Source organism: Metopolophium dirhodum, chromosome 1 (genome assembly GCF_019925205.1).
Source record: "Metopolophium dirhodum isolate CAU chromosome 1, ASM1992520v1, whole genome shotgun sequence".
Taxonomy (NCBI): Eukaryota; Metazoa; Arthropoda; class Insecta; order Hemiptera; family Aphididae; genus Metopolophium; species Metopolophium dirhodum.
In genome coordinates this window covers 95,242,929-95,355,197 of record NC_083560.1, presented here as the reverse complement: position 1 = coordinate 95,355,197, position 112,269 = coordinate 95,242,929, and the positions used below count along the sequence as shown (strand labels likewise).

General features: G+C 28.3%; 1 protein-coding gene across 1 annotated transcript; it reads left to right on the top strand.

Moving 5' to 3' along the window:
- Positions 1–17,205: 17,205 nt before the first annotated feature.
- On the top strand, positions 17,206–97,766 carry LOC132935222 (uncharacterized). Its single transcript, XM_061001700.1, has 3 exons — positions 17,206–18,060; positions 57,437–57,782; positions 97,114–97,766. Exons 2-3 carry the CDS (start codon positions 57,503–57,505, stop codon positions 97,443–97,445), a joined length of 612 nt encoding a protein of 203 aa, XP_060857683.1. The 5' UTR covers positions 17,206–18,060; positions 57,437–57,502; the 3' UTR covers positions 97,446–97,766.
- The last annotated feature ends 14,503 nt before the right edge of the window (positions 97,767–112,269 follow it).

The following is a 112,269-nucleotide window of genomic DNA, read 5'->3' as shown; positions in this document are numbered from 1 at the left end:
ATATAGTCAACCTAGGTAGTACCTATACTACCTACTGAATCATAATTCGTCACTTTTTTCCCAATTTTAAAACTTTTTCATGCGTCATATTCCGTATGAAATTAAATTCAATAACTAACAAATCGACCCTATTTTTAAAAGACCATTTTCGTTTAGTTTAATTCCCTGAATTCTTTTAGAAGTTAATCTTAGTAATTAATTAAGTAGATTAAGTAAATTAAGCTAAACCATTCTGACGTGACACAAGTCAATTTAAACCATTTAAAAAAAATACTTTATGTTAATTAAACGTCCAAGAAAACACATTGTTTGTTTTTTTTTTAATAATTAATGAATTCATTAATAAGTTTATCATATTGAAAGGACTATTTATGACAAAATACATTAAGAAATCATATTAAATAGAAAATGTTTATTATACAAAAATATTGGCGTTTAATTAAAAAGTAATAATCTAGATTTACTAGTAAAGCTGTAAGTAAACTTCAGACACTGTCTTGAATCTTGATACATATTTATTTGACATCTTTGAAAAACTTCAGTTCCAATGGGGTTTAATCCATATTTTGTTTTTATTTTTTCGGAAACGGTTTCCAAAAACTAAATCACAGTGGTTTCAGCAATCTCGAAGTACTTACTGTACAATATAATAATAGCCATTCCTCGGGCGTTAATAATATAATTATATTATATTTATTGCAGCGGTGAAGCGCCTGTTCTTTAATCAAAAACGATGCCCATAGGCTATAATAAGTATAAGAAATCTATAAAGAAATCGTTTTTAATTTTCTTTCTAGGTACAGATTAGGTTATAAGTATATGACACACTAACGGGGTGGATGTCCAATGAAATAATCAAACGTCATGATGTTTTTATATAATTACAGACCACATACGGTTTATTGACTTGAAATATAAAATATTACATTTATAAGTGACTTAGACAGTAGTTGTACTTAGATGCTACAGAATGTATGAACCATGAATTGTTATTTTTAATGTTATCTCCCTGAAAGAAAAATATGATATTTAATAAAAATATTAATATTGTATGGCATGGGTGAATGCTTAAGTACACAAACCCGTCAAATTCGATCAAGAGTATTAAGCAAAATGCTGATGTGAACAATTTTGAAATAAATTCAATAACATTTTATTATATATTGGAAGTTTATATTTTCCTTTTTAATGTCAATTATGGGTTGGATGAAAAATAATAAAAGCAAATTGATACAAAAAAGTAAAAACTAAATACATGTACTTAACTATACTATTTCTTAACTATATTATAAACTTGTTAAGTATAACACAAAATGTATTGTATATTATTGTTGCAAATATATTATTATTATTATTTACAATTATAATTCATCTCCAAATTTAAAATATATATAATATATTAATCTTTATTTTACATTAGATATAATATAAAATATATAAATATTTACTGCTTATTATTTGAAACTATCAATAGGTAATTTTAAGTTTTTTCGTCATTAAATAATTTATGAACAATTTAAACAGTTAAGTCAAAGTTCGCTGTACGCTTGTATTTCTATAATATGGTAGTCATTAATTATACTAGATACCTATTATTTGAATATTTTGTAGTCCCAATATTAAGAGGATAAATAATATTTATCGGCGACAGAGAACCGTTTAACGCGGACCTAATATAGTCTATATTATATATTATTTATATTTTGTTATAATATGTTTCTTGGTTATCTATGTATTATTTATCTAAATTATTATCGATCTATTATTGAATATTATATTATATTATATTATAATATATGACGACATTAATACGTGGGTGTGTCAGTACATACGACCTAAGTGAATAGTTAAATTAATATTTAACTTTGATTGCATTTATATAAACAATTTTACAATAATTGTTTTAATTGTTTTCATTATTTTGAAAGTAGAAGGGCGCATAGTTCTTCCCGTGCCCCGAATCTGGTTAGGTTAGATTAGGTATATATATTCTGTGGCTCTGGCAAGGAGTGGGGCTCCGGTAGTTTGCAGTTCCTGCCAGGTGTAAAAAGGTGTACGGTAATTACTGTATTTGTACTGTACTGGTATTTATGGTACATGGTAACATTAATATAATATATTGCTACCATACGTCTGCAGTACATCTAAGTACATATTAATACTAGCTGTATCGCTTTGTAAAAAAATATAAATCAAGACGTGTGAGCTACGCTTTAGTTGAAAAAATAAGATATATAAACATCCTCTAAGTCTCAAGGAATCTATTTAGATACCTTTTATTGAAAACTGCAGTCTAGTAGGTAGTTTTTGAGTCTATCAATTTCGGATGAATCAACGTCTATTTTTAGCACTTTAACCAGTCTTCTTCCGGGGAAAAATTCACTTCAACAAATAACTGTAACTTGTCCATTAGTCCATCATTGTCGTCTGTCGATAAAGTATGATGACAGGAATATTCGTGCGGAAATGTTCGTTCAATAATTTCAGAACTATTGCTATTATAATATACATCGTAAATATATAATGTATATTGTATGATATTATAGTGTGATGAAAAGCTATAAATGATAACATTATTAATAAAAGCAGATATAAGTATAATATATAATATATACCTAATATATAATACCTATATAGTGTATAGTATTAAAGGTAAAAGTAATATAATTTTGTCCAAATGTCATTGGAAAATAATACCATTAAACCTTGATTTATATACTTATACACCATGACAGTTAAACAGAGCAAACTATTCAACGTTATGTTGATATTTTCTTTTGGATTTTATTCGACTATTTCCAATGCTAAAATACAAGGTAAACTCCACTCAATAAGACTATTTAAATAATAATTGAATCTATTAATTTTACAACATATACAAAACGTACCTATACAATTCCTAAATTGATAATATTATAAGTTATAACGATGTACAATGGATGTTAAATATAAAAAAATGACAATGAATCCTAATAAAAAAAATTTCAATTACAACAATAGTTTAAATTGCAGACATTGCAAGTGCACCTAACACCTATATATTATTGTATTGTTATAATAAACGTTAATATAAGACTATAAGAGTTAATATTGACTTATCTATGTGATATTTTTAATGTCTTTATTATAAATGGCTACGAGAGCCGATCTATTGAAAACGTCTGAGGATACTTCTTAGTTCTTATGGCAAAACGAATTCTTCAATCTTTAGCGTGTGGTTATTCATGCAGAAAATGTCATCTAGTTTTCACTAGTGGTGACGAGAGAATGAAAAGTAAAAGTATTGGCTCTTTCCTCTTTTAGATTGAAAAAAATTGGTTTATGTTGATAAAATATTTTTTAAGTCAATCATCTTGAAGGTGTAATACAATGTTACTCGACAGTTTTTCTTACAGCGAATAAAAAATATCCAAAATACTTGATCATTGGATTTTAGATTCTGAGCGAAGCGATGAATGTATTGGTTTTACAATGATGTGTGTGTTTTTTTAAAATTTTTTTTTGTGTCTGTCATCACCTTTTAGGACAGTAAAAGTGCTTGAATTTTCATCCTACACTTAATCATTTTTGTGATTATAGTAGTCGAAATAATGCTTCATTGTCAATCAAATTTTATTTGTTGGGTAAAAAGGCGTGAACATTTAATACAAGATGTATTGTTTAAATGGCAGTTGAAAAATATTAAAAATACATATGCACAATTTTTTTATAAGCATTTAAAGCTCAAATTTTGACAAAATTTATCAAATTTAAAATTTAATAATTATTTTGTAGTTAAAAATGTATAAAATGTTGAACTTTTATAGCTAAGGATTGAAAATTTAAAACAAGGCTCCACGTAAATAGGTTATATATAAATTACTTTATTCACAATAATATCATCAAATATACTTAGTAATATCATAGGCTGACCGTCTTCGCTCAGAATCGTTTTTCTTATACAATGATATTATTCGTGATATTATACAGTGACCCACTTGAGAGCTACTGTACAGCAGAGTGATATCCACTTACTCACCTTTTGAAACATGAGCCCCAAGAAAACAAATTAAAATACATGGCATGGCTTTTCAGCCCAATAATATTATAATATTTTGAGCTTAAATTTAAAATATTTAAAAACAAGTTTTTTAACTCACCCAATTTTCATAGCTCTCAATATAGTCTTTGCTCATTTTCCTATACTCAAATACTGGGACACCAAAAATAATTGTTTGTTTTAAATGATAACTTGCAACATGATGAGCTTTTTATACCTAGTTATTTTTGACGTTATTAAAATATGAAAGTTAAAATGCAACCACGCTTGTCTATGCACATTGTGAACGTTCCAAGTACAATTATTGAACAGTTTTCTTTTATGTAAATAATAAATTCAAAAGTTTTATTCACCTACTATTTATAATTTTAATTAAAGGTCCAACCACTTTTCAGTCTTTCAGGCATTATATTATACTATAAAGTACAAACACATTTATAAAGAATAGCCGAGCATAGCTATTTGAATACATTCTTGTGAAATTAAATAGACTGTGACATGATACTCTGACATTTAAATACCATAAAAAAGAGGATTTTAATTTTTAAATTATTAATATATTTATAATTATTTTTCCTTAGATTCTCGCTCTCCAAAAGCAAATGCCGGCAGCACTCGTGCTCCTCTTGAATTATGTCTACTTACTGTTATAGTGTTATTATATAATAATCATCATAATAGATACTAGCATAAATATAGATACACCGATCAGCTAGTGCATAAATTAAAATAATATGTCAATTTTTGAATTTCAGGTATCTATAAGTACCTAGGTGCCTAACTAATTAAACATTGTAGTGATTGTATCTACAATTTTGGTTATAAACTTTATTGTACTGTCATATGTTATTGATTTTTCCGTTTACCGTTATTATTATATAATAATATATATATTATATTAAATATAAATATTTATTATTAAAATAATAAATCAAGTAATATTTAATACTTTAACTGGACTTGAATATTAATAATACATTATTTTTTGTTTGATATTCCGATAGTCAGTTCATTTATTAAAAACAAAAATGTATGAATGAGATAAAATATAATGTTTATTAGATTCTAATTTAAGAGAAATTTTTCTAATTATATTTAAGTAGTTAGTGTTAAAGTAGTTGACTCCTTATTAGGTAGGTGTACAAAATAGCAGTTAATTTGTCGAATACACTTAAAATGTTAAATACACACCAATACAATTTAACATAAACATGGAAATTGGTTGAATTACCTATAGAAATAAACTAATAGAAATATATGGATTTAATATTTATCGATAAAAATGTTCAGAAAAAATAAGCTTTTGTTCAATAAGTTTTAAAAAAATGAATTAACAACATACTATAAACTTTCATTAGAACGATGATAAAAATATCAAACTAGGTACATCGAAAAAAATGCACAAACGTTAATTTTAATAACGTTATTTGTAATTATTTTTTTAAAATACATATTATTATTATACGTGTATAGTTTATTATTAATCTTAAACAATTTTTATTAATACATTTTGATCAATGGTACTGAATTTTTTGGTTTTTCAATTAATGTTTTTCCGTGTTGTAACGTTATAAAAAACTTATGAAGCCCTAACACCAACTCGTTATTTTAAACTTAATGTAACACATACATATCCCTAGGGATGGGTTCTCTAACTTCTCGAACTCTTAAACACCCCGAACTTTGATAAATTCGAACAGTTTGAAGTTTGTTAGAAATGTATACTCAAAACCAAATTCTCCAATCTCAAACATTTTGAACAGTTCGCGAAAAAAATCAAGTCGATATATATCGATACTATTATATAAATTTAATTTATAGTTCATAAAATATAGATTGCCCTACACTAGAATATTATTTTTATTTCCCATATGGCCCTTTACAGTTTCACGATTTTGTAAACGTGTCGTTATCTGATTAAAGTTTAAAAGTTCGTAATGTTTGAAAAGTTCGAAAAAAATTCGAGTAAAAAAATAATTCAGTTTCAAACAATTCGAGGAAAGATAAAGTTCGAAATAGAAATCGTGAAAATTGAAGTTTGACCTATCACAATAATATGTGATATTATGTTTATAATAATATATCGCAGACACTTATATACGAATAATGAAATGTGAAATTTTCACATTGTTCCAAATACCAGCTTATAATTCAAACAGTTTTACATGTGCTTAACCTGCAGCAGTGGCGTGTATTTATATGGATCCGTTCGGACGGTGGAGCTGCCTTAGTGGACCAGCGATGACGTTAAAAATGTTATTCTTTTTCCTTTGAATTTATGATCCAATTTATAATGTGCTACCTGTGAAAAATCCAAACTACTGCTGTTTGGCCGCTGCTTGGCGATAAAACATAATTATTGCAATTACTACGGGCTACTATACGCACCGGTTGAATAATGTGAAACTGTGAAAGACACCATAATAATATAATATACTATAGTGGTGTATGGTTATTTTATTCGGTCGTGACATTATTTTAACGACTTGGTTAAGTATTTAATAATATTATAATCACTCACGCGTGGTTAGGATTACGCTCGGAAACCACCAAAATGTATGTATTATGATGTGTGTACTGTACATGAACATTGTAATAAGTAGGTAATAACTAATAGTTTACATTTTGACAAGTTGATGAAAAAAAATGTAGGTAATCTAGTTGGTTAAGTCAACGTCGAAAACATTAAGCCGTAATAGTTCATAATTATACCTATCAAACAATAAATTTAACTAGAAAAGATTAAAAATATAACGGAGAAAAATACTAGGTAAGACCTAACTCAAAACTAAGTAAACTAAGTTTTTTTTACTAACTGGTTTTTTCACACTTTATATATTTGTTTGTGAATTAATATTCCTTGTTATTATTATTTGTTATTCCTTGCACACAATATCTATAAGTAGTGGTGTAGGCAATTACACGTTATTTGTGTCAACTGTCAACTAAAATCAAAGAATATTTATTTGTTTATTTGTATTTAAAACCATTAGGTACCTATGCAAATAATGAATAACCAACTTTCAATTAATTCGTTTTAACTACAATTAATTGTAGATATACACGGAAAAAATAATTTTAACTTAACTTACAAAATATATTAAATACTTTGTACTTATTCCTTGCCCGTTAAATGTATCAAATCTATATGACTCAAACATTGTTCAATTCGTTATTTAATATTTGGTTGATGGTGTTCAAAATTGATCTCAACTTTTCCGTTGCCCGGAATAAAAATTCTGATTCACAGCAGTAAATTATCAGGTAGGCAATCTACCTGCGGTAGATCGCGGACCCCGTGCTGTTTATACGTAAATGTATTATTTAACTCTAAAGTATTAAAGTTATAATTATAAGTTACCTAACCTACGATGAATTAATATAATCAATGTATACAAAATCCTATCTTAACCTATCCGTACTAAAATCCGATAAAAAAAACAAATTTAACCCTTTGTAAATTAACCTATCTTCTCCCCAGATGTCTAATCTACCCACAAACATTAATTTATATATATATATATATATAACTAACTAACTATATAAATACACAGACTATAACTATACAGACTGAACTCTGGAACTACTTATCAGATCTTCTTGTATATATTATATATATGTATATTGACAAAAGATAATAATATAAATCAACGAACATGCCCGATTAACCAATAGCAACCAATATATTTTTTTATTATACACCAGTGGTTTTCCAAAAAATTTTCTTTCATATAAATCTTCTTCGTGAACTACTCTTTCGTTTAAAAAAAAATCAAGAAGGTCTGATTAGTACCTAGTTCTAGAGTTTAGCCTGTACAGAGATTTTCATTTCATATTTTTATAGTTAGATATTATATTACAATTTATATTTAAAAAGTAAAGCAAATTTAATATTTTTTTATTATTATTATTATTATTATTATTATTATTGTAAGAGCTTAAAAACTCATGGCAACCATTTATAAACAAAAAATTCCATCGGGATTGGTCCTCTCCCTTTTTAAATTAGCCTATCTTTTAGTTGGACCAAATAACACACAGTGTAAAAAATTTCATCAAGATCGGTCCAGTAGTTTCGAAGTTTATCCCGGGCAAACGTTGTGACACGAGATTTTTTATATATATAAAGATTATTGTTGATTTGTCAAAACACAATCAGTTCTATATAAAAAAAAAGAACTCTGAAAATAAGTTTTAAGTTTGGCTATTGGCTATTGCCAAAGTGACCAGACACGCAAACACGTGTGTGTTCATAATGGTTATAGTTTTAATTGCTGACAATGAAAGGATATTAAATTTTTTTTTAATATTTTCAAATTTAAATTATTGCGTCTTTATTAGTTTACGCCGAGCAAACAACTAAGCAAACAAAAGTTGCCGAAAACAAAAACAAAACAGAAACCTTATGTTGTATGAAACCTGATGTTACTGCTTTTGGTACACGATTATGTCCTCAGAAACAGCTCCGTTTTACCAGAAATGCCACTTTCGAATTGCAATAATAATCACCTTATTATGTAAATTATTTTCCACAATTTTGCACATTCTGCACACCCCCTAATTTTTTTCAGCCAATAAATTTACAATAATAAATGTATTTTTTTTTGTATAACTGTGGTGTACAATAAAAAATACATATAACTGTATAAAAAAAAATTATACTTGATCAAAAGTTGGCAGAATGAGTGCTGGAAAACGTTTCTCCAGCAGTGGCACCGAAAACCCCTGGATTTCTCGTGTTTGGGGAGGTTTATAAGATATAAGACATTCTGTGATGTTCATAAATCAAATTAATACTGTCGAGGTTTGGTATTAATATTCAAAAGTAACATTGCTTCCACAAACACGAACATTGTGTTGCCAATTTGAATAATGTCGTGGAAATGTATCCATTTTGTCTCCTAAATTGATCGTAGATTTATCGGGAAGCATAAGTGTTTTATTTTTTCAGCCTGGTGTATGCCTAGTCATCATACTTTTAAGGCTTAACATATTCTTAACAATCAACACGCCATTTACATTGTTCATTTAACTCGTATAATTTAGATACCTACATAGGTAATAATATTGTTATATTTATCAATTACTTAATAATATTTCAATGTATTATAATATATCTAGTAGATACCCCTCACGACTTATTAAGCTAAAATATTGGTTAAAATCATAGTGATTGTAATAATATCTTTCTATCAGATACCTATGCGTTTTATTAGAATTCTACTTCAAATTTCGGGATAATCAAAATGAATAACGTGGTTAATAAACAAATAATAAAACCATCACTACGGATACTATACGCCAAAAACCATAAAAAATATAAATAAATATTGAATTAGATAGCTACTGAAAGTTGTAGTTATATATACAAATGGAATAGGTACCTATAATAATACCTATAACTTATACTATATTTATTTTTGTTTTTATAGTCCAGCAATGGTGTTAATAAAATACCTATAAGTTATAAGTATAATAAATGTAATATGTTTACCTATATATTATATTCTGACCAAAAACTTTATTATATGCTGTACTATTTACTGAACAGTGAGCTCAAGAAATTCTTGAATATAATTTTCAATACTAACATTTAATTGACCACCTAAAAGGTTAAAGCATAACCAAATGCATTTAAATGAATTTATAATAATGATTAAAACTATACATTGTACATTTGTACCTATTTACCAAATTGCATCTGCTTCAGTTATTTTTTCAAAAATCAGAATTTGAATAAATGTTGAAAGAAAAAAGGTGGATAAGTGGATGTCGCTCTGCTGTACAGTAGGTTACAAGTGGGTCACTGTAATGGATGGTGTTAAATTTGAATTCAATGATATAATATCATTGTATAAGAAAAACGATTCTGAGCGAAAACGGTCAGTCAGCCTATGATATTACCAAGTATATTTGATGATATTTTTGTGAATAAAGTAATTTATATATAACCTATTTACGTGGAGCCTTGTTTTAAATTTTCAATCCTTAGCCATAAAAGTTAAACATTTTATACATTTTTTACTACAAAATAATTAATAAATTATAAATTTGATAAATTTTGTCAAAATTTGAACTTTAAATGCTTATAAAAAAAAATTGTGCCCATGTATTTTTAATATTTTTTAACTGCTATTAGAACGATATATTAGGAGCCTTATATTAAATTTTCACGCTTTTTTACCCAACAAATAAAATTGTATTGATATTTATAGAAAAAAAAGCTAACAAATTTGAAAACTGACAATGTCCGTTAACAGCTCAAAAAGAGTCAAAATATTTTCAACATTTTATGGTGTATAGAAAATGCTAATATAAACATTCAGTGAAATTTTCAAGTATCTACAGTCATTCGTTTTTTAATTATAATAAAATAAGAAAATTGTTACATGAGAAATCGAATAAATATCAAATGTTGTAAAAATATAAATTTCAGACGCTCATAAAAATTTAATTTAAGTTTCTTCTAGACATTTTTTTTGTTGATAAAGGTAGACAAACTTATGAGTAATCTTATATTACATATTCAAATCTTAGATTTAAAAAGAAAAATTTTTATGAATTCTCATCAAAATAATTTGCTATTTTTCGTGATTTTTCCGTATTTTGTCGAAATTTGAACTTTAAATGCTTATAATTAAAAACTGTGACTAAGGATTTTTAATTTTTTTCATCTGCCTTTGAAACAATAACCTAGGAGCCTTCTATTACATTTTCAAGCTTTTTTACTCTACAGATAAAATTTTATTGATATTTATAGAAAAAAAAACCAAAAAAATTGAAAACTGACAATGGCCGTAAACAGCTCAAAAAGAGTCAAAATATTTTGTAAATTTTATGGTGTATAGAAAATGCTAATATAAACATTCAGTCAAAATGTCATGTCTCTACGGTAATTTGTTTTAGAGTTACACCAAAAACCAAAATCGATTTTCTCGAAAACAGATTTTGCGTAAAAATTACGGTTTTTCCTTAATTTTTCTTTTGTTTTTCACGTCGCTTGTGAAAACTACTGGGAAATTTTGACCCCCCAAAGTACCAACTAGATTCACTTTCCTATCAGAAAAGTTACTATTGAAGAAAATCCAAGCACTTTTACTGTCCTAAAAGGTGATGACAGACCCAAAAATTAAAAAAAATAAAAGAAAAAATAAAAAAAAAAAACACACATCATTGTAAAATCAATACATTCATCGCTTCGCTCAGAATCTAAAATGGAAGTAAGCTTGATGAAACATCCTGTATACGCCAATATATTATTATATTATATTATATTATATTAATATAAATTATAATTGTTTGCGCTGTGTGCGGTGAACGTATATAGCTGATTTACATTATATTATTATGCGCGAGTCGTGTCATTTTTATTCAGTGCCAATATATAATATTAATTATTATATTATAATAATATAATGGCGACGATATTATATATTTATATTATGTACCTACCTATTATATGGCTATACACAAGTACGCGCGAATATTATACCAATTTATTAACAGTGGATCGGACTTTAAATATTTATTATAATATCCTTATACATATTTATATATATTTTATTCCAGATTCTTAATACACACCCATAAAACCATAGGAGCATAGACGTGCGCAGACTTTTGGTTCCGGGGGTGCACACTAAAAATTAGGGCCCACAATAATTTTTAAAACAATTATAAATACAGACAAATGTTTTAAAGATATCAAATGCACTAGAAATATTTATTTTATTTTATCATTCATTCTAATAAATATTACATGACAATATATATATAGATATACAATCTTATAATGATAATCGACGTTTAAAAGGAACAACATTTTTGAATTCGTCAATAATTTCATTAATTTAATTTACACTTAATTAATAATTAGTGCCCTTGCCGTTTTTGGTGAATGGTCCGGGGTGCCCAGGAACCCCCGGCACCCCCTGTGCGCACGCCTATGCATAGGAGCTTCAAAATCTAATTTTCAAGGAGTGTTACAATTGTTAACATCCAACTAATATACCGACTAATTAATTTACATCCCATACCACTTCTTTAAAAAATCTTTAAATTATATAAGAAGTTTAGAAGGTATCTATTTTTATTTTTATATAAGTAGGTATAGTCGCATAGATACTTATTTACTTTTTTCCCTATATTTTTCTCTAAATTACAAGTACTGAAGTACAATGTACATAATATATATATTATATAAATACTAATACAATATTGAATATATATTATATAATAATTAAATAACAACAAAAAGTATGTATTTGGCGTAACTCTAAAACAAATGACCGTAGATACTTGAAATTTACACCACACATTTATTTTATCAATTCTTATATATTTAATAAAATTTTCAAAATATTTTTACTTGTTTTGAACTGTTTACGGACATTTTTCATTTTAATTTTTTTTTTAGTTTTTTTTTTTCAAATAAATCTCAATAAAATGTTATTTGTTGGGTAAAAAAGCGTGAAATTGTAATACAAGTCTACCGGTGGTACATATTTTGTAAATTATAAGCCTATGATACAATATGATCAACCAATAAAAATATGCAAATACATTAAAATCCGAGCCATATAGTAATAAATAAAAATATTATAATTTGTAATTTCAGGATTTTAATTCTTTCTTATTTTATTAATTCTAGAAACTCGTATATTGTTAGTGAATTGAGAGAACCTGTTCTATAATACATAGATATAGTCCCAGAACAGTAATGACCTTGGTCTAGCACTTCTATAGTACTTCCATAATCATCATTCATCAGTTGAGCCAAAAAAACAAAAATATATTATGCATACAGCACATAATACATAACATAATTTACGTATGAACTATAGCAGAGGATCTCAACCTTTTTCACTTTACAAATCCATTTTAGATTTGTAAAAACTCTCCCCCCCCTACAATATTAAACATATTTTAATACAGGCCCGGAATTGTGTATTAGGCCGACCTCATCGATTTCACTTTGTAATTGTTTTTAATTAAGTTAAATCTCACGTCTCATCTCCTCCGAAAATTATTATTGCCCTCACAGATTGGGAAACAATGAACTATACATAGCAGATCGTAAGTTCTTTTTACAAAATTATAACTGTTGTTTACAGGCTCTTGAATACATTTAATTTTTTTTGTAATTCTAGGTTAAGCCTTAAGGAAAACTTTAGATTGAGTTGTTTAAAGTAACTCGAATTACTCCTGCTGTTTATGTAGGTAATTGTGCATAAACTGACTATTATATATTATACTGAAATAAATTCAAAATTAAGGACATGGAGAGAAATATCCAACAGTCCCTCCCACCCATGATTTATGGACATAATAATAATATTATTATATATTGACTCAGAGGCATATATATTGTATATATTATAATATACACATGGGTGAAATACTATCTATATCATAATATTGTAGTTTCTAATAGTAAACTAGATAGATATTTCAATAAAACAAAGTAAAATGTTAGCAAAGAACTCAACTTATTTCATAATATAGGTAATGCGTTACGCATTTACGTGTTATAAAGCCACTACGGATTCAACGATAATAACGTATAGTATGTACCCATAGGCGTAAACTGGGGGCTGGGTGAGAGGGGCAACCGTCCCTTCAAAAAATTTAACGGGGGCAATGCCCCCCTTGGTATTTTGTAAATTAATTTGAAAAATATTATCAAAAAGGCATTTTAGATTTGTAAGAATTATTTTTTCAAGAAAACTGAAAAATATAATATTTTTAAAAGATTAACTGAAGTTTGCGTTGCGCATGTGCATATCGAATACCAAATTCGGCGACTCGTCGTTGATACCTATTGGCAAAGTTTTTTTGTATTGGTATAATGCGCTGTAGATCCATCCATAGTATAATGATGTAAGGGTAAAATAAAAGCCTGTTTTCGTGATAATAGTGAATAATTGTTTAACTGTGAACTTTAACTGATAACAATAAGACACGACACGTTTTCTTTATCTTGTATTATTCTTCACTATTCATCGTTGTGTTTGACCGTTTGAGCTTTGAGCGTAGTATTATAGAATTACTATACATTAAAATATTACTATAGTACTATTTAGTATAATATACTATTCTAATATATTTTTGTACAATTCAAGGTACTTTTTTATTATGTTATATTTGTGTGTATGACTTTAGTTATTATTTGTATATGCTATAATTAATATACAGAAGCCCAGTGTGATACATTTAAAAATAAATATATATATATATACCTAATAAGTAATAACTATATAAAAATATATATATTAGGTATATCGTATACTATACATTAATACATTATATTTATAACTTTATGACTTATGAACTTCGGAAATAAATTCCGTTTTATGCAAAAATGGGAAGATATAGAAATGCAGAATGCTTTTATTAAATAAACCATCATCTTATCAAGCTTTTTCCATAATGTCATTTAATTATACATACTACAATAAAGATCTATCTTAGATAATAATATTATTATGGTGTGCTTTTTAGTTTCCACTGATTAAGTATATACTATATTTAGTCTCCAAATATCTTTAAGTATACGGTATATCAACATAAAATAAAGTTTGTCCCCCCTCCCCCATAAAAATTTCCCAAATTACGCCTATATGTATGTACCTATAATATAGCCGTATCTAGTCAAAATTTAATTCTACGATAATTAATTTTTCTTATACTTCAAGTATAAAAAAGCAGTCATACTGCTCTAAACAGTGATGACACACAAAAAAAAATTTTAAATTATAAAATAAAAAAAAAAAACATTCATTGTAAAATCAATACATTCATCGTTCCGATCAGAATCTAAAACATTTTCTATTGCTTACAACTATACTGGTAAGAATATCTGAATATACAACATTGTCATACGATCACCACCCACCTATAATTATAATTCCATATTATAATTTATAATATTTAAATATGATGGTTTCAGCGATGAATAGATAGATTGTAATTTATATAGTTCTATATATAATATTAATTTAAATTCTTCAGTGACGTGCACGAACGACATTGTTAAATTTCACAATGTCTACGATTATACCGTCCTATACTTGAATACAATTGTAGGTATGCAATATGCATCATTTGCGCCGTGAAAAGATCAAAAATCCGTTGACGCTGTTTGAAAAAATATCGTTTACACAATGTAAATATAGAAACACGCCTCAACCATCTGCTTATCGATCAAAATAGGTATGAATAACACTAATATAATATAGGTACAGTCGTACAGACTAAGGGGTGATTCACCAGGCACACTACCGTTTTTCATTTAATGATGAATATTTTAATATATCTGAAAAATTAAGCCTTTTTTCAAATTATTGAGATTTGTATACTATATTTAAGGAGTATCCTGTAGGTAACTTAAGTTTCTGTCTTATAAATGAGAACCCAACATTTTTACTATAAATTATGAAGTGGATAATATTTTTCAGAATGTTAATGTACCGATAATTCAAAATCCGAACGAGTAGTTTCTTAGTTATTGAAATGTTTATGTAGCTATTAATAAAATAATATTCCTTAAAAATGGTTTTACAAAAGTATAAAATAAATGATATATTATGTAATATTGGATCGTATTTAATACATTTTGACGATTTTTCAAATTATAAATGTTAATAGATTAATATTAATCACTAAAATATTCAAATTACGATAGCCTCCATATGAAGACCTATTATCATGGACATATTATATATTGGCATTTGTACACTAAGTGTCTAAGTTAAATAACTCAAAAGCTACTCGTTCCAGTTTTGATTTTAAAAACTGCTTAAATAGTACCAAAAAATCTCAAAAATTTAAAATTTCCAAAATTAGATATTGCAAAACTGCATTTTTGAAACAGAAAAAATAGGAGTGAGCCCCATGAGTGTGCTTGGCCGGTTTGTAGCCTAGATATTGCACCCCCCCCCCCAACCCTGGCTTAATGTACGGGGGTTCTTGTACATCAACATCCTTCAATGAGATTTTCACTGCGATTAAAAATAGTTTAAGATTTTTGGCGATTAGCTGCGTACCATTGAAACGCGTAATCACGTACCGCTAAGACGATTTGTCTTTATAGCCTGTCCGTGCCCCGTGGACGTAGAACCGATAATTTACTAGACATAACTTTATAAACAACGTAAAGCATTTAGAGCCACCTACGAAATCATCGGTTGAAGTGTTCGGATGCAGCCAGTGCAGGCTAGTGAATCAACTTTTTCCTGCCTAACACGAATCGAATACTCACAGGGCAAAGGGACAGTCAACGACTCATGGTCGGCTTTCTAACTTTTTACAATATTGGCATTTGAATAAAAACGAACAGAAAACCTCAATATTGAATATTTGAATTTTTTGAAAGAATTAAATTTGAATTCAAATAGAAAATTGCAACTGTATTGAATATTAATCTTGTATTAATTATTACCACTAACGGCACTAAATACCTATTTTTTTATAATATAGATTCTATAATAAATTTATGAAAAAAAATCAAGAAAATGATAACTATATAGGTATATCATCAATCAAAGTACATTTCAGAATATTATCAGTTATAATTATAAATTAATTTAAAATTAATTTAAAATATCAGATTCATAAAATCAAAACAATTTTATACAATCATTTAATTGTATTATGCCCCCCCCCACCTCACATGTGGTTGAGCTACGGCCCTGGTGCTTGGTGAATCACGCTGTATAATATTATATAGCTAAGTATTATATTACAATAATAATGAAATACGATTGAAATACAATTTCGGTTTAATCTTCGTCGTCGTTGTCGTCGCCACTGCATTATAATAATATAATAATAATTTGTTTACATATATTATACACTCGTTGAACGCACGCACAACACACAATTATAATAATAATAATAATAATAATAAATTACGTATCTCTTGTACGATCGTGCGCATGCGTAATATATGTATATTATTGTAATATAATAATAATATTATAATATTATTAGTATTATTGTTATTATACGCGTTCCAAGGTAGGCCAGCAGAGTCACCGCCGCCCGAGACGGACGCGATTGGATTTTGGGGGGGTGGTTTTCACAGTCGTCCGCGGCGGCGTCGGCGGCGAAATATTATTTCTTTTTCTATTTTACTTTTTTCCCTCTCAATCGCGGTTGACCGAACACATTGCCGTCACGTCGCCGTCACTGCGCGCGCCGTGTGCCGACTTGCTCTTGTCACCGTTGCCGTCGTTGTCGTACAACCGTCGTCGTCGTCGTCTGGTCGCCGCGCGCGCTTTTTATACCGCTCTTGGCGAATGTTTACCTGTGGTTATAAAATACCCGAGTGATAATAATAATAATAATAATAATAATATTATACCTGTGTGATAATATTAATAATAATATTTGAAAAAAATACAAATAGATATTATTATTTTAACAGTATAGTATAATAATATAATATAATAATATACCTAACAATATCACACCGATATTATTTTACGTTATTATTATTATTATTTTTCGTCGTCGTTGTTGTTGTTGTTTTTGTTTTTGTCGTGTTCGTCGTCTGTATAGTTGTTTTTGCGTTTCGTCGTCGGTTTATTATCTTTCGGAATTTTATCGAAATTTTGACGGCCGAGTCGCGAAGTAGGTACCCGCGCAACACGCAAAAACAAACAAAAAAAAATAACGATTTCGCGCGCTCACAAACGGTTTCCGCGATCGAGTGCCCCCCCAACGACATTATATTATATTATATAAAAAAAAGTTATTCGTGTCGAGTTATTATTTAATTTTTCGATTAGATTTAATTTCTTCTACGTATTACGGTTTTTTTTTTTATCCGTCGATCGTGCCTATATATGAAGCATAGGTTTGACCGTACGGCGAAAGAAACCCTCTCGAAGACGACAAGTTTGTTCATCGCACGAAAAACATTATTACGAACTTTTCGAAAAGCCGTTAGATGTTTAAGCGTGCCGGTACAATATAAAAACCGCACTTACCTACCTTCACTGCAAGACAATATTATTAAAGTGAGTATAAAATATAAACCTTTATGCAATGTGTAATGCTGTTTGGTATATAATTAAATTTGTATTTATCCGCATATTTCAATTATAATAATTATTATTATATTAATTAACTAGGTGCATAATACACAATATAATATTATACCTATAAGCCTAAACATTTTGTTCTTTGCCGATGTAGATTTGGTAAAAACAAAATATTATTATATTATGTTTATATCTACTCAACCGAATTTTCCACTACAATTACTACTTTGATCTCTATAATCTACAACGTAATATCTCGGTTATAACGCATAATGTCTATATTTCCTAGTTTATAATAATTTTAATTTTTGTACCTATACCTACCACGTTTTTTGGTTTCAATTTTATAATTTATAATTGGTTGTTCTTTAGGTAGGTGCCTATAAAGTTCGTCTAAAGTTACAAAATACCATGTCCTAATGTATAGGCATATTATAAAACCGACAAAGACGTTTAGACGTTTAGTAGGTATATAGGTACCTATCTAATAATAATTATAAAGTAATATTATTTAAATTATATTACCTGGACGGCTGTACGACTGTGCGTACCTACGATATGTTTGTAATTTATTGTAATAATAATATTATATAGTATCGTTTTCAAGAAGTGTCGACACAACCAACATTAATCGTGTATTTTATATAATATTATAAATCTAGTATTTTACATAATAAAATATATAGTAGGTAACTATATAGCTTATGTATAAAAGTCGGTCAAGTTTACAATGATAAATTTTATTCGATTGTTCGAAAATATTTGATCGAAAATTTATAATTACGCAAACGCTGCCACCATTCGTGTTTATGTTTATACTCGCCAATATTACACGCGTGCTAAGTCGAAAAATGTACACACTCAGTTTAATAAATGTAGGCTCTACGCGTGAACAATACACATTTTAGAATTTACCTAAAATGTTCAAAGTTTAATAATTTTATATTATTTCTCGAAACGATCCTATCTTCGTTTATACTTTTGGACACTGCAGTTATACCTATAGGTTTATATCGTAGGTTTACTCACGGCTGGTTAGATTAGGGACCTATAAATGTGCGTATACCTCCTCTCGTTCGACGTCAATGTCCCGACGGTCATCGCGAACATCGTAAAATTCCGAGTAAAACTCATTCGCCCGCCCATCGTAATATTATTTATTTCGCTATATTATGTATTATTATTCATATTACGATAAATTCGGTTTTCCGGGCTACTTTCCGGGCTACGATTACAACCGCTGTTCCTGAAAATCCTGCAGCTGTATAGTTGACTAAATCGTGGGTTTTTTTGTTTTCGTCAATGGTTTTCGCGGTAGAAAGGCAACGTATAGGAGTTTTGGCGGAGAGTTTCGAAATAATTACGCAGATGATGTGTGTGAATAATAATATAATAATAAGTAAAATACTGGTTTAATTCGGTCGTCGAGTCGTCGTATGGACGCGCGTTGCGGATGACAGCAGCGCGCGCGTCGTGCAGGTGATTTACTCTTTTTAACCATCTGCCATTAATTTCAAAAAAGAACAAGCAATTATTTAAATCTAGGTACTTTATGTCAAAAATATGGACTTTATGCGTCTCGTTCGTTAAATACAATTCCATTTCTATTACCTATGTCCATTATGGGGTTTTGTCCGAATTTTCGAATGCGGTCCATGCAGATTACGTCGTATATTATATTGTATAATATGTATACCTACCTATAGGTATAGCCATATAGGCTACATTGTACTACATTGTTCACGCTGATAATCATATTATAATAATGTGTTGTAATAATTATTATGGTATTATTCTTGAAATTTCGGAAGTTAGAAACATTTACCATTTGATTGCAACACGTTTTATTTTTAAAGTTTATCGTTTAAATTATTCATATTATTTGGTTTCCTACCTCTTAGGGACGTAATGAAGGCAATATTTTAGTACCTATAAATGCGATAAAAACGTAAGAGTTAAAAATTAAACAGATGAATAAATATTTTTTTTCTAATAATGATAAATTAGAGCAATAATTATATTATTATAAGCAAATATTATTTGAAAAATATTCGATTTATGTATTAGATACTAGGTATAGGTCCCTATTATAGTGGTATACAAATTTCAGTACCTATATAGGGTACCTACGTTTCTACATTATAATTTTCTTCATGACAAAAAAAATTCTAAAATTCCTATATTACAATACTTTAAATGATTTCAAAAAAAAAAAAATAATAATATTAGTGTTATAATAATATGCGATATGTCAGAGGAATAAGTTTTTACTCAATTTTCACTTGTATTACTAATTTTATATCTACTAATTTCAGTATAATATATTATTTCTTAAAATAGATACCTATATTATAAATTTAAAACCGATTATGATATTATTTACTATTATATTAAATTAGCAATGTGTGTGTATATTTGACAAATTGAATAACGTATAGCAAACAGTTTCGGGAGAAACCTTTATTGATCAAACAAATGTTGTAATGATTTGATTAAATCATAAGTGAACTTCCTCAGAAACTCACATCAAATTAAATTATAACCTGTTTTTTAAAGAACAAACTTTTTAAGTGGTTAACAGTTTAGTTTATTGTATGTTTAATTAACTTAAAAGTCATTATTTGGTCTAAGAATATTTTATAAGTTCAATATAAGTCTCATATACCTACAAGTCCATATTTATGGTTATAAATACAAGAAATATCTGCCACTTATTATATACCTATAGGTGCATACAACACAATTTTATCAAATTGTATAATACAGAACACTTGTAACTGTACGGGGCCATATATTAATATTATTAGGTAGGTACCTATCTGAAAATATTCCATTCCGATTTTTTTAAATAATTCGTCATAGTCACAAGGATGAGTATATTATTGTATTAAATACTCGATTAAATCATATTTTATCTCTGAACTATAGTATCTATATTTTGTAAACATTTCTTGTTTACACATTACTCATTCACCATTGTACCAATGTACATTATAGCCATTAACCATTAGTAATTCGTTAATGCAATGAAACTGATACTCGAGAATACTTATATAAAAATATTGACTTAAACGTGTACCACGGGGAACGGACATACGTTTTATATGATAGTACCTATATATTAGTATATTACATATATTGTACCAGTATACCTCCATTCGATATATTTTTAACTCGTCATCGTGGTGGCGTCATGACGTAGGTATAATGATAGATATAATATTATGTGAATTTGTCCCTCTATTAAACGATTCTGACCACCTCTATGATATAGGATGTATGAATCATGAATATATTTCTATTAACACAATAATCGTTACCAGCGCGCAACAATGTTGTTTTTTTTTTTTAATAATGTAACAAGAAATATTAAGGTACATTATTAAAAAAATATATACACTGAATAGTGGTTGTATTCGGTAGAACAATAATTCAAACATATTTACATATTTCTAGCTTATTTTTAAATAATTGTAATTACCGTAGACTATTATTTACGTATAACCTATACATCAATGTGTACCTATACAGGTTAAATAGGTATGTATTTTAAACTATAGAATAGTAGAATAATAATTATTATTTTGTATAACATGATGTGTAAATTATGACATTTTGGTAGGTATACCTATTACGTAGATGTTTGGACATGGTATTAAGTAGTAATAGTTCGTATTTAGATGTGTTCGAATTTTATGGTAATACCAAGTTATTTGTAATTTTAAAACAGTATAAGTTGAATATATCTTAATATAGTAATATATCCGTCGATATTTTATAGATTTATAATACGAACAAAATATTTAGGACCCAATTTAGTACCACCTCCAATCTCCATGTCAACATAAATAAAATATAAAACAATGATTACAATAATAACCTAGGTATACCTATTATTATCAATATTAAAAAATATGATTCAAATAATAATAATAAAATAAAATAATAAAACAATATTAGAAAATAACTAACAACCGCACATATTTTTTCAGACGAATATAATTTATAGGCACCTACCTCTCTATTGGAAATAATAAAAATCTATCCTTGGCCACAATACTAACTAAATAAATCCAATACTATCCGAACCCGTAGTGCATATTGTATAATAAAGTTAGTTGCACACTTGCACACGATTTTCAAACCGGACACTCCAATAAATTATTAGGTTTCTTATAATATGTTATGACTCGTGCGTCAATGCGTCACACATCATTATTAGAGAAGAGACCGAGTTTTGGAAGATGCGTTGTATTATCATTTAATTATGAAATGTGAATTCAACGATAAGTAATCGTATTATACGAAAATCTATAATTCTTAGTTAAACTTAGGGTTTACCAAAGCGTAATATTTATGTAGAATCCATTAGAATTATGTATTTATATGGTAAAGGTACGACATTTATGGCTCAAGGTTTAATCACAAAATAATGAAAAATGGACATTATTATTTACTTCAGTGCACTCTGTAGAATATAGATTGTCCGAAAAAATAATGAAGTGACAATTTTAGCTCGCTTCATTGGTTACTCCAAAAAGTGGTTTCGATTTACGAATTCATAAAAACAAATCACATCAATGAAAAACCAATTATAGCCGCCTCGTAGCCCGTATTATATAGGTATTACTCGCGTGTAATGTTGTAACCTGCATTGCGTCATGTTTATTCCTTCAGTTGCATTACTAAAATGGCAATGATGGTACATATACCCATATGGGTCCAAACCCCAAAGCCTAAAGGGGGCTTTCCACTACATACGTTCATGTGTACGTGCATTTATTGGCCGGATCCGTTCACAATGAACGGTCTCCCAAACGTTTCCCATCGGTTAGGATTTCTAATATATTAGTTACCTCATTCTTACGTTGTCAATATTGTTATCAATATACAGTCATGGACATGAAATTGTTGAATTAGATCCATTTAGGTATCATGGTTAATCTTGTGGTAAGAACGTATAAACACTCTGGTAGACCAAAAGCTTACCATGTATTATACCAACCAATCGGGGAATAGTATTTTTATGCGTACGTGTATGTAATGGGAAGTCCCCCTTTACACTAATCCGCATGACATTTATCTCTATACGGGATGTAAATCTGATAAAATAATATTTTTGTATATTTGTATTTAAATAGGCGTTGCAGGCAAGCATATTATGTAAATCATGCTAAATCTCAGTCTATAAAGGAAGAGGAAAAGTTTAATTTTCTTATTATCGGATCTGATATCAAAATATATGAAAATACTGAAAGACATAATATTTAAAGGGCGATTTACCAACCACTTATGCCCATTTTTCCTTTATAATAATGAATTTATTCAAATTCTGATTTTGAATAACTGCATTATTGATAAAAAAAAGGAGGTGAATATGCTCGGTGTTCGGTGAATCACCTATAATATCAATGTATATGATGGAAATCTGTTTGATTTTTCTTTGTGCCATATTTAATATAGGTACATTAGAGTTTTAAATGTGTGGATGACTGATGTCATAACATTTTTATATTACCTTTACCTATACTCTGTAGGTAATATTATATAAAGTACCTATGGTGTATTGGTGTCTTCTTAAATCATATAGGTAGGTATATTTTTACACAATAACACTTGGATAAACAGGAAATGTATTATGAATAACGTGAATTGAATATCAATTTGTACTTAATGTTTAAAAACACATTATTTATTCTCCGTACGGATTGAATTTGTGATTTGACACTAAATAAATTAATATCATATTTTACATGTTAGGTTGGTATATCGTATATGAAATATAATTTACAACTATTAAAGAATTTATTTTAAATTAATTAAACATGTGGCTTTTATTTTTAATAAACATAAATAATCTTTATCAATTATCATTTTCTTGGTTATTGAAATAATATTTAAATACCACCATACCATATACAATATAGGTATACTATACTATACCTAGGTACATATTATAATATTATATTCGTTTACAAAAACACTTCATAACGAATAATGATTCGATTTAAATGTGTAACTTAGAATCACTTTAGTACTGGCATTATAAACTTCAAACGATATTGTCACTAATTTACTGTCCGAACAGAAACGGATAATTTATCTACAGTTCTTAAGAACAAAAATGCATGGAGTATAGACTATACATAAATAGCATAATATGGTTTATCAGAATATATAAAAGATAGATTGGTGAATGCTATACACTATAACCAGAAATAAACATACTGAGAAATGGTGTAGAAAAATAATTTGTTAACAACAAAAATGAACAATAGTATTATGTGTCAAATGTCAATTGCGCAGGTTGACTCAGTAAATAGTGTACATGTTATTTTATTTAAATAATTTGTATAAGGTTAATCATTATTTTTGTTTATTTAATACATTTTAGATTCTGAGCGGAACGATCATTTTACATTGATGTGTGTTTTTTTTGTTAAATTTTTTTTTCTGTGTGTATACACGATAAGTAGTTAAAATAATGTTTTGATTATCAACTTCAGTATCTATTCTGGTGGGAAAGTGAATCTGTTTAGTACTTTTGAATGGTAAACATTGAAAATTCTCAGTAGTTTTCAAAAGCATAGGGAAAAACATAAACAAATTAAGTAACAACGGGAATTTTTAAGCAAAACATATTTTCGACAAAATCAATTTTGTTTTTTTTGGGTAACTAAAAAAAAAAAGACAAGAGGGTTTGAGTTTATTGTAAATTTTCTTTGTTTAAAGTAGGAAAACTTATGAGGAATCTTATATTAAGTTTTCAAATCTTAGATAAAAACAGAACAATTTTTATTAATTTCTAACTTAAAATAATTTTCAAATGTTCGTAATTTTGACGAATTTTGTTAAAATTTTAACATTAGACGCCCTTAAAAATTATTTACACTCAACCTTTTTTTAATTTCCTTTGACAACAACTTATTATAAGGAACCTAGAAAATGCATTTGTAGGTATTTTTAAACAGTGAACAATTATTGATCGTTAATAATTTAAAAAAAAAACTGATAAAAAACCAAATTTTCTTATGCCAACAAATTACTCAAAAAGAGTAAAAATATTTTTAAAATTTATTAGTGTATAGACACTGTTTTAATATAAACATCCTGTGAAAATTTAAATAATCAACGGTAATTAATATTTTAGTTACACCAAATAAAATAAATCAATTTTGTCAAAATCTAGTTTCGCGTAAAATGTCCCCGTTTTTCTTAAAGCTTTTGAAAACACCTGTGAGTTTTCCATTTTGATCTGCTTAACTACTGAACTAGATTCACTTTCCCACAAGAAAAGATACTGAAGTTGAAAATTTTAATTATTCAAGGTATTGAGAATTTCGATTTATCAAGGTTTGAGTTACCGAGAGTTGACTGTACCTATACAATATAATAATGAACCATGAATGTATTCATCTCAAGGTATTGATATGTTATTGTATCGTTTAATTTTTTTCAACACTAAATTATAGTTTGTAATTATTTATAATAGATACAACAAATCAAAGAAATTCTCAATCGTTTAAATTTTTAAGTAAGACAATAATTTATATACTTAAAACTAATTTTTAACATTTATTTGGTAGATTAGTAACATAGGATTTACTATTGGGCAAATTTTAAAATATAACTATTTTGTCTGTATTTTTTATACTAACGGAATTTTTGATCCTTAATAAAAATTAAATATCGAAAAATATTATACCTTTAATATCTCATAGATGGTATAGTAATAATAATATAAATCGTGAATTTTATCTATTTGTAGTTTCGTTGTGTTATTTTCCTAACGAAATTGATTTTACGTCATAATATATTTAATTTCTGATAAATTGGCTGGAGCAAAAGATGAACCTATATTATATTATAACTCGGTGCAATTGACGAATATGCCAATAATTATTTTCGAATAGACTATCTACCTGTTGGATAAACATATACCTACCAACACGAACTGATAAAGTAATAATTAATATTTAGGTTACGTTTGATATGCATATACATGGATCTAATATTGTATTGATCGGCAATAGAAACAATACTTTTATGTACCTATAGGTTTAACATTCACATATGACATATTATTATTATTATTACCTAACACCCATATATAGCCAATAGGTATGAGTATCTACTATTCATGATCGATAACAATGAGAAGTCTACATTTCATCTGGAGCTTATTATAAATAGTTAACAGTGAACACAGTAACTGCGTATTTTGAAAACCCGATGTTATAATATACTTCAATGACGATTAACACTATTTTTAAATTGTTTAAAATGATGAAATATACAATTTAATTAGTTATAGAAAAAATATAGACTAAATAGGTAGTGATTAGATTAGTATAAGTAAAAAAAGTTAAAATTCCTAAAACGAAAGTGAAATGTTTAAATAATGGGACATTTGAACATTTGTAATTTCCATCATCAATCATCATTAGGTAGTGAGTTTAAAAGAATTTAATAACTAAAAATAAAATATTTTAGAAAGTTTGTAATATTTATCTATTAAAAAAACAAAACAAAAGAGGACCTTTAAAGTTGTTAGCTAGAAAGTGCGAAATACCTACACAAAGTTTAAAAAAGGATTATCAAGTTTTGAACTAGGTTATTTACTAGAATGAAAAACAATTTCGATGTAATATATTTTATTAGTCAGCGTACAAAATGAAACCGCAAACTCTACTATGAAGTGTCCTCAAGATTTTTAACACTTGTTGCGGTTGTAGTTTATTTTAATCGTATTCACTTTTTATAAGACAATGAGTTTACGCCTATTAATTATAATATTATGTATTTTTTATGTTGTACGTATATTGGTAGTACATTACTTTCATCCATCTATATTAGCTTTATTGATGTTCTTATCCAAACGGTTGGTTTTTTACGGGTTGGAAATTCATTTTATTGCCGCTTCAAAAAAAGGAAATAAAACCAATATAAATATGCAAATAATTACTCTACGTTTGCATGAATATTTATATTACCTATATAATATATATAGATCAACTCTGGCTGTGTAAGACAACAGTCGTGGATAATGTATACTTTATTCATTTTATGTCGATTAATCTTCACGTATAAAATATAAATTTAGTATGAACCACTAAATCTTAGAAATTAATATCGATGTCATAAATCATTTCATTATACAATAATATATAAAACATAATAATATTAATTCGTAATTCGTTAAGGATTTAATGGAAATAAATTAATTCATCTAGTTTCATCAATGTTATTTCAATGTTATTTCATCAGTTATAATCAGGGCTTGCATTTGAAAAAAATTCCGTTTTATGTTATTTAAAATTAAAATGTTACATAATTTTTGCGTTTACCGTTATTCAGAATTAAAACGTTATCCAAGTCTTGCGTTTATCGTTATTTAAAATAGTGTTACCTAATACCTACTAAATTTAAAAAAATAAAAAAAAAAATTTTAAAAACACACTTTTCTATAAAAACATTTAAAAAAAAATTTTAAAAATTGCACTAAAAAGACAAAAATAATTCTCTGTACTTAAAAATAATGAAAAATTTATTGATGAAAAATTTAAAAGTGTGTGGTGCTCATACACTTGACATATATTCCCAGTCACTATCTTATAAACATGATTGAACAAAGAAATGTATGTGAGACTTTCCTTGGCTTTTAAATTTTTCATCAGTAAATTTTTCATTATTTTGCTCTTATACTTGACATATACTGCCAGTCACTATCTTATAAACAGGATTGAACAAAGAAGTGTATGTGAGACTTAGCTCGGCTTTTAATGTTTTGTATGATGCACCACACACTTTTAAATTTTTCATCAATAAATTTTTCATTATTTTTAAGTACAGAGAATTATTTTTGTCTTTTTAGTGCAATTTTTAAAATTTTTTTTTAAATGTTTTTATAGAAAAGTGTGTTTTTAAAATTTTTTTTTTTATTTTTTATTTTCTACTTTTTAGTTGAAAGTAAATAATTAAGAACATGAAGTTACGAACAGTCTGTTGCTCTTATTTTCACTGCTGACTGTAGTGTTTAAAGAATATCGGTATCCGGTGTTTTCGGTACCTATATCAGAATACCGGTATAATGTTATTTGGTAATAATTACCGTTGTTACCATAGATATTATAATAATGGATAGGACACGCCTATACTTGCTTCGTAAGAGGTTGCGGTTATTTTTGGGGAAGAGAGAAAGTTCAATATCTGCGAGAGATATTACGGCGACGTCGTGGGGACAATCCTTTTTTTTTTTTTTTGGTCCATGTCCCAAAATGACAACGGATTATTGTATTGTCATCCAAGACCAAGGTCTATACCAATTTTCAGAATTTTTCATCTTCAAAAAGTGCCTCAAATCGAGCGCGCAAGATTTGATCACAGACAGACGTGAAACCAAACTTAAGAAAAGTGTTAATAAAAATAATAACTAATGGGGGTAGGTAATGGCCCGGATTTGGATATAATATTATAATCAATTCTTAGATTGTTTGCATAAAATAAATGTTTCTACGAAACTTATATAGATTTTAAAATATTTCGTTTTGCGTTATTTTTCGTTCAATGTATTCTATAAATTACCTACGTTTTGCGTTATTTTTCGTTTAGTGATATTCTGTAAATTACGTTTTGCGTTATGTTTTGTTTAATGATATATAATATATTTTGTTAGGTAATCGTTTTGTTTTGCGGTATTTAATTATTTTTGATAATCGCATTCCGTTATAATTACGTTTACAAACTTCAATCGTTTTTTTTCAAATATAACGTTATAATCCTAAGTCATAACGTTATTATAACGTTTGCAAACCCTGACATTATACTAGTTAAATATAATAAGAGTACCTATTATATGGACTTCGTTTTAACTCCACATTTCAAACTTTGACTTCACTGTCGCTAACATAACCACCGCCACCATCCAATCCACTTATTTTCCATCCTAGATACTTAATATTTTTCAACTGATACTGTAACAATATAACAGTAGTTTTCCATTAAAGTTTCAGGTATTTTTACCAATGATTACAATTTTATTGATGTTTATAAAAAAAAACTATAACAATTTAAAATTTGAAATGTCCGTAGAAAGCTCAAAACTAGTCAGTATATTTTGAAAATGTTAGTAAGTATATAAGAATTGATAAAATAAACATTTGGTGAATAATTTCAAGTATCTACAGTTAATTGTTTTTCAAAAAAACCCTACATGAGAAATCAAGTTAATATCCATTGTTGTAAAAATATAAACTTCAAACACTCATAAAAATTTAATTTGACTTTCTTGTAGTAGACTATTTTTTTTTTTTTTGATAAGGGTAGACAAACTTATGAGGAATCTTGTATTACATTTTAAAATCTTAGATTTAAAAATAAATATGTTTATGAATTACTTACTTAAAATAATTTGTGCACTTTCGTGATTTTTACATGTTTTGTCAAAATTTGAACTTTAAATACTTATAAAAAAAACTGCTATTGTAACAACATATTAGGAGCCTTGTATTACATTTTCAAGTTTTTTGACTTAAAGAATAACATTTTATTGAGATTTATAGAATAAAAAGCTATACAACTATAGTGTATAGTGTATGTATAGCAAATGTTATTTTAAATATTCAGTGAAAATCGTATGTATCTACGGTCATCTGTTTTAGAGTTACACCAAAAACCAAAATCGATTTTGGGTAAAATATCCCGCTTTTTCTTAATTTTTTTTTTGTTTAAGAAAACTTTTGGGAATTTTTTACTTTTAATCCCCCAAAGTACCAACTAGATTCATTTTCCTATCAGATAAGATACTGTTGAAGAAAATCTAATCATTTTTACTATCCTAAAGATGATGACAGACACGGAAAAAAAATAATAATTGTATAAAAAAACACACATCATTGAAAAATTAATACATTCATCGACCCGCTCAGAATCTAAAATTAACTAAATGGCTACCTAGTATAAAGACGTGTCATTTACAATAGTAAATAGTATAATTTACAATATTGTTATATTAATTATATCCATCAAGGTGATCCATTTGAGTTTCTATAATTTATATTTTAAAAAGACTAAATTTTTTGAAAATATTTTTTTTACATTATTTAATGTCATTGCTAAACAAAATTTTTAAAAAAATATTATACAATCATTATAATGGCATTTTATCGTTATTATTTTTTATTTTATTTTTTAATAAATATTTTATATTTTCATATTCATAGTCGATTAACCAAAGCAGAATATTTTACGGAGTATTTCGAGATTTAAAATAAAAAAAATTGAATTATGAACGAGTAATGTCAATTAGTTGTCAGTATTTAAAGTTTAGACGAGGGGAGTAGACAGACGCAAAAGTATACCCTGCAAAATATTAGTCCACTACTCCGCTCATCCAACTTAAAATACTAACAACTATTTTACAGTTGTTTAAAATTCGACTTTTATGTACTAAAGTACTCCAAAAAATATTCGGCTTCGGAATATGAAATAAAACACGTATATGTTCGTCCAAAAAAGTAAAAAAAAAATAAAAATTATGTTGACAAAAAATTGTAAAAATACAATTTTTTTGCAATGAAATAAATGTATGCAAAAAATATGTTTTAACGAATCACATAGTCTATAGACATGATTACCATAAAAAAATTTTCACGTATTTTTAACATATCGATATACCAGCTATTTAGTTCATTTTTTTTTAGGTATCTACAAGATATTACGTAGGTAGTAATACGGTATGTTATTATAATTATACTTAGAGTCAGTATCGTTTGCAACCATTAACCAAGTAAACATTACATATTTTGTTTCGTATATATGCATAATATTTTCAGACATTGAAATATATTATTATGTAATAAAAATAAACTATAGTTTGTAGTAATATAAAATAATTTGAACACACATTTTCCGTTTGGGTGTATATTATCGAAAGTGAATACGAAATTAATATCTTAATTTGATCATGTGCACCTGCAGCACTATAATATACTTGAGCCGGGTTAAGCAAAGTATACCCTAGAGTTGTCCTTGGACAATATATTTTTTATTAAGTCCAACACCGGGCCAATCAATATTTGGAGGATTTTGACAGTAGATTAATTGAGTTTACAGCCATTTCATTATTATGTTGACAATGATTGGAAAAAACGTTTCGAATACTTTTTTTATATTTATATATACATCTAATCGACAGTGGTAAATTACATATATATTTTTTTAATTTAACAGAAAATGGACTTTATTCCTTATATTTATTTACTCGTAACATTTTTCTCGAGAATTTATTAATATAAAACATATCTTGCGAATCAATGTGACTAAAACACGCGAATTATATTACGTTTTTTTCAAGCGTATATAAAGAAAAAAATATTATTCCTCTACGGTTTGAAAAAAAATGTATGATGTTACTTGAATTCTATCTTAACGTTATACTGAGAACAGAATTACAAATTAGACGCTATTTTATTACTTTATTACCGTTTATGTAATGCTCAAATAAAAAATATAAAAATACTTGTGATATTTGTAATACAGTAAATTTCAATAGATCGAAGGTTGAAATGACCTCAAGGTCTACGATCCCGCCACAACACACACGCGTACATCACGTCAACTGGTGTACAAAAATAATAGCACAGTTTAATGGGAAATGATCGATTAATAAAACATATTCGTCGATATTTCAAAAACTTTTTACAAGTCAATAACGAAATACCATACGCGCGCGTTCGTGACTGTAAATTAAATCAACTATAAATTGATGGTTACTGTGTCTATAATACGCGCATACACAGCGTAAGTTTATACCAAACCTATATCTTGTATTTACACCGTGACTGGCCCATGGATTCTACTGCTGCGGTGCCGGAATGGTATATTATAAATTTATAAATTATGATTATCAGTTAATATAATAATAAGGTAAAGCCCACAGTCTATCAACATAAAGCAAATAATTAACTTTTTAAAATTAACGGGATTATATCACTTAATATAACCTAGATATTTCTCAAACATACTGTTCATTATTATGTACTCATTTTTCTATTTATCTTTGTATCTATCTATTGTTATTTTCATATTCTATTTCTCTGTACATATCACTATTAATGTTTCTTTTTGTTAAAAAATATTAATGTTTTAATGCCAATAACCTTTGCTGTTGCGGCTTATGTAAATAAAAAAAAAAAAAAAAATAATAAGGTAAATTAAATAAAATAGTAGAATGCCTAGGGAATATGTGAAACCAGAGTTGGGTCAAAAATATGGTCTCAAATCAAACTTTTTAATTGTATGTCGAACCGAACATTTCGTTTAATTCTGATCTGATCCTGAACCGAGGTTTTGAATCAAATGTCGAATCAAACTTTTTAATTTTATTTCAAAAAACCCAATTTAAAACTGTTTAAATGTTAATTTAATTTTACTCTTATCGGTTCTAACATAATCCTGTTTACGACTTAGCAGTTTATTAAAAATAATAGACAAGTATAAATTAATACGAGTTTATGTTTGCCAATAAAATAAACAATAGACAAAATAAAAATTTAAAAATAAACACCGGAATGATTTTTTGTTCAAAACGTTTGACATGTCCGATTTATTTTTAAGTTTGGATTAATTGTCGAAATTTGAACTTATTGTTTGAGTTCGGTTTATTTTAGTTTTTAAAACTATTTTCGACTTTCGAACTTGAACCAAACACTTAAAATTATAGTTCAATTTTTTGAACTTTCAACAGTTCGACCTTCATCTAGTACAATGATATAGTATGCAATCATAATATTCACCTCATTCAAAAAAATGATTCTAATTTTACTTGTACACTCCTTCGAAAAAGTTTTAAGGTTGTTGGTATACCTCTTATATAGATAATATTACTAGGTCGATATAACAAAAAACAAAAATGAACTATCCTAAGTATTATAATATTATTATATCTTTAACCTTTTCAACACTTATTGTATCAGAAAAAGACGAGTTTGAAGAATGAAAAATCATATAAAACATTTAAACATTGTATTATAACACCGTTATGAAATCATTAGGTATACATTGTAATATATTATTATCGTTTCACTGTGAAGTAATTAGGACTGGTAGTTATTGACGACAGGGAGATCGCCACCTTTTCGTCCATCGATGAATAATCCAGTTTATCCAATTTATGCACCTATACTTATTATTATGATTTCGATATTAATTTAAAAAATGATAATACCTCAAAATTATTACATTTTTGCAAAAACAAATCCATGATACTTTAATAATTTTTAACATAATTTTGGAATTTATAATTCAGTGGATATTTATAGTATCAAAAATAGACTATTTGCAGCAAATCAAAAAAATGTTTGCTACACCTCAAAATGATATAAGTTTATATTTAAAATGTTGTTTATGTGCACGTAATATTATCGTATTTTAATCATTTACCATTTAAGACATTTTTAATTTTTGAATTGTTGATGAAATATTATTTTACCCCAGAAGTGGTCAAACGGTAGATTGCAGTAGATTTCAAAGTCAATTTTCTTTTGTTAAAATGTATTATTATATATTCAGTAGACCCCTAAATTAATCCCAGTGACCGCTGTCGACAATTATAGTCGTATCGTTGTATATAATTTTATGGCTCCTAAAGTAGATCAAAGTCAAAATATATTTTCAGTACCTAAATCAATATCAAAAAAATGTGGTCATTTCTGCATATTATAATGATACACTAGTTATAAGCTTTTAACTATTGTAATAATTTACCCCTTAATGTAACAATAATGTTAAATATATTGTAGCCTGCAATGGCCTAAGTCACCGAGGCAGTTATTATCAAAAAAAAAAAATAATTATAATAATACACTACCTAGCACATCACATATCTGGAAATTATAACCATCTCAATGATATTTTCTTTAAATATTTTTTGTAATATTTATAAAAATGCTCATTATTCTTTCGCTTGGTTCGTAGGAATTTACTTTATCTCACTTTTAAATTTAATTTATAACATCAAATATTTGTCCAATCTTATTGACACAATATATCGTTGTAATAGGCATTCATCACTAAAATACATTTGAAAAAATTAAGTATGATATTATAAATTTCTAAAAACCAGGGCTTTATATCGATTTTAAATACCTATAAAAATCAAATATATTTGTACATTTCTCAATATCTATTAACAATATTATATGTGTATGTAAATTATGCGTATTATTATGTGATGCTTCCTCGTAATTTTTTGGGGGAAAAATGTCTATTACTTTTGACTTTTTTCCATAATTTACCCTTCTCCAATAAAGTTTTGTTCCTTCATCTAATGACTCAGATATTCTGGACTTTCCGAATAATTTTTACCAACACATTATAGTAAACGATCATTAACCTGGTATATACACAGGTATATAGGTGTATAGGGTTATGACTTTATGAGTATGAAATATTTCAATTTTCACTTTGAAATATTTCAAACTTGAAACTTTCATCCTTCTTGAAATATTTAAATCAAATATTGAAAATATATTTATATTTATTTTTATAACTCTGTTTTATGGTATGTTTCTTGAAATCATCACTAGATGGTCACTGATTTCATACCTGATTAGTTATTATTAATTTCAGATCATGATATAAAGAACATATTATAAATATATAAGATAGATAATTATTATGTAATTTGTATAATGTGTACTACGTAACAATTTGCTGTAATTGTTTGACTCATGTCACAAAATAATTTAAATTCCCATAGGTATAGGTACTAGGTACATCAATAGCCAGTACGTCTCATATTATAGGTACCTCTCATTATACTGTGAATGCTCTATAGTCTGAACACTCTCGGACCTTGCTGAAAATGTGTCCGGAATCTGGGGTTCTTTGCTATTCAGAGTGTCCAATTTGTAGTTTGTTCTCAAACACACGTCCGCTATTCAGAGGTGTATGTTTTGGGAGATTTAACTGTTTTAATATTGTGTTACAGTCTATAGTATATCAGTGTTATACGATATATATTGTGATCGGTGGTCAACGTGATATTTTTCCGGGCCCGGTGCAAATTACACTAATTTCAGGAGGGTATTTTTTCGTTCATGTCTACTAAATAATAACGATTGCACTGCGCGTGGGTGGACTCTTGCATTGAATATTTTTTATCTCGTGGATCGCGTTTAAATAATCTATTATTTCATTATAATATAAATGGAAAAAGTCGTGCGTAAATGGAGCTTGGACGGCATGTGAAAACGCATTATTATATAATGTCCGTTTAAATCCTAAAATGTTGATAGTTGTTCGTTACTTTTCCCGAGTAACAATTATAATTTGCATATCAATAATGCTCGTTACACACCTGTACTATATATACATATTATTGCTGAATAATTACACCGACGAACGCTGTTGAATATAATATAATCATCAGTGTTGCTGATTACTGATTTATGTTTCACTATTAATTATAAATTAATGTTACAATAATAATAGTATTGTTTTCGACTGAACATTTGTAAATGACATAATATTTCATTTAGTAATTAATAACGCATATACATATAATAGGTAATAGGTATACCTACGTATACGCACCAAACTCCGATGATATCAGCATTACTAAAATATTTATAAGTATATTATATTATAAAGCTATAGGCATATTATATTATATAGATAGGTAATATTAAAAGGTTTTCATAGTTGAGTTAAAAATCAATGTCACGATTTAACACGATCGGAATATTAAATTACGATTACCTTATACACTTACGCGCGAGTACGTCCAGCGGCGTAGCCACTGATTTTGATTTTGATTTTTGGAGGGGAGGTCTGATAATTCGTTATATATAGAGGAGGCTTAACTAGGATCCCTCATAAGTGCGGTATGCTGATGCCTTGTGCACAACTCTTATTAGTATAACCCTTTTAGACTTTTTCATGGAAATAATTTTAATGGACAAATGGTATAAGTTGTGCCCCAATAAAAGGTACCCATAACATTATTATAATGTTAGTTACACGTCCCTTGTCTGTAGTTGTTTACGCAAATTGAGTCCAAAGGAATGTCTGTCGTTAAAATACATTTTAAGATCAATACCAAAATATATTTGTTGAATCATGAACTGCGTAAATTCCAAATTATTTATTTATGTTCATCGATTTCCGTTTTATTGATTGCACGTATACCAAAAAGAACGTAACGAATAGTGAAAAAAAAAACCTTAACATTTATCGGTAGAAATTTAAGTTTCATACATTTTTCAAATAAGAAACTATACGTTGGAGTTGTACCGTAAAAACGTGTAAGTGTCTTGCAAAAAGTAATAATAATAACTGTTTAGTAGAAAATACTAATGAATAATATATAATGATGAAAAATAATCTGAAATAGTTTTAGCTCGAAATAAAGTATAAGAATTGATTTAAAACGAAAAGCAGTTGATCATATTATATTATGTTTGATAAACCATCTATAATTTTACAAACTTCGGAACTTAAAAAACGGTGATTTTGAAAGTTTAACTTCTGGGATATTTTATTAATAAAAATAAATTTTCATAATAGGTACCTATATACATACATCAAAAAAATACTCGGGACGCAATTTTCGTCAAAAAGGTATTTTGGGACGTAATTTACAGTCAGCCTTTACATGCGGTTTATGTCTTACGTTATATTATATACGTTCACAGAACATGTTGAAAGCGTTTTAAATTTTCCTGAAATTTGTGAGAGGAGCACAGCCCTATTGGGTATGCTTATATTCAATGTATTATAACTGCATAAAAAAATAGTACTACAACTTTTGATTTGTAACTGAAAATTATTATGATCGTTTCTCGAGTTCACTGCACAAATCGGTCGACTGTTTTAACGACCTGCATGATTATAATATTTCATAAATATATTATAAGAGAGTGTCGCACAATATCCCGTTGGATGTATGTATAAAAAAAAATCTTTTTTTCGCGAGAGTATTATACTTAGTATTTACAATCTTCCCACATGCGAAAGACCCTCTAAACTTTTTAGCATCTTGATAATCTCGGTTTCGTTTCCAGATAAGTTATTATTTTCCAAAGTCACATCGGTTCGTGACATTGAAAATACATCGTGTTTTCGATGACCTCTGAACACCAAATAGCTTATTATATTATTATAATATATGACGTGTTATAAGTAAAACCGAAGAGACAATCGTTTCAAGCGTTATGCTCGATTGCAGACGATTCCGAATCAACCACAAAATTGCAAATTTAAAACAAAGGAATATCGGTTCTAACTATATTATAAGTACTTTAATATGCGTCGATTACGTTTATTTCGAGACGTTGTTTGCAAAAAATGTCCTTTAAAGTGTAAAAAAAAATTCATATTTTATATTGTATTATTATAATAATATATTATACAGGACCAATTTGTATATGTATGATGTATCATTATTTTTGGACAAGGGTGTAGTAATACTAATAGGTACTACATTATAAAGTGTGTAACGACATAATATAATAATTAATTATTGTAACTGTATTTAAATTTTAAATTATTTAAATAAATAACAAATTGTTTTTATCTGATAAAATAAATAGATAGTATATTTTGGGGCGGTTCCACTTTCCTCCAAAAACCAGATACCGTTTTCCTCCACTGTCCATTTTCCTACACAATAAAAAAGGTTGGTTTCCATTTTTCTCCAAATTATTTTCTACGAAAGTTATATCTATTTTCCTCCAATATTTTAGAAAATATTTTTGTTGTAGTATTACGTTCCGTTTTATAAAGATAGAGTAAAGCTAGGATCACATTTTAAGCTTATCGGTTGATGATTACATTCTGGTATCGGCTATCTATATCCAGCTATCGATTGAACCTAATAAAGATACGTACGTATAACATACATTTCTTTAAACAGGTATTCACTTGTTCCTGAAATGTCCAATGATTATAAAAAAATATAATATTATAATCAATTTATTTTTTTTTTGCTATGTATACATTATTTATAGGTATTAACTATTTTATTATTTTATTTGTATTAAACATAATAACCTGACAACAATTTTTTTTTTGCTATGCATAAATTATTTGTATTTACTGTTTTTTTATTTTATTTATTATTTATTGGAAGAAAATGAAAAGTGAAGGAAAATGGTCAAGAATTATTTTTTGTAGGAAAATGGATAGTGGAGGAAAACGGTATTTCATTTTTGGAGGAAAATGGATGCGGCCATATTTTGATGGTTTTTTCGATAGGTATAACAATAATTTATCGGTTATGTGGTCATAATGGTTAAGGCAATTGAGTTAAAATTGGTTAAGATCTTTGACAAATACAATGTATATATTAATATATTATATTATTGCATTGTAATTATATTTAAATTATTTAAAAAATTAAACAAGGTTACAAAGCAGTACAGGTTAAAAAACATTATACGTTTGATCATTTTTATTTAAATGAAAAGGGCGAAGCTTCACACACGTGTTTTATGACTGTAGGTACTAAAATGCAAGGTGGGCAAGTTAATGTATAAAATTAACTTAAAATATTTAATCCAATGTAAAGAACGAACAATATTATATATTTAACTAAAATAGTTTAAAGTTATCGTGGAGAAAAATATCAACTTAATTCAGTTAAAATGAGGTCAATTAATTGTTTTTAATTACCTATAACTCGATAGTCACACATAACTAGATTATGAATACCTATAAAATATATTATTTTTTATTCTTATTATTGTATTACACGATATCTGCGTAGTTTAGGCATAATATATTACACGTTAATAAGTAAATTATAGTGTCAACTAAATTATTAAATCGATGAATTTGTTTAAAATAATTGTATATAATGTGACTAAATAAAAAATAATAAATTTGTTTATCTACCGAATATTATTTATATATTTATTTACTGGTTAAAACCCGATTACACGAAATTATTAATCGACAATCGTGCACGTAGAAAATATGAATATAGAACAATTTTAGATACGTCCAGTGTACTTAATTACATACATTAGTTATAAATTGCAAATAAAATTTAAATAAGGATAGTTTCAAAAATGTTCTTTGCATAAATATTAGAAGTTTTGATGGAACTAAAACATATTATATCATTATTTATTGTATTATATCGATGTGAACGGTGACGATAATGTAGCGTGTAGATTCATGGGGGGACTGCAAACATATTATTCAACTAGGACGTAGGTATATAGGACAAGACTTACCTTACTCTAAAGTATTTTATATTATTGTTATTATTATTATTATTATTATTATTATATACAGGTATGTTTTACGATGGCGTACGTGTTAGATGAAGCCAATGTAAATCAGATGGGTATAGATCTGCAGTGTACCTACTCTGTAGTAATAATACGTAATGTTATGATATTATTATATGTTATATGAGTATTTGTATTTAAATAACACGTTTACCTTCGATTGGTTTCCGCTATAGGAAACTGCTTCTTTTCTCATTCGTGGCTCTCCCGAACGAGTTGATTTCTATAAATATACATTTTTATGTTTTTTAAATGACGCTAATCGACGGCCAGCAGACGGGTGGCGAGAAACGTGTTTATTTCGCGGATGTACAATGTTTCCCACTATATATTATAATATAATACACTACAAATATCCATAATATAACAATATATTATATTATATTATAATATTTTTGTATAAAAAAAAATGTATAGTACGAAAATGCGAAATATTCTTTGGTGAGGAAAAAAGAGGAGAGGGAAAAGAGTGTTTCCATACGACATTTATTCCGGTCCGCAAAATGGATGATGATGTTAATAATAATGATGATGATTTATGTGCGCGATATGAATTAAGTATGTACCTATAATGTTACCCCTACTTATAAAATAAAAACGTACCACAATATATATTTTTCATTTGGAAAACTGTTCAATCAAAGTTTAAAATTGTAAAACACACCGAAGCATTATTGTTTACTATTATTGTATTTATATATAATAATGCGTCGGGTACGTGATTTTCAATAAGGACAATATAAATTGCGACAGACAAGTAATATTAAGACGTGTATTTGTGTGTTTTATTCACATGTGTTTGGGCGCCGAGAAGGCGACAAGGTGATCTACCTACACATCTCTAAGTAACTTAGCACAGTTATTATATATAGTTCATAACACTGTCGACGCGTATTTGTTTGGAAATCGTTTTTGCAAACTAGTTTGTCAGTTTGTGTACATACAAGACCATAAAACATTATAGCTGGATACGTTCACGATAATATACCTGACGTGTATATGTCGATTAAAAGTTAAAACAATGTGGGCATGAGCATAACATAATACCGTACTGCGATCGTTTATCGATCTATATAATTGATCGATACCCTCAAACGGGCCGTATAGCCTTTTCATCCGATATGATGAATTACTATTTTCCTCCAATAAGGAATTAAGAATACAACAAAATATAAATATGTTTTTAAGTCACACGTACCTATATTAGGTACCTATTACATATATTAGTATATTACAAACAGAAAAATTTACTTTTAAATTATCATCAATTATCTTTTTTTTAAATATTTTTGCTGTATTATATTTAATACAAATAAAATAAATATCAACATTCAATAAATATTTCTGTATCATATTATATATATTAACCAAAAAAAAACTCATCTTTGAACTATCTTTTTGTCAAACAATAAAATTATGTTTAGTATAAATAAAATAAAAAGCTATAAGGGCTGTATAAGCAAAAATATAAGCTAATAAAAGTTTAATATTTGGAGGAAGGAAAATGGACCCGCCTCATAAACGCGCCTGTGAAACGAAATAATATAACATTTTAATCAGATATTATATTATAATAATTATTAATTAATAGTATATTTTTGAGGAACATACCGCGAATCTCGGTCCTTTATATAAAGCTCATTTTGGGCATATTTTGTGTACTATATGCGTTTTTCTTATTAAATTTACAATTTTACGAGTAATTTACCAAATTACTATACATTCATGAGTTGCTATTATTGCGTTTCGTACACGCTTAATTCTACAGATTGTTGGACGTTGTCCAGCAGCCAAACGGCTTATTGGACGTATTAAGGACTATATTATAGTGACAGCAGTGAGTTACAAATTAAAATATCGTAAATAAAACCAATGTAAAGGACGCAGATAAAGTTCTTACTTTTTACCCTTAAATAAGACGTAAATTCAGTGAATTCACTTTAATATTAAATCCGAAATTGGTTCTGCTGGACGCAAATCATCATGTTTATATATTGTATAAAACACAATTTCGTCGTACAATTTATTTTCCGAATGTGTTCTGAACAGCATATTATAGTTATCAGTAAGTTACGTACCTACAGGGCTTTAAATCGAATTTAATATCCATAAAAGTCGTTAAAAATCATCTAAGAAATCAAAAATAATATAAAATTCAAAATATTTTTAATAATAATATTCAAAATTTAAAAAAAAAAAGGTGGGTAAGTGGATGTCGCTCTGCTGTACAGTAGGTTACAAGGGGGTCACTGTAATGGATGGTGTTAAATTTTAATTCAATGATATAATATCATTGTATAAAAAAAACGATTCTGAGCGAAAACGGTCACCCAGCCTATGATATTACCAAGTATAAATAATGATATTATAATTTGACTTTCTTGTAGACATTTTTTTTTTTGATAAACGTAGACAAACGTATGGCTAATCTTGTATTACATTTCAAATCTTAGTTTTAAAAAGAAAAATTATTATGATTTCTCAACTCAAAATAATTTGCTAATTTTCGTAATTTTTCCGTATTTTGTCAAGATTTGAACTTTAAATGCTTATAAATAAAAACTGTGACTAAGGATTTTTAATATTTTTCAAATATCATAGTAACATTATAATAGGAGCCTTGTATTAAATTTTCAAGCTTTTTAACCAACAAAGAAAGTTTTATTGACATCCATAGAAAAAAAAACTAAAAAAATGGAAACTGAAAATGTCCGTAAACAGCTCAAAATAAGTCAAAATATTTTTAAAATGTTATGGTGTATAGAAAATGCTAATAAAAACATTCAATCAAAATTTCATGTACCTACAAAAACCAAAATCGATTTTCTCAAAAACAGATTTTGTGTAAAAATTCCCGTTTTTCCTTAATTTTTCTTTTGTTTTTAACGTCGCTTTTGAAAACAACTGGGAAATGTTAACTTTTGACCCCCCCAAAGTACCAACTAGATTCACTTTCCTATCAGAAAAGTTACTGTTAAAGAAAATCCAAGCATTTTGACTGTCCTAAAAGGTGATGAATCTAAAAAAAAAAACCGACGCCTTAGACCGCTCGGTCACTTCCGTCCCCCTTTATGAAGTTTATTATTGAGACTGATCCACTTAAATTTGATATCAAAAAATGAAGAATGTTTGAACAGCGATCATATACGATGGATAAAAAGTATAGGTACTTACACACTTTTTAGTGAAAGATACTTTACTGCTAAAATAATCATCAAATACAAATTGGTGACATGTGTGCCCCCGCCATTTCTTTTACATTACGTTCACTTGCAGACTGTCACTTTTCGCATTTGAGAAAAATCCTATGAACAAACCCAGCCTATACCTAATTAATATGTTTATTATAATATCATAGTTATACCTAATAATGATGAGTCAGGGCTGACATCATAAGAAAACAATATAATTATATACATCTCTATAGAATAATATACCAAATTCAGACTTCAGTCGTGGGTTATAATATTATTATTATTGATATTATTATAACAACGTGGAAATCCTGATGTTCTATTTGTATACAGAGTGATTCATCCCGATTATTACTTAAATAATGACTTTATCCAAATTCTGAGTTTTGTAGTTTTAAGATATAGGTTAATATACCTATACTAGGGGGACGGAGTGGCCGAGCGGACTAACCGGACTAACCGCAGCCGACCCGAGTTCGATACCTTGGCCGCGGGTGGCATTTTTCTTTGGGCAAGTCATGGTGTCCGGAGAACAAGTGCCGCCATCCCCCCACCCGGGGCATGGCAGAAACCTACGGGTGCCCAATTAGAAATTCTGCCAAAACACAACACACACGTGTACCAACCTACCCAATTTAAAAAAAAAAACCTACAGTGCCCTCCCCCACACCCAATGACCTATGTTGCCGCGAGTTACCCAATAAAAAAAAAAAAAATACCTATACTACCTACGATTAGAGAAGCATATTTTTAAATACATAAATTGTTTATACCAATATTATGTATTTGATTAATTATGATATATAATAGTGGAAATTACGTGTACCTTTTTAATAATAATGTATGCAATTATATCATCATCTATATACCTACCTCGTACTGTAGCAGCTATATCCCGAACCGAGGTGATCGAATCGAGACGAGTATGCCCAAAATCAAATTTCTACATCTAGTATCGAATTTTTATCGATTTTATTATTTGTTTATGTGATGAATATATTTTCTTTTAATCCCCCTCTACTCCTTCCACCAGGGGCCGTCAGCAACTGGGCACGTGAACCGCGATGGCCGTGACATTTTAAGGTGCGCAATATTATACCGGCAGGTAGGTAAACCAATAATTTAACGTAATTAAATAAAAAATCGTTGAAATATTATTATCTCAGTTGGGTACGTACATTAAACGCAAGAAAAGAAAAATCGTTAAACCAAGGTAAGCTTTGGGTTAGTACCTACTATTAAGACTTCAAAAAAATCCGTTTAATACATATTATATTATTATTGCGTTACAGGTGGTTATTATTTATTAGGTAGATAACCTAGCGCGGTAGTGCAATCGAGTGTACAATTTCATTATTTTCAATAGATAATAACGAAAACAATAACGCAGTCTCTCATATTTTCTTGTTTATTTACGAAAATACACGTTTGCATAATATCAATAATATACCTATAAGTAATTTTTCTATAGTATGTTGTAATTGCGCAAGATGCAGCTACAAACGTTTTGTATAACGTTATACCTAACGGAAAAAGATTTTTTTTTAATAAACGCAAAACGAAATAATTCTAATATCATTAAAGTTATTATAGTCACTATTAGAGATTCCCACTTTACCGCCCGCTGGACGGAAAAAGGACGCTTTCCAACGCTTCAACCGCTATCAACAACCAAACTTTCCTATAATACTTATTCATGTTTACAAGCTGAACTTTTATAATACTATACAGTATTATTGTATAGAGGAGTTAATTCATTTTTAATCAGGTGTGCCGCAGAACTTATTCCTTCCCCTTAAAGTTCCGTGAGAATCGTGAAAAGCGTTGACATTAAAAATGATGTATCCGTCGCATCGTGTTATTGTACGTTTCACGAAATAGATTCAAACGTTGTCCACGTGGAACCGCGGTTTCTCCACTTCACGTAATTACACAACATGGATTATATTTCGTGAAATGGATACCTAAACCGTCATCAACGGAACTTGTTCCATCATTTGGATGTCCATACATAGCAAAAATTAAAAAACTTTCATTTTAGATTCTGAGCTATGCATGTATTGATTTTAATTTTAACAATGATGTGTATTTTTTTTAGATAAAAGATTTTTGTAGATTAATGTTAAATTTGAATTCAATGACATAATATCATTGTATACGAAAAACGATTCTGAGCGAAATCAATCAGTCAGCGTATGATACTAAGTAGGTATATTTTATGCATTTCTACAATTTTAACAATTTTATATAATATCTAGTACCTAATTCTAGAATCTATAATTCAAGAATTTCATAACTGCAATTCTTGGTGTCACCTACAAGTAAACGAAATATATATTTTTTTAATTATTAACATATAATTAGATTAGGTAGGTAACAATTATTGTTTTGAAAAGGTTTAAGTACTATTTGCAAGTGTTTTAAACATTTAACACTTATCTGATTTTGATATTCGTTGTTGTTTATTCTATACTTACCTACCTATAGTCCGGTATTTGTAGTGCATAAACTTCAGAGTCCTAAAATTAATTATTCTAAATAACAATGTAATTGACCAACTTAATTATTATACTTTCCGATCGCTCCGAACGCGAAAAAATAAAACTATCTAGATACCTATGTATTGATGAAGGGACTTACAATGGCTCAACGAGATTGGAAGGGTGGCGCTTTTATAATGCTTTTCACCGCCTACGATGTAATAGTATATATATACACTGTATATTATACAGGTATTAATTGTTATATTTAGTAAATCCGTTCACGATAAAATACTTCTCAGTTAGGTCATTACAATGGGGCGGACTTGATAACACAAGTTTCCTGCGACACAAACACCAGCGAATTAGTATTATGGTGTTAAGGTCTTTTGGATAAGAGCAATGTCAGAGACGACTGCAGTTGCTAACTTTATTCGGTTATTTTTCCATGATGCCCATTTAACGGTGTTGTTAAGATTTTACGATTGAGGTGCACTTGCCTGAAATTAATTCACATGCGTATTTTGTTTAAAGTTCATAACGTATAATCGTATTAAATGACTACGTAAAATAATTAATTTTTAATAAAGTAATTTTACATTACAATCGCGAGATTGATGTAATTTTATGGATTTCCAAGGTTGATACGTATAGTAAATAATATTACATTTCAATAATAATATAAACAGTGAAAAAAAAAACGGTAAAGTCGATTTTCTTAGTAGTTAGTAGTACCTTTCAAAGTCACTATTATGCTGTATAGTAAAGTGTCATGCGTATAGGTAGGTATCTACCTTGTCATTGCGAGTAGGTCGCACTGTAATAGATGTGTTAAATTTGAGATCAATCATTAATCATTATATATGTTATGTATAGGTACGAAAAACGATTGACGGTCTGTCAGCCTCTATTTCTAAAGATTGTACATAATTTATATATATCAGTTGAGGATTTAAGGAATCCACATCCGTCCACAATTTGGATATGTTATATTATATTATTATTAATTTATGTTATACATAATTTATACGTCTTAAAATCCATGCATTTATAATATAAATAAAATTGTTAATAATGTTATCAAATCTTATCTACATATTATCTATTATGTACTAAAATTATAATTATATTTTTTCTGAAAAAATCCAAGCCGGATTTATATTACTTTAAGTAATTTATATTTATAATAGAAACAAGGTCGGATAAAATTATTTTTGACAAAAACAAAACGCATATTATATTATATCATGATTCGAAATTGTTATTAACTGTTAATACTAATGTGATAATACCGACGCACTTACCGTACAAATAGTTTAAAACTAATCTTAATATTTTAAAACTTCAATCGTGTATTGTGATAAGTATTTATGACGTAATAATAAATACGTAATGGCAAAAAGTTTCAAATCCCTACGTGAATAATGTTTTTTAATTGCAAAAAATAACTAAAACCGTTATTTTTTATTAAATACCTATGCGATTTCGACCAAATTTTCACTTCAAATGTGTATAAAAAAAATGTAGTAATATTTCAAAAATTCTATATGATAAACGTATGAGGGACTTTGTATTAAATTTTCAAGATTTTTGACCAAGTATAACACTTTTCATTAACACTTAGAAAATAAAAAGTAGAATATTTCAAAATTTCAAACATCTATCAATAGAACAAAATAAATTTTAAATTATAATTATGTTTATAAAATACTATATACATAAAAAATATTGTAGATTGAAGCATTTTATTGAAATAATATAAAAACTGTCTTTTGGCCAACAGAGAAATCTTAAAATTATTATTTTAAATAAATCATCAACATTATCTATCTTTTTGATAATTTGTTGGGGCTTTTTATTAATAACCTGTCAAGTTCGCCCTATACAGAATAACTTTCTAATTAGTAAAGATAAACAAAATAACATTACTATTGATTATAATATAAATACGGACTTGTTGATCATTGTTTGATCATCGTTACAAACTTCATACTTTCGATACTTTTTAGATTCTGAGCGGAGTAATACTATTTCCGTGTTATTTTTATTTGTTTCATCTTTGAGTATGAAAACATTTTTAGAATTATAGATAAATGCTTCCAATTTCAACTATGATGGAGTGTTTTGGTTGCAAATCTAGTTTCTACTTGAGTCTGGGGGGAGAAAGAAGAAATAAGAAACACCCATTCCAAAAACACACCTCACCCAACAGGCAAATATTATCTCCATGAAAAAAGCAGGCAAGTAGGTAACGCCATGCTGTAAATCAGGTGTCTAGAGAAGTAACTGTAATGGACGTGATAAATTTGAATTCAATGATATTTAAATGTATTATATACGAAACATGATTTTGAGTGAAGACCACGGTCTGTGAGCCTATAAAATTACCAAATATATTTTATGATACTATTGTGATTAAAGTAATATATTTTACTTTAATGCATTAATACTCAGTAGGTTGAATTAATTGTCGCCAAAAAATTTCATTTGAAAATGTTATTGTGTGTATATAATATAACATACTTTAGTTACACCAAAACAATTAAATCGATTTTGCCGAAACTTGTTTTGCGTAAAAGTCCCTGTATTTCCTTGATTTTTTCGCTTGAACTTTTCCTGGTGCTTTTAAAAACACCTGGGAATTTTCAATTTTGACCTCTCTAAAGGACCAAATAGAAAAGACCAATTAGATTCACTTTCCCAACAGAAATGATACTGAAGTTGAAAATTGAAGCATTATTTGATTTTTGACTACTTATCGTGTATGCATATTACACAAAAAAAAATAAACTCACATCATTGTAAGATCAATACATTTATTGTTCAGCTCAAGTGATGTAATATATTTCAGAAATTTCATATCCAAGAAATTTCTGAAATTTAAAAATTAAATTGTATTTGTTAATTGGATTAGTTTTTTACTTAAGACATGTCAAGTTAGAAATAAGTTAGTCAAAATTGTTAGTCCTGTTTTGTTATACATCAAATAATGGTGAACTTTTGAAGGTCAAAAGCAGAAAAACACTTTCCAAAATAATCGGGAAAACAAAAAATAAATTACGCAAAACCAGTTTTCGACACCTTTGATTTTGTTTTTTGCTGTAATTCAAAAACGAATGTAAGTAAAGACTTGAAATTTTTACCAAATGTTTATAAGCACAATAGTTTTCAACATTTAAAAATAATTAGATTTTTTTCAAGCTATATTTTTAGGCATTAAAATGTTCGGCGTTTTTAGTTTTTATTCGACTGAATATGAATGATACATTTTTTTATTTGTGATTAAAAAATCTTGAAAATTTAATATTAGATTTGTGGCATAAGTCTTACATACAGAAATAAAAAAAAAAATACATACCTAGTCCCAATATTTTTTTAATAAACGATTGAATTCTCAAATGCTGAAAAAATTCTCTAAAAACGTAAATTATTTTGAAGACATATTATATTATTATAATATATAGGATGACGGACCAGCTCAGATACGTTTTTCAGCGTATCCAATGATTTATCACCCATTTTAGTGACTTTCTCAATGACGAGGTATAACGCACCTACTATATAATACGTCTATACATCATACTGACTTTCCCAGATTTTTTTATTACATAATCGGCGTGTGTAAACGAAACGCACGAATGGCTGGTGAAAAGATAACCACCAAACATCGATATAATATACGTACGGAGTGATCCATTTAAAAAGTAAGACACTCTTTATTTCAGAGGACACGAAAGTCCTTGCAAATATTTATTTTACAAAACATGAAGTCGATTCAAGACAACATTTTTCTAAAAGATTAATTTTTTACCACTTTTTATCGTTATTTTATTTTAGATTCTGAGCGGAGCGAGGGATCTAGTGGTTTTACAATGGTGTTTATTTTTTTTTTATCCTGTACACAAAATTGCTACTAGGAGGAGTGCTTCGATGTCAACATATAGTATCTTATCTTTTAGCAAATTGAATCAAGATGGTACTTTAGAAAGATTATTTTTCGATTTTTTTTCAATAGTTATTTAATGCCACGGGAAAAACCATCGACAAATTACGAAAAACCTCTAAAAACGGGATTTCAATTTCTCTCGCTTTGTTTATCACCATAGAAACGAATAAAAATAAAAATGACGATTTAAGTTATTTTGTTGTAGTTTAACTTACAGGCTATAATAAATAATAACAATATAAATTATCCAGACTGACAAACCGTCTCCGCTCAGAATCGTTTTTTGTATACAATTAAATATATGATATCATTAAATTCAAATTTTTTTTTTTCCGTTTTGAACCGACAGCAGAGGAGGAGGGTCTGTTTGCACAATACTACTCCTCTGCTGCAATCGTTTATTGGCGAATAACAATTATCACACACAATAATTCACATACATATAATATACATATAACATTAATAATTATCAAGGAAATGGTCGACTGATTTTTCGCTCCTATTCTCGGCCCGGTGTCGCACGTACCCGCCGACCTGGAATCTCGTTCTGCTGATTTTGAGCGGCTCTTGCTTCAATCTCAGCTAGCCTCGCATCCTGTTCCTTGCAGCAAAGTATGCCTTCAACCATTTCATAAAAGGTCTGCGTGGCGCGCTGCGAGGCAGCCTGTATTCGATCGTTAATGAAGATCGGGACATCGGTGGGACCACACAGCAGATCCTGTACGTCACTTGGAGTGACTTTTCGGTTGCCTATAAACCCGTTCATTGTCATTGAATTCAAATTTAATACAATCTATTATACAGTGACACACTTGTAACCTACTATACAGCAGAGCGACATCCACTTACTCGCTTTTATTTATGTTTTTACTCTTTTAAATCACAACTTATATTTTTTTTTATTTCATACTTTTAAGCACAATATTTATTATTGGGAGTATTTGGATCAATTGAAATACAATTTTGGACAAGTAGTTTATTATTAGTAATTAAAGTTTTCCACTTAACTTCGTCTATCCAAACATAAAATACCTATGACCAGTATGACCCATGAGCTACTCTTCCAAAATACGATTTTATACATCGAAGTACTCCACAAATTATTCTGCTTTAGAATAAGAAATTAAGAATACATGTAGTAAAAGATTAAAAATTATGTCGATAAAAATAGTAGAAATATAGTTTTTAGAAAAATGTTGTAAAAAAAGTATTTTAAAAGCATTGATAGTTACTTAAATAATGAGTGTCGTACGTTGAATGGATCACCCGGTATACTCTAAAATATGTGTGTTGTCTGTGTTGATAACAATGTATAGGACTAACAGCGTAAATGCGTAATACGACGTACGGTGACCTAAACAATTACAATACATATAACTACCAATTTATGTATTATGTTTTTGAATAGTGTGTAGAGGGTTTAAGGATCTTCGGATCACTGTGTCTATACTATCATTGAAATTTGAATGTGCCATTGAAGATTTATACAGGATGATTCGTTGAGTATGCTCATCCAGCCATCCCTTTGTTTTCATTTAATAATGAATTTATTCAAATCCTGATTTTTAGAACTTTAAGGTACACTTGAGAACCATAATATTTCCAATATTATTTAGATTTTTATACTATTTTTTTTTTCAAACGAGAATCGATTTTGTAATTATTATTGGATGACATTTTTTGAAATTTAATGTATAGGTATTTTAATCGAAATTCGATCAAGTAGTTTTTTAGTTATTTAACTCTGTGTGTTAAGGATACTACTATGCACGATAATGGGTCTTGAAGATATTCGAGGGCTATCAATGATGGTTTGAAAATGTTAGTAATCGTCAATCTATTTTGAGTTATTAAAATTTTATAATTTTTTAACAATTTTCCGAGTATAATAATAAATATTACTTAGTAGGTAAGTAGTAAAAAGTAAGATTCAATGTTACATCTATTTTTATAGACAATTTTTAATAAATATTATCCTTCGTATAATATATATATATATATGTATTTTAATATTTAAGAAACTTCGAGTTTTGATTTGGATAAATTGACCTACCTTATATGTATATTAACGCTAAAAAACAAAACAAAATGTAGCTTACCTAGGTAATTTGCGTCCCTTTAAAATAATGAATAATATATTTTTCCTAACTTATTCGTGTATATTTTATTCATCAATCGAGTTAATTTTAACAGATATATAAGTCTCTTATTTATTCATCTCCCAGAGATGAACAAAATCAACTACGTACAGTAGGTTATAAGGTTGGTTTTTGTTTAAATAAAATAAGTATGTATCGCTACAGGACACTACTCCTCAAACGTATTAGAAATAAGAAGAGTTTGAAAATGTACTATTATGTATATACCCAAAAATGTCTAAAATCAGAATTTTAATTAATTAATTCAATAGAAAAACGGGGGCAACCGTGTTCAGACCGTATACGACCGTGGGCGATATATTATTAAAATATATATTTAACGCGGTGCGTCGTATATAATATACTTAACAGCGATTATAGTAACCATCTGTATTATACTGCTCACGTGGTGATGCGTTATGGACTTACAGTATAATACAAGTATATATTACGTAATACGTACAATATAATATAATAAATAATAATAATAATAATATAGTTGTACATAAAGCTGCAGTGTATAATGAAACGGTTGTGAGTTGTGACACGATCACACGCACTGCTGCAATATTAATTATTGTTGTCGTCGTAGATGCTATAGGCAGTTATATTGTTGTTGAAGTATAAAATATAATAAACGATGTGGGATAAAAACTTGAGATTAAAAAATACCGAATCGTAATTACTATTAAACCGTAAAGATATACGAATATTGAATTAATCTATTTGAATTAATGTCGAGTATACGAAACATATAGTTTTTAACGGTCGTTAGCGTCCCCGTGCATTGATATGTTATGCGTGTGCGTGTGTGTATGTGTGTATGTGTGCGTTGTCGGTAGTGTGAAATTTTTTTGTTATACCTAGTATAAGTTTTATATTTAAATTATAAAAATGTAAAAACTACTCTGGATAATAGTCCGTAAAAAAAGTGTTAGCGGTCCCGGGATAGTTGAATTGCACTTACTACCTAAAAAGAAATGGTTGAATTACACTTGGATTCAAAAAAGGTACCTAATGGTCGAATTGCACTCGTTCAAAAAAAGGAGTTGAAATTTATAAAATTTAAGTTTATAATATTTGACGATATAAAAAAAAATAAAAAAAATATATATATATTGTTACTACAAAAATTATCAAAATTAGTTAAAAAAAAAAAAGTTATAATAATGACAATAATAATATTTTATGATTTAACATAATATGTATGTATAATATTATATATTAACATAATGGACAATGGTATGTATAAAACAATCATTTTTAACTACCTACAACAATAATTAAAATCATTGTCAGTCCTAAGGCTGTAAGTGGAAAGGGAAATTAGTGTATTATAAACGTTCAACCCTTTCAAATGCATGATATTTTTGTCGCAATACCTTTTTTGAGCCCAAGTGCAGTTTGACCACTACCTGCTTTTTACCTGAGTGCAGTCGATCATTACAATTTTTAAACCTAAGTGCAGTTCGACTAAAATAATTGCAATTCGGCCATACCCGGCAGTCCGTATCCGGATCTGTAACGGATACCAGTTGGTGACCTATGTAGAATCTACTCGATCCGTTATTTAGGTAGATACGTTAGTAGCGCCCAGAACATATTTTTTTTTTTCAACAATATTAAGTTGGTGGGTAGTTTGGGTGTAAAAATATTTTTATATTAATCCATCATTTTAATTTATTATCAATTATTATTAATATATTGATTTTATTTCAGTGTAATAAATTATCATTATACCTTAGGTATGTTTTATTGTTTTACGCTATAGGAGTCAGCAAATGGGTACGTGCTGGGAACAGCGGAACTGGAAAGATATTGTATTGTATTCGTAGGGTATTTACCTATTATTGCAAGTTCTAGGTTAACACATTGACAGACAGTGTGGATTATAATATAAATAATTATAAAAAGCATGCCTAAATTAATCAATTTTATTAATCGATTTTATAAAAAAAATAATCAATATTTTTTTAAAATTATATTTGCTTTATTTTGTCAGTGACCAATGTCACTTTATGATGTATATGGACAGTAAACTTGGTCTCTCATATGATACCATTGAAAAAACCACTGCTGTAGCAGTAGTGTCCATTTTTGGTCGGTTTTTGAGAACTGCTATAGCAGTACTATTACATATATGAATTCAAAAGTGTCCCCTGACATCACCAAACAAACATACTGCTATAGCAGTACTTTTTTATGATTGTCCGTCAATGTGTTAAGTAATAATAACCTGTTAATCAATATTGTAAAATAATATTTTAATTGTATGTGTGGATGGGTGCGGATACCTTCAATATTTTCCGTTACGGATGAATTGTTCGTGACGCCACTGGGTGGTGGGTGGTGGGTAGATGTGAACTGCATTGTAATGTACCTAAAAAACAAAATTAAATCTTTATAAAAAATCTATGTATGACAATGCGCGTAAACAACATCGCCATATACATATTGTACGTCAAAAAAGAAATGATATATTTTGTTTTTTACTAAATTTAGTTATTTTTAGTGTTCTATACCTTTCGATAAGTCGGAGTGATCGATTTTCACGACAATAAATCCAATTACTGACTACCTACTGGCTACTATTATATAAAAATACGATGTTTTGTATTCGAATATTTTTCCCTTAGTATTTTTGGAGCTTACATAATATAATACGATTATGCAGTGGTTGGTAAATGATAATATTTTACTTTGATAAAAAATAATTGGGTTTGTATTTTTGCAAGAATAATAATAAATATGAGCTACTTACAACACAAATATAAAAGAAAAATATCGACCTCTGCACATCTTATAATAAATGATTTTGCAAAATATGTCTTATATTATAATATAATATCTAATATACACTTATTAACTTAGTACCTACCTAATAAAACAAGTTATGTAAATATTGTTATTGTTAAAATTTCAAAATATAATATTTCCCATTACATTTTATTATTTGAACACATTCAAATGAAATGTTTACAAGTAACTTTAGACTATTTTTCTCAGTGTTTATGCATTTTTAATTACAATTAGTTTAGTAGATAGTTAATACTTAATTATATATTTCATATTAATCAAAACATGCACTATTTTATAATAAAATAGGTGTGTAATTAAAGGTTGAACATATATTATTTTACGTAAAAAGACACCAAACCCGCATTTGTTGTCTCCGTCTTACAAACGTATTAATGTGTAACATCAAACATGGACAATTTTGAGTTAAGCAGAATCAATTTACTGTTATTAGCTTATATATTACATTTAATTGACTTGTTGTCAAACTTAAACTTTAAATTTAAATAACTAATAAGACCATTATCTGCGTGTTTGTACGTTGGTTGTTTATGGTATTCAAATTGTCAAGTGATTTATGAGTATATGAAATATTACAATATAAAAAACAGTGGTCAAGTACCGGTCTACTATACAACAGTAGGTGACGAGTAGGTCACTGTAATGGATGTGTTAAATTTGTATTCAATGACATATAATAACATTACATACTAAAAATACGATTTTGAGCGAATACGGTCATATTACTAAGTATATATTTGTATGATATTATTGTGATTAAAGTAATTTATTTTACTATTAGGTAGTAATATAGTAGGGAGGTTAAATTAATGTTTGCCGAAAGCATTGCATTAGAAAATGTCATTGTGTGTACTTCGTGTAAAATCTAATAATATACTTTAAAAGTTTCAAATATCCACGAATACAATTTTTAAATCACAACAAATTAACTAAGATCGTTACCTATTCTTTGTTTAATAATGTAATTTTTCTCAAACTCAAACTCAAACTTACAATATCTATGAAAAAAATTTGCTTAGATATTGTTTAGATTTATTGGTTTCAATATGAATTACCTACTTTACTTAACATTTTTCCTTAATTTATTTGTTGTTTTTCCCGATTATTTTGAAAAATACTTGGAATTTTATATTTCAACATCTCAGCAGACTTGGGTAAAATACTTTTAAAAAGTATTTGGAATAAATACTCGAATACTTATGAAAAGTAGTTTCAGAATATGTATTCAAATACTTCATGAAAATAGTATTCCGAATAAAGTAGTTTAAATAATTCAAAAGTATTCCCAATACTTTTATAATACTTTTCAATTTTTTTTTTAAATATTAAACCTACTATACTTTTTTCGGTATTCTAAATATAATATAATTTAAGTTGTTGATACTTGATTTAAAATTTTAAAATGTGTATAATATTGTAAGTTTTCAGAAAAAACAAGAAAACAATTATTATTGTAAATAATAAGTACTTTTTTATAGGAATAAAATACTTAAAAAAAATATTCTAAATAGTTATTCAGAATACTGTAAAAAGTATTTCGAATATTGTATTTGGGGTACTTTATTCAGAATACTACCCAAGACTGCATCTCAGAAGTACCAACTAGATCCACATTGCTATCAGAAAGCAATTAGTAGCTGGTATCGAATGGCCCATACTGTAATAGATGTGTTCAATTTGAATTCGATAATAATACCTATTATACAATTTTGTATAAGTAAAACGATTCTGAGCGGAGACTGGTCACCTATATGATATTTTATGATTGGTATATTAATATTGCTATTAATAATAATAGGTAGGTTGAATTCTTGTTTGCAAAAAACATTGCATTTGCATACCTACATATTATTGTCCTAAAATTATCAGTGACTTTTTAGTTATAGTATAAGCTATACCTACTTATAATACTTATGAGGGACCTTATGTATTCAATGTTAAAACTTTAATAAAAATTTAACATTTTATTACATTTTAATTTTTAACTACAGAATAATTTGCAAGATTTCGCGATTTTGACAAATTTTGTCATAATGTGGACTTTAAAAGGTTATCTACCTATAATAATAACTATAATGAGTAACTTTGTATTACAAAACATTAATAGACAATTATTATAATAATAATATTACAATTTTAACAATTTTTCTTATTTTTTTTTCCAATTTTTTCCAATTTTTTCCAATTTTTTTAAAATACCAACTAGATTTAATTTTCTATTAGAAGCACATTTAAGTTGATGGTTAAAGGATTTTTCCTACATGAAAAGGGGTTTACAGACAACAAAACACACATATCATTTTTAAATCAAAAAATCCATCACTACGCTCAAAATCAAATATACGATCAAAACTCGATTGACAATTAAAATATAGTAGGAACCAACGTCAAACCAACCACCGTCATTTGCTGCTATGACAAAAGGTTGGATTTCAGATTAATATATACCCTGCAGATATTTCGATAAAATGCTATTTTTGCACACTTAAGTTCTGCATAATATTTATAAATTAAATTACCATAATCACACTAGGTATAATTAATATAATTATTGAAACATTTGCATTGACAATATTAAACTTCACAAACAGCTATTATGTAATAATATAATAATATAGTATATTATGGCACTATTTAAAATTATGGAATAGAAACATTTTATGAATATTTGACAATGTCGAGTGAACCACAAAAAAAAATTGCGTGACATAAGATTCCACAATTATTACACTAATTAAAAATTCCTAAATTTTTAAGTTTTGATAATAACTAATGTGTATACTCTAATGGTATTGAACCATAACTACAACGCACAGTACGTTACACCTACTCACACGCCACCATAAAAAAGGCGTAATATCGCTGTTATACTTTTATAGAATTTTTATAGCGCCATTGCAGAAGGTTGGTGCTGTCAGGAGGCAGCTGATGAATTATGTCTTTTGTTATATATATATACACTATAGTTTTATAGTACTATACATATAGGTTTTAGATATTCCTGCGAGGATTCCTCCCTGTTTCCAAAGTTCGGGTATTGATAGAACTTAACGAAGGGCGGGTGATATATAATATTATAGTGGCGAGAAAATAATATCAAACACTGCAGCTCGTGATGGGATACTTAAATAGTTTGGTGATGTGTGGGTGGCTCGACCCCACCACACCTCTCGCCTGCACAACTGCATGTGCCCAGAGGCCGAACTCCCGCTGCAAAATGTTTAAACTACAACTATGCCATTTGTTTATGCTTTAAGTGTAATTAAACTGTGATCGCATGTTAAAAAATGATAATACTGTTAACTAATTATCTCATTGGTGGGAAGCTATTATATATTAATTGTAAAGCAGCATAGAACCAAAAAGTGGAATAATTAATAAAAATCCAATATTTCACAAAATGTAAAAATATTTCTGACTTCAAACACTCGGTCAACATTATTAAATGATAATTTATAATTTTACTATTATTCTGTTTTAGGTCTGGGCCGTTCACGCCTCACCTACAGTGTCGTCATTTTCACGTATCGTTTTATCATAATAATATATGATGGACGCCTCTCTACTGGCATCAGCCACCACAACGGCCGCCGCGCACACGATCGCCGCGGCCACGTCGACCACCGTGGTGGCCACGATAGTCCGCAGTGGCCAGCGCAATGGCACGCACCGTGGAGCAGTCAACGTGCACGGCCGACTCATGTACGACGAGATCGTCATCAATGACGTCTGGATCAACGCCATCCTGTCCACATTGGCTCTGTCGTGCGCCGCGTGCGTCTGCCTGTGCTTCTTGTACTGCAAAATCCAACAGTGGAAACATGGAGGTAAGTCCGAAATCATATAAATAAATTGTTATGTTATTATTATTAAGAGTATCAGCCGAATATTTTCAATCGCGGAAAAAAACGAATAAAAAATAGTCGTGTAACTATAATTATTAAAATGCATTGCCGAAAAACTAGCGCATTGAAATACTTACAATGTGTGTTCTACTCTCACCAAAAATTGGAATAGTACGATGCTATGACATCTGCAGGGGGTGAATTTACAATAAATATGAATGAAAATAACCGAAAACATTGAAATAGAATGTCCTCCGTTGGCTAAAAGTTATATTAGAGCAATGCTATAATACCATCATATTCCTTTTAACATAATTATTTAGAGTCATAACATATTACTTATACTCCATACATAATATTATTGAACGAATGAATGAAACGAAGATACATAATACGTTTATATACAGCACTACAATTACTATCAAAATTTAAAATAAATAAATGTTAAAGTGTTGATTAAAAAATTGAATTAAATTATTCAACAAGTTTAAAAATTAGGAAAAGGATGCAGTTTAAAATCGTTTTTGCGTATTGGTTCTATCGACTGAACAAAAGCGCAATATCACTAGTTATATTTAATAAATAAAATTAAAAAATATATTTGCAACAACTAATCGTATAATTAAAAACTATGCCTACCTCACTGTTTTAAAAAAATCGAAGAATATCGCCGTTACCTACTTGAATTATTGGCGTTGGTGTTTATTTTTTTGACTTAGTTTTTCGATACGCCCATAAGTATAAATATTAAATACTGTAATCAAATCGATCACGTTTTGACCTAATGAGAGCGTATAGTTTCAACTCGGAAACCTGTTTTAATATAATATTATCTGCTCGTAAATATTATAAAATAATTCCATAATGTGTTTGTTCAATCACCTATATTATTTTGTTTGACCACTGTTGTATTTTAAATACCTATTTAGTTATTTACATATTATCATGTTGTGTGTATTAGCTTTATAAACTTTTCCTCGTATTGCTGATAACAATAATTATTGCAGATGCACTGCAGAGTGCAGATAATGACGTACTAAAATAGCAGTTTTAAAATTGAGTTTATAGTTTATACTTACGCGCAGATTGTGGTTGGCCAACAAAATTGAATTATGTAAATTAGTGTAAATGTGTAATAATATTATTTTGATAGCGATTATTTTGAATAATAATCACATTTTATGAACGACCCATATAATCACGAACCTAGATTACGATTAAATTTTTAGTCTAGTCAGCAGAATATTATTATGTATAATAGGTACATATTGTGGACATATCGAATATTATGGTATTATAAGAGTTCCTGATTAGTGATTACTATAATATTATATACACGTCATGTCGTATAATTCCATAACACCACCTGTTGACTAGTCGTTTCGGTATTATTTTTCGACATTGAAAGTAAATGGATTAAACACAGCACTTATCTTAATTTGGCTATCGTAGTAATTTTTACCATAATATAATATAATCAATCTTCTATTTTAAAGTCAACTGAGTAATTCTTGGCAATTGAAGTACGAGTTTGATACTTACAATGCCCGTGTACCTAAATAATGTATAATATTTGGGAGTTTGTAATTTGCACCATCGCGATCGTGGGTAGTCACTAGTCGATAATAGTGTTTGTAATTTGCACAAAAAAAGTACGTATGTATTCTAACAAATTTTCGATTAATTCGTCGGTACCTTTTGTTTGAAGGACTCGAATGACAACAATAATTGTTCAGGATTTCCAACAACCCACGCGCCTTATCTGGTAATCACTCCAAAGTTTGACGTTTGGTCTATTATTACAAAGTAATAAGTATTATATATTTTGTTTCTCATAATATGTTATATCATTATTTTTATTAGCTAGCTTTAAAGTCAATTTTTATTACCGGCGTACCGTAGAACAGTGTGAAATGTGAATAGGTTAGTGCAATAAACGCTCAGAATTAAAATGGAATGTTCTGTGTTACTAGCCTTAATACTATCGAAACGTGTACGTCAAAAGATAAATCGATTCGAATTTTTGGTAGAAATTACAATTCATATTTTCTATTCCCTGAGATAGTGCAAATTACAATACATTTTAATTTTAATTTAAATTAAATTTTGGTAAATGTTGATAAAATGTTTGCATATTTTCTTTCTTTTTTTTGTTTTGTTGCATATTTTGTTTTAATTAACGTTTGTTAAAACTTCAATTGATTTTTATACCATTTGGTTACCAGCTATTTGAATGCCTCAACTTCGGCACTGCTGAGGGTCAATCGAGTATGTGAGTGTCCACTATTTTACCGACTTAAGTATTGTCCATGTCTAATTTAACGTCATTCTTATTTTAGTTGATATTTATTTATTTATTAATATCAGTAAGGAAAAAATATTTAATGCATATTTTAGGAATTTTGAGTGCATAAGTGCATGCATATTTTAGGCATTTTTTAAGGCTTTATGCGTCTTATATATAGGTAGGTCACACATCGGAAGTCATAACGAGATAAATCAAATCGTACAAAAGTGCCATCCTAGGTAGGTACCTGTGTGTGAGCTTCATTTCAAATACTCGTATTAAACTTCGAACTTTATAGTTTTGAAACGCCAATATAATATAATCTTAAAATATAATCTTAATTGCAAAATTAACGATAGTGGATAGAGCTTTTGTATTTATCATAATATTATTGGTACCAATTGTTAGAAATTAAGCTATCAAGTAGGCTAAACCGAAAATTAATTTTACAAAAATAATTACAAACGAAGACATTTCATTTAATGAACAAAAATACAGTTTTTTAAAAGAAATGGCCAGTGGTATAATGACGTGTCATTGAGGTGTACGAAAAAAAAATGTTCTGCTAGAAGAGAGATAAATAAATCTATATGACTATAATTATTCGTGTGATTAGTGGTGACTGGTAAGCATTTACACGATATAGTAAACGATCGTGACGCTCAGTGTTCGTTATTTTTATTTCCATTTATATTATTATTTTATTATCACGAATTTAATTTAATTTAATATTTATTATGGTCGATTTCGAAAATGTTGTACCTAATATTATATAAAATATTAATATTTGTATAGATTATATATTTTATTTTTTATATCTTTGGCACTTTTATCATATATTGAGTATATAGTAAAATAACTATTTTGATACATATGATGTATCATGATGTAAAAAATAAAAACGCGATAAAAATGTGATAAATGATAATCATGGTAATCAAAAAAATATCTTGGTACCTTTGCGTGAGTCATTATTATATATATATAATAATATAATAAATAATAATATCATCATATATTATGTTATATTGGCGAACTAATAACAGTTGTAGCTTGTAAGTATAATGTCGCCACCCAAATGACGCCCCAGGTTATATTATATGTCCATTTATCCATCGTCATTTTCTTCCAAAAATCGGCTACCAGCTATTTGAATGCCTCAACTTCAGCACTGCTGAGGATTCCACCACTGTCCATTTTCCACCATCGTCAAAATAGAATTTCAAAAGCCAATAATATAAAATTGAAAATCATATATTATGAATTACCTATATGGTAAAAAATTAATTTTTCTATAATAATTTAAAACTTTAATATTATCTTTGAATTAAAATAATATAATTTACAAATTATCGTCATTTTTTAGTTATATAATATTATCAATACTATGAGTGTTAAAAATAGGTAGTAGTGGGTACTTATAAATAAAATAAAATATAAATCAAATACTTAATTTGTGTTATAATTTCAATTTCAATTTAATTTTAATCAAAAACGAAATAATTGTATCTTAAAAGATGGGTACATTGCCAATGCCTGCCTTTATATATTTTCATTCACGTATTTTTAAAGATACAACACCAAGAAGTCATTAATTCTTTTTCATATAAATATATTTTTAGTCAATAAATCTAAATTTTAATCTTTAATTCTATATTGTCATTATTAGGTAATAAGTAAAGTTTCTTTTTTTAATCGAATGTTTTTTTTTTTTTAAATCTTTTCAAAACATATTTTACTTATAACAAATGAAAAAATTAAGCAACATTGAGTCTTTGATTAACATTTTTAATACTATAAGAAATTCAGTCTGAATTTGCCTCAAAATTAAATACTATTTTAATATAATATGTTTCTTCAGTTTTTACACGTACCTACAACAATGTTTAAATTTAAATAATAATATTATAAAAAATAAATATTAAGTCAAGTAAGGTGGTCTAGAAATGTGTCATTTTCCCCAAAGCTATGCTTCTCAAACTGCATATGAGGAGTATGACTATTACGAGAGAGGGGGGCATGAAATCTGTTTATGAACGTAAAAATCATAATTATTTTGTTTATCAAAATGTAATGGTCGCGGCGTGATTTGAGGTTGGATCATTTAATAATAATAAAAATTGTTAAACTATTTTTACTTTTTTTTTTTATAGATCTATTGTAATTATTGTGTTGTTTGTTAATTTCGTTAGTTAACACAATATTGTCTTCATGGTTAAATTAATTTGACAAATGGAGATACCGAAATGTTTACGAGATTATATAATTTTCTTATCCGTTAACGAGCTTTCAATAACAAATTTCGTTTCCAAATGTTTAATAATTAATTACCGATCATATCTCTGCAATACAACAGTTTATTATAATATAGGTCACATATATGCAGCAGCGTTCCGTCTCAACACCATAATTCGACTGATAAAAGGCAAAAGAGGCTAAATGACATGGGACAACCGTAGATTATTCACTGGACAGTACAAGAATTCGATCGTAACAGCACTGATTGGTGGGGAAAAGGATTATAGTACTTAAATCGAATATTCGAATGATATACCAATGATTATAATATATTAAAATAAAGACAGTTTTTTTTTTATTATTAAATATTATTCAATTGTTGTAGGCTGTTCAAGTAACATAATAATATGGAATATAAATAATAAATATAATATATCAACCTAATTCTTAGTGCTTTCATAAAAACAGAAGCCGCAAATTAAAAACATAGTAATACACAAAGTATGAACATTTTGATTTTGCTCTCCTGAAGAGTAGTAAAACTATCGCTTTTCCTTTTACCAGTCGATATAAGTAGCTATCTATACCTATGAATAATAATTAATATATTCGCGTAGGCCGTTCGCCGTTCATATTATGTTAATTATCAGATTTTCGAATAAACTATCACTTGTTGCGAAACTTTATGTAAGTATAGCTATATTATAATATAAAACAATACAACTGCTTCTCGGTGGTTAATAATGTCCAACGTCTCACTAGGTACGTAAAATAATCTATACAAATAACTATTATGTACAACATACAATTGTATTGATGCATCTATCTTTTAAGTGTAGGTACATAGTACATATTTATACAGGAGTATTTCCCCAAGCCTTTCCACACCTATTTTTACAATGTATTATGAATTTATTCATATTCAGATTTTTAGAATTTTGAAATATACTCAAAGACCATTTTGTCGAATTCTTGAATTTGTTGTAAGTACTAGGTACTTAATTAGTGTCCGGTGGTGCTACAATAACTTCTGTTTTTCATTTTATTAGCCCCCCTTCCTTCTTTTTTACTATCAATTATTTAGTGAATAGTTATTTTGAAAATATTAATGCACCCAACTCGAAACTAAAACGAGTGTAGTTTCTCAGTTATTAAAATGTTTATACTAAGGACGATAGTCCTTAAAAAGTTTTAAAAAAATATAAAATTAATGTAATATTACATCTAGTATTTATTATAATTAGACCATTTTTACAAATTATAAATGTTGATTGATTATTATTAATTATTAGGTACAGTTTCCAAATAACTATCGCCCCCATAATATCTTCCACACCTATTATATTGGATCTATATTATCCTTGAAACGCAAAGTCAAATAATTCAAAACTACTCGTTCGAATTTTTATATTAATACGTCAACACTTTCAGAAAAATGGTCAGCTAAATAGCTTACAGTAGAAAAGGGGGTTATCATATGAAAAACAAAAGTTTGTTTTTTCACAAGACAAATAGTACAAAAAACCTCAAGAATTTTAAAACATGGTCTTAAGTATATTTAAAAATTCTAAAAATCAGATTTTGGATAACTATACATGATTAAATAAAAAAAGGGATAGTCGGGGTTGCCGCACATACACTTCAGATCACTGTTTACACTCGTTTTTCGCAATACTTTAAAAAAAAAACGGATATATAAAATTCGATTACTTTAGTACCTTCGCTGTGGGTCGTGGCGAAGGGGTTTCGAAAGAGGCGGCTGCTTTGAGACAATAATCGTGCTAATAAGACTGCCCGCGTGCATAGTTCTAACGTTAACATTGCTTAAAATGTTGTGGGCCACAGAAAAATAAATATGCTCTACATAAATAATTTATATTTATGTAGCCTATAGCTATGTAAAAGTTTACAGGATAATAACTATTTTTATCAAGGTTACTATTTTCAGATTGGTGTAAAATGTTAAGGTAACAATATTGGTGGTAATTATTGTTTGTCTTAAGAATATTAAAACAACAAACACTATAGAAAAATTAGTGTAAATAATATTAAAATATAAAGCTTATAATAATATACTATTTTTATAACTCCACAGCGGTGTAATTAGGGGGGTAAGGGTTTAAGGGATTTGGGTTGTCGTATCCTCCATGGCATTTTTTTCAAAAGATTGGCGCGCCGCATTTAGGAATTTATTTATAGGCGTGCGCAGATTCTAATTTCAGGGGCAGCACGAAATTAATACGACTAGTTTCCCAAAACTTTATTTAAAAAATAGGGCTTTTGGTGTGCGTTTACAATATAGTTCACGCGAATTACCGCTATTGACATGCTAATTATTTGCATGAAGAAAAATGCAAAATAGTTTTTTTAGGGGGGGGGGGGGGAGTGAGTGATGGGATATTTTTATGAATTATTGAGAGAAAAAACACATAAATATTCAAAATGTAGAAGGCTGTAGGAACGCTTTTACACATTTTCTAAAAAATATGAATTTTTTTTTTTGTAATGTACAATAAATTTACATTGTATATAATATTGTGTTTAGTTTAAAAAGAAGGATAATGTAACAAACTTTGACTTGTAACTTCTGCAAATTAAAAAAGTAACTTTCAACTAAACTTGATTTAATGAACTTTTATAAAGTTAACTTAAAGAAATTAAAACAATTAGTAAACTTGTCAATAGCCTTGCAAATGCGTATAGACATTTAAACGTACCATTATTTTATGTTTGTGCAACTATATTCTGTAAATGCCAATATTTTCGTATAGACAAAACTAATTATGTAAATTGCAAGCTATGGTGATAAAGTAGAGGTTGTCCTTTTTTTGAGGACAATGTTTGTCCTACTTTTAGTAGATAGTCCCGTTGTATCCATATTATTATACTTATAAATAGTATGTGCCTAAATGAAAAACTTGTGCGCGAAAAAAATACAAAACATTGTACGCTTACTGTTTATATTGAGTTATTGCTGAAACCTGCAAAGTTAATAGTTGTCTGCGATAAGCGTGAGACATGTCTTTTATTACTGGCGTATTGTGTACACTGCAGTACAATATTATGAACCTTTACAACGTGGGCTCAACCCTCAACCGCATAGTCACGTAGAACAGGCAAACATCATCTCCAAATCTTCGTGAAAAATATAAATACCACTATACAATATAATATAATATAATTGCTGTTGATTTTTTTCTTTTAGAGTTGAGCCAAACATCGTTTGAGTCGTTTTTTTTTGCACGCAAATATGGTCACTCTAGTGTAAACCCACCTTTACGCGAAAAAGTTTATGTCGAAACGCGAGACGCCCGCGCGCTATAAGTAAGTGTGTACCTACTTATATAAAACTTTTGCGCGTTACCTACCTAGCTGCAAGAACCGCGAGATCGGTTGCCGCGGCAGGTGACCTCGACCGTAGTCGGTAACCGGTCGGAGCAACTACTATCATAATGTTATATTATACTACATATGGGTAACACATCGATATATAGGTACTTACGTAAGACGCCAAGCTTAAGATCAGGACGTCTCGCCCGCATATTGTGCTGTCTCGGTCTTACAAATGCGTGGAAAATATTTACGTTCAGCAGTTTTCGTTAATTAGTTCCGTTAGGAAAGAGAGAGAGAGAGAAATATTGCAGAAAAAAAATAACCTAAAAGTGGCCTACAGTGATAAAAACTTAAACTAAATGGAGTCATAAATTATTTAAGTACATATTTGAGACATCACGGAACTAACATCTCTTTAAACGTCCAATTAGGTTATCTTGTCTTAATATGTTATTGTTGATGGATATGAAATTAATATGTTTGGGTAAGATTATAATTTTATTAGGTACCTATACATTTATAAATAATATTACTATTTCTGATTATAATTTTGTTTGTGTAATATAAATAAACTCGTTGAGCTAGATGTTACAATGTTACATTTAAAAAAAAGTAACTTGTGGTGTGTAACTTGGTTCAAAATAATCTAACTTGAACTTTTCAACTCGTTTATGCTAAGTCTCGAATTAATATTAAAATTTGAGCAATAAAGTGTACCTGGAAATATTCCGCAACGAATTAAAAAATTATTCTTTTCGCTCAGAATTTGCATTTTTATGCACCAAAAATCGTTACTCTTCTCGATACATTGCAATATCAATCATATCATAAGACTCGTATGGATACCTATTAATACTATTCGCTACTTGCATAAAGATTCATATAAACCAGACGTCTAATATATTATAATATTGTTAGGTATAATGTATAATTTATAAAGTCTCTCACTCGTCTTCCTGGTCCAACGACATCAACCACTGAATCACTCCAACCCCAGTAACTATATTTCGTACAATATACAGAGTGATTTAGCAAGCATATTCGGGGTGTATTATTCGTCAATAATTAACTTATTCCAATAAATACACACGCCATATTATTTTCAAACGTTTAGATTTTTTACACCATTTAAGGAGTGTCTTAGCTGTAGCGATATTTGCAACATATTTTATTTTCAAACGAGAATTACACTTATTTTCCTTTAAATGGGTAATCGCCTGCTGTTGCAACTATTTTGAAAAATGTATATTACATTTTAATCATATTTCGAAATTTCAAATATTTTTTGAGTTATTTATACTAATGATGGTTTGAAGATTATACTTGCTTATTTTTTCACCTATTAATCTATCGATATTTTATATTTTTAAAAAATTTGACAAGTATAATAGTTAATACAGATCCAATATTAAATTCATTTTATATTTTCGTAAAACCATTTTAAGGTTTATTATCCTAAATATATATATTTTAATAACCTAAACGTCCTAAACTATTCATTCAAATTTTGATTTAGATAAAAAAAAATCATTCTCTTCACAATTTACAGTATAAAAAATATTGTTTTTAGATTCTGCAGAGCGTAGAGAAGAATGTATTATTGTAAAATAATATGTGGTTTTTGTTGTTTTGTGTTAAATAAAATGCTTTGATCATCAACTTGACAACTTCGATAGAGGTTTCCAGTAGAAAATTGGATCTACTTGGTACGCTTGGGAGGTCAAAATTGAAGATTCTCAGTGCTTTTTAAAATAATTGGAAAAAAACAAAAAACGAATAATATGAACATTTGTTGAAATGTTAATATAATTATTAAAATAATTGTTTTGTTACCAAAAAGTTTGCCCACCTTCGTGCCGCTTGGACCGTGTTAGATTTATTTAAGTTTTTTTCTATAAATGTCGATAAAAAAATATTCGTTTGGCCAAAAGTCTTAAAAATGTAATAAAAGGTTCCTAGTAAATTGTTAATCCTGTAATTTAAAAATATTTCATAGTAAACCACAATAATGAATTATGAGCTTTTAAAAGATAGAATTTTTAAGAAGTTAGCCAAAATCACAAGAATTTAAAATTATTTTGTACCTAGATAAAACTTGAAATACCTTACATTTTTGATTCCGATGAATGTATTGATTTTTTAATGTATTTTTTATTGCTTCTAATTTAAAAACGTTTGATGTAATTTGCTACCTACCTACTAATATATTATTATTATATTATATTGTATAGTGTATAGTAAGAAAATCATCTGAGTGGTATATAATTTTTATTGTATTATAACGTATAGATTTTGATTGTTTTTTTTATTGCAGTTTTAGAAGTATCTATTGAATTTCAGTTTTTTACGATGGATTATAAGTGTATAACCATTTTTTAAAAACTATAATATAAAATTATAAGTCCTAAAATACAATTTTGAATTATAATAAATATTGAAATATAAAGGAAAATGTTTACTTGCAAATAAAAACATATTTAAATATTGTTGTATAATATATTAATATGTTTTTATGTATATTATATTTTGCAGTGTTGTCTAATGTCAATGCTAACAATTATATGTGCTGCTGAAGATGTTTGAGTGTTGTGATAATAATTTATATTTATTTGTTATTCGTAGTTACCTATATTTATAGTTACCTACCGTATACTACATATCTGTAGTTAACACATCAGACTGATTATAATTTATTTTATATTTATATTTGTTTTTTATTTTATTATAGTTAAGTTTGTAAATGTTGTATTTGTAAATATCATTCTATAATATTAATCACAAGTAAAAAGAAGTTACTTATTATAGTACTTATTATATTACTTACTATAATACTATACTTTAGTGTCTAATACAGTTCTAAAATTTAAATTTAAATCAACATTATTTTCTCGTCATTTTATAGAAATGTCAGTTAGTCAAATTTAAAGAAAGTCGCGGTACACACAATGTGGTTATAGGTATTACGTTATAGTAGTACACAGGCATTAAGCCACTTATATAGCTAAAACCTACTGAGTGGGTGTGAATTATAATGGTTTAAATTTTCGGTTACGCTCTCTGCAAAAAAGGTCTTGGGCACGCCATTAAGGCGATACGTACCTAGGTAGTTCATTTTTATTTTTTAAACGGATTTTTAAACAATAAATTATAAGCATTAAATAATACATAAAGATATAGATAGGAACAACATTGATAAAATAAGTGAAATGAACAACAGTAATATACGTACTTGATTGGTTATAAAATTAAGTGCGTTTATGGCTTGCAAATATTAATATCGTTTAAATCAGAGTTTTCACCAAAGGATCTTCATTAGACTATTTTAACGGACCATTGGAACTCGAAGACTCGGTCGGGGAGCCGAGGGAAATTAGTCTTTCCTTAATCTAACTAAAAATTGTTGATCTGCCCAAAGCCTCTGATCTCGGCGAACTTGAGATTTAGAGCTTCCATGACGGGTTAATACAAATTTAGAGAGTGATAAATTTTTAATAAGGAAACGCACAATTTATGAACTGTTTCTGAACTCCACATTTCAAACCGAACATAAGGGCTCCAAATAATAACTGTGCCATACGCCCATATTCAAGAGTAGATCGGATAAGAGCCGAATAAAGGATTATTAAATATGGTACATTGGTACTGAATTGTAATTAGTATATTTTATATATAAACGATAAACGTATACAGAATATTATATTAATCATGTGTACGAAAATTGGACACAAACGCATAATATGTTTATTGTTTGTAAGTATTACTATAACATATTGCACAATCATTTTATCAAAAAACGAGTTGAGCTTTTAAATAGAGGACCACCGGATTATTATTCATTATATTCGTATAGGTACATAACAATAAATGATTGCTACGTAATGTTATAATACACATAATGCCGTTCGTTGTTTCATTGTATCAAATTCACCGTAACGTTTGTCCGTACATAATATACTACACTCAATTACATCATATTAATATATTTCGTGATCCTCTTAATCGATCAAAACCGTTCATTTGTCATATTGTTATATTTTCACCAGGTCTGACGGAGGACGAGTATACCAGATACCTAGTATATTATTATACAACACTGCGGCGGTGGTCACGCGCGCAACAGTGCACATCACACGCCTCCGCGACTTGACGAATTTTTTCCGCTTTAACACTTTGTGCACAATAATGCCGCCCATGTGATTATTTTTGTATCGGACTTCAACATATTATTATAGAAACACGTGCCACGCTTTAGTAGGGGACGGTGCAGGGTGCACCTCCGTAAAATTTTTAATTGATTCCCTCGGCCCCTGCCCCTATAGCTTAGGAGACCGTATTTACTTGTAATTAAAATTTAATTTTTTCTGAAATATCTGATAAAACGGTTATTACATTTCCCCTCCGCAGTGTGAGAGCAAACGAAATGTACGATGATATCGCGACTCTGCAATACATTTGTTTTTAATGAATGTTTGTTTTATGCGTGTAATTCATCATAGGTAGTAAATAATTTTTCAAATATATTATGTGTAGGAGGTATAGGTACCTACCTAATTATACTCGACCGGCGTGTCTGGGCAGTTATTTTATTTTCTACGATAGGTATTATATATTTGTTCAAACAATAATATTTACATAATAATACCATCTTAGCACACTGATTATAATGCGTAGTATGTAGTAGCAGTGTAGTGTATAGTATGTATATATATCTATATAATATTGCTATAGAGGCGTAGAAGCTGTTTGACGTGTATAATAATACTAATAATAATCGTACCTACCTTTTAAATATTATTATCGTTGTTAATTATCATGTTTTTTACGTTGTTAAATTCAAACTATACGTACGGAGTGTTTTCGTTTTTTACAACCAACGAGACTATATAGTCCAGAGCTTGAAATCGAAATGAACATTTTCGATTTCAATTTCACTATTATCATTGATCTTTTTTTTTGTAATTTAAATTTAAAATATTATATCGATTTTATAATTTTATGATATTTATATTGATTTGATTGGTCAATGATTTGTAAATAAGATGTTTAGCATGATTTTAATTTTTTCGATTATACATTTTAACTATTTTAATTTTGATTACTACCTACGATAGAAACCAGGCTTTATTGATTATTACCAATCGATGAACAATAAAATTAACCTATTGGCTATTGTTACATTTTAAAATGTAGTTAATTTGTAAATAAAAATTATAAAACAATTAATTATTATTTTAGTTTAAATTATTGATTTCAATTTTTTTTTAATTCAACATATTATTGAATATCATAAAAAAAAATTCCGATTTTAATATTAGGTACTTACTTTTGATTTCTTAGATGATTTTTAACAATAATTTTTGTGTAGGTACAAACCTATACGACAAAACGTGTTCAGACCCATCACATATCTATTAGCGGTATACAGTACGCGGCGTCCAACTATTTGACATCATGTATGGCAAAATCAATATCCTACCCACCCACCCACCCACTGATTTGACTTAGTTTAAGTCTGTTTAAATAAGTATTCCAATTTTAAACAATCAGTAGGTATACGAGGGTATACGACGTAAATAATTTCACTTCTCGTGTATTTACGTGGGAAAAATACGCGGGTTTATATGTTTCTACATATTATAATTTTCAGTGATGTAAACAAAATATTCTATACAAATTATTTGCAAATATCAATTCTCAGGCGGTACTCTTATTTCAGTAAACATCAGGTGATTATCAAAAAATATCTTGAGAACCAATGACCAAACCAGTTGAGAATCCATAACCTCGATGATTACTGACTAATGTTTACCCGTTTAAAAAATACCTATCATATTATTATTAATTTATGCTTATATTTTATAATCTTACAAATAATAACGAGTGAAAATCTCTGCGCTTCTAAGTTTTCTTTTGGGTGTAAATTTTAAACTTTCAAGAACCTAAAAATCCGCTCTTTAGTCATTCATTATACAATAATATTAGGTGTTAAACATATATGTGGAATCCGTGCGGAAATATAGGACATCGTCGTTGCGGGCACGAGGCGTTTATAATAATAATATTAATATTATTATAATTCATAATAATTATACCTATCTACCTATTTATTATGTATAGGTCGCGTTGCTGACGGTTGTTTCATATTATAAATCAGCTTCAGTAGTAGTTTTAGGTAGTAAGTTGTTGTGGCTGCTTCTCCCGCCACACATGCTCACACAGGTGGTCTATCTACGTTTTGCCGGCAATATTATTATACACTCGCGGTGTGCACACTAACACTATACCTGTCAGTTGCTATAGTACAGTACATCTATATATTATATGATAATATACCGAAGCAGAACCATTATAATATGGAATTGATTAAATAACAATTAAGGAGGTACGCGCTCAACAACAATATTACTATGCTCTACCGGTTATTATTATTATTATACCTAAGTAGGTATATGTAAATATTAAAATATGTACGTATCATCGACGGACGAGTCGGAAGCAAGTTGTGATAAGTACCTACCTACCTACATATATATATATATAATACCAATCTATCTTAATCGTGCGCAGACCTCTTCTTCAGTGTATGCATTTTTATAATGACTTTTACAAATTCTAATTACCTATACTTACATCAAGTTTAACTTATTTTTATCAAATGTATGGTGGACATTTGAACGTGCTGGCGACGGCGGTAGATTCAGAATGTGTCTTGTAATTTGTAAATATAAAAGACACAATTAAATGTTTTACTTAAATAATATAACTATTTAAAAAGGAATCTACAACATAATATTGTATTTAATCAATGTAATACCTTTACCTATAATTTAAGGTAACTATATATATAAGTTGACGTTGGACAACTAAAAACACTTTTTATTATAAATAAGTCATAGGTACATATTATACTAATAAGTTTTAACAATTTCGTATTGAAAGCTTATAAAATAGTAGATACATAATATACCAGCTGATACATATAATATTAAAACAAAATTATAAAAAAAACTTTAAAACGAATCATGGTATTAATTATAATAAGGTTCTCAGTGAAAAAATAATTTTGTGAGTGATATGATATAATGACTATGATAATAATATACAACATGTTTAGGGTTTGTATTCATGTGAAAAAAAATAAATAATATAAAACCTTTTCAGTTTTCATACATGGACGTAAAAAATGGTATATAACACATAACCATTGGGGGGGGGGGGGGGGGGGGGGGGTTGACTACTGACTAAACAAACTAAACAAAATTCCCCGAGGGTTTATCCCCCTTCCCGTCCTACCTCGTATACCGTCTGAACGTTATTTTAAACGTTTAAAATGCTGATAGAAAAATATTTACACAAATGTTTTACAAAATGTAAAAATATATTTAAAAATGACGTACTTACACTTTTCCGCACAACCAAACATGCTGTTTACCTCCATTTAATCACAAGTCTTTGTTCTTATACTTTTCTTTTTCATGTTTGTCCTTAATGACAAAAATGTATGATTAATAGGAAGTAGCAATTACAGACTCCGACGCATACCTATCTACCTATTTTCGCGTCCCGTGCTGTGATTGGTCCGAATATAGTGATCAAACAAATATATTATTTTGGTTATAATAATAATATCACACTCCAATATAAATATGTAATTAATGTAACCTTGAATATTTATTATTTTTATTATTTTTATTGTTATTAATTGTTCATTAATCATATTATATTATTAGTTATTACTCTAAGCATAAATCATAATAGGTAGCAATAAAGAAAATATACGGTTTACAGTACATGCAGAAAATAATTATTCAGAATATAATATATATTTTATTAGTCGTTATAAATATTTTGTCACATACAAAATACGTATTGATTGTCGGTGTTTCATTCTTTCAGTCAAAATATTACTGTATGGTCCAATTTCAATAGTTATAAAACTTGTAATAAATTCACCGTCGACTGACAATTGAGTTTTGACTTATATCGTGTTGGAAATTATTCAAATTTTTTATACAGCTGTACATTCAAAACATATACAAAAAACAAAATATATTATTTCACTATTTAGTCGTTAATAATATTTTATCACACAAACAATACAATAATTTTACTGTTAATAATATATTAAATATTAATTGATAATCAGTCATAAAACAGTTTACTGTTTGCAGGTATTGCAAAACTATAGTTTTGGTTTTTTTTTAATAATGTTTTTTTGACAGACCTTTGCCTGAGCCTTGAGGAGTGAGAATGTCAGCAGTTATTCACTTAGCGCATCATTTGTGCATAGTTCTATAGCTATTATTTTCATTGAACAGAAGCAGAACCAATTAGTGTTCTTAGTTTTAGTGTTCAATATCAGAGTGATATGACCTATTGTCGAACTTAAAGTTAAGAACATTAAAATATAAATATAACGGTACCTACATACCTGATACCAGTGGTGGATCTAGTATTTTTTTTTTTTTTTGGGGGGGGAGCAAATTTTTTTACCATAATTTTGTAAACATAACATTTAGGATTTGATGTTAGGTCTTCAAATAAAGTGTAACTCAAATGTTTCCAACATGAACTCTGTATTGACTAGAAGCCGGAGCCAGTCTGGCCGATGACTTATAATCATTATTAACTCATATTATTGCAACTGCGAAACTGCAACTCTCCTCCCCCCCTTGAATCCGCCAATGCCTGATACCTCTAAAAATAACAACGATTTACGAAAATTATGAGCTTTAAGCCACCATTCAGGCAATTCTAAATTTTAGGTAGGTAGGTATTTAATTAAAATATCGGCAGATATCATATTGAAAAAAAGTTTTCTATATATCTTTAACCAGTATCAATTACTACATATTATAATCATATTATTATTGTACCTATAACTAGCTGGGAGACTCTTCACTCACAGTATACCAGGTATATTTGGTATAGGGATGTTCTAAAAATGTATTATATATTATCCATGGACCATGGTAATATCGCGGCTCGCCAGTCTTATATTATTAATTATTATGAACTATAAAAACAATTAGGTACCTATTTGAAAATTAGTATTTGATTTTAAATACAGATACTTATTAAGAAAGTATTTATAATAATTTGTCCAATTAAATTTTTCAAAAGTATTTAAAATATGCATTTGAATTGGCACCTACCTATTTAAAAAGTATTTGACTCAAGTACGTACTTAACAAGACTGCTACTCTACTACTCGCACTGATAGACTAAAAAGGGGAATAGTAAGGTCCTACACGAGAGTAGCAGGTAAACAATTACTTACGTTAGTTCCTACACGGCGGAAAAGGTTAAATATGTATATAATAATTGAAAAAAATAAATATATGATGATTAAAAAATATAATAAAAACCGTTATAATGCATTGTCACAAATACATATTCAACCTTTTCCTCCGTGTAGGAACTAATATATACCTGGTTTTTACCGTGTCGGAACTTACATAATATGTACCTTTGCTATCGTGTAACGAACTTACATATGTACCTTTTGCTATCGTGTATAGGAACTATAACGTATGTAATTTTTTGTACCTGCTACTCTCGTGTAGGCACTTACATTCGCCCCTAAAAAGTGACATACACAATATTTAATTCCGGTGTTGGGGGGTTGGAACCCTAACTCAGTAACTCTCACCCCCTCTATATGCGCCACTGAGGCGAAATAGCATATTTTAAAAATGAAAATTTTAGATATAATAAATACCTATTAAAGTCCAGGACGATACATTATATTATTATTAATAGTTATATATATATTTTAAAAATGACTCGTATCGTGTGTCCAGCAATGGTAGTTTTACTTACAGGTAAATACATTTAGGTAGGTTACCTATACGTATCATACTTTATTTCGGTGCAGGGTGACACCTAATGGAATTTCCGTGTACTATAGACTCATCACTTACCGTAGTGCAAACACCGACCCACATCATACCTTTTATAGTTTTCTATTACAAGTATTGTGTAACTATAAAATATTATAAATATTTAGTTAGTGTAAAAAGACAAAACTCATAGAGTTGGGTGGATAAGTACTTTTTATACTTTATACTAAAAATTATTCAAAATAGGTATGTTGATATTTTAATCGACTTATCAAACATAATATGATCAACGTTGTTTGCATTAACAAAAACATTTGTTGAATATATACAATAATTATTATATTATATTGAATATAGATACTGTTAATTAGTATTCAAATTTCAAATTTCATGAACTGTATTCAAAATTTAATTATTAAACAAAAACTTTTACAATATGTATATTAAATAAATTATAAGGTATCTTATTATAGAATCAATTGTTTATCTTGTTTAATGAATTCGTACATAAAGTAATTGTTTCATATTCGTTTGATATTTTAATTATATATCTTCTATTACAATCACCTCATAAATGTCCAAGGCTGATAATTAAAAATACTATTATGAAAATCAACCAATAAAATAAAATATATTGTCTTATTCGTATTTCAGTCTAATGTTTTATTTGAATGCCAGACAAAAGAACATAATTTAATTCTTTATCCAAAGTTACTACTATTAATGGGTTTAAGTGCAAACAGGTATATAATATAGGCATAGGTACTTTTTAATTTATAAGTGCTACTAGTTATTATTATTTGTGTCAGTAGACACCTAGGTAGGTACTATAATATGGTTTGTTAAAGTCGGTTACGGAAAAAAATATGATCTAAGTTAGTAAATTAAGTACAGAGCAAATAATATGTTGTCCAAGGTGAAAAGTGAATTTTTTTTAGTTAAAATATAACCACTACAACAGATCTATGTACCTTATAATATTATTTTTTCTGATTGATTAAAAAAAAATTAACGCTTCAATTTCGTTACTATCCAACGACCAACACTGATTAAATAAAACAGTTGATAAAAATAAATTATGAAATTTATAATCGCACCAATTTTTCATTACGGTTTCCATAAGTGTGATCGATCACTCCGCGGCTACAAATCAATTTTGTTTTCTATCCATGAATGGATAACGTATCTTTAGACCTATGAAGGTATAACATGACCACAAAAAACCATAATTAAGAGCAAATTAAGAATATAAATCCTAACCCTAATGACAAATGACGGATCTAAACTTTTGCTTGACTGAGCCATATTATATTATCACCTCAGGGCTTATCACGACCTACCCACTAACAAGACCAAACATATTACCATATAATAATATACTTCAAACGCCAAAATATTTCTAAAAAATCACTAAATATATTATTGTTGGTTTTAAATGTTATAACATCAAAGAGTTAATTTAAAAATTTGTTGTATTCATTCCTTCTAGTTGTGGTTTTTTTAATTTTCCATAAAGAAAATATTTATTTCTTAGTAGGTACTTGTTGATGTTATCCTCTGCAGATAACATTATGTTTATAGGATCTTATTTCTATGATAAACTGTCGACATTTACTCTGTGATAATTACTAATTACCTACCACCTGTAAATGTTGTCTAATCGTATCTAATGTTACTAAATTACGTAATGGCTTATAAAAATAACAATATACGATTGTTTTTCATTTAAAAACGATTCATAAATATTTATAATTATATAAAACCTTGCTGGTAAGAAGAAAATTAAATATAAACATTTTCTGAAAAATTAACAATATATTAAGTTTGCAACTTATTTACGTTGAATTTATTATAATAATTAAGTATCCACGCAACTTTTAATTGAATGTAACTAATTCTTAAAAATTGTTAAAACAAATAAACATGATAAAATCGAATTAAAAGAAAGCTGGAAATTATAACTTAAATTAAATTGGTGTAGCTATCCTTGAACGAACTTCAATAAGACAGGATCTAATCAAATAATTAAAATCTATTTTTTTAACACATATTATTAATGGTTTTGTGTGAGTACACAAATAAAATATATTTTTTTTTACATTTTTACCAAAACAAAAAAATTAGTTTCATTTAAAACGATAATGTTTATTCAAAATTGCATGATTATAGACGATGGTCGTCAGTCGATGACAAATAACTTATATAAGCACCTTGTATGGTGACATTAATATTTTAACTGGTTTTTGATAACGTGTTTATAAATTAATAGTTTATATATTGTAACAACAGTACAACACAAAGTAATATGTATTTAATAGGCATAGGTACTAATAGAAAAACCATCGACAGATAATTTAATTTTTTTTTTTTGTTTAATAATAAATATTTTTAACATTTAATAATATTATAAAATCGTACAATTAATGACTTTGAAACGTATTGTTATTATGGTTTATCTACCTCGTATAATCAGCACTTCAGTTGGAGATGTGGAGAGTTAACATTGATGATTTTAAATACAATATTATAATATTATTATGATATTTGCATCTAATTTACAATAATAAACAGAATAAATAACAGTTAGGAAATATTAGGTCTCATTTAATACAGCTTACAAATCAAATAATAATGAATGATTTAAATACCAAGGTATATATTAACATTAACTTAAGTACCTATATTTTGTAGTACTTTTCACATTTATGTATAATAAATGATAATAGAACGGTTAAGGTTCTTTATAAACAATGCATTTTTGGCCTATACTTTTTTTGAATAATTATTTTTTGCACCATAATATGTTATGGTTGCACGCTTATTAAATACATATTTTACCTTTAAAGGAATTTTTTCATAATAAAATAAATAGCTCGTTTTTTATACAAAATATACATAGTTAGTACCTACACCGAGTTCTGTATGATTTCCCAAGTAGATTCAGATTTAATTTTTATTGAGGCAGATATGAATAGATTTATTTCGCTGTACGATTTATGGCTGAAGTATGTTTTCTGTAGTAGTTACCTACCTATTTACCAATACAATTATTCAATATTGACATATTGATTGATATAGGCAATCCAACTTGGTAATCCAATTAATTATATATTATACATTATACATTTATTTAGTACCTATATTATAATAGTAATAATAGTATGTATTTGTATTAAATGTTAATCAGTATTATTAATTATAATATTTTTCTAATTATTTTGACGAAATATATTATTTGAACGACCGAAATTAAATGTGTTTAACACAAAAATCGTACAAATAAATCCAATGGTAATTATAATATAATATGTGTTATGGTTCATTTTAGAAACTAAAATTTAGAAACGTGTTGTGTGTATCTGATTTGTTTAAATGAATAACACGACCTGCATTGTAATAATATGCAATATTGTTGTATTACTTAAATATGTATAACATCGATAAGTATACTATTTCATAATTTTTGACCAGTAACTTTAAATTGTAACGATAATAAGTGAACTTAATCATTCGTCAGCTGTATTATACTATATTATCCGTTTAATTTTGTTACTTATATTATTTTATATAATTTACATTTTATTTGATATTTGAATGTCGTAAAAGAAATATTACGTAAATTAAATATTCTAAAAGAGTTAATTAAATATAATAAGAGTATAATATAATAATAAATAACTGATCATTGGTTTCGCAATCAAGCGAAACATATTATACTAATATTTTCGTTCTTTCGTGGGGATTAGATTAGTGACGGTTTGAAGTCCATCACACGTATCTACAATTTAGACGCGTTCTATATAAGTGACACCCAAGTGCGAAATTTATAAAAAAAAATTGTAAAGTTAAAATGTATACATCAATTTTTCCTTAGTACACCCAAATAAAGGAACGAAAACGAGTGAAAATCAATCTCAATTTGTAGACAAATCTGTTTTCAGAATCTTTAAATCTCATCTTATATCAATCGCGTAACGCTACTAGGGGGGCAGGGGGCTTGCCCCCTCGACTAAACTTACTCATAACCCTCTAAAGATAAATTAATCTTAAAAGTAATATAATATCAATTAAAAACAAGTAATAATAACGCATATTTCATACCAAAATGTTGCACGTAACACATATTCAACGTTAACACAGCCATTCTACTCATAACTTCATAAGATATTTTGTAATTTTTACTTGGTTAATGTTGTATTAATAAATTGTATTTTGTTGACAAGTCTTCTATCGATCTATTTCATTGCGAATAACTCCTATAATAACGGCTCCATTCAGTCAAAATAAATAGTATATATTATTATGTACCTAACTTTTTTATAAAACTGGTAAAGCTTGAAATCGTTAAGGAAAACTTTTCACTGCTAAGTAGCTAAATAGTTAAATTAAAATAAAACTATGGTAAAAGTAGTTATTTTTTTAATAATAAAAATAAAGACAATGCTATAAGGAGGTGGGGGCAAAGGGCCAAAGGGTTATTTTTCAGGAAAATCTAAGATAAGGCCTTCAGCTCCCCCCCCCTGAGATTTTTGAGCTGGTTGCGCCACAGCAGATCGATCGGTCCCTTTAGGTATACTTACGTCGAAACACGCCACCTGATTGATCCTATGTTGCGCGATATGAATTAATAAATGTATTGTTTATCATAAATCATAATATAAATTGTATACTATACATACGTAAGTGTATAATAAATGCAGTTGATTTACGATCGTAATAATATTGCAGTCAACAATATTATTATTGTTGTCTGCCACCAGTGCAGGATTGCTATTAAAACAACACAAATGAAACGAGAAACTATATAGGTAATATTACGTAGTTATTTACGCGCATTTGTGTATACATATTTACAATGGAGGAATTTCAAGGACTATATGGTGTATTTGGATTGTCTCATTATTTTTATTGACTGTAAATATCAAAAATCCGTATACATGGTGCGTCAGTATGTTCTGTTTAATTTCCAAGTAGCAGGTATATATATATTATATATATATATATTAGGTATCGATAATATTATAATAATAGCATCAGTAAAAACTTCAAGTTCTCATAGATTTTTCGCGATACATCACATTATTGCAGCATTATATGAATTCCGGACGCATTTCGCCATATTATATATTGTTTGAGGATATCGTTTAAGGAAATATAGAAAACGATATTTTATACGAAACTTGAGTCGAATACTGTTTGAATAATATCTCCTATCTAGCATTAGCTATTTGTAACTCATTTTGCCATCTTGGCGCAGGACAGCATAGTGGGAATAGGTATACATAATATAGGTACGCATTAACGCATGTAAAATAGAAAAAATAGTATAATATTGCTGTCGAAATACTATTTGATGCAATAATAGATCGTTGATTCTGCGAATAATTTGTAATTTATCCTAACTGAACACCGGATTTTCATGCACTAATAGGTGATTATTTAATATACACTTATATATTACGCAAGACGAATTATAAAATATGCTATAGGTATTATAGGTACCTATAAAATGTAGTTATTTTTATTTAATATTTAATTATTATAATCGTACATACTATCATAACATTCATTTAAAGCATCATTTAAAATTTTAAACATGAAGTACAAAAAATGATATAAAGCAAACATAAGGTACTTATGTAATACATATAAAATATTGTACCTATAAAAGTTGTTCGAAAAAAAAAGTTAAAATAGTATATACATTTATACAACAAATTTTAATATTAAATAGAAAAACTATATACTACTACTGTACAAATATGTTCTATATTTACTTCTATGAAATTATATCGGCAATTTGTTAGGGCATATTGGTATTTGTATAGTTGAATGATGAAAACTGCGCTCTACATCAACAATTTATTGTAGTCCATAGTGTACTTAAAAATGGCCAGTATTTTTGGTGATTAATTTTGTGTTTTCATTTCAATTAAAAATATACACAAACATCCAAATTAATAATTATCCAATATAAAATGTGTTATTTTATGGATCAAGCTTATTGATTTAAAAAATAGCAACACGCATTTTATGCAAAATAATGTAAATTTACAATTTTTATCTCATAACTTGGATACTACAATATTATGTCATTATTGTACCTATTTTTTATCATTGTGAATGCCCATAAAAAAGACGTGGAACAAACATTTTCGAAATAAATAAATTATTATACTCGAGTGTACGTTCTCAAATGTGAAGTAATGAGTTATGAGTAAGTAATTAGATTCGTGTAATGTGGAAATCATAACTAGTTTTAATTAATATCTAAGATTTTAACAACATAAGTCTAAAAATAAAGTAGCCATGAAATCAGTTAATTAATTTCATTATCGTTCTAAATTTAAAGAGTAAAAACTAATTTAAGTGTTTTTTTTTTCAAATATTGTTTGAACAAACCGTACTGTAAATTAACCTTGTATTTAAATGTCGTCTTCGATACTAAAATTACAAGCTTAATAAAAATATCCAACGACACAATGTTAGATACTTATTTGGCCAAAATTTGACACTGTATGAAAAAGTATGTTAAAAAAATACAATTCCATTTAATTATCTGTATTATAATGTGCTTATTAATTCGCGAATAAATAATCTATTCTTTTTACTATTTATATGAAACTAGCAGATCCCGTGCACTTCGTTGCCCGTTAAATGTACAAACTCTATATGACTCAAACTTTGTTCAATTCGTTATTTAATATTTGGTGCATGGTGTTCAAAATTTATCTTAACTTTTCTGTTGCCCAGAATAAAAATTCTGATTCGCAGCAGTATATAATCAGGTAGGCAACCTCGCGGACCCCGTGCTGTTTTACGTAAGTGTATGATTTAACTCTAAAGTATCAAAGTTATACCAAGTTTGTCGTTTTTACTTAATTCCACCTACCGTGGATTAATATAATCAATTAATACAAAATCCTAACACAACCTAACCGTACTAAAATCCGATGAATAAAAAAACCCAAATTGAACCCTTTTTAATTTAGCCCATATTCTTCCCAGAGGTCTAATCTACCCACTGTCCCACTAACATTCATTTATATATATATATATATATATATATATATATATATATATAATATAAGATTAAACACGTATTCTGTCTCCACGGTGATTCAAAATAGTTTATTTTACTCCGTGGCATTGTTGAATCACGTGTTTGTTATTCACATTGCCATTGGTTATAAAAAATATTATTATTATTATTAATATTATTAATATTATTCAGTTCATTTATCACCACCACGTAATTTTCCTCTAACCCCGTAACTTTCTCAATTTTTTCTTTCATATTATCCTTCTCCTGACAATAACAAAAACAACAAAAAAAGAATTAGCCAAATCGGTTCAGCCGTTCTTGAGTTATAAATAGTGTAACTAACACGACTTTCTTTTTTATAATATAATATATAGATTAGGAATGGTTAAGTTTCGTACTCTGCTTCAGTTGTGAATTGGTTTGAATCTTTTTTATTTTAAAACCACCCTTAATTAAGTTAGATAATAAATTAATCCAAACTTAAAAGACATTAAATTCAAATTCAAAAATTAATCCATATAATTTTATGTAAATTAATTATCTGATAATTGTGTCCTCGAGAAATTTATAATGCCAAAGGTTTCTTAATTCCACGCGAGATTTAATGATAATCAATTAATATTTATTATAAAAATATTTAGGATACTGAAACAAATATTATTTATATTCGAAAAGAAAACATTTTTAATAAATATCTTTGATATAATAGGTACATTTTAGTGGTGGGTCGAACTTGTTCGAGGTTTGATAATTAAACCCTAAACGAACATGAGTTCAAACAAACCGTTTAAAATTCTATAATTAATCTTAACTCTAAAATAGTTCAAACTCTAAAAAAATGTACGAACTCTAAAAAAATTTCAAACACGTTAAATACGTGTCAAACAAAAAAAATGTTTCCGGTGTTTATTCATAAATTATTATTTTGACAAAACTAAAAAGTTTGATTCGACATTTAATTTAAAAGCTCGGTTTGGGTTCAGTTTGGTATTAACTATTAACCATAATGTTAATTTATCGGTTTGTGTTCAATTCGACATAGTAAATTATATATTTATTTATTTTGTCCAATATATTGCATGGATATTTTTAGGTAGATATAACAGTATATATTACATATTATATAAAAATAGGTAAATGAAGTTGGCCTCAGCAGACTTTATGCAAACATTTTTATACCAACTTCTTCTACCAAGGTATTATAAAGGCAATATAAAAAAACTGTAATTAATAAAAATAATAGATCCTCATTAGCTGTACGCAATACTAAAATTGATTATATTATAAATATAACTATATTTAAATCAATAACATTATGAAAAAAAATCAGAACTACTAATAAAATTAAAATAAATATAATTTGTGTAATATAATATAATATAATATGTAATACAAAAAAAACTGTTGTTAATTAGTTGTGACCAGTCTATTTAAAAAAGCAGTGTGATTATTTACTATAACGATAATTTTAGTTTTAGAAATTACCTGTATAAATACTAGATATAGCTGTCAAAAATTAAAAACAACACTTCAATATAATATCAAACAAGTCGTTGTGAATTGTATCATAGTAAATAGTTTAATATATGCAACTGAGAAATCATTAGGTTTTCACTTTAATGTATGAAACATTTTATTCTTACAAAAAGCAAAAAGTTGTTTTAAGTTTTATATAACTTTGTAAAATGTAAAAATTAGTAACTAAGTACAAAATCTGATAAAAGTACAGGCATAATATCAATACTTCAAATTTACTATACATGAAGGTTAACAAAAAAAATGTATTTTAAGTTTTCTTGGCTTTTCAGAGAACGGAGCTTTTTAAGTGAATATTCCATAACATCGCAGAATGACATCGATAACACTACAGAGAGATTTTTAGATTATATTCTGTGAATAGGTATGCTAAAGTTAGGTACTTTTGTTATTTGTATTAGTATATGTGTTATTAGAGTTAGGATATTTATATGCATTAAAAAATGGTAAAATATGCATTTTATTTTTAAAAATATGCAAATTATCTAAAAACATTAATATTTTAAATTATATCAATCATAAAATCGCAAATAACTCAACAAAGTATTTCATCACCAGTTTTGCAAACTTTACTAGATAATTCTTCAACAGCCAACCGGTGTTCTTAATTTATCATTTACACTTTGAACTTTGGGCATTCTTACAAATGGTTTATACCTAAATAAATGTTACATTATTATGCGTCTACACGACTAACACTTTTTTTAACCACTGCATAGTTAGGTAACAAGCCTACATCAATACAAAATCTTATTTTTACTCGTTATAACCGACCATGTCAGTTTATAAATACTATATATTTTACAATATGAAAGAAAAAAATTGTTCTATTTAATTCAGTATGAGCCAAATATAACTGAAAAGCAATGTACTTGTACTAAAGGAAAAAATATGCTAATATATGCATAGAAATCCTAGCCCTGAATAAATTGATAAATTATCATATTATTATAATTTTGGTTATTTTTCCGTTGATATATTTTTCGTTTTTTTCCGTATTTTTACCTATCTATCCGATCAATTTATGACTTCGGTGTCGGTAAGAAATTCTGTTATTATTATATTATATTGCTATAAAATAATTTTATTAAAATGTACTTATCTATAATTTATAACCTATACCTACTAGTTATCAATATATTATCTTATACTATTTTAAATAAACTTAATGTATTTATAACTGCAGTGTTAAATAGTGTAATATTGACATTTTAGGAATCGTTTAACTGCACTCAACCAGATCGTTCCCATATACCTAATTTATGAATAATATTTAGTTGACAATATTGTAAGGAAAAAACGTAAATACATAATTTTATATTATTATTTTCAAAAAAATTGTTTATTAATATTATGAAAAAATGAACATATATTTATTTCAAACTTTTCTCATTAGACAGCTCATTATATTGCCATACCGAACACTTACGTTTAACAACAAAATCCGCTGAGTAAAACTACAGCAAATATTGCTCTTCAAATAAATCTGCTTACGTTTTAATTATTATTTTTAAATTATAAATAGGTAATATATAATATACAATTATTATTAAAAAAAAAAAGTTTATAGCTATTACAATTACAAATTATACTAAAACCGGCCGTCGAACTATATTCGTGAATCGTGATGATCGGAACGAGTGCAAATATTTTCTTTTTCGAATCAGAGTGAAATTCTACAAAAATAAGTACAATTTATCCTATCATATCCGTAATTGTTTTGCAGAGAATCGTGGAGCCGGTGAATATCTCATTTGGTGGAAATTGTTAAGTCTCAGAGAAAACTTGTTTCGCCCACTCAAAACCTATATATTGTACAATAAAGCGACTTCCCGGTTTCGTTTCCATTGAATTTTTTTAAATGTTTCATTAATTATTTTAAGCACTAGAACCAGTGTGTGGGTATACAAACCCACAATATTAAAAAAAAAAAAAAAAAAAATGGTCTTACGATATTACCTAATTATTACAGTGACTATATAGTGATCACAATATCGGCAAGGATATCGTTGCAGTAGATACCTACTCAAATATAATATTGTACAATTATTTAATTTTAGAGAATAATATGGTGAGTTTAAAACGACCAAGCGATTACAATATTATATTATTATAATTGGTATAGGTACCATACATTATTTTAATAATACGCATAAATGTGACCCCGTGACGATGACGTTACGTTTCGCAATACACACCTACCCGCCAGTTTCTCGACACCAAAAACAGCTCCTATTATTGAGTGGCCAACTCTTTTGGACTTCACATCGCGCGATGTTTATTTGAATGTTATCAACACACGCAAAAATTGCGCAGATGACGCGATGGTGTGCTAATCAATAAAACACATTTTATTACATATTTACATGTGGTGCGTGTCATATTTATAGGTTTTATTTTTACTATAGGAAAACAACGTTTTGAAATCGGTTCATGATGATAATAACACGATAATATGCAGAGGGTTCACGTTAGTGATGCGGGGGTATTACCGTAAAAAAATGTCCGATAGGTTTTACGAGTAAATTTACTGGTAAATTTTTTATAGGTTTCCTTAAATATTTTTGTTTACTAAATTTTAATAACCAGTTGATATCAATATTATTACCTATATTGCTTATCTTTGCCATTATAAATATATGAACATGAACACTCATATATTGTAAATCATTCTATTATATTGTCGGGGCCAAATAGGATAGTATTGTATATTGTGAACAATCCGTACTATACGATATAAAATTGTGTTCATTTTGACGTGAAAAGGTACGTTGAATTGAGCTTACAAAATAATATAATTTATAGACAATAATATTGTGTGATTGTAACGTCGAACGGTACCATGTGCACAATCCATTATAGCTGTGAGTCCATGACGCTAAGTCTAAAAGTATATAATGCGACAGAGTCTCCCGAGCGACGTTTGATCTAAATGGTGGTCTACCCACGATTATTCACTGCGTGAAAATTTACATACCACGGTGAAATATTCTGGGGTAAAATTTCACCAGGGATAATTTACCCGGGGGTAGTAAAATTGTACTCGTTACTTTTTTTTTTCTTCTATTTTCTTAATTACCGAAGTAATTAATTAGTAACGATATGCGTGAACAATAATTATTATATTGTTTTAAACAAATTATGTCTTTTAAATGCATATTGATGTAAATAATTGATTATATATAAATTACCGAGACGTCCGTTAATATAGATTTTCCTATAGAAAGCCCCTTTCTACAAAACCGCACAATAACCTTGCAACCATACACAATTATTTTACAAGAACCTTTTGCTACGGATAAAACGGAGTCATGAAGTATTTATGTTTCGAGTAATTTCTAAGCATGTTAATAGATAGGTACCTAAATCCTATATTTAGTTACCTACCTATGTCCTATAGGTGTAATATTATACTTACATTTTATAATAATAATTATTTTTTCATATAAAAAATCGACAAAAAAACCAATACTGGAAACCAATTAGGCGTAAGTATAGTTAATTTACGAATAGATTTTGTACATAGTGACACAAATAATTCGTTTATGGACTCGGTTGAAGTTTGTTCGTATACATAGATATACCTACCTACACTATAGTCTCCGCGCGCATCTTAAATTAACTTTTCGAGGTCTTCGCAGTGCACCGCGAGCTTAAAAAATCATTCATAGATAAATTATTGTGATCGGGAACAATACTAATTTATAACACGATATTATATAGGTATAGATAGGTAGTCATGGTTACACATGGTTGAAAACAATTCATCGCGGTCGCGGTGTTCTGCAAATCGGAGAATAAAATATTGTTGAAAATATATCTACGCTATCGCACGATAAAATTATGGCTGGTGCCTACCTAAATAATAATAACAATAATAATACGCGCACATTATATCGATATTTTAATCTATCGTTACGCGCGTGGTGCCAGAGGTTAAACCGCGGTATATTAGGTATAGATACGAATCGTTACAATAGTCACAACGAATGTAGGTTAATTCACAGCACCGCAAGGGTCAATAACTATTTTAATAGGTTCACGGACGAATGTGTTCAATGGAACGAAGGTAAAAAACATCATCTATACGATCTTCCGTCCTCCCTATATCTAAATATAGTTGAGTTTTCCTTTCTTATTGTTTCTTGTGGTCGAATGGACAAATCCGCGCGCGTGCAGTATACCTATAAATAATACTTTATGGCCCGTTTCACGATCGCAGTGTACAACTGTCGTGGTTAGCACTACCGTGATAGTAAACGCGGCTAGATTGTGTGATAGAGCTGTCGTACTACCATGACAGAAATTATCGACTTCATGACATTTACTGCCGTCACAAACGGGCCCTAATTATAACAACAGCAAGCTGTTTCAGTATCGAACCAAGAGAGTTGCACCTTACACTCTAGATGGTGCATTAGAGAGGTAAAAATGAAAAATTACCCGTAATTATCAATGACGTCGAGTATAAAAGAAACAAAAAAAAGGTGGGCAAGTGTGAATTGGGTGTCACTCTGCTGTACAGTAGGTTACAAGTCGCGGGTCACTGTAATGGATGATATTAAATTTGAATTCAATGATATAATATCATTGTATAAGAAAACGATTCTAAGCGAAGACGGTCAGCCTATGATATTACTAAGTATATTTGATGACATTATTATGAATTCAGTAATTTATATATAACCTATTTACGTAGAACCTTGTTTTAAATTTTCAATCCTTAGATAAAAGTTGAACATTTTATAAATTTTTAACTACAAAATAATTATTAAATTTTAAATTTGATAAATGTTGTCAAAATTTTAACTTTAAATGCTTATAAAAAAATTGTGCCTATGTATTTTAAAAATTGTTCAACTGCTATTATAACAATATATCAGGAGCCTTGTATTAAAATTTTACTTTTTTTGGCCCAACAAATACAATTTGATTGATAATATTGTAGAAAAAAAACTAAAAAAAATAAGTAGGTATAAATATTCAGTGAAATTTTCATGTATCTACAGTTAAACGTTTTTGAATTACAACAAAATAAGAAAATCACTACATGAGAAATCATATAACATAACATTGATATTTTAACGTTAAATTTAGGATCTAAAAAAACCTTGTTTAAGGGGTGTGGGGGGGACAAAGCCTTCCGCCCTTTCACAAGTTTCTTTACTCTACAAACTGATTGCAACCCTAACATTATAGCCCAATTTACGCCACTGTTCAATATAAATATATATATCTATACTTACCTACTTAGACACTTAGTAATACAGGCCAACAACCAGCCTTAGTTTGGAATCGTTATTCAGTGATTTATAAATCACGATTTTATAATATATAATAATTTTTATGATATAGCATTGAATTCAAATTTAACACATACATTACGATTACATATACATTGACTCTCAATGACGACAGGCAAACACCCTTAAACTGTACAACAAAAAAGCGGTTATACCTACTTCCCCCATTTTTCTGTTTTTGTTATTTTTATAATTTTTTTTATGATCGACGACTTGATTAAACAACCTCGATCGGTTATCGTTAAAAAATCATAAATATTTTCATATTAAATTCTATGCCCACGCAAATTAGGTCGCCTATTTTTTGTACGATAAAATAACATCTGCTATAGTTGCCATATAACGAGAAAAGTGAATAATAAACGAGTAGGGCATAATCTAAAATTATAATTTTGTTTTCCAACCATAGTTTTACATATTTTCCAATTAATATCAAGACAATCGATAATCGTTTATGTTCAAGTATCGGGTGATGTCTAATAATTATTATTATCTCAACAAATTGGATTTAGATCAATTAAAAAGCGTGTACGTAGGTACGCGTGTATATGTAATAACTCATATTATGTATGTACATATTTCTTTGACGTTGGTCTGACGGTGATGGCTTATTGTAATCAATAATGTAATTAATTGCAACCGCGACGTTTAAAAAAAAAACAGATTTTCAATTGATTTCATGTACCCGCGCTTACCACTACAGAGTGCACAATAATATTGACTTTTAAATTTTAATTAAAACGTGGGTTATACAATAGGTACCGCGGTGCAAGTAGGTACCTATAATACCACAATACAACGTCCGTATACGCGGTTTATGTGTGGGGTTGGCGCCGGGGAGGGGAAGTACTTAATTGCATAAATTAAAATTTGCGATTTTTTTTTTCTTCCACTCCACGTGTCTTTTTATTGTTTTGTACATTCGTTTGAATAAAATATTAATTCAAAATAAAATTCAAATGAACAATATTGTAATATCATAATATCCTATTATACAATATTATGATGTTTGTGAATATCGTTATCATAATGACATAATATGTATATTATATTATAATATATTATATTGTATGTAATGTGCATTCAAAAATAAGTGTTACTGCGCAGTGGAGGTGCAGTGGAGGTGTATACAAGTACAACGTGAAAAGTAGATAAATAAACAAGCCCAACAATACAAGAAAAATTGTATGATGAATATTCTGCACGATATTGAATACCTACGCGGAATATCTCTTATACATGTGTAAAAGGTGTAACATAAAGACCTGACAAATGAAATAACTTTTGTTCTAAATCAATGTTTAAACATTTTTTTATTGTTATTATTTATATGTTTAGTTTATATAGACACGCTCGCTCTACAAGTGTGATATACAATTTTCATGTTTATTTTTAAATACTAAAAATTATGTAAATCTAACTATAAAAAAAATTGTATTTGTCAAAACGTTTATTTCAGTCAAGTAGTTTATTTTTACAATATTTTAAAATATGTATCATTATTTTTTATTTTTTTTTTAATGAGGTAATTAATTCAAATCTTAATTGATCTTAATCTACTTTTTTCAAAATATCAATTTTGTTAATTTTCAGACATAACTATAAATCTTAAATAATTTATTGTACATATTATAATTTTCATAATCTTTTTCATACGGTTTACTTAGGTATATCAATTTTAATTTTCCGTTTGTCTGGTCTTTCTGTTCCGTCTTGTATTACCTGAGTATAGGTATATGAAAATATTATATTATAATCGTCATTTCGTCTTCGACATTGTGTGCAATGATAATATCGTATCGAGTATAATATAATTCGCATTGCATCACGTGATGTACCTACGGGCTACGACTATAAAACTGTGATAGTTTCGAATTTCGATGTTATTTGCGCGTACAGATGCAATTATATTATACGCGTACAAAAATGTGTTAACGAGATTACGCAATTATTATAATAATATAATATTATTATTATTTAAAAGAATCAAAACACAACGATTTCATTTAATGACTGGAATCAAATATTATACGAGTTATTCGTCATATAATATTCATTTAGCCACGTGGACGAGCATTCAATAGTAGCTGCTGGTATGCGTTACGATCACAATAATTATTTATTATTGATTACGCGCAACACCAAAAATTATAAATATTTGATTGAAACTTAAAGTGACAATAATGAACGACGTGCAATGGGCTATACATAATATTATTATGTAACTTAATTTTAGCTAAATTGATATAAGTATAGGTACATGCAGATACGATGATTGCAGGTTGCTGATCAGTGTGCAATTATTGAGATATCATCTCATCAATACATTAAGATAGTACACCTTACACAATATTGACAAAGCTGGTCACTAACATGTTGCAATATAATTTAAGTTAGGTTAAAAAGTTAAGTTACTTTTAACTAAGTTACATAACGAGTTAGGTATACCTATTTGTTTTTTTTAAATATAACCTACTTATAATTTAACGAGTTAAATTGTTTTCCGTGATGTCTATTGTTACTAATCGATTAATCAATTATAATAATAGTACGTTATATTATATTATTATTTAAGAGAATGAAAACACAACAATTTCATTTAATGACTGAAATCAAATAATATTATACTTACGTCACTTCTGTTTAGCCACGTGGTCGATCATTCAATTTAGGAGCCTGTTGGTATGCGTTTAATTATCAAAACGATTAAAACTTATTATTATTTACGCACAATGCCTAAAATTATTTTATCTCACCCAAACATATTATATTCATTTCAAATCTGTCTACCAGACCCAAGAGACGTCGCGTTGGTGCCGTGGTCTCTTAAAAATTAACCAAAACAATTTATAGCTTTAGTTAATAATAGGTTCTATCATTGGTCTACCTTTCAGTTATTTTTCCATCAGTTAGGTTCTTTAATTTTTTTGTTTTTGTGTATTCATATAATTTTATCAAATTTGCTTATCGTACTTTGGCATATATTTGTAAATTTGCAATTAAAAAATAATTGAACTGATTTTTTTTCAATGTTCTGTTACATTTTTTCTATTGAACTAGTAACGTTTGAAAAATGTTACGTAACTTAAATGTTCTACATCAATTTAACTGAACGAGTTAAATAGTTAACTTGCCCAGCCTTCCAGTTACACCTTATATAAATGTATAATTAGTCGTTTTTTTTTTTTTGAAAACAAAGATTATAATCAAAGGTTATTAATAATCGAACAATAATTCAATCAACAAATAAACTATTTAATTTTACGACGTCTTAACCGGTTTTTTATTAATTTTTTTATTTTATTTCCTTGAAACTAATTTTGAGGGATTTCAATATAAATAATTACTCATTATTTATAATTATCAATTTATAATATAATGCCCCATTTGTGTTTGATTTAACATAGTATTGCAGCGATTGTTTTAAGTGCTCGATAATTAATATTTCCTGGGCCAAACATTAACTAATAACATATACGACAGAATAAGCTAAGCCTCTGCCTACATGTAATTCCCGATTATCGACCAAAACGTCTGATGATTAATTTATCATGTTACGGTTAAATACGTCTATTTGATGTGGCTGATGATCTTTTCATAATCATTACTCATGGTTCATACAGTTACACTAAACCCGATGGTTTTCTTGTTTTCATTTAAGCATCCATAAACGAGTCGATTAATGATGCTTCACACTATGTTTGTCCGTATAAATTATGTAATTAATAGAGCAGCTGCACTCGTGTGTGTTTAACCGCCGTTGCACAATACCTACAGCATTATTGGAGATTACTGCAACGACTGCAGCGCCATCCTCTCACTCAGATTTTTATTTTAATCTAGTGTAATGGTGTACAATTTTTTAATATTATGAAAAAAAAATACGATCAAGTAATTCCCTCACTATTTACTTGAAATAAAGATTATCATCTCTAGATGGCTTCTTTTTTTCACATCACATTAATGGTCATACATTGTTGTGGAATGGGAAAAAGGGTTAGTCATGGCTTTTCCATACCTATTACACATACAATTTTTAAAAATCAAGAATATTATTGTAGAGTACCTACCATTTTGTTTGCCATACTAACTTACTTTACTCTTCGATTAAATCCTAATGATTAGAACGTCGTTTCACACAAACCAATTAAATTCTATTCGAAATAAATTAACCACGCATAAACCATCAGAACTGGGGAAATGTGACTTCATGCACTAGAAAAGTTATGACTAATTATATGTTTTCCTATATAAAATCAATAGGCTTATTTATGAAGGTAAAATACATGATAATAATATACCATACATTCTGCAAATACACAGTCAAACACTTATAGCAAACTATTGTTGAATTGAAACTCTCAGCCACTCTCTTCATTAAGAAATATATATCTACCTACCTGTGATTTTAAATTGATAATTATATATATATTTAAAACCGTACTTAAATTTTTATAAGATATTTAAAATAAAAATAATTTTTAATGCATATATTTTAAATTATGCATGCATGTTTGGTGCACAAACGTCCTAACCCTACAGTTATGTGTACCAAAATAAAAAAAAAAATGGCAACACGATGTATGCAAACCTATAAATTGGGCATTTCTTATATAAATAAAAACAGTGATAGACGAGCCTCCGTGTTAACCGTATAGTCAAGTATATACGATAGAATAATAAGATAGATTGTCATATAGTATTATGTTGTTTATCTGTTGGTCAAATATTTGACACGCACATACGCACCGTCATATGTACCGATTAAAAATTAAACGGTTTGATAATTTTTTTTTTTTTTTCAAAGCGAGACGATATATTATTTTGACAACCACATAATATCCTACTGTGAGCAGTGTGAACACACTATAGTCTATATATGTTTATATTGCACCACCCAATATAATGTAACTAACGAGTATCTAACGTGTACGTACCTATATACGCGTATCATATGTGGCCTTGTTGTCATGCCTATAATAATATGACCACACAATGATAATAATAATTTGTGTAATTTTTATTTCACTAAACGTTTATTCTCGGCCGTATAATATATTATATTTCTCCTCCGACTCGTGAATCATGTCAATGGTATTTTATATACACATCACACAGGCATAGGCGCCCGCAGAAATTTGTTTAGGTGGGGGAGTCAAGTTTGTTCATACAGTACTAGCTTGGCCTTTAAAAGGATTTTTCTTTTAATAGTTACAGTTTTTTTTAGCTTACTAACTTTCAATTTGTAATACAATAATTTATTAATTTATCATAATTTGACCAAAATTCCAAAAGCCAAGGGGGCAAGTGCTCCAGCTTGTCCCTCTCACCGGGTATCTATGTCATAGGTATAAAGCTTGAGATCGAATTTAAAAATCATCCAAGGAAGTAAAAGTATAATAAATAAATTGAAAAAAATTGAAATCGATAGTATTTTAATTAAAATAATAATCGTTTTCAAAGTTGTATATACAAATCGATTTAAAATTTAAAAAAAAATTAATTATAGATTAATACTCAACTATAGCTGACAAAATCTTTGATATTGTACATTTGTACATCGGTTGGTAATAATTAATAAATACCTAATAACTAATATTTCGTTTTCTGAGACCAATTTCATAGCCTCGTGTAACGACGAATATGCAGAACGCACGAATGACGACAGGTTTCTTGTAGTTGGAAATTGGAGTGAAGAATATCATGAAAAGACATATGACCTAACCTATGAAGAGTGAACATATTGCGGAATATTATATGAATTAAACATTATAATAATAATTATATATTATTATTTGTTATAATATTATAATTATATAGTAAAGTTTATTGCTATTACCTATCCCTATTATTTAATTATCTTAAACGATATATTTTTCTTCACATTTGGACTTTAAAGATTGCAAAACACTTTAATTATCATATACATTTAAAATTTATTTTATGAGTAAATGCATACATTTCAAAACATATATTATATTTTATTATAATAGGTTAATGATGGAAACAAAAGTTAATAATCTATATAATATATGTTATCAATAAATTGTCAGTATCCTATAAAAATAAGTGATTAATTTATAAAAAATCATTCTTGCTTACTATTCACTAGTTTATTTATATAACATTTAACTACTTTCTTCAATATAATTGAACTGACTACCGAGTACCTATAGGTAAAAATTTATTAATTATAAAATTTGTATTGTTACTTTTTGTTTTTATTAGTCCTTTGAAAAGTGTATGGTGCATAGAAATTTCTATTATAAATATTCAGTGACAATTTCGTGTATTTACCTTAATTTTTTTAAGAGTTACACCAAAAATTAAAATAAATTTTGCGTAAAAATCACCGTTTTTTCTTAATTTGTTTTGGAAAACTACAGTGAATTTTTAATTTTGATCTCCCCAATGCAGCAACTAAATTCACTTTCTCGCCAAAGATACTAAATCGAAGCAATTTTTCAACTACTTATCGTGTACCTAGACACAAAAAAAAAAATACTCTACATATTGTAAAATCAATACATTCATCGCTTTGCTCAGAATCTAAAAGTATTTAAATACAAGTATTCGAATACTTAACAAGACTGGCACTAGGCTCCCGTAAACATTATTTTGCCGTCTCTTTATGTCCCATCTTAGCAGTGATTTTGTGTAGGACTGTATATCGCGATCAGATTAAATACAATAATTCCTCCGTAAAAATACCACCACAATAAATACCTGGTTTTGATTATATTTTGTCGTTCTCTTTATCCATAAATAACGTATCTCATTGTACCTCTATCGGCTAAATATTTTCATAATAAAACTTGTCATTTTAACACTTCCGTATTGAACATTAATATGCACATATTATGTTAAATGAGCAATGAGCTATAATAATATATTATGTATCGTCATAAAACTGATGGAATGTGCAAACTGTATATATGGGTCAGGCATACTATATAGGCAACTTAAAATACTTCAATAATCAGTTGTTTTGACGAACGTGTATTATTTTGTCCGTAATATAATATTTAGGGCTCCGATGTTTGTACGCTAAGAATCAATAAAATATGTGCATTGATACATAGTATTCATTGAATAAATATTAAATACACAGTGTAAATATGTTATTATTATAATTATTTTTAAAAATTAAAATATAATATTATGCATTAATAATGAAATAAAAATCAAAAAATGCATAATTTTTTCAAAAATTCCAGTCATGCAAAAATATGCATTATATTTCTTATTATTATTATTTAAACATAATGCTTTATTTTTTAATTTAACTTTAAATATTAATATTAAATGCAAAATAAAAATTGTTATCAAATCTATAAGGATAGTATGATTCAAAATATTATATAGATGGTCATGAGGGTGCGCGAAGAGTGAAGACTCTTTATTATAAAACTACACGTCTGTTTATAATTTAAATTTTTTTTTAAATTTATTAACAACATATGCGATTATAATATTTATAGAATCTTTAAACAAGTAAAATCGCTTGAAATTTGTAAAATATGCACAACATACATCTTTATAATTGAGCTGTACGTTATGAAATGAAATTGCGTCGAATTAGATTTTGAATATTATGCATATTATAATGTAAATTTTTTTGTTGTACCTACATCCACCACTGCTAAATCCACTCCCCCCTCCCCCTCACCATAATATCTAACACTGTTATTATATATTATCGCTGTTTTGTGTGTTTCCGGTAACGCAGTTCAGCGTAGGAGGAACGAGAAGAACTCGCGAAAGTATGACGCCGACTCGCTGCCCAGCTACACGATCGTCACTGGACTGCCCACGTACGACGAGGCAGTGGAGCGCATGAACGGTGGCCACAACTACGGCGGCGCATCGTCCACCCGCGACAACAAGCCGCCATCCAAGCACGTGTCCGTGTCCGTGGTTCACATCAGGGACGACGTCCCGACGCCACCGAAGCCCGACCCCAAGTTCGGGCTGGTGTCGCACAGCCTGTTCGTGCACGACGACGGGTGCAGCCACTGCCTGTCCGTCCAGGAGCTGTTGGAGACCTACAACGTGCGATAGGCCTGCTGCACGTACGCCCGCCACCCCGCCCTCCGCCCTACACACCCAACCCCATCCACGCCAATCGCGCCGCCCAATGTAATAATTTATTTTGTTATTGTTGTTGCTGATAGAAAATGTCATCACGCGATGCGACGTGTTAGACGCGTGACGTACATGCGCTGTAGCCTACGATTTTCCGCCCATTTCTCGTCGATTTTCAGTACAGTTCGCACGCCTAGAGTATACAAGTGCAATATATCATAGGTATATTGTTGTCATGTCATATGTACCATATAGTCTAAAAGCCGTGTCCAGACCTGTATAAAGCTGATGACGTATTATATAAAGACGTAAGCCACTTTAGTGGCCACGTACTAGCCACACCTACAACACTATTGAGATTGCTTTATAATAATATTATATGATTTTGTGCTCTGAGGACGTTTCTCTTTCCGTTGTGCGGTGTACTTTCGTCGAACGAATCTTTTCCCTCCCAATAACCATCATAGACTGCTGCAGCGGTAGCATTGTCTTAGGGAGTGGTCGATCCCGCATCGGTTCCACCGAACAGCCGATATTCCCTTTCGCCAAATGGGTATTCCAACGAGATTCTAGTCCGATCGGTTACCGTTCGAATTTAGCACTTCTGGACACCTCTACAGGTCATCAAGTCTGGTGGCAGCTATAGTCAAGCACGCTGAATATTTTCTTCGCATCGTCTTAAAAATAACATTTAGCATTTTTTTAATCAAAATTGTGGTAGCAATCTACATTTATAAATTATATATAGTTTATATTTATCAGACTTTTTATTGCTTCAAATCAAACTTACACTTAACTTTATGAACAAATTAGAAAACTTCAAATAGATGCGATATGGGAACCAAGTGAATTAACCAATACCCGTCGGAGACACGATAAATAATTATATGATAAACAAAAAGGCAGTGAGTTCTGATGAATTAAAGTGCGCTGCGTCAGTTTATTGCTCGATTAAAGTTCATGATAGGTATAGAGTTTTTCATAATCAGTGAACAGTGACGGTCGTGGACACTTTGCCTTGTAAACCAACATTCCTGGTTCAAAATTGTGTCCAAAGTTCAACATTCCTGTTGCGAGTCATATCTATAATTATCAGTTATTCTAATATGCGAATAGAGGGAACCCCGTTATGTAATTTTTAAAACTTTATTGCTTGTAAAAATATTAAACATTATCCTTTTTTTAAATAAAATATACTTTTGTTTTATTGCTCCGGCACTATAATGCAGCTCGACACACAAACTTACATCAAAATTCATCAGGACCCTCTGCAACCACTCTTAGTAACGCCATAAAATTAGTCGGTAGTACACGTACTCGTGTTTCTCATCGAAGGATGTTAAAGCCATTGTTGTTTGATTGACCATACATTTTCTAACAATGTTTTTCATTTTCATAAACGGTGAAAAAAAGTCTCAATAGTACGCAACACATTATCAAGGAAACGTTATAAATCAAGAAACAATGTTATCGATGAGTAATATTTTAACATATATTATTATTATAATATGTCACCGGGTACCGAACATCAAATATATAATATTATTTATATTTCATTGAATGCCTTAAGTGCGCATTTCTTCATCGCGCCAGATCCTATGTAAATTAATAACAGTGAAAAATGCTTAGTGATTTTTACGGGTACAAAAAATAATATTATATTAAAATAAATGTAAGTTCGGAAATGATCGTTGTGCGTATTTTCGCAGTTAACTTCAGTCACCTTATTAGCGCACTTGCAGGCTGGCGGGGTGACAGTATATCTTATCTCCACCTTCGTCCCCTTGTACCTACACTATATAAACTTTCCACATCACGAGATATTTACGCATTACGAGATTTCAACAATCGTACAACTTGCAGGTAAACACCTACCTGTGCACAACTTTAGTCGAAATTCTAGTTAATATTATTGAAAATCAAACAAAGTTGCCGACAAGCTTTTATAAAAAAAAAAATTTAGACAATTGCACCCTTCCAATAACACAGTTGAGCCGACAACGCGCCGTCGCCGCCGTTAATAATATTATATTTCACCGGAACGCGAACATTTTTATTTTCGTCATCCAGACGACCCTTTTCTATCGCCCTGTACATCGAAAAAATTTATACCGCGGATACCTCCGTTACATATAGAGGGTCCGACGAATTTAATGCACTAAAATATTTCACCCACACGCGCGCAAAACACGTGTGTCGACAACCCTATGTATAGTATAATATAGTACTGCACCTTTACGCTCCTCGAAAAGCCTTTGTGCCGGAGACTTCCGTTACGCTTACGACTTTGACTTTGACTTTGTGTTTGGGTTTTTTGTTTTCTGTGTGCATATAATATCCGCGTATAAATTATAGTGTGCGACGTACTTGTTTATCGATCGCTCCTCCGAACGGACGAGACCCATTCGAGACCATAAACTTATATTTTAATACACTGTCGCAAGATATTGTCACGGACACTATGACGTAATGTTATTCGAAAACGACTTTGGTCGTGCCGAATCATTCGAGTCGGTTACATCGCCTCTTAAATAAAACAATTTTAGCGAATAGCTAGCTGGTAGTTATAGCTGGTAGTGCAAAGGACAGATTGAAACGTTCGAAATCAAAAAACAGCGACCAACAATCGTCATAGAAATATTACCACACTATAATATTATTTACAACCATCCTCTCATAGGTAACAACAAATGTAATTAAAAAAAAAAAAAAAACATTTTTGATTTTTGATTAATTTGACGGGTGAGAATCGCTCTTCTTTTTGCCGAGTGGCGCTTTGCACAGAAAAATGTAATAATTGCACTCGTTTGAATCGCGCTGCATGAAGAACTACACGGCCACAGTGCAGTGTACAACGCCACTTTACACCTCATTTACAAGTTTTTCTTTAAAATCGTATAATATTATCCTCGTATAGGTACAGTTAAATTAAACCACAGGCACGTATACTTTTTAACAATTTGTAAATTATTCGACGTGAGAAAATGTATCTCTACACACGCATTATATTATTATAATATAATGTAATGTAAAATGTTCATCTAAAATAAATATAATTTATAAGTCCTAAGGATAATGATCAGATCGAGTGAAGTACGGACATAACCGATTTTCTTTTTAAACCAACCGCAAACATTTTGTTTTAGGTGAGGAGCTGTGTAGTTTGTTACCCCCCAAATTTGACATTTGACACGCTCTAGGTGGGCAGACCCCGAGTCCACTGAATATTTTGGTAAGCTTTTGGTGTTTTTCTGCTGTCTCTGCTGGACGATAAACGTTGGATTCAGTTTGTTCGCATAATAGAATATATATTTGGACAATACTGTTTTATATTCCTTATTCCCTAAGCCTATTTATATATTATTATGATATAGATGTACCTACACGGCGTGGTAAGATTGTGTGCATTAGATCGCACCAGTTTTGTGAGTAATTAAATAACGCACGCACCGCCGTCGAAGTTTAAAAAAAGTTTGTTTTTTTTGGTCGAATCGTGTCCAGAAATTATATTATAGATAGTCGCTCACCATTATAGTAAACATAATATAATAAAATATAATATTATTATTGTTATATTATGTCTAATATTATATAGCTTGTAGTGTAGAGTTTTATTTATTTTAATTATTATATTATTATTATTATTATTATTTTTGACTGCCATTGTGTAAACTATTATAATATGAATATATTAATTATTATTAAATGTAATATGTATTTTAATGTCAGTCGATAGAATTTCGCTTTTAACTAGCTGTAATAATATAAAGTCATTTGATTAAGAGCCAACCGTGTGTTTCATTTTAAATTATTATATGAATTAAACATTATAAACAAAATGATTTGTGTAATTTTTTGTTGAACCTTCTATACCTATTAACCGTTTACTTCCTACCGACTAAACCTACCTATATTAATAAGCAATAAATAATAAATCAGGTTTTATGATGAGCGGATACAAAAAACAAGTTAATACAAAAACATAATATTATACATAGAAGTATAGAACACGTAGTCAAAGGTCTTTTGCTTCTTAGAGATCAAGTCTTAAAAAATATATCTATATTTTGTCTGAACTTGTTAACTAATAGTTGTGTTGAGTATACACGAGTACGCAATATAGAACTGTAGTACCCCATTACGTATGTTTTGGTTTAAAAGTTATAGCCTTAAATACCCAATTATTATATAATAATAACTTTAACAATGGTTTTGTTTAATTTAAATTATTTACTATATTGATTATTTACGTTCGTTTTCATTTTTTTTTTAAATACGTGTAATAGGTAGGTACTATAATATATCTTACACGAAATGTGAACTCTTATAAAAATGTTCATATATATAATACTCATTCATGCAACTAAATCGTGTTATTGAGTTGTGCAAAAATTGAATTGAATTTTTATTTTTAATTCACAATATAGGTAGGTACTTACTTGCAGAAACAAGTCGAAACAGTAGCGCTTTATTTCCATTAGATTTTCGTTACTTCGAAACAACGAAAATCGAAAAATCACGTTACACTGTTACAGTATTGCGTTACCTTCGCTGCATTACTATCCAACAAAGGAAAAAAAGTATTTATTTTATACCAAGCCCAATAAAAGAATCTAAAATCTTGGTTGAACACGATCAAGCATGTTAGACTCAACTGCAGTAGAAATGTAGAAAGATCTCAAATTATAGTTCCGGTAAGTTCTAGCAACAGGCGAAGTATTTGATACTTTTGGTAGGTCAAAATTAAAAATGCCCATCACATTTTTTAAACAGAAAACAAATTCGAGAAAAGCAGGAATTTTAATGGAAAACCAGATTTTGAAAAAAAACAGATTTTTTTTTTTTTTTTTACTTAATTACGTAAAATACGATTAAGCGTCATCATTATTATTTTATATTAAAATATTCAATACATTATAGTATACTTTTTAAAATATTTAGGCCCTTTTGAACCATTTACATATAAATTATTCAAACGCTTTAAAAGTATTTAAGACAAGTTTTAAATTATATCGTTTAATCAATTAATAAATACTAAATAATTATAATATGAACTCAGATTTATGATTTTTTTTTTATCAAATTCCTAATTTTAAATATCATTTAAGCTACTTACAGTCAGGGGCGGAGTGGGAACCAAATCCAGGCCGGGAGTTTAAAATTTATCCAGGCCACCCACCAAAAATTTTTTTCTCGCTACGCTCGAATTTTGTTTTTCTATTCACCTATTTCATAACTATTATATAAGTAGATTTAATTCTAGTGCAATTTATAACTTGAAAAAAAAATTAATTTTTTTCAATGAGTTAAGTTAATTTTTTTTTTTGTTAACTTTTAAATTTAACTGAAGCCTGAAAGCAATTTAATTTAATTAACTTAACTAGCCAGACTTAATTATTTTCATTAAATTGCCCACCTTTTATTAATATACTACTAATACCTGAATGTCTGAAAAATAAAATTTGTAGGCATAGTTTAATAGTTGAAACCAACGAAATATTAATAATTAATAATTATATATTGTGTTTTCATGGTTTAGGTATAGTAAGTATAAGGTAATAAGTAATAAATAAATACATAAATTATAAACAATATAATAAAAATTAAAAATGGTTTACACATTTATAATAATAATTTAAATAATAGTTTAGATTTCTCACCAACTGCATTTATGATAATATTATTATCAATTTCCATGAGAATTTTATTTTCAATGGCCATTAGCATAAAAGACTCAAGATGTTCATTGGTCATTGAATTTCTCAGCCGGTTTTTTAAATATTTCAATGTTGAGAATGACCAGAAACTTGCGTAACAGGGAGGGTTAAAATATATTGATATGCTATAGTTAATGTCGGGTAAGCATTTGCAAATAAATTATATTTAATTAAAACATTATAACAACATATTACACAGTTCTTAGGTAGGTGTACCTTTTAGAAAAAATGAATCTAATTGATTACATTTTTCAGCACATTTTGCAAGTAATTTTTTGTTTTTTTCGCGATCTCTTCCTGCCACCCCTTTCCTTTTTTTATTCATAATTACAATATAATATCGTACGATCAATAATATAAAACTTAAATTTTCATTAGAGAGCAAACAAATCAACATGTTAACAACAGCTGGATTAATAAAAGGAAAAACGTGGATAAACGACACTGTCGACACGCTCAACAACAAGTGAACAGTGTACAAATATCAAACACTAATTACTAATTTGTTTGGGCTTATTATAGATATTATTTAAAAAAATAACAATGACCAAAGTAAAGGGACCAATAATACAAAATTAATATGTATTATCATTAATATTGATTATATTATTATAAATACTAATATTTTAGACATTATTAGTATTATTAGTTATTATTAGCCATTAGGCATTGGCGCATTGCTATATTCGTCGCCACTCTGCAGTCCTACTACAGTCTATAGATAAAGGGTACAGATAAACAACTTGTCGGTTCAACAGGTGGAAATACGTCGAATCTGGGTGTCATGTTATAAAAATAACCAGCCTATATCAATATAATATTGCTTTAATTTTATTTAATGTCTATATTTATGTACCAAATATTTTGTAATTTTATATCCAAAGCTTTCTCATACGAGTATACGATTGTACGAGGCTATTACAATGTTCTATTATTACATTAATAATATTTGTAATACAATAGTTTAATAGACACACATTTTTGACACATTTAGCATTTAGCATTAACTAATATTTTGTAAATTAAATTAAATTAAAAAAAAAAAAATCTAACAAAATGGCCAGGCCACCAGGCCATAGTATGGTCCAGGCCATCTGGAAAATTCCCATTTCCAGACCGGCCACTCCGCCCCTGCTTACAGTTTACAATGGTTTTGAAACTTAATTTAAATTAGGTATTAACAAAATAGGAATAAATAATTATTAATTTTGAAAATAGTTATCAAGAACTCATTTTATTGATAAAAATTTATTTTTTAAGGTTAAATTTAAATTATTACGTACTATTGTATATTTACTTTATCATATGAATATCTGTTAAACTTAAAATACATTGCTAAATGCTAGTTCAAATTAGTACCTATCATTCATATTAGCAGTGTACCTATAACAAAAAATTATAAAATTTTGATATTTATGGGCGATGGGTGATGGGTGATGTGTGATTGTTTATTTTTACAACAGTTTTGAAATATTTTAAATTCAAAGTAGGAAAAAAGTATTTAAAGGAAAGTAATATTAAGTAAATTAAGTAAGTGAGAAAGTAATATTCTGTACAGTAAAATAGTAGATATTTAAAATGTACTCAAATATTTAACAACTCTAACACGATTTGACCCTTAATCAATTTAGTGGCAAATAGCCCAATTTTTTTGGTGGACTTACCTAAATCCTTTTTTTTCTTTTTTTTACTAGAACAAACAAGAATATATAATATACAATCTGTAATAAAATGTGTACAGTTAGGTCATAGAAGGGTGCAAGTAAATAGGACTGGACGGCAGGGGCGGAGTGGGAACCAAATCCAGGCCGGGAGTTTAAAATTTATCCAGGCCACCCTCCAAAAATAATTTTCTCGCTGCGCTCGAATGTGGTTTTTCTATTCACCTATTTCATAACTATTATATAAGTAGATTTAATAGCAATTTTCATTACTACTTTCAGTATTATTAAAGTATTTCAATCACTATTTTGCCATTTCTTTTAACTTCTGTCTTCTAACGCATTATATTAATATCAATGATGGGCATTAAATTGTTAAAAATTTAAAGTTAAGTTAAACATTTTTTAACTTAACTAGTCAGTAATTTTTTTTTTAACTTATTAACTTATTCAGTTAAATTTTATATTAATTTAACTTAGCTTTTTATAGTTGATTATCATTATTGGACAATTAAGTAAATTTTTTTTTGTTAACTTTTAAATTTAACTGAAGCCTGAAAGCAATTTAATTGAATTAACTTAACTAGCCAGAGTTAATTATTTTCATTAACTTGCCCACCTTTTATTAATATACTACTAATACCTGAATGTCTGAAAAATAAAATTTGTAGGCATAGTTTAATAGTTGAAACCAACGAAATATTAATAATTAATAATTATATATTATGTTTTCATGGTTTAGGTATAGTAGGTATAAGGTAATAAGTAATAAATAAATACATAAATTATAAACAATATAATAAAAATGGTTTATACATTTTAACATTTATAATAATAATTTAGATAATAGTTTAGATTTCTCACCAACTGCATTTATGATAATATTATTATCAATTTCCATGAGAATTTTATTTTCAATGGCCATTAGCATAAAAGACTCAAGATGTTCATTGGTCATTGCATTTCTCAGCCTGTTTTTTTAAATATTTCAATGTTGAGAATGACCTTTCACAAGCAACTTGCGTAACAGGGAGGGTTAAAATATATTGATATGCTATAGTTAATGTCGGGTAAGCATTTGCAAATAAATTATATTTAATTAAAACATTATAACAACATATTACACAGTTCTTACAACTCTTGTTACACGGTTTCCCAATATCTGTACTCTCTAGATCTTCATTTTCAGAGTCACTTCCATTCCCATATGATTGTTCATTATATTCCTCATCAACAGATTTTTTTAAAAAATGCCATGATTTTCCAAAATTAAGAAGTTCATCAGACAGGTTGTTTTTTATTTCATTTTCACTTAAATTATCATCAATAAATGGTTTAGTTTTGTGTGGTAATTTTGTTAATGAATCAGTCGGAAGTCCACTTTTAAATAAATTGAAATTTGATGGAGATAACAATGATAGGTCAATCAACAAATCATTATTATTTGAAAACCGTTTATTCATGCTTTCAATAATAGTGTCCAACACTCTGTTGTAAATTTCTATGGTAAATTTTATGGGACCAATAATACAAAATTAATTTGTATTATCATTAATATTGATTATATTATTATAAATACTAGTATTTTAGACATTATTGATTATTAGTATTATTAGACATTAGTTATTAATAGCCATTAGGCATTGGCGCATTGCTATATTCGTCGCCACTCTGCAGTCCTACTACAGTCTACAGGGTACAGATAAACAACTTGCCGGTTCAACAGGCGGAAATGCGTCGCATCTGGGTGTCATATTATAAAAATAACCAGCCTATATCAATATAATATTGCTTTAATTTTATGTCTATATTTATGTACCAAATATTTTGTAATTTCATATCCAAAGATCGATTGTATACGATTGTACGAGGCTATTACAATGTTCTATTATTACATTAATAATATTTGTAATACAATAGTTTAATAGACACACATTTTTGACGCATTTAGCATTTAGCATTAACTAATATTTTTGTAAATTAAATTAAATTTTAAAAAAAAAATCCAACAAAATGGCCAGGCCACTAGGCCATAGTATGGTCCAGGCCATCTGGACAATTCCCATTTCCAGACCGGCCACTCCGCCCTTGCTGGACGGCATTGTATAAGGGGGGATCCAGTAAACCTACTTCATAATACTAGGCGGTTTTTTTTTTCAATATTAAGGAGGTCCCTGGGCCAATTTCGTTTAAGACGGCATGGTGGATTACCAGGGAGTGTAAGAGAGGAGAGGCTTAAATTATTAAGGGATTTACATGGTTGAATGTGTTTTTTTGAATTGGTTTATAATAGTCTAAGTATTTTTAAAAAACATGAGGCATATCGCACCTCCCTGTACAGTTACGGTTATATACGAAAAAATCAAACCATGTTTGGACGTACAATAAAATCAGAAATTAAAATTATATAACGTTCAAATTCCCAAAAACGTAAAAACGATAGATTTTTTTTAATTTCAACCTTGAAAATTATAAATTTTTCTATTTGCTATGCTGTCATTTGATTCACATGTATGTTGTTTGATAAATCTTAAGAAATTGATAATATGTTTTTATTAACATAATACATTGTTGTATATTATAATTTATACTAATAATATAATTTATTCATTATTAGTTATTACACTTTGACGTTGGTACATTATTTAAATTACATAAATACGAACATACGGCGTTAAAGATAGGCAATTTAAGCTTGAAAAATCGTGGTTAAGTTTTCGGTGTCTTATAACAGTTATAATAAATGATAATTATGACTGCCTTATTATACTTTTGGACCGGATCCTTTTTAACAACAGCCCACATGTTGTCTCTTAATCACAAAGAATTTACCCCCCACCCCCTTCAAATGAAAAAAAATTAATATTTTAATTATTGTAAAAACCCTTTATAAGAAACCTTGTGTTATTTTACAAGCTATATTCGTATTTAAATTAAAATCGGTAAGTCGTTTAAACATTTGTACGATTTTCATAAAAATTTGAAATAATAACGCTCACCTGTAAGATAACTTATGAAAAACCCTTATTACATTTTCAAGCTTTTCGACCAAGAAGCACAAGTCTTGAGTGTATATCGTCATTAAACAAGTCACTGTAATGGAAGTGTTCAATTTTAATTCAATGACAAATCTTTGCATACGAACAACCAGCTTGTGCATAAACGAGATAAAAAATTAAAGTTAAGTTAATTTTAACTTTTTAACTTAAAATATTTTAAAGTTTATCTATTGTAAGGGCTGTATATAAAAGTCAATGCTCAAGAATAAATATTGCTCGAGCTAATTTTGATAATTTAAAAAATACAAAATTTGTAATAATAATTATACGACCATAACTATCATACCAATAACTCATTTGTAAATTTTTGTATCCATGTTAAATTTCTGTTTGGCGTAAATAAACTAATAATAATAATGTGCAATGCTTAGTTAGGTCTCGACCAACCTTAAAAACAAGTAATACTTTTTATTTTCTTGAGTCAAAGTCTCGTTAATGAATCTCATTTTAGTCATAGGTAAGTATATAGTTTAAGCAATACTTATTCTTAAGCATCGGCTATGAATACGGTCCTAAGTTTGTATATGCTAATTATTTATATATTAACCTAGTTAAAATAAATTAGGATAACATCACTATTAAATGTGATGTTCAAAGATATTTTAATTTTTACTTTTTTAGTTTTATACATATATGATAGTATTTCTGTTTGCGATAAGTTTTCGCTTTTTCGTTGGAATTTCAAATGTTGACTAAATTCGTTAAAATCACGAACAAATTATTTTGTTTTTAAAATTTTTATAAAATATTCAATTGTATAGAAAAGTCTTGAAAATTAAAGACAAGATAAAAATAATAAAAACTGTTATTTTTTGTTTAAATAACTAATTTCATCAAAAATTAAAGTCCAGGGCTTGAAACCGATATTGGATATATACCGGTTATAAGTTATAGCCGTTGAAAACCGAAATCGATACCGAATCCGAAAACAAAATCGAAAAAAATCAATTTCAGTAATCAAAACTAAAATTGAATTCAGAAAAATTAATACCGATATCCGTAATCAAAATCAAAGTAGGTAGGAAAAAATAAATGCTTATAACCAAAACCATAATCGAAATAGAAAAATAATATTTTCGGTTTCAAGCCCTGGTCATTAAAATAATATAATGATAATGCAGGACTTGACACCCATATTAGATACCGGTTTAAACCATTAAAAACCAAAACCGAAGACAAAATAGAAAAAATAAATACTGATGTCCGAAACCGTAATCAAAATCAGAAAAAATAAATACCGATAACTGAAACTGAAATCGAAATCGGAATATATTTTGGGTTTTCAGCCCTGATTGTTTCTCCAAATATCTACAAAAAGTATTGTGCTTGTACATTTTTTAAATTTTTCTTAGACATAATAATATTGTCCAAACTAAAATTAGATAATAAACAAAAAATTACAATTTTAATTATTTAGTTGTAATTCAAAAATGTTATTCGAGGGAACTTGAAACTTTTACGTTTATTATTACATTTTCATTATTTATCATCAAATTTCAATTTCAAAATAATATACATTATACAGTTACTCATTGATCACACTCAATACCTACAACTGTACAATCTAATTTCCCCATTATTTTTCGTTATTCTTAAATGTGTTATATTGAGACTTAGCTCATATTATTATGTCAAAAGAAATATCAGCCCACAGGGCAGCAAGCACCTATGTAGCTATGTGTAATGTAATATTATTATGTCACATGACACATCCATATCGCGTTATATTATCCATTTCGTGAAATTTATGACAACCGACAACGTGCACCTATATATTACACGAAACGAAACATCGATTTTTCTTCTTTTCGTGATTAATAAATAATAATATTACACAATATGGACAGCATTTCACGAAATGAATACATAAACGATATATAACAAAACTTTCTCCGTCATTTGATTTTGAAATCCATTTTTTCGAAATAATAAATACTACGTAGTTGACTTAAAAACTTATTTTGTTTTTCACGATTTAATTTATTTGAGATTTAAAGATCCCATTACTATTAATTTGAGTATTTGACAAATGTATTATTATTACTATAAATACATATTAATTTTTTTAGATTTTTACTAATATTTTTTTAACTTTATTGATCTGTAATATAAATATAATACGAATAAGTCTTACCTTGCAGTGTAATATAATAATTATTTACTCTGCATTTTAAAGATTATCCAATGCTTTCAATCCTTAGATACAACTCGTCGTCCCACAAATCGGTCGAATATTACCTTTATGGTCCTAGTCGTGTGTTGGGAACGAATACCTCCGGCACGATCTCGAGATACAGCGGTTAAAGAGGTTTGTCACGTGTGATACCTTTTAAAATAATTTATTAGAAAATAGACATATGTATATTATCAGGAAAATAAAATATATATTATTACCATGATTGAATTTCAATTGACGCGTGAAAGATAAGTCTTTACTAAAAATGTATTGGTGAACATATTTTGTCACAAGAAAATCGTAAACCTAGCTAACAAATCTTTACAAGTGAAGGCGGGCGTGTATTTTTCAAACTTCAAAAAAGGATATTATACAGAAAGATATATATTGAGTGTAACACACACACACACATGTACGATCATTGGAGGGTTACTACAGAGGGGACTTTTTCATACTTTATAAATATTATAGTTGGTACTTGGTACCTGTTATAAACGAACTTAATTTTAGGTAAAATAATATTTAATAAAATAACTAAAAATATAATATTATAGTATATTTTATATTATGCAGAGTGACCTGACAAATAAAATATTCTAATGATTACTTGCAAAGTTAATTTTTAAAAAATTCAAAATAGCCAATTAGTACCTATAATACATATGTAATTTTAGAAAATTTGATTGTAAAAACATTTATCTAAGTCAAATGGTTTATTTCTTATGTTTTTTTAGTTTCAAAATTGTTTGAATTAAGACTCGTTTATTTGAGAAGTACTTAATAATTGTTTAAAAAAATATATAGATTTTAACAAATACCTTTATTTAAAAATGCTCATAAATTATTTAATATAAGTCTAATATATTAGATTAATTATCTAATATAATAGTTTATATTTTTTGAATTTAAATTGTTTTTTATGACTGGATCAACTTACTTAACAAAAATAATAAGATTTCGAAAAATTTTAAAAAATAAACTACATGACTAAAAAATGTTTTTATAGTCTATATTTTTCAAAAAACGTGTATGCGTATAAATGTATAATAGTTTTTAATTACATAAGAAATATTGATATTATATTATTGTTCAATATAATATATAAATCGAAAGTATTTTTGTTTTTTAAACAATATTATATCTCTTAGCATAGAAGTAGTATATTCTTGTAAACCCATTTATTTGATTGGTGACAATTTCGTCTTCAAAAAAGTTTTATACTATAGTAGTATAGTCTAAAACTATTCATACGTTTCGCTATTTAGATTACAATAATAAAAACCAATAAAATCCCCATGCTTTACATCTAAAAACGACATCTGGCAGATGCAATAATTCCAAACCATATTTTTTCGCTCCGGCCATGTTCGGTGTCCTTCCTCTAATGTTATCCAAGTTTTTATTACCTTTGGTTTTTAACGAGTGTGAAGTTAATAAATGCTAATAACCTAGTGATTGGTAAGAAAATATATACAAAGTCAAGGCAATACCCATCAAACGATAAGTTTCCTTAGCTTCCAGTTGCCACACTTCACGAAATAATATCGTCTTACAACGAGATCTGCCGACAAAAAATTCGTGTTAGAAACCAAAGCAACAACGCACAGATAGCGCTGTATGGTTCAATTTTCATGTACATAATGTAATAACAAAATATTATATACATTTGCGCCAAAACCAAAACCGTTTTGTAGGAAAATTTGTGAGCTTTTATGTAATGATACGACATTAATTTTCTCATCTCCCGGAACAATAATTAATTTAATGATTTAGTTATCGGTATCACGTCTGTAAAATACTGATATAAATTTTCGGTGAAAAGTTCAAGTCTTTAATGTTATTTTTTGTTTTAATTACAATAAAAAACAAATCAATTTGTAAAAACTGGTTTTTTTTTTCAGAATCCAAAATAACCCTGAATAAAATTCAGTTGAAAATAATGAAAAAGTTTTTTTTTAGTGATACGCGAAATATTTAGATTATGTTTGTCAATTGATTTATATTGTATTCGACTGTGAATAATTATTCACTCCCAACGTCAACGCCAAGCAACCGAGGCGCCGTCCATCGCTCTCTTTGATCACAATGTTCGACAAAGCTACACGTCTCCGCTCGACTCACATTTCCATCCGATACCACGTTCTACGACCACGTTTTCCGGCAAACGACGCCGAGCCTGGTCTAGCG

Bases quoted from the DNA above. Each gene is read 5' to 3' on its own strand.
- LOC132935222 (XM_061001700.1), top strand. From the start codon at position 57,503: ATGATGGACGCCTCTCTACTGGCATCAGCCACCACAACGGCCGCCGCG. The intron at 57,783-97,113 runs GTAAGTCCGAAA...CCGGTAACGCAG, and splicing joins CCAACAGTGGAAACATGGAG to TTCAGCGTAGGAGGAACGAG.